At 29.7% G+C, this 142,085-nt stretch overlaps 1 protein-coding gene and 1 long non-coding RNA gene across 9 annotated transcripts; one reads left to right on the plus strand and one right to left on the minus strand.

The window, feature by feature from the left end:
• The first annotated feature begins 62,635 nt into the window (after positions 1 to 62,635).
• LOC148228513 (uncharacterized) lies at positions 62,636 to 114,509 on the plus strand. Of its 7 annotated transcripts, none has more exons than XM_088199913.1 (6): positions 62,636 to 62,924; positions 69,251 to 69,510; positions 77,852 to 78,046; positions 97,540 to 97,623; positions 97,831 to 97,988; positions 113,022 to 114,509. In XM_088199913.1, exons 1-6 carry the CDS (start codon positions 62,920 to 62,922, stop codon positions 113,460 to 113,462), a joined length of 1,143 nt encoding a protein of 380 aa, XP_088056039.1. In that variant the 5' UTR covers positions 62,636 to 62,919; the 3' UTR covers positions 113,463 to 114,509. The 7 variants fall into 7 exon arrangements, with proteins under 7 accessions (XP_088056039.1, XP_088056040.1, XP_088056041.1 ...); XM_088199914.1 differs by having other exon boundaries at positions 97,831 to 97,976; XM_088199915.1 differs by lacking the exon at positions 97,540 to 97,623.
• LOC148228514 (uncharacterized) lies at positions 104,491 to 112,792 on the minus strand. Of its 2 annotated transcripts, none has more exons than XR_015811636.1 (3): positions 110,974 to 112,792; positions 104,623 to 104,788; positions 104,491 to 104,532 (listed from the first exon to the last, which is right to left on the minus strand). It is a non-coding gene; the product is annotated as an uncharacterized LOC148228514 (long non-coding RNA). The 2 variants fall into 2 exon arrangements; XR_015811635.1 differs by having other exon boundaries at positions 110,866 to 112,792.
• Positions 114,510 to 142,085: the final 27,576 nt, after the last annotated feature.

Raw genomic sequence — 142,085 nt, forward strand, 5'->3', positions numbered from 1 at the left:
AAAAATCGAGAGTGATATGACAGTCGCCAAAAAGATTTACACGTAGCGTTTAACGGCTGAAAGGGGACCGCTAACCGAAACTCGTATTTAACTATCTATTTATGGCAATATAGCACATAGAAATATTAATAAAAAGCACATTTATTACTACATTGATAGTGTTATATTAAATTTATCTTCAAAGTAGACTAAACATAGAGCTTAGGTGTATAAAAAGCATACCATTTATATCGAATCTTTCAACACCATACAATAAACGATATGCAGCAAAATATTCTGTTATGATTTCATATCACAAGTATGACATTTGCAATATTTTAGTGAGACAGACAAACACAATGACATATTCAAAAATAACAGTATAGAAGGAAAAAATATAATACTGAAATAATATCATATATTTATTTCAGTAGTCACATAACGTCCTCACACTATATTAAAAATACTTGTTAAAATTAAAAAAAAAATAAAGGTCAACTAAAAATATATATACAATTTCAATACAAAACGAATACCTGCTTTATTATTCTAAATATCTAGGCAAACTCTATCACTGATATAATTTTGCTATATTATATTTAAAAAAACTTGAACAAATCATAAATCATCATTGAGGAATTTCACTAAGGCATCCGGAACCTTCACTTGCTAGCGGGGTGCTCGATTTTACGCTCTCTGGAATCTTAACAAAATTAAATGTTCTATAATTTATTGGTAATAAATTATGGTTTGATTTGTAAAACTGTGAAGCCTTGTGTTTGTGTAGTTAAACAAGTAAAAAATATTTAACAGGTATTTTGCATGTCTTGATAATTTTTTAGCATTGGAACACTTTAATAAAATAATTTATTATTAATTTATATTATATATAATATAGTATATTTAATCTAAATACTACTTTGGACTTTATTTTCTCGTAAAGTACTTTATTTTAATTCAATGCTAAGAAAATCATATCTGAGAAAATCGGTCAAAATAAATATCACAATAATTAAAATTCTGAAACTACGGGTACGATAAGAAATTAAATAGAATAACTATCAGCTTTTTGTATACTAATAGCATAGCTTGCTTTACTTTTAAGTGAAAATCTGTCTGATATACATATGTATATGTGCAATATGCTTCGAAAATTTAATACACTATAAAAAAAATATGAATAACTAAAAAATATAAATTAATCCGTCATGAACTATCATTTTTTTTATTTGTTCTTTCTATATATATAATAGTTTTAGAGCCAAACAGACAATTAATATTAAGAAAAATAATTAAAATGTCCTAAAACAATACAATCTATCCAGGTTGTTTAACTATTATTGATCAAAGCGTGAGATCCGTTTTTAACTTATAATAATTTGTTTACGTTGATCGATCTTTGATGCTCTTCAAAATACAACCCCTTCCGAATTTATAATAAAAATCAAAAGTGTTTACGCAACAATGGTAGGGAGATACGATCTGTGTTTTGGGCTGAAAAGCCATAACATCAATTAGTTATCGGCGTCGATTTCCCAGCCCTGATTGCAGTTACACTCCGACGCTGCAGCGACCAGGGGTACTCCTGTGCCCCCTTCGTGTAAAATATTTTTTCGCCGTTTTGTCAAAGGGTAGGCGGCCGGGATAAGGGGTATAAATAATAAATTGAAAAGTTCTTGCGTCGAGCGAAATACCTAAACAATAGGGTCCACCCCGAATAATGTGGCGGTTGTCACCCCAAATCAAAATCCCTCGGCTGAGAGGGTTCAAGAGGCGAAGCCATTTAAGGAAATCGGTAATCTCTTTGTGGCGACGAGTGTGCGCGGTTTTGATTAGAACCAGGAAAAATGCTCAAGTACACCTTTACTGTGTGGTAGCCGTGTGAATATGGTCGTTTGTTGGCCCATGATTGTTTATTTTAATTTTCAAAATGTGCCTAAAAAAATCTGTAATCTTAGAATATTAAAAATAAAAATATATTTATAAATAAATTTAATGTAGAATTTCTTTGGGTTTGCTTTAATAATATAATATACACATATTTAATTTTTTTTAAGAAGCATACGTATAAACTATATTCAAAGATTGAAAATAAGCAGACTTATATCTCAAAGTTGACAAAATTAACTTTATTAGTATACAATTCCATAATAATTCAGCTTATAATAAGTTTCAAAAATAAAATCTATTTGCAATGTAATATACATATATCTATTTTTTGCATATTTTGTCAATGTAGTGCTTAAAAACATAGAAAATTCAATGTTTTAAATATACACTAATACGATTTTTTATTTTAAATATTTTTCTGGTTACAAAATTAAATAATTATATAAGATTGACCCTTAAAAAGATCCCATGTTAGCTTAGGTAGAATTTATATGATTAAATTGTATAAAATAAATGAAAATATATTTCCCTTGTATAATGCCTACTCCAAAATACACATAGTACAACTACCCCATAGTTGCTGGTTAAAACGTTCACTTTTGTCGTTTTTTGAATCGCTTCTTTGTATCGAATAAACCGCGTCGATTGTGAAGGCGGCGATTTGGGCTTAGCAAACATTCAACGACACAAAAACGACAATGGCTAAAAAACAGGGATGATTGTTCCTAATCTGAGCACAGTGGTCATAAAGAGAGCTGCGAGCCGAGCAATGAATAATTCAATTCACGAGCGACCCTCACTGCCAAATCATTAATGTCATTGTTGCCAAATTATTCTCGACGGGGTTAAGTCGTACACCCCTGGCAAACAAGAGGTCGACACTGGGGGCTAGATTTTTATTATTTTTTTAATCCCTTGCACACACAAAAAAACAGATCTGAAATCATTGGCAGCTGCTTTTTTGGTCTAACAATATGCTACACTTCTATTTTTTACAATGAGCGTTAAGTAAAACAAAAATTTCAATTGTGAACGTGTCTAGTGCTACTATTATTCATTATGAAAATGATTAATAGATTTAAATGCATTGTAATTAATTTTATATGAATAATAAACTTATAACGATTTTAATGTACATTGTATGTTGTAGTTAAAACTCAAAAGAAGAGTTCTACGAAACAGCAGCAGGTCGCCACACTGTCTGGCCAACTGGACCCAAGCATCTCAGGAATGTGGATTCATCTCAATGAGAATAACACCACATCCTTCATAAATTTCACAGGGTGGTATCAGGCAAAATATTAAATTTATTACATTAGAATTAAAATTGCAGCAAGTGTCAACTGTTAATTTAAACTAATTTATAAACCAATTATCAAATAAAAAATCGAGCAAAAAAACAATTACCAAATTAAATCGCATTGCGATAACTTCTGTAAAACAATAGTTTTAACACCGATAATAACCGCTACAGAATAAATCACTAATTATATTTTATTTGCCACAAGATAAACCTGATTCATAGTATTATTAATACATTTAATATTACAGGTTAATTTAAATTTGTTTTTTGCTGAAAAAAATTTAGTAGAATTGATCTACTACCAAAATATTTGCTCAAACAAAACAATTAAAATAATTTGAAAGCTGAGTTCTTAATAATAAATTATGTTAAGAGACGGTGTCGACAATCAGTCAATGCTTGGAGACTTTTGTCTGCAAACTTTAGAGTGCCATGGAGAGTCACGATCACGTCCCTTATTCTTAACCGTCGTGGCCAGGACAACTTTGCACGAGCAATCAAACTTCTCAACGTGTTTACCAAAACTGGGATATTTTTGGCGATAGCTATGAGAAACTGGAAAAAAATATTTAGGATGGTGCTCGTCTATTTTTGGTGCGCACCTTATTTGCTATAATTTTTGTTTATATATTATACAAACAATAATTATAGCATTAAACATTTAAAATAAGCCATTATGGGGCATTTCTCTAACCAGATTTGTAATAGAAAAATATAAATAAACTAATATTTAAATTAAAAAGTAAGATATTCTGTATAAAAGTCGCATCGAAAATGCTCTATGTTTTGAAAGTGTTTATGATTTTATTGTATGTAATAATGATCTTTTATGATAGCATATGCACATTTTTTGATAAAACTGTTTTAGAGACTAGAGATTATATGTAGCTTAATGCATATTTTTTCCGATATTAAACTTAATAAAGTTTATAATATTGTGTACTAATATAAAATTTTATTTATTGCATAAATCCAAAACTTTTCAATTAATTGAATATGTATACATCAAACTCTTATACAATTTAAAATGATGCTCGATAATTTATAAAAAAATGTTTGATTAACAATGAATTCATCATCGGCATACAAAATAAAATGTTAATAATTAACAATAAAAACAATGAGACCAAGTAATCGACCACCATGGGTTATGATTGCTCAAATAACTCCATGCCAAACTTTGTCGAATGCTTTTGAAGAATCAGTATATATGACTTATTCTTGTATTACCACATCAAAAGATTTTGTCGCTGTTTTGATGAAAGACAGAAGGTTAATGACTGGCGCAAGCGGGACAAAACAATGCTGTTGCTCCCATATAAATTAAGAAAACTGATTGAAAACATAACCATGGATAATTATCAGGAATGCTTTAGTAAGAGCTGACAACACTGCGACTGTTCTATAGTAATTAATACACAATTAGTAATCCTTTTCATATATAAGGGTGACTTTTGTGCATTTTTAAAGCTTAGGAAATGATGATGCATTGTGAATCAAATTTTGCAAACTTTCGAAATTAAATCAGAAAGCAAAAAAAATAATAACAATGTTACATATATTCTAACGTGATAATAGCATCTAAAATTATTACTGCATTCAAAGATATTTTTTAGCAAATTTTGATTATAATTTGAGTAGCACAATTAAAGCATTTTTAGTTATATACTGAAAAACCTAATATAATAAAGAATAGGTTATAAAAAAAATATTTCTATTCTACTTGGTATTTTATGATATAAATTCTTACATCCAATTATTTTAATTCATAATTTTACATTTTAGTGACTTGCATAATACAATACTAACAATAGTAGTTACACATTAAATTTAAAATCAATCCATTATTTTCTATTTCGGCCCTGAATCGGACAGGTTCGTTTGTTAACGCGGTCATAAAACCAACAAAAATTATTATAGTGGAAAAAGAACCCGACACCTTGAAATAATAAAACATTAACAAAGGTGTACCTGCGCGCCTAGGGCCCTCTGAATTTACAACATTTAGCGCGTTGTAAATACCGCGTCTCGTAATTAATACCAACTAGATATAAGAAATATAAACTTTATAATGGACCCGAAGAATAATTAATAAGCCATAAACCAAAAATCACATCAGACGATCGACCGATGGAATCTTGTATTTGTACAAATGGTGTGGTGAAAAAATAAAAGAAACTTTTGACGCTTGACGGGTGAATAGAAATAAATGTATGATAATAAAAAAAAGGATCCGGGAAAAGCAGCCGAAGAATAATAGGGGACTAAAGCACCAAATTACAACACAATGGAGATGGTCCGCCCACTTGACACCGCACAAATTCCAAATGGATGAGGGCGGATGAAGAAAGGTCATCGGGTGACAGCTCACCTTGATCTCGCGTCCTTCCACGTAACGTGTTTAACTATTCAAACTTTGTTTTGAAGTCACTTAGAAGCGAATAATTGATACTTTTTATTCATGTAGATATTCGAAAACAAGAATATAAATATATGTATTTGTGACCTTCTTAAAAAATAGTACTCATATTGTTATTAATATTGAAGAGCTTCTAATATACGATAGTATATTGCGATTTTTATTTATTTACTTCGTGAGTATTTACAACAACTAAAAAAATGTGACATCGGAAATCGAGGAATATAAGAAAAAATACCATAAAATATACTACTTTGCAAAAAGTTTAGAATATTTTTTTTATTTAAAAACAATTCATTGCACGTCAAGACAGTGATGCTTGATCTTGAAAGTTTTTTAGAATGCAACTCCGTTTGGTGTTACAAGACATAAAAAAAGATCCCATGAATGAATTTAATTGGAAAACGCTGGCTACACGCACGTAAAATTAAGTTTTGGTTAAAAGTTAAGTATTTGCTGGTTAATATTAAAGCTTATTTCACTAATTAAATTGCAACTGATAATACTATATATGGTTTTGAATAGAATTGTGATATCGGTAACTATCCTCTGATTTTCACAATTTGGTTTGTGTATTATTTGGTCAAATTCTCACTTCTTAGAAGTCTCAAAATCGTGCCGTCAAACTATCATAGTGCATTAAATCTAATTATAAACTACTTGAATTAATATATTTGTGCATACGTATCAATTCAAGTTCCAACGTTTTGCGCATCTACTTCGATATAAGATTTTTTAAATAATTAAAGCATGGGATTTTCAATTCAAATTCCGATGAGTCACACGTATCTAAGTGCCTCCGAGAACCCGCTCCCTTCGCCAAGCGCCAGGGCTATCAATTTTTGGGAAAAATCGTCTTTTCTCATTGCGACGCAATGCAATGAAACGTCGCCTTTTTAGGGCACATGATTTTTTTTATGAAATGTGTAAAGAATAATTATTTATTTTATCTAAGAAATAATATTATATGTTATACTCCTTGAAAAGAAGTAGATTTCAGGGTCAAAACTGATTGGCTAGGTAAACATAAAGAAATCTAAACATCCGCGGTTGATAGTGCATCAATGAACACAGTTTTTAACCTAAGATTCTGTATGTTATAGCAAAATTAAAAGGTTAAATCGTTATATGTAGATAAATTAAATAACACAGTAATCAACGAACCTTAAAAAATTATCATACAATAACTAACGAACATTTTTATCGGGGTTTGCCATTTTTAAATTTCCTTACAAATTGGAAAACCGCAATGATTCACAGATTAAGAAACCATGGGGAAAAATACTATTCGGATCAATTATCGCTGTATTAGTTTATTGTAAAATGCTAATATTATTCCAGTTAAAATAATATTTAAGGAATAAAATCATGAATGAATAAATATGTATTTTTCATTCCTAATATTTTGAGTAAATTGAAAATGGTTGCAATGGTTACCAACCAATTATTTATAATTTAATAATATGTATGTTTACATGCTTCTATAAAATTGGGAATAAACGATTTATAAAAAATATCCGTTTATAATGTAATATAATTGCACTCACCAATTTTTTCGGCGTCCTTTCTCTGCTTACAACTGTCACTGACACATTACACTTATAAACCACTCTATATCACTATTTATTTTTATTATTTACACTTTTTTAACTATTTCAATATTTTTTGACACATATAAAAACATTCTTCAATATGAAGAGCAATTTCACAACACATTTTCTTCTCACATATTTCTCGCACTTTTTATTTTTATTGACCGATGATTTTTCAGCTTATCCGAAAGCATTTCTGGTGGATCGACAGCACGGGCACGACACAAAACCGGTAAAATGTCTTCAGAATCGATAGAATCCAGTGAATTCTGTATCCATCCTTACTCAAAAGAAAATCTTTAAATTTATTTTCGCTGTTACGATTCAAATTTTGATAGACACTGAACGAATAAAACAACGCGCATTGAAATAAAAAAAACAATGGAATAAATTAATTTTTGTTTATTCCATTGTTTTTCGAAATATTAACTATGTATTGCTTATTAGTATTACCGGCGCGCTCAACACCTCATTTATTTATTACAATTCATTATACATTGAAGCTTATATATTGTAAGGCCGGTCGTTCTGATTTTTTCCCGTGTCTATCATCTGGCTGTTATGAAAAGTAGATATTCTGAAATCTTTTTCTATTTGTTTTCTAAATTTGGATAAGCGTATTACCTTTTCTGCCATGATTCATCTGTCATAATTTTATGTTATTGAGATTCTGGCAGTCCCCTATTTTTCCGGATTGTTCCACAAAGATCTGTTTTCAAAGTTCAGATATGGGTTTAGTAATTTCATCGCCGTGTTTACTAATCTTCCTGCATTTCCAGTGTATAATTTTAAATTACATATATAACCGGGTGTATCTGATTCGCAAACCATTATATTCAAAATTCCATATTTGGTTGAGGACTGAATACCCGAAAAATAAGTCTGCCTTACCATGGAAACGTTCCCTCGTCCAGGGAAAGGTTTTGCTTTGATTTGTAAATATTATTGAATTTGCCTAAAAAGTAATAAACAATTGGTTATACTTTCGCCAGTCTCTCTGTACTATTTGAAATTTTTGCATTTTTAACAAAATGCAATAAAAGTTCAAATTTGTCTAAATCTATTTCTTGACATAGCTTTTCGAAATAACGGCGTCTCGATTATAAGGCTTATGAAACTTATGAACTTTACTCATTATAATAAGTAAACTAAACCCTTTTTTCAGTTCACTTTCTGTCACATTGTGCGGTTTTTTCCATATTTTTGTATTTGTGAGATGCTTGCAGATGATATAAATTTATTTCCGAAACTAATATTTCGAACAAATCATCACCAATAAATAAATTGGCCACTTTCGTACATATCACTATATTCATAATCACTGGGGCGTTAGACAATGCGTCTTAATTTTTTCCAAAAAGGTTTCATTTCTTTCGTCCATTTTGGGGAGATTAAAATATTATTTTTAAATTAAAATTACAATCACAAAAATCACTGTAAGAAGAGCTGTTTTCGCGAAACGTTTCGGTCGATAGTTCAGAAGAGACTAAATTTACTGCATTCCTTCGATTATAAAATGCATTTTTTATTTGTGTGGAGTTCCTGAATTCGAGGTGCGGAAGATGAATCTTCAAAAGGTATGTCTCAATATATTTATGCGAAAAATCATAAGGAAGCTACACATTAAATTTCACTAAAATATCTTAATTGGTTTACAGTTATAGGAAATTTACTAAAAAAGATAATTGTTTGCCATTATTCTGCGAAATCGCGAAAGTTATGCAAAAAAAGCCCCGGGAATTCCAACATTGAAATACAAATGTAAGTGTACAAGTTTCCTTTCTCTGCTGCTGCCATGCAACCCCAGAACTCTTCCGCCATAATATTTGACTTTGGGTACTACGCAATCAGTAAGATCTTTTTCTCTGACTCTTCAACGCACGTGTACTACACCAGGGGTCCCAAAAACTTGAAAAAAAAATTATTATTTAAAATAATTATTGCTCTAAAAATTTTTGAATTCAATTTTAATCAATTTTAGTTTAAAATTATTTTAAACTTGGTTTTATCGGACCATATTACTTTCGTCTAATTTTCAGATTTCAATTTTCGATGTTTTCGGGCCACTCTAACTTTATTAAGTTTTATTTATTTCTAAAAGCCATGGTTTGTGTCAGGCTTTACAATCTCTAAGTTCCACATTGTTCAGCTTTCTTCTCACCGTCCGCGAAAACATGGATGGCCCTCCGCTAGCAGAGACTTCCGCAGCCAGCTTTAAAGACATTTTCGATAATTTGTAAGAAAGTTATCTTTCGTTTTATTTCAGTTCTTGGCTTTGATTTGTAAGCATAACATTCGTTGAATCGTAACAAAGCATTTTGGACAGCATGTCGTGAACAATTAATGTGTTTACTAATTTCCAATACATTCAGTCAATAATATGCAATAAAATTATATTCGCTCTTTTAGCTTCACTTAATTCGCGTTTCTTTTGAATTTTTTAAATGTTTATAAAATATTTAAAATAAATTAATAAATAAAAAAATTAAAGCGACAAATAAAGTCCGAAATCTGACAATTTAAGCTGCAATCATTTTTTAAAACTAAACTTCACTTATTAAACTCAGTATTTATTAGTCTAGAAAAACACTTATCTTGTATAAATGTATTTTAATCAATTGTTTGGAGACTGCGAGCCGGTTCTGGCCCGTGGGCCGTAGGTTGCCTTCTTATGATTTATATGATGGAGAGCCGCGTAATATATATCGCTTGAATTTATAATCCGTAATTATTATAAAAGTATAATTGAATACAAATAGAAACCAGAATTCACTATGAGTCATCAACCTCAACATTGAAGCGCTTCAACAGGAAAAAGAATCATAGATAGTGATATTCATCCGCTCTTCAAACACAATAATAATGCGATTGTGCAATAAGAGAACAAAAAATGTATATTATACACACAAAAGCGGTGGGCATAACTTCATCAACGTCTACAAAGAGCCGAGTCGGTGAAGAGATGCAGATGAGGAGGAGCGGTCCTGGCTTCTTTCGCCCCCGCGGACAATGGCGAGCGAACAATACGTTATTACGCTCGATACGAGATAAAATCAAACTCCAATTTGTACACGTTCGTGTTGAACGCGACGCCAACGCAAATCGCACAGCCGCGCTACCGAAGCGTCGGGCCGGAGACAAAAAAGACAACGTGCACGAAACTGTGCGTCACGAATTTGCAATGATTTAAATGACAGATGCGTATCTAAGAAACGCAACTATTCGTTGCGGTAATGCACTTAATATTACTTAAGCTTCTTTGACTTCCTAAAAAAATCCCTTGATACAGATATAGATACAGAAAATATTATTTTTGTATATCCATGTATAGAAATGTCATATAAGTAATATAAACTTCACAAAATACATTTGATACTGAAGCATCCTCCCATGGCCACTCTAATGAAATTTATTAAGTACAATGGCATATTAATTTATAATTATATATTAAATGAACAAGAGTTATGGACACATTATTCACCGATCGCAATTGCTTTCTTCGCAATTTTATCAATTTTCGAAAGAGCTTAATACTTTTACTCCTTACATCATGATCATCACTTCTTCTTACTCTAATTCTACGACACCGTTTTCCCCTTATTTTTCTTGTCCATAGTCATTACCATAAACAGAAACAAGTTGGTGATGATTTACTGAACTAATTACGCACAATGTGAATTGGCACGACCATTTATTAATATTATTCGGAATATTTTATATTTATTTGCGAAATACGATAAAATGCTGTCTTTCATTTCAGTTCAAATTTTAGGGAAAAAAAATAATAAATGGTCTTAGATGTCCTTATCGTCTTGTTTATTATTGTTACTTTGCCACTACAGTGAATACTCGGTTTACGAGTCTAATTCGTTCAGGGAACATGCTCGTATTTTAAAACACTCGTTAATCAACGCAAATTTTTCTATAAAAATAATAGGAACTTAAGTTGATTTTTCCGAAATCTAAAAATATTCATACAAAAACAATTATTACAATTATAAAATACATTATAAAATAATTAAATTTAATAATCATTCATATCGTCAATCATTGCTCAGTGGATTTTTTTCTCTTTTCGTGAAAATTTCACTAGAAACCTATCAATGACACTTTTTTACCCTTTTTTAGGATTTCGCAAACATGTGACATTGCATTGTCATTGAATAGATTCATGACTTGACTGCTACAGCCTACTCGGGTGATGCTTTTCCACAAAAATGTTCAGTGTCTGACATTTTACAGATATTCCTAATCTCATTTGAAATAAGAGGTTCCTCAGCCTCTTTCTGAGAAACTAAAATGAGGTTGATGATATTTGTGGAGGGTCATGGTTTAGTATCACAAAAAGCTGTATATTACTACATTATTTTACAGTACGAATTCATCATAAATTTTTCAGAGAGTGGATTTTAAATTGCAAAATATTTTTTTCAATAATAAAATTTCTCGTTTCATTGCAAAATGTATTGCGTAGCTTTTTTTTAAATTTAAAATTATAGAGCCAGTAAAGTTAAAATGTGCTTCATTACATATGAAATAGTAATTATATTTATATATACATCATAATATTTTATTATATAAACTTATTTGATAGTTTATACCAGAAGCTTTTTCGTTATACTATTGTACATAAGTATCAATACCTCTCTACAATACGAATGTAAAAAGCAATAATAGTCTACTTTAATGTTACGCACATTCAATTAATTATAAATGCCTTTTAATTAAATGTTTTCAACTTCGAGCGTCGGACAGGTTAATGACAAACGCGAATAGAACTACAATAACGTTGTGAAATACTCGACGCCAAACATTGTATGCAACATAATTGAATTTTCCACGGACGTGTTTAGCATTCGCACAAAACCATTCAGATTAATATATAAAATGATAAAATAGGATTTATCATCGATACGAGATTGCGCGCAATTGGTCACCCCTGCAACGAGACAGAAAGAGAGAGAGAAACCGTTTCGAATTCCGACAAAACCGATTTAGCTGCTGAGCAAATAAGCGCGATACAATATATAATATGTCCATTGTGTTATCGATGTTGGGAATGTGTTCAAAAATGTTTGCAGCACGCATTTCACTTATCGGCCGTCATTTCTACTCTCGTTTCATATTCAAATTTCGATTGTTGGACATAATCAAAACATGACGTCGCGATCGAGACCAGACTCCTCCTTGTGCCACTTATGGAACATCTTTTGTAGACGTTCCCTTTTGTAGAAGGACGTGGACGGAAACAATTAAAACTAGTTACGACAATAAGCTCCTTTCGAAAAGAATATGAGCGGACAACAATGGACAAGCAATAACAATAAAGAAAAACTTTGTGCGCAGTATCAAAAAATAATAATAATAAAATGCTTTCCTATATAGCCATTATTTATACACACACACACGTATTGCTTTCACGCTTCGAACGGGTTTAACAAATTCGGTGACAAAAACAACCGCCGTTCATTTAGGAATCATAAATAAAAAACTTTTTTTCACTTCGAAATATAAAAAAGTATCTAAGCTCGGCATTAATCTAAAAGATTTTTTCTTCTAAAAAAAGATAGAGGTTCGGCGGCGGAGGAGACATCTTGTCTAACCTGAATCATAAAAATAAGTCACGCCGCTCTGCATAAAATTAATATGGGGTCCTGTGGCATAGAATTTTATTATATTACCATAATCAGTACCATTATTTTTCATTCAGGCTTTTAGCTAATGCCGAAGCCATTTCCGACTATAAATAATCTGATGGTATAAAAGAAGAATACGCCGAGAGCAGAGAGGCCAAAAGCCGTGTTCAACAAGATAAAAGGTGTGATGTTTGTTAGTGATAAACGGGAGTTGGAGGAATCCGCGGGTGTAGGGGTTGACTACTTACGTATCCCACGTGAATGAATTTGTAATTTATATTATCTATTTCATTTACATTTTTGAAATACAATTAATTTTATTATCCAGTTACCATAAATTCAAGTAACTTGACAGTTTTCGACTTAAAATAAAAACTTATACTGCTTCAATTTACAATTTGTCGTATAACTATTATACATATATTATAAGTATAATATACTTACATACATATATAATAAAAAGGCTATGCAGGGTATTTAATAATATTTTTTTTTAAATAAATAAAGAATGTTTGTCTGTACTTCTTCTGAGAGATGAGTTGGCGTAGTTTGTATATTTGACTTGAATTTATAAAATATCTAAAACTTTTATTTTTAGAACATTCATTAGGTTAGGTTTGGATTTGAACAGCAAGTGGACATTTCGCAACTGTCAGATTGAGTATCATAGACATCTTAGAGCAACTTATAAATCAGTTAAAATATATTTTCACTAGTAGAAATATATATCTAATGATGAAAATATATTTGGACTTACTGGTATTGTACAAAATAATCTTAAATCAATAACAATATTAAGAGTTGATTTGTTTTATTTAGCAACTGTATGGGTAACATGTTTTTATTACAATATTTTCATCACATATTAATTTTAAATGTTATATTTATTAAGATAACAGCTCACCAAGATCATCGTTATATTTGTTTCGTAGTTTTTTTGCCTTTTGAAGAATATCATCATCATTAAAGTCGCGAAATAACCACATTATTTATTTATTTTGCTGCATCAAATCTAGTTGTCAAATTACCGATAATGCAATTAAATTTAAATAATTCAGCTGGTATTGTTGTTGATTCTTTGTTATTTCTTGGCTTCTTCCTTTTTCATCGATTTTAAAGTTCAGATCAAATACCTAAATTTACTGCTACTCATTCACAATAGTTCATTTATAAAATCAACAATAATCTGAAAACAAATTTTAACACAAACGGAGCTGCATCAAAAAAATACATTCTGCTACTTTGATTAGTGATGCTTATTATGAAAGTACTTCTTAGAAAGTGGGTGCTTTTGAAGGCAATGTTTCACTTCTTTTATTTATTTTAATATGTATAAAAAAAGCAAATGAAACTTATACCTAAAATACATATATCGCAAACAACTAGTTTAGTTCAGATTTGTGATTTGATGTCAGCTTCTAGTTTTTTTTTATGAATATATTCGTCTTGTGAGTCGGGCCCCTCAAAGAATTTGTCCCGTCTCCCCACCCCCTCTCGGCAGGCTTAATGGCACATTAGTGAATCAAACTACTCATTGACATATCGATATTGAAGCAGGAACTTACTACTTAGGCAAATGTTTATTAAAATCAATTTAGAAAATTACATTCAAACTGCATCTCGAACACAACGTCTCTTCACGAATTATCGTCACCATACCCTGTCAACGTTCAAGATATATATTTCTAGACATTATTTTTATTTTATTTTAATATATAAATTTTAACATGTATATACACGCGTATAAATAATAATAAATGTGAGTAACGTGAGTTTGGGGTCCGGCGGTAGCCCGGCCAGAGGCGGCACCCCGCGGCGCCCTCTTACGCTCGCCGACCGCTCTTTATTCATAAACACCCGGTTTTATGCCATTAGGTCCCATATTTATATGGTCACCGGGACCCATGCTTGTGTCGGACGTCATCCACTACCCACCTGTCTGACCCGCACGCCACCGCGGAATGCGATATGGAAGTGCTCGATACCGCCGACGACTATCGTCGATTCCGATCGAGCTTTGATTGTGTCCATTACTATTTGATTGTGGTACGCCAAAGTGACCGGCCAAGTTTGACACACTTATCCGATTCGAATTACACATCAGGAGTGGTGAGTCTCCATTTCTCGATTGGTGTGTAATTAATTTATACATGTATACATCTATACAGCATATGTTAAATGTCAAATCTGTATAAATATAGACCTCAATGAATCTTTCTCATAAAATACCTGCAAATTGTTTTAATGCAAATTTCTAAACAAATATATTTTTGTAAATAATATTATTTAAGTGGATACATTACAGTTTTCCAAATTAAGATAATATTTATAGTTTTATCTTTGATATTTTTCGGAATACAATTTTAATTAAAATCAAAGTACATACTCGTGAAACGACTAGCGTTAAAAATAAACAATTTTTAAAAGATTTTATTTGATAAAGATAATATACCTTTCAATTATGAGGTTCGAGTTATCAAATTCTTTAAAATCATGTGGGTTACTCTAGCAAATAAAATTAAATAAAACGCAATTGGGGCAAAACATAGAACATACCTATATTTATGTTATTTTGACTGATTAATTTGAATAATAATATGTGCATATTCCCAGAATTGCATAGATTCATAGCAGCTTAAATTCATTCACGTTAATTAAATTTTATATTGCAATGACACAAATGCTGTTATTAAATACATAAATTCTTCCCAGATTACCCAGAATACCCTTTTTAACTTATTTAAAAACGTTATTTTGTAAATACGTAAACAATTTTCAATAATTTTGTAGTTAAAAAGATCTTTGATGTTTTCAAGATCCTAAAAATAGCGTTCATATCTACCCATTTAATCCGACATTAAATTGATCATAGGGGAATCATCGAAAGTCCTATAGCCAGAAATCATAATATTAAGGGCTGAATTGCTTCCATTGAAAATGCAATAAAAATAGACTTCGTGCAGCATAATTTAGTGTTATCAAGAAAAAATCTGCCGTTTTTGAGTATCATATCATTTTTATAAATAAATTTCTAAGAAATATTCCCTCATGATATATCGCGATATAAATCTTGGCCCTGGAAAAATGTGTTAAAATTATTCATGATATGCCATAAATTAAGATTTTCTTCACTTCAAACAAAAATAATTTTATTGGCGAAAATATGATATACTTCTAATAAGATCTTAATTGTACCTCAATATAAATCGAAATACAAATGCTCATGACTCTTATTTTGTGACTAAGATCTATTTCAATTAATCATCACGATATTCATCCATTAGATTAAAATCTTAGAAAAACTTTTCTGTGATGATCAAATTATATAACAAATAGTAATTCCCACGATCACACGACAAAATTTTTTAAAATACTGAGTTTCACATGTGATTCAAACTCAGGTCTTTCGGTTATTAGTCATTGACTTATACCACTGATCTATTGTGCTGGTAAATGTAGGTTTTGATTGACGTGAATAAAATATATTTGATTTAAAATTTTTTAAATTATATATCGATATAAAAAATATATCTCTAAGACTACGAACGGAACTGTTACTATATATTGTATATATATCGAACATTTAATATTTTAAGAATTATTATTAGTTATTTAATAAATCAAATTTATTATAATAGATAAAGGGAGTGGTATTCAATAATTTTATTTAGATAATAGCAAATTTTATAATATAACATATACTATATCAAAATACATACATTAATATAAAAATGGAAAAGTGTTATATATAATAATAAATTATACGTCTTAATGTATGAAGATGTTTCTTTAATATAAATTTAATTTATAGAAATCTATTTTTTATTTAATAAATATTTTCTTCAGTGTACTCATATTACCAATGAGTCGATAATAACTTTACTTCTTACACAAAAACAATAACATATTATTATTAATATGAGCTTGTTCAATATCTGGTTTAATAATGGAAATAGCAATACAAATATTATAACTTAAAAATACTGAAAAGTGGTTTAGTTCTACCTAATAAAAAAGTATATACTATAGATTGCTATTTATATATTGTTTTTCAATTGCCTTGTTTTCTCAAGAACTTTGAATCATAAAAGCACATCCTGTTCTGAAGCAAACTTAGGATGTTACCACTCCATGCGAGTATTGAAATATACCGCAAGGTTTACCTTGTCGGCATTTGTAATTTTAACAATAAAATAATATGATTTGTAATAAATATAATATAATGATGCATCTCAAATTGAAAATGCTTTGTTTGCTCACCTGAAGCGTGATGCCACGCCGGCCATTATTATTTTGCAGAGACCCTTTTCGCGTATTGCTTTCCGGCCCTTTGTGCCCAGTCATCCTTGTGTAAAATCTGCAATTATTATATTGGACGTGTTTCAAACCCATATTCTCAGCAACAACGCAATTTTAGCGATAATTTACAGCCCAAAAGGTTAAACGAAATATCGCGCCCAGCTACACTGTTGCACGGCGAAAATGTTAAATACAGCGCCTTTTTGCATGCGAGTCGGAGTTGGCGACATCAAAAATTCTGGCCAAATATGAAAGTATTGAGTGATGCTACACGTATGTGTGTGTGTTCGCACGTTAAGCACATCAGTCTAACAACCAAATAGTGTATCGATAACGATCTGGATTGATGTATTGTAACAAATTGACATAACAAAAAAAATCTTCCATAGGATCACTCACGTCGGGCCACTTTGTGGATGGGTCGTTTACACGTCGAAAGGAAAAGGACCCTAGGAATGCAGGTGTTTGAGGTCTAAGCGTATACGTGTATGTAAAAAAGCATGCGCGGGGGTCCGAAGAACGGTCGCGCCAGACAAGCTGTCGCCTTGAGAAAGAATCCGAAGAAAAAGTCACACCCTTATTTTTTATATTAAAATATTTTTGATCTTATGATCAGAATTTGATTGTATTTTAGTCCCTAATTAATATGTAAGGTATTGATGTATCAATCACTAATATCATAGTAATGCAAGCTGGTAATATATATTGATAATAGAAGAAATAAAAAACTCCTAAATTTTTGATAGTATCATACATGAACCAATTGTTTTTTTAATAATTTCTTTTAAATATTCTAATTTATCCTACATTTATCTAAAAAAATAATAGGGTAGAAGGATTTTTTAAGAACGTAATATATTCATAAAGGATGTATATATTATCGTCTTAAAATTCTTCGCGCTTATACCCGCCGCGACGGGACACGACAAAACCCTAAAAACGTCCAAATTTGTGAGCTCCTTTATCTTTTGACCGCAAAATTAATTTGAGCCACGACAATAACACATTCTGCAAGAGGCAATAAAATATAGATATTGATTTATGCGAGGTCGTAAATTTTCTTACACACACAAAATGAAAACGTTGCCGAAGAGAACGTGAATTGGATGGTCTCAACTACAACCATGAGAGTTCTAGTTGTCCTTAATTATTTATTTATGAATTATACCGTATCAAACGTGAACGTTTTATTAATTCGATGTATCACAAATGAGAAATTAAAGCAAAACGATTGGCGATTCACGAGCGACCTTTCCAATTAAACACTTCGGCTATAAATTATACGATTTGTCCCTAGAAATGCCTTTTAAATTAACTTATTAATAAAATTAGAATAACTTATTAAATAAGAAAAAACGCAATGACTATTAAATATAACTTGTGATTGTGTATATATAATCTTTTAGCTTAGAAAAAATACATCCAGAACGACCCAGTTTGATGGGAACGGACAGTAATGGGCCCTCATTTGTATTCCCTTTTCTTGGCAACAATACCGGGACACAGTGGAACAATCGACGCGTAACAAACAAACATACGTTATATATTCGTATTTGCCATATATATGACTGTTCAATGCAACAATATGATCTCCAAGCAAAAATCATTCCATTGCCTTCTTTCATAGGATTCATTTTCGTTTGCTTTAAAGGGGTCACACGCGTATTTTTTTGCGCTTCAATTTGGGTAATAAAGGGAGAGCGGAAGAGTAACATTACTTCTGAAACATTACGCTCATCTCCCATTGGTTACAATAGCGAAATGCCCCGATACTTTGTATGAATCATTTAACAGATCGAATGAAATTAACGTCGGCTCTATTGTCGACGGGCAAAGCCGTGAAAATGTGTCGACGTTTGACGTGTTTTAGCAGCAAAACCGTGTTTGATTTAGATTTGACAAGCCATTTGATGCTAGTCGATAAAAAACGCTGTGAATAGATAGATGGGAATTATGGAAAAAACATAATAGTATGGAAGCGCTCGCGCATTGACAATGAACGAAGCGTTTTAATAGTGCGATTCGAAAGCTTTTGTCGCGATTGTGTGTCAAATTTATGATTATGTGTCCATTGAAGTTTGACAGTGTATATTGGATTTGTTGCAACACAACACACGTATTGACGGCGCGACATAAACGACAATTAGGACAGTAGGCAATATATGTATGTACGTATTGGCTTACACTAATATTAACATATTCCTGATAAATTACACTAAAATATGATAAAAAAATACGAATTTATTTAATGATAATAATATATATTAAACTTTCAAGTCACTATAATATTTATTAAAAATATTTAAAATGAATAAGTAATTTGGAGAAAAAAATTGGCTATGTAGAAAAAACAGTAATTAAAGTTTGTTATTATTTTAAAAAGCTCTTCATTGCATATATTTTTCTCTATAAAAATTGATGTCAAAATTTGTCACCATTCGTTTGAATTTTTAACACTAAATATGTTTAATGAAGACAGCGATTTCGATTTCGACTTCGAAGCAACAAATCATGGCAACTATAATATATCGTTTTTATGCGTAAAATCTCAAATACATCGCATAATTAATTCGATATTCTTATATTATTTAAATATTTTTTTATCTTTCGAGATTTTACTACATTGGGATCAATATTCACTACCATATTTTTTAATTTTCCAGATAAATTTTTAGCAGTATATAAATTTGATATTTGCTTTTACGAGACTACAAACCATGGTAGCGAAATCGTTTTCATATATTTTCTATTCGTCAAATAATTATTATTGTTAAAGTTAATAAAATCTTATCAATAAATTATTTTAGTCGTTTATTATTGAATTTATTTATATTGCATCATGTTTTTTTTATCTATCGTAAATTTTTAAAAGCTCTTTTACTAGTAAGATCAAATTTTATCTCCATATTTTCAAATTTACTAACTAATTTAATAAATTCGCTTACATTTTTAGCAGATTAGATTTGCTTATAATTTCTGGATTACAAAATATGGTAACTAGATCTTTTGCAATAATTATGTAATGCCAAAACTATCAAATCCTCGAAACGATATTTTAATGAATTAAATTTGTTTATTATTATAAGAAACATATAATTTAAATTCTGTTTGTTATCGCTCGTTTAATTTTAAGAGCATTTTTATCGTTAAAGAAAATGTTTTTGACAATGTTTTTCAAAATATTAACTAATTTAATAACTTCACTCACATTCTCAGTAGTCACTAGATCTGGTTCTTCGGAATCACTGATACATTTGCTTTCAATTTCATGAATATAAACCATGGTTACTAGATCGTTTATATTTATTTTTATTTAAAGACTACAAACCATGGTAACTAAATTGTTTATATTTATATAAAACAAATCGTAAAAACGTAACAAATTAAATATACCTATTTTTTCAACGTTATATATTATCTTTCACTAAGTTCAAGAATAGCAAAATTCGAACCAGAGAATACTTAATAGGTAAATATTTATTAAATTAAATATTTACTAAAGTCTTCAAACATTTTAAAAACATACACAAGCAACTTCATCGATTGAAAACGCATATTAATGTGAGAAAATCTAACAAAAACGCGTCACATAGACCTAGTGGACATGTTCTATTGTGATAATCATCACAATAATTATTTTTCAGTGTACTTGTGCAAGAAACGGGTCGAGCGCCGATCAAAGAGCACCATCATTTCCATATCGGGATGAAGATGCTGATTCACGGTGACGTCACTGGGGTCCATTTCTCGGGCGGATAAAAAAAATGGAAAAGAAAAAGCCACACGCACGCTGAGATACTACGAGAGGGTTTGTCAACCTTTTTCTCATTCTGTATTTGTTGTGCGACCGATAGCTTGTGCGTATATGTTTTCTTTTTTGTGTCTACTCTTTCGCCCTTTGTGAACCACTCTCGAGTGGACTCGGACGAATGTCGAGGACACTCGAAAAGCCACCGATGCAAAGTTAATTTGTTTGAATATTTATGCCGTTTTTTTAACTCTAATATAGTACCTACTGTGTACTTGTAGCCCTTCTTTCTTTCCCTTTCTTTCGCGATAGATACAGCTGATCTTGTGTCCCTCTTTTATTACATATTTATAATTCATCTCGTTACGTTATTAAAAACTCGCACACGTGAATGGTTCAATTCGAATATAATTCAATCGGTTAAGCTTTTGTTGTTGCAAAGGGTGTAAGGATAATTTGTATTGTGAATTTTGTTTAGAAATATTTGTGCGAGTTGATTTTTAGAGGGTTTCGCTTAATTTAATTTTAATATCTTATAAATAATAATTTATTCTATTTGAAATGTAATAGATATAAATTATTTAGTTTTAATTTTAAAGTAAAATATTTTCTTAATTAAAAGAAAAATAAATTTAGATAAGGTCAAATATTTTAATCTTATTCACAACATATTCTAAAAAATAAATACTAATACTAATTTATAATATAATCTTAATAACAATCGATTACCTTAAATTTGATTTCAATAGTTTTTCATTTCTTTTCAATGGATATCAAATTAGCTTTTTATATTCCTGCATAATAGTCAAAAGTGTCAATAGAACAATTTTATCATATATATATAATACATATAAGTTATTTGTTAAAACTAATTGGTCTTTACATTTTTACAACATACATATATTTATTATATAGATAATAAAAATATTTTCCGAATTTTCCTAATACAACTAAATAATGATTAAAGTTATTTTTTATTAAATTTGTCATACAAAAATGAACATAAAAAGGACAATATTTTTTAATAAATCATTGTAAATTTTCAGTTTTTCATAAATTTACCATGATATTTAAAGTAATTTATTTTTTAATAGATTTTTACTAAAGTAATATATTTTTAATTTGGGTTTTATAATGATCCCGGGATTTCGGTATTGCATTTAGTCGATCTCGGGATCCCGGGACCAGTCCCGGGATAATTTTCATGTTATTTTATCGATAAAAATAATTTAAAATGAATAATACAATATATGTTTACATCTGTTTTTTATAACTTACAATGTATAAAGTACGTATAATTTTAGTCTTGGACTTAAAATAAAAAATAATATAATAAAAATAAAAAAGGGAAGGTTATATATTTATTTGAGAAGAAAAAAATGAACTTTTGACAATGAATGTACATAGGTATGTACATTCATAGACACAATTTATTGAAAACATTATTTTGAATAGAACTCACGAAGTTACATCAAAGCATCAAGTGTTTTATCATTTAGCCTTGATCTGATTTTGGTTCCTAAGCAGCCTGCTGCTGAAAAAGCACGTTCAGACTCACAGCCTCAAAGATTCGCAGATGACACGTGCAACTCGCGCAAGTTTGTACACGAAATATAACGATGTTGTCAATAATAATTCGATTGTGCTTGATAAATCAACCAATCCGAAAAATTCGGGATTATGTTTTATAATCCCGGGACTCATCGGGTATTGAAAATCGTTCGGGATCCCGGGATCCGGGATCCGGATCCCGGGATTGGAATCCCTAATTGTGACAATATTAAAAATTATTAATAAATATTTATTCACATTTTAAAATCACTCTATACAAGAACATTTATATACTAATTTTGAATTAAAAATATAATTCAGTGTACTTTCGATTATCCAGATACGGATTATCTGTTCTTAAAATAAAAAAATATATTAACAATCATTTCTTTTAATAATTTCATATCTTGTAATTATTTAAAGAGCATAGTATTACAATCAGTGTTGCGGAAATGCATCTGAAAAAAATAAAATAAAACCTTTGCTGATTGGAAAAGCAAGCAAACATAACTGATATAAAAAAATTCTGTTGATTATTTTAATCAAAAAGGATCATGGATGGTTAGTGAAATCTTTGAAGGTTGTTTAAAAACCAAACGGGTTAATGAAGTGAAATATTTTTTAAAAAGTAATATTTTATTACAGAAAGCAGTATTATTATTAGATAATGCTCCTTATCCGAATAAAAACATATTGAAAGTGCGGTCTTATGGTTTCGAAAATTTTATCGTTACAAGATTAATTAAACACATAGACCAAGGTGTTATGTCATCAGTGATACGGCTTTACCGTACTATTCTTCTTAAAAAAAATTGCTGAGGAAGATGATGACTTGAATAATTTCTAGAAAAAAATTATAACATTGGATGCTAAACATGGAATAGCACAATATTGGTTAAAAGTTAAGCCAGTAACACTTGTTTGATCGTAGAAAAAGATTTTTCCTCCCAATTTTAGCCTAGATAATCGAGAGTACATTGTAGTTGCATAGTATATTAATACGAGAAGGCAAATATAATTTACAAATAATCATTTTAGTATATTTATTTAACATATTTCTTAGCATAAATAAAATTTATGTGTTTTGTCTACAAATACATATCATATATTTATTTATTTTTTAATAAAATTTATAGATTTTATTATTATAATATTAACTTTAATTTATTTTTTATTGTTATCGATATATCGCGATAGCATTCTTAGCTTCTTGTTATTGTTATAACCGGTGTTTATACAATAAACTATCGGTTCATTTAAGAAATATGGTAATGTTAACTATACACAAAACTATAATAAATCATATTTTTACGAATATCTGCATTTATAAATACCACATTCGTTTAAAATCATAACATTTTCTTCACATACTGGATTCATGAGCTGCCCGAGCATTATTCTTCTTTGAACGCTATTATTATATTTAAAATTTAAATTTTACGTAATTTTTTATTCTTGTCAACAACCGCAAAGCGCCACTTATCGTAATTTATTCCCTGGTCGTTCACGTTGATAATTCGTTACGTTTCACGTTAGGTACGTTTCACATTAGAGATGCGCGCAACGTACGTTCCTTCGAAATATTTCATCTTCACGAGATGTTAAGTGAAGAAATCGTACGTCGAACAAACACCGGCATTGTTGTCGCTCATTTCGAATGCAAAATCAATAGGCGACCATTCGAAAACCACTTCATCAATCAATAGTTTCGAACAAGCGTCAGCGCATTGTGGCCGCGTCTTTTTTTAACCACATTATTCCGTTTATTAATGTTCTCTCTGTGTTGATTTTTTTCTTTCATGGTGAAAGAAAGAGAGAGAGAGAAGTCAACATCACTACAACCCCACCGGCCGGTGGGACAAATCAAAAAGTCGCCGTGGAAATAATACATTGTTTCTGTCCGACTAAAATGCCATTGGGGAAAAACAATGACGCTCAAAGTGTGCCCATTGTGGCAAGAATTCGAAACGAAAAAAGAAAAGCACTCGAACGAGTCACTCTGTATAGCTGCTGAATGCGCTCAATGGCGATTGTGACGATGAAAATCGAACTTTGCACGTGTGCGAATTAAATTTTAACTGCGTTGTTTAATTGGACCGTTATTGAAACGGTAATTTTATTATGGCGTCACAATAAATGATAAATGAAAAGTAGTAGTTTGTTTAAATTTTACTATTTTTTCTCCTATATTTAATACATTAAAAATATATTTATGAAAATCAGTTAAGACTGGGTTTTTTAATTGCTGAAAAAAACTATCAGGTATTAAAAAATTTTCAGACATTCCCTATGTATAAATTATTTTATTTTCTTAGTTATCCATTTTTAATGGATACATTTAAAACAAAGATCATTAAGGTTGTCAAAATTTTGTGTAATTTACTTTACTTGTTCATTATAAAATAAGCTGTATTCGTAGTTAGTAACAAACATTACATCTTCTACATGATACAAAAAGAGCGTTAACATATAAATTAACATTTTTGCCACTATAAATATTATTGTATTTTATAAATTCATTCTCTACATATATTTTAATTGCATATTTATAATTAAACCATTATTGCTTATTTGATTGGTTGTTAATAGTGTTTATTTATTGAGAATTTCTTGAGGAAATTGCTGATTTCCTATAAATTTTTGTGGTATAAATTAAATTTGTAGGAATGTTTTAAATGTTTTTCAAATGATATATTTTTTATACAGCTGCATAAGAAAGTTTGGGTCCATTCCAGATGTTATATACATGCTTTCTTGAAAGCTTTTATTAGAATGCCAAAAAATTGCTTATGATTTTATATATTGGTTATAGTAATCTAATAACTATATGATCATATAAGAAGAAACCGCTCCAGTTGGCCATAGACAGATTGAAAAAATGTATGCGCGCTTTCCACAGAATATATTTTTAAACCAAAAATTTTCAATTAACGATTCTACTTTATATGTTATGTGCTTTTAAAAATTTATTTAAAAATACTTTATCGTAGAACGCGTATTCGCTGGATTTTATTTTTATTTATTATTACGACACACGCCTTAAGTGGCATATGTATCCACGTAATATTTAATATAACATATACGCATATACCACTTAACAAGAAAATAAAATATATATAAATGCAGTTAAATACATTTTCAAGCTTTGTAATGCCAAAAATCCTCAAAAATTATATATTTAGAAGGTCCATTTCAATGCTAGATCAAATTGAATTGACATCTCTATGGTAACTAAAATCTGAAAATATATCAAAAAAATACGCGTTACTTGGAAAACGACATGTAATAAAAAATATAAAAGTACTAAAATCAGAATACACGCTTTTAGTATGTGCATATACATGTAAATCCAAATTCCCCTCTAAAAATCCATAAAATATGTAAAACAAATCGCATATATCACCGGATCCCCGGTTGAAAGTTACTTAAAAAGGCATATAGTAGTGTCCTGCTGAAGTAGCTTTACATACACACACCGCGCTTGGTGTGTAACAAGTAACATATTTTTCATTGTTGGACATGTGCTATCCCGGTCATTGTTGCTTTCATAACCGCTGACAATAAATAACGGGATAAAAAGAACCCAACGAATTAGTTAGAGAAGCGCCTCTTTTCATTGCCGCGCTCTCCTGTGTTTATTTAAAATATTAAAATTTATATCACACACGAAAAAGAAGCGATATGAAACCTGTTATGTTGTGCGACTAGTCAAAAAACTAGTATGATAACACAATCCCAAGGATTGTTTAGAAAAGTAAATTAAAGGAAGGAAATTTTGAGTTTGAAATAAGTACACATGAAAGTTGACTAACGTGAGAAATATGAACGATGCCAAAGATGAAAACATTCTATGATAAAATGATTGTGAAAAATTAAAGTAGGATTAGATACTAAAATATTTATTTTATAATGTTTTTACTAAAATTTTAAAGTTTTATGAATAAAAACATGTTGAGCAATTTATAAATCGATTTAAATATAATTAATTATACGTTAAAAAAACTTTTAATAATTTGAATTAAAGACCACCATGGCATGCAGTGGCAAACGCTTTTTCAATATTTAATAAAACAGCGTGTCTTTTTTAATGTTGATTTTTTTGCGAGACCTGTTCTACAACTCAATTGATAATTTGTGGAGTGTTTGCCAAATTTAAATTATGGATTTTTACATATGCGGTTACAGCTTAACGATAACTTAGGCAGATAATAATCTTCTTCTGGTTTCTGTATTGGGATTATATTGAATGCTGTCCATATATTTGTAAAAACCCTTTTTTTCATAAGAAAAACAAGTTCTTTTAGGGGAAGGTGTTTCATAGCTACATATATTTTTAATCGAATCTAGCCCTGCATTTTTTTTTATATCATATTTAATTTTCGTATCATTTTAAAAAAAACTTTAATATAAAAATCAATTGATTTAATTATAAACCAACCGAGATCTGCTTAAAAAATGTTATTTATATATGAAAATTTAGAAACTTTACGTCTTAATATTTAATTTAAGGTTTAAAAAGTATTTGCATTTGTAACACAAATAAGAATTGCATACCTATATATTTTATTATACATAGGTATAAAAATTTTCTTAAATTATTTTTAAGAAATACAGTACATTTTAATACGATTAAATGTTTAAAACACCCATGCATGTTATTCTAAATTTAAACATTATATATACTTAATATAAAAAAATCCAAATGCTTGCGGTGTACAGGTCACTTTTGGCAAGGGTCCCCCTCTGGGCCCATAAATCTCTCGCGGAGTGGCCATCGCGGCCATAATGCCCGCCGGTGAATGCATTTAACCAAAAAATTAAATTTCCCAAATCTAATTTTTATACATTGTATTGTTATTAAGAGCCCATTGAAGGGACGGGCCCAATGAAAGTGTTGGAGCGTTTCAAATCCTGGTCAAACATTTTTGTCCATAATGCATATTGAAATACGAATTTACAAGCCGGTTGGTCAACGACAAGGTGAGCACGAATTCACAAGTGCAATTTTTATATCTGCAATAAAATTAAAATGACAATACATAACTAATAAAATGGCGTTAATACTGTTAATAGCTAAGATTTATTAATATAATATGTGTCACAGCAAAATTATTTTTTTGTGATGAAATTATTAATGGTAATTTTAAGAGCTCGGTTTTATTTTATTACCATATAGAAAACTTTAGTTTATTGCTTTAACTAATATTATATACAAATAAAACCTTCACAACCAAATTTTATAGCGAAAGTTTCATGGTCTTTAATATACCTAATTATTATATTATATTAGTATTTTCTTTGCAAACACCGTGTTGCCGTCGTAAATAATAAACAAATATGGCATTGAAGAAGGTATCGATGCACAAAGTATGCATCGCACAACAGGCTATACTAGTAAATCAGGCTTAATCCCTGAGGCCCGAGGCGCGACCCGCTAACGAGGGGACCAGACCTCCCCGTCCGTCTCGGCCTTGGCTAATTTACTGACCGGATTAAGCTATATTTTGGGAGAATTCATGTGGTCAATTCGCACGCCCTCCGTGAACTCACCGAAACACCCCTGATGCAAGCTCTCACCCCAAATATACGCCCTCGACGCTCAGCGAGCTTTTCACCCCTTGAATGTCTAGCGAAGCTTCTAAGAAAATAATTCTCTAAATATATACACAGGATAAGTGGGCCAACCTTATCGTATTATAAGACATAATGGGAAGTCTAAATTTTCTTAAATCAAGTTTAAATGCAGATATAGGTATTATAAAGATAATAAATAACGTTTTACTACACTTATTAATATGAAACTATAGTATACTATACATAATAAAAATACAAACTAAATACTCAATGATTTAATAATTCTATATTTAGTGTTTGTATATATTTATCTATAACTATGTTAAACATATTATAATATGTAAAACTAAAAATGATAATCATTCTTTTTATATTTATATATAATACATAATTACTCAACCTTAATTTGTATTGGATTATTAAAAGTATATATTAGACTAACATATTTACAGAAATGACAAACAATTATGCAATGCAATCTACAATAGATTTATCTAAATCTCTTGTTATTTTCACAAGCAAAACATTTCTTGGTTTATCAACAAACTTTTTCTTTTCTGATTGACTTTTAAACAAACTATTAAAGAGTAAGGTTTACCTTTGATGCATTATTTAATATTTTGAAGATGTGCTACTTTTTAGCGTACCTTTATTAAAACTAAAAATTTGTGAATTATTTTTTTTTAAATAGTTACATTTGTTGTCCTTTGCTAGTATTTTAAGCTTAAATATACATTTAAATAGCTTTAAATGCATGTATTGAAAAAAAATTGTCAATATTATTTGGTATTTTTTCACATGTTTTGCGTCCAAAACTATCAAAAATGCTACAAATTTAATAAATACGAAATTATTTTAAAAACTTTGCTGTCTTTTACGGGTTTTTTAAGACATAAATATAAAAAAATGCCTAATATATGTTTATTAAAAACATTTTAGAGCTCTTTTAGATGTTTTAAAAGCCTGAAAAATAATTGATTAAAATAATAATAATTAATTAAAACTCTCATAAAAGCTTCATTTTCGAAACTAAAAGAATATTTTGCTGTCTTTTGCAGTTTTTATTAGTGTTTTGTGCCCAAAATATCTAATAAAGGCTACAAATTGATCATTGAAAAATAATTGTTAGTACTTTCTTTGCCCTTTACAAGTCATTATTAGCAAAACAATAGTTAAAATTCTATAAATTTAATAATAAAAAAAAATATATAAAAACTTCGGTGCTTTTTTGCATGTGATCTGCGCCCAAAAAACTATTATAAATGCTAAAAATCTATGTACTAATAAATTATTTTAAATACTTTACTGCATTTTACTGCTGAAATAGGGCAAAAAAAGTAATAAAAATTATTTAAGTATGTACATTAAAAAATAGTTTAAATATTTCTAAGGTCTTTTGCACTTAAATGAATGCTAAAAACTCTCATAAAACCAACCATTTCGGAAACTAAAGGAATATTTTGAAGCTTTTTATTATTTTTTACTGGTGTTTTAAACCTAAATATACATATAAAAAGCTTTAAATGTATGTACTCGAAAAAAATTGTCAAGATTTCTGGTGTTTTTTGTACGTATTTTGAGCCAATAAATACAACAAATTTATAAACTATGAAATTATTTCGAAGACTTTCCTGTCTTTTACGGTATTTTTAAGACAAAAGTATCATAAATATGCTTTATATGTATTTATTGAACACATTTTATATCCCTTTTGGACGTTTTTAAATCCCAAAAACTCTCATAGAAGCTTCATTGTTCGAAACTATAAATAAAATTTGTCTTTTTGTGTTTTTTGCACGTGTGTTGCGCCCAAGCAAACATTTTAATGGTCTTAAAGGAAAGCCAAAACTCTTCTAAAAGCTACATTTGTTTAAACTAAAAGAATATTTTATAAATTTAATATTTTAACTCTAAATATAAATTTAAGCTTTAGATACATGCACTGGAATTTTTTTAAGATGTTTATTATTTTTTGCACGTGTTTTGCGCCCAAAAACTCTTAAAAATGCTACAAATTTTTAAACAATAAAAATATTTCAAAGACTATGCAGTCTTTCACGTTTTTTATGAAAAAATGTAATAAATACTTTTTTTTTAATTTTTTAAAAACATTTTAGAACTCTTTTGCACGTTTTTGAAGCCCGTCATTTTTCAAAACTAAAAGAATATTTTGTTGAATTTTGCGGGTGTTTTTTGGCTAAAAACTTAAATAACAGCTACAAATTGACTAGCTGAAAAAAAGTTTTTAGAACTTTTGATGGCCTTTTTAAGTCATTTTAAGCAAAAGAGAAATTAAAATTTAATAAATTTATCATTTAAAATAAATATGTATGTATAGATTTCTCATACAATCTTATTAACTTTGAAATTATTTTAAAGACTTTGCTCTTTTAAAGGCTTTTTAATGTCAAAAAATGCCTTAAATACGTTTTTTTTTAATATAAAACATTTCATTGCTCTTTTGCACGTTGTTGAAGTTTTAAAACTTTCACAAAAGTTACATTACTCGAAACTAAAAGAATATTTTTCAGAATTTTGTGCTTCTTTTCTGGTGTTTTGTGTCTCTAACAAAAGCTACAAATTTAATAACCGAAAAAATACTCTTAAAACTTTTTTTGGCCTTATTTTGGCAAATTATTTTGAATAAAAAATATAAATAATTTATAATAAACCTATAAATTATTTTGAAAACTTTTCTGCTTTTTACGGGTGATTTTGCGCCAAAAGGTTAATAAAAATTATTCAAATAGTCTATTACATAGCATTGTAAGCATTTCTAAGGTCTTTTGCACGTTTTTGAATCCCGAAAACTCTAATAAAAGCTACATTTTTCGAAACTAAAATAATAATTTTGCAGTTCTTTTAATCTAAAGAAAAGGAAAAGATATAAAATATATAAAAATCTAACAGCCATTCTAGTAAAATTACAATATAACTTACATTATACATAAAAGATTCACGTTATTCTAATGCTACTATAAATTATACAAAATTATTGAAGCTACACTAAAAATAAAACAGTCCTTTTTGTGAGTCATAATCACAAATATTGCCCGTATTTATTGCCACATGAATCCATTTAATAACGTATTGTTTAAATTCTATTGACTATTCAGATAGTAAGATTTAAATTACTAATTCATTAGTATGCTAATTATATATTTTTGTAATTTTCATATAAATATAAAATATATTTCAATCAGCTTTAATAGAACTATTGTTATAAAATCACAATAAATAGTATTAATACATAAAAGATTTGCACTATACGGCAAAATTCAAATGTAACCATTTTATTGATTATAAAATAGCAACAATGTATTTACAGTTCCATTTTGAACAACGCATATAATACATTTGTACGATATACTTTTCGCAAAGACCTGCTGAGAGGGAGGAGGTTGGGAGGAGCACTCCTCGGGGTTCTCCCGGTTCCCATGAGCGTCTTGATCGAGACCCTTCTTCCGAAAAAAAAACAATATGAACACACACAACAAGTAATAATAATAAAAATCATTCGATTCTAAATTAAATTCACCGCTGGTGCCATTGAAAAAATTCACACGAGAACACGTTTAAATCCGTTCTGGAGAAATCCCGTCACAATAACTCTGATACATATTGATAATGCGATCGTGTCGATACAATGCACTCTATTCCACGGCTACCGGTACTGTTTTCAAACATAAATCATCCCCTATTGTCGGGACACTTTCCCCGCGTATCGGAATTGTTCCCGTGATAAATGGACCGAAATGCCGCGGCAGGTTCACTCATAAATAATTGTTAAAAAGCAAGAAGCGCACTTTTATGGAAATTTCATTTAATGGACGAACGCACCAGAAATTTGTACTATCGGTTTTAAATGGGATGCAAATGCGCTGCTTAATGGAATAAACGGGTATTTCATATATGAGAAAATATTTAATCTAGCTAGTTATCCTGTTAACTTTTCAGAGCGTCCAACCCTTCGATTCGTATAGTGGTTTTGGTTATTTATTGGCTATGCATTGTCACGGTCATTTTTGTATTACATTATATAAATGGAATCATATGAACATAAAAGCTTTCGAAATTGTTCACACAGCGAAGTTACTACCATATCATAATACTATAAATTAAATAAATAATATTATTTGTATCCACTATAAAATTTCTCTCGCCTGCAATTTTCATGACCTTAATATTCAAATTGTATCCTTAACAATATTTTTAATCAAAATAATATTTTATATATTATACATTAAAGCTCAAACACATAAATGTATAGGTTTTTTAAAGTCAAAAATATATTCCAATTTTTAATTATTGTAAATAAGTTCAATTTCATTTAATTTAAAAGATCATCGTATTTCACAGGCAAAGTTGTTTATTTTTTCTTATTGCTATAAAAAAGAGTTACGTATTTTGATGGTTTGAACTGATTTTCATATATAAGGAAATATTGATTTCATCCCTTGAAAATTTTCATTAAAATCACAATACATACCCACCGACAACTTTGGTCATCGCTAGCAAAGTTGTCAAAGATACATAACGAGGAGAGGCTTAAATAACGGATAAAGATTCCCCATTGCCGAAGGTGCCCAAGGGTTTTGAATGTTGAAACGGATCAAAACGAATAATAATTCAATTGTATGCCATGAATGGCGGGCGCATTTCGATTTTATTTCGTTCCATTCTATCCATTCATCCGTTGTTTTGGTATCATTTTTTTCTCCCAATGCTCTCCTCATATATACAATATAATATAATCACAATGGCATTGTGCAAAAGCTTCCCTATGTCGCCTTGCGAAAAACCTCCGGGCGTCAAATCACTTTTGAAACACGATCATTAACGGGGACAAAGTTAAGACATCATACACACAGACATTATAATGAATTATTTCAAACAATACAAAAAATATAGTACAAGATTTTGCATCAATGTAAGATACGCGATTTATTCATAATATTACTGGCTATATTTTAAAACCTTTTTACAATGATTAACTTAATTTTTATGATTGTTTATAATACATAACTAGTAAGTACAATTTAAACTTTTTGAGCTCTAATTACAATCATTGAAAATTAAATGTTGCTAATTTAAAATAACTTTTATAGAGAACGATGTTTTTTTTAAGTAGCTTAAGTATAGCTTAAATTTATTCTGTGCAATTTGCCTTTACGTAATTTTAACTATTAATATTAAAGTTTAGGTTTAAAGAGATTTTTTACTTGAACGAAAACTTAATTATGATTCTGTAATTTTTACCAAGTAAAATTAATTTAGTAATACATATTTATTATATTGTGATGTCTGGTTTCAATATATAAATTTATTGATTATTCAAGAGCAAATTTGTCTAGAATAAACCCAAATCAATAAAAAAACAACGTTTTGATCACTTGATTGTTTTTACCATCTAAAATTTATTATCTCCTTACTTTTTATTTTGCTTTTATCTTATAAAGTTAAATTCTCAGACATGTTCGAATCTGAAATTAAGATATTAGTAATTGATCATTTAATGTTATGCATATGATGTTGATTCTATCAAAAATAATAATGTACAATGTTATTTTTGATATTTCACTATAAAATATCGTCACTAAAGTATGACTTTAGATGACACATTCTTAACTATATATTTAACATAGTATCAATGTAATTTTTTATCATCTGTCATATTTTAATAACTTCATCAAACATATACAATAGAAATCTCTTCATTATACAAAACTTGACGTTCCACAAGGATCAATCTATAATAATTATTGTGTGACATTTATTAATCCATTTATTTATTCTTTGACAACAACCAAGATTTTTATTATTTATTAATATAAAAAATGTCTTTTGAAGACATCGCATGAATTATGTAAGCGTCCTCTGTCACACTTCATTTCACATATTTATGAATGGACACACACACGTGGAATTTTTGAAGAATTTCTTATAACGGGCAAGAAAATAAGCACACAATGGCGTATAGTGAACAGTTCATTCATCTGCATTATGAGGAATGCGTGTTCCGATTATTATTATACTATATTTTTTTACACATAAGCTACCATTTATTATCCAAGGGTCGGTCAGTTTCTCTCTCTCACCTCTCCAGGAACGATGTCACAATGGATTCACACAAAAACGAATAACGCCGACAATGTAAATTAGAGTCGAATAATAGTAACTGGGCTATCGGTGCGTGAAATATTTAGTTTTGTCAAAGGGACGGTCGCCTAATGTGAAAGACCCTTTCTTGTGATACGCCGAATGTGACACGTTTGGTACTAACTCCTTCTCTTTGAAATGATCTGCATTGTGATATTGTAATTTAGATTCGGAACCTTTTGTTCGAGACCCATGCACGCCACAAAAGGTGCCCGAATCGTATCGAGGGCTCTCATTGTGATAGGTACGAAAGTTTCAATTTTGATGAACCTGTGGAAACTGGCGAAATTGTTTCGCGCATTGTTTTCAACGAAATGCGGACGAACAACTATATGTTATTGCTTTCTGATGGTATTGTTTGGTTGTAGTTTTTTGTGAAAAATAACAGTTTTATCAAAATATTATAAAATATATATTCGTAAATCATAAATAAAATGAACAACTTTACACCAATACCGCAAAATATAGATGAGTAAAATAATTTATATATATTGTAATATATATGCCTGGATATAGAATACCTGTAGAAAATTTAAAATATAATACATTTATTTCCTAGTTTCAAATAAATAAATAAATATTAATATTAAAGCATCTTTACAATAAAAAAATTGTAATGAAACATCAGATACCATACAAATATAGCATTGAGATAATTTTAAACTATTGTCACAATGCTGGATAAATATCTTTCTTACTATTAGATATCAGAGATAACTATATATAATTAGACATTAAAAACTATTTTTACGATATCTTTGAAATATTTTAATGGTTAGTAACTTTTAAATGAAACGGTTTGCATTATTTTTAATTGTCAGTAAATAATAAGAAATTTTATGGTAAAGCTCTGATTTTTTATTGTAAAAATACTTATATTTATAACCCTATTTTAAAAGTTATGCGTGATTTTTGTATAAAAATATTTTTATACTACATAATGTCAGGTAACGCCTATTATGGTGCTCTGTTAAAATACTAGCATTAGATCCAAATATAACTTACTATTTATTTTAACGACTAAGTATTATTTTATAATTACTGACTTTTTAGCAAATGACAGCTAATAACAAACGGTCAATAAAGCTTCAATTGCGGATTTTAATTTGTCAAGCGACAACACCAAAACTAATACATGTATGTTCAAATACATGTGCGGTTGCCAAGCATAATTCGTTTTAAAATGGTGCTCGTATTTCAAAACACTCAAAGCAAATTTAGTCATAAAAAAATAATAAAAACCTTAGTTGATTTGATCCAAAACTAAAAAATGATAAATACAAAATACACGTACATTTTTTATTATTTTAATTTATATTAAAAAATAATTTTATTTATTTATTATTCATATCGAAATCACTACTGTCTATCACTGATAGCGCAATGCAATCTTTTTCTTTTTGTGAAACTTTAACTAGGAACATATCCAACGATACTTGCTTTTTCCTTATTTGAGAATTTGGCCAATATGTGAGATTTCTATTGAAAATTGCTATTTTTAAATATAATAATATTCTAATATTCGTAAAATATTCGTTTATACTATCTCGAATGAAATTTAAAAAAAAACTTAAAATTAAACAATTTGTATACTTGAGCAAGGCATTATCTTTTCTTTTTCCTTTTTCATTTTCATTTTCTTTTTCTCTCAATATACCTGATAGAATATACCTGATTGACTTCAAAATACATTTATGCGCCTCTATTTTGTTTTAAAATGTGTGACAATGCGAGACGCTTTTTCTCACCATTATTTTATTTTACGCCTTTGAAAAACATTTTTGAATAGAATGTTTATCGGCCATATCTACTATGACCGAAATTCGCAGAATTCGTTCGTTGAACGAAACAAAATGTTGGGAAGATCCATCATTTATTATCATTTAACGATTATCTCAAAAATAGGTGTGCGTCACAATTTTTTGTGAAGTTCGTATTACATTTTTATATTTATTGTCTCAAGCTGAAAATATTTATATTTAATACTAAGTTCACGATTAATTTATTTATTTCATTTATATTTGAATCCACACAAAATAAACGCTGATACGAATCTGATTTTTTTAATTAATTCAATGATTAAAAATTATGTTATAATTAATTAACCATTTTCTTTTTGACCCCCTTACTGATCGGTAATTCGCACAGCATTGTGTTTAGAATATTTTACAAAATTCAAAAAGTTTAATGATTATGAAAGTAATAAATGTATAATTAAAATAATTATTATTAACCAATAATTATTTTTTAATTAAATATTATTTCCGAGGCACTTATTTGGTTTTTTGCACCAATTGGTTAAATAAATTAATATCGGTAAAAACCGAATAAATATATCGAATATATTTGAATACTCGAATACTCACCGTTTTTTATTCTATTTATAAAAAAAATATATTTATTTTAATAATATATTAAAAAAATGACTTCAACTTTATGAATCACTGAATAGATCATCTGTTCTTTAATAAAAATCTTTATTTTCAAACCAGTACCCAAAAATGATATTAATTTATTTAATTATAATCAATATTATGTTAGCAAAAAATATTTTCTAAATAAACATTTTATCAAAACACTAGAATTAATTAACTACTGTAAAATAGAAAGCTAGTTAAATTTTAAATCAGTGTATAAGTTTACATAATTAACCTATTTGTGTAAATAAAAATAACGAAAATTGTTCTGCAGTATACTTTTTATTAAAAAAATATTCGATAGACACGAGGGCTTAGATTAATAAAATAAACAATATGACGTGCTTTCACCACAGGATAAAATTATAACTATATTATTTATTCTATGGTTCACACAAAAGCATCGTATATAGCTAGCTTACTTGGGTGCCATCTTACATTTAGAATTTTTTTATATTCTTGTAATATTTGCAGCCCTAGTAAAAAATATATATTATTGATATATTTGTTTATTAAAAAGTAAAAACAATTATTTACACTAGTGACTTTTTTCTGGTGAATTGTATCAACTAAATGGTTTGCACTTCGTCCACTTTAAGCCCAAGCAAGCGCTTCAGTTTCTTTTATTGGTTTTATATATTATTTTTTTTAATATTTTAATAAGTAAACGTTGCGTATTACCCAAAATATCTTAGCGTATCATAGGTTTGCCATCACTGGTATTTACTACCGAATATTCGAGATTGTAACAAAATCCTCCCAAAAGTACCGACACATATGTATGAAAAAAATGTTAATTTAGTCACTGTAAGCCTAAAATTATCACAGTAGTCGATTAAGCACCATTTTAAAAATATAAAACATAATATTATTTACTTAGCGTGACACCATGTTGCTATATTTCGTCGGTTTCCGTGAGAAAGAGAGTGGCCCTGTCAACTCTCCCAAGTTATTACACGTACCCGGAGTGGCCCTCCGGGTTACGCAGGGCCACACCTATGCGCCTCGGCGGGTTACTGTGGGCGGGACGGTTCTCGCGATCCTCATAAAAACCTAAATTGACTTATCAGACTGTGGGGCAAGCAACAAGGACGAAGGACTACGCCTTCTCCGCTTGACTCCTCGGTCGACAGACCCGGAGCGATAATTACAGGGTTGGCATGAACGCCCATGCGAAACCGAGTATGAATTTTGATTAAGTCTGGATATTGTCTAATGAGAAACGTGTTAAAGGCAAATGTATTAGAAATGAGCCCACGGGGTGTTGGTTTATTGTTAAGTAATACTATGTATCGTGTGAAATTTAATTTGTATAATAAATATTGTAAAACAAGACTGGAGCAATTTCATAAGTAATGTTAACTATTAAAACACTGAATATTGAATAGAAAAATAATAACATTAAACAAATAAGCCATTCTATCAGTGTATTAATTAAATGTCAAAGTAGCATTGCAATCGGCACGGCAGCATTGTAAAAAATACATTAAAAAGGATATGCATCAGTTATGTATTATCCGTAATACATTTATCCACAGAAAGTGACAATCAATAGTTAAAAAGTACAACTTCGCTTGACTCTTTTTGAATCAAAGTTCCCATTATATTGTATAACATTAAAACATCAAATATCATTTGCTTATAATTAAACACATTACAGCTTCAATAATATTACATCACCAATATACATATTAAAATATCTAGTGCTATGAATTTTAAATGTTCCGATATTTATATTGTATAAAATCATCATTTCACCATTACTTTTTTTAGAGGAAAGTTATTATCTAAACGATCCACTGGCCAAAAACAAAAATTATAGTGTGAGATACAGTATCCTGCCGCTTTGACGATCTTGAATGTTTACAAAGGGATCCGAAGGGATTCCCGGTCGTGAATGTTAGTTTTTTTCGGACCCACAGATACGAACCTTTGATACATAGTTATCTGTCATAAACGTTTCGTTCCTCGAAATACTAAGACCGCACCATTATAAAGTGGTACGAGTTTGCCACCTCCGATCGGCGCGTAACCCTTTGACGCTGATTCTCAAACTTTTGTTATGAATAAATTTAATAATAAGTGAAACAAAATTTTATCACACATATTATTTTCATACAAATTAACTGTAATAATATTTGTGTGTTAATTAATAACTTGAAAATGCTCTTCTACAAATATAATTTTGACTTTGAAAACATAATGATAATATATAATACAATTATTTTTTTAGTAAAATTTGTAAGATTGCAACTTTAACACCAGTGAATATACATTTAAAGTGTATTTTTTTCTATAGCTTACATATTTATATTAAAATTTTAAAGATCAAATTTTACAAAGCTTTGAAGAATCCTGGTCTATGATATATTTTGTCAACCTTTGGTATCTGAATGAACGGTGCCGACCAGTCTAGAATTTGGGAGACAACCAGTCGCCAGTATTTTAAATTTCTATACCTGCGGCCGTCATAATGCATTTTATTAAGTTCTCGTTATGTGGAAGGCGCATTCCTTTTATAACTCATACACGCTTATGTATTGTTAAACCATGACACAATGCGCACAGTAACGATTGTATGTATTAATGTAATGTTGCATTCAAACACTCGAATCTAATATTATGACTTATTTATTTGTTGCACATTAAAATTATAATGGACGAAGAATAAACGTATAGTTTGTGTATGAATTTTTTTACATATTTTTACGATTGTTTGTATGAATGAATTTAATAGCACCTTATTAGTACAATTAGCATAAAGGCAATTCTTCACACGTAATCCCCATATCCGCCGCAATCCTTTGCGAACAAACCCAAACGAAGGGATGCTGAATAGGTTTTTGGAAAAAAATCATTGTTTACGTTTCCAAATTCTGAAATGTCAGTTTTATACCCTTTGTTGGATTATGTTATGTAAAAAATATTTTATAGTAATTTTATTATATTATATAATAAAAAATAGCGGTTACTAAGTTAAACATTAATCAATATAATATTAGATTAGGTCCACCCTTATTAATTGAAAGCATAATAATAAATATTGCATTTTATTTATTATTGTAATTTGTTTATAAATAAAATTTAAATGCTACATCAGCTATAATAAGCTATTCTTAATCGCAGTAAAATTATTTATGATAGTATTAAATAATACCATTAAATTTACACATTTCCTATTGAGTTTCTAAATAATATAAAAGCTTGTCATTAAATAAGTAATAATACTAAAATTTATGTTTTTCCATAAAATATTATATTAATAATTATTATAATAAAAAAAATGTTTGTACACTATTTTTCATTCAAATTTTATAAGTTTTATCTATCGTACTGCTAGTATTTTATATCATTATTATTTTTTTCAATATTAACAAGATATTTAATGTATCTTATATTGCCTGGAAAAAAGTAAGTAAATAAATAGTATAAACATTCTCTAAATTCGATCGATAAACAAATTCTGTTTAACCAGGCAGTGAGGTAAAAAACATTGAAATGTGACTAAACTTTTTCTTCCACACAATGTACTTTTTTCGGACGTGAGTGGATAGAATTTGGCCTCTTTTAAAAACGTATAATAATAGGTAAATGCTCCGTGTTATATTTTTGACGAAGATCTATCGACTCTTCCCTATTGTCATGGCGGTGGTTGTTATGAAAATACTTGCGCATATTTTATTCGCCCCTACCTGCTGTCGACGTCCCTCTTTTCTTCTTGTACCCCCGTTCGCGTGGACAAAATTCATAGTCAGTGATACAAAAACTTTTCGAAGCAAAACAATCTTCCACACAAAATACAATAAATCAAAGATTACGCAAAATGGTACTAGATCAATGAAGCAAACTGAACGTACTCATTTTATTGTAAATTGTATACACACTTAAAAGTCTTACAAACTATTTGGTACTTTATACTGTTCATATCAAAATTATGAATGAGTGATACTATGACAATCTAGTTTTTCAATAGATCGTTGCAAATTGGGTGATATAAAGAATTTCTGGATATGTTTTACTAACGTTAACTTTTTAAATAAGTTGATGTTCATATGATGGTAAATAATTTTGACTGATAAAAAATTATATTTTGTATGTAATTTTTTTTGCTCGTACTAAATTTATACATATGTATGTATGTATATTTATTTTCTACGTAATTTAAATATAATTTGCTTTCTGTACAAATGTGAACTTTTAGTTATTACAGAAAAGTATATGCATATGGTTCATGCTTTTAAAATTTAGATAATTAATTATAACATTTGAGTACTAAGTTATTTTTCTATTGCTCATCTTTATAAAAAAAAACATATTCTTCTTCTATTTCTAGTTGCGTGTATGCACATGTATTTATTGCGTTATTTTATAGATATTACGTTAATCTCTTGTATAATTAATATATAATTACAAAGATATCTTTGTCTACAAATTTAAAATATTTTTTTCATAGCTAAGTTTTTAAGCTCAACTGAATAAAATAGTGCAGATAATAATTAAAACATATATTTGTATTTGCAACGAATGAAATTAAAAAAAAATAGTTTTAATAGAGCTCTACTAGAAAATTTGTATCGAACGCAATGAAACTGGTTTGTTTTCATTTGACTCACTCCTCGTAAAGTATCATATGTAGTAATAATATACAATTATTAACGACACCTGAAAATTGAACGATTGTTGGCCGCTATTAAATCGATTATTCTCTTGCACAATATAACCGGGCGCCGTCCATTAAGCCAACCACCATATTGTTAATTGATAAAGTTGTGGACGGCTCATTGTGACCGACAATAGCCGACGGTCGGATGAAAAACCTTCGGCGAGGGCTTCGGCATTATTGTCCTCTTTGAGGTACTATTCTGCAGAAAATTACCATGGCGACCGTTGTTGAGGACAACAATGACCACTCTGGCGAAGGACAAGAGGTTGCGGGCGGACACAGGAAGCGGACACGCTGCGGGCACGCAGCAACAAACTTCGACCGACATTCTCTACTTTGTAACATGGAAGCTTTCTGAGAAGTGCCAAAGCTTCGTGCGAAACAATTTGGCGCTTCAGAGGAGGGTGGTTGGGGGTTGAAAAAATGCGGCTTTGGAATTTAGATACCCTCCGATAATACAACGATGTAACCGTTAACTGTTTATATTTAAAGCAATTTTACATGAAAAATCTATACAGATATAAGGTGATCCATACAAATGATTTTTATCAAATAAATATCTGTATTAAAATACTTAAGATTTTTCTAATGTTCCTTTCTCAGCAATGAGCAACTTTCGTAAAACCAGATCCAAAATCGACAAAAAATGATTCCTAAATATTTTTTAAAGTGTGAATGCAGAAAATATTGATAAAATTTTTTTAGTAATAAACTTGATTTTATCGATAATTCTAGATCAATAGTTATATACAAATATATATACAACAATATATATACAAAAAACAACCTCATTATAATATGAAAGAAAACACATAGTCATGTCACTCATATTCTACAGCTACAAATTTTACGGTTCCAAGCCGACATTTTCGAACCATTATTTAACCTAGTTTCTTCATTAGTTATAATACTCTCTCTATTTGGATTTAATAAATCTCCCAATAAGATATCTACTATAATACCACCGATAAATGGCCGTTATTGAGGTTTTTAGGCTGATAATGACAGAAGAAGCCCGTTATCGAATATATATAAAACTTCATATACATTATTAATACCATAAATTAAATAACTCTACTTTGGTACTATAGAAATACTATGAAAATATTGCGCAAAATCATAATAAACCATTAATCTTAAGATTAGATAATGACAAAACCATTTTAAATTAAAATAAAAATTTAAAATGCCTAATTACATTATAGTTTCAGATAGGTAAATAGTTAATTATCTTTCTATATATTTTAAACCTAATATAATATCTATATATTTTAACTTAAAAAATATGATACATTACTCGTTGAATATAATATTTTTAATTATCATAAAAGGTTTTTATATTTCTTATTATTTTATATTTAATATTAAAAACTGACGTACACATTTTTCTGTTTACGTGGTTTTGATCATTAACTGTTTTTATCTTCAGATTGGCACAATTGCAGTTAAATTTTCAACGTCAACACTGTCTAAAACATTTGATCTTGAAGAAGCTCATTTAAATTATGACTAAAAAAATATTAAAAAAATTAAGTTTTTTTTTTGGTTCATGACTTTAATTGTGATAAAATAGCCGTATATTTTTTGCTGTTCATGTGCCTTTGTTCATTCAGTGTTTCAAATGAATTATGTTGTTGTTTTAATTCTTAGGTAGTTACGATTTCGGTTTAATTTAAAAAACCGATACTGTTCGTAACATTAAATTTATTAACTGATTTTCATCTTGGATATATGCTCAGTTCATTTACATGATCCATTATATGCACTAGAAATGTTAAATCTGCCATTTTAAAATTAATTTTAAATATATAATAATTACTTTTCTATATTAAAGTACACAATATCTCTATATAAGACGAATTATAAACTTGAAATTAATGATCCCTTTTGATTTTTATTAAATTTGCCTATTTTTAATGTCGCTTTATTGATGTATAATATAATGTATTGATACTTCATGAAATGGAAATTATCGATCTTTTTTGCATTGTTATTAACTAGTTTCGCTTATCTTTATCCAATCATCAGGGACAAAATCAAACAGGTAATTTTTAAGCCAGATCGTGTTATTGCTGCTTTTACTGGTTTATACAAATCTGTGAAAAACTTGCATTTTAGTGAAACTATGGAAGTCAGTTCTTCGATAATAATAAATTTGTTGTAAATTCCTCGAATGCAGTTGAACCACATCTGCTTTCATCTAACACTATGGAATAAGACTTAGAAGTATATGTATGTTTTAGAACAGATTGTTTCTACTACGCTTTCAAAACATAATTAAGTTTAAAAAAATAAAGATTTTTTCAATCTTTATTTTTTGTATGCGACACATTCGTTGCACTTTAAAAAATTCTGAAATAAATTTTATATAATGCCTTTAAAATTTAAGTTTTATTGCATTGCAAAAAAGGTGCTTTATTTTTCCAAAAAAACATTTTTAATGAAACGCCCTTTTTTCTTTTTTCTGGTTTTCATTTCACAAGTTTTATTAACCGATAATGTAAAACCCATATTTTATTTTGTCTAATATGTTTATATTAATACTATTATTTTATAATAAATATTAACATATAAATAATAACAGTAAAATATCTAAATAATATTGATTTATAATAATAACATTAAAATGAATAAATAAATTAGTATTTATTTAATAATATTTATATATAATGTTGATTAGTAAATATTCATTTAATTTATAAGATTTTTTAAAATGAAGCTTTGAAGTAAAATAAAAGTTTTCTTACAATTTTAGCAGCTATGTTAAAAATGTAAATTACGTTATAAATCTCATAAATTAACAACTCTACGATAAATATTTATTTAATTTGAATACAAATATTTAGAGCATATTAATAATTTCATTTGATATAATAAATTATTACAATTTTAGGATAATATATGTACTTGATTTTAAAGCAAATATAAAAATAAAATAAATAGACATTTTTTTATAAATAAAGCGAAAAAATATTCGATACAATCGCAGCGGTTATGTTGAAAAGAGCGATTACGATATTAATCTCATTCTGAGGGTATCGACCGAGCAATTAATCTATTCACAATGGCATTGTCGCAAGCAACCAAATCCTCGCGTTCGTTTCACAGTATAAAAGACATTTTTATTGTGACCAAAGAACGAGAGAGAGAAAAAAAACACTCATCAAACAAACTGAGCAAAAAGCGATTTGATTAAGCCCCCGAAGAGACCGAACCGCACACAACAAGGGCCGCCGATAATAAGGACCGCAAGAACGAGAAACGAAAGAGCTTCCTAGTTACACGACAAAAGAAAAGGAATCCACAAAAGACATTGTCTATCGATGAATACTTATTCCGCCTTTGTGGGCGGAATAATGACGAAATCTTTGAAGCGGATTGCGGAAATTAAAATAAATGTGGATGTAATAATTTTGGATGCAAAGCTGTGACGCTTTTCAAATATCGGAATTATCTATTAAAATATATCAACTTTTTAGATTGAATGTGAGTTTTACAATTGGTTTTCCATTGCTTTCTATATCAATGAAAAATATATCACAAAATGCTTTTATTAAGATTAGAACCAAAGTGTGAACAGCATACGATAATCTTGATGAAAGACTGTTAGTCAAACCTCTGGGACTAATATTGCTACTAACATTGCTCTACAAAAACATAGCAAAGTGAATTTTTATGGAATAATATAATGCGTTGATTGAGTGAAACAGTGGTTATTAAGCGTTAAATAAATATTCGTGCAATTTCTAAGACTTTCAAAACAATGCAAATTTCTAATACATACATATCTACTTATTTGAAATATAAAAATATTATTAAAAGTGTTACTTTTATTTTTCTATAATTTCGTAAAAGCTTGAGAATCGCAGGCTCAGGTGATCACGATGTCGTGCTAAGCTACTGAGGAGCATATGCCTTTCGGAGGTGCACAAAACATTTTTTTCATTGAAATGTGTTCGCGTATACAATCGTCACGGCACAATGGGAATAATGGCGGACGACAATGGATGAAAGACACACGGAACAAATAAATATTACTATTCAATACTGGCAAAGTTGCAAAATTGCAGTGAACAATCATGAAAAGGATGCGGGTACAATAGCAGAATCACGCTTGGACAATGCAACCATTTTGGCGTTTCAATCGCACACCTGAACACTTCAGGGTGGCGTAGATCAAGCCAAAATGTGACGATTATTTCCAAAAGTGTGCGAAAATATTTTTATATATTTAACAATACTTATATGAAAATGAAAGTTAATATTAAAAATAAAGACTAAATGTAGCAATCACTCACAATAAAGCTAAAAAGAGAAAGAAACACGTTTAAGGTCCTTTAACCATCGCTAGTTATCTACGGGAAAAGTTTTTATTCTTACTTTAAACTAGTGTTTCTTGAGAATTATTTCTCAAGATTTTTTGGAAAAAATGACATCAAAGAATTCACATATCTCAATAAATTTTCTGTTTCTTCGAGAATTTTCATAAAGCATCTTTTTCTTAAAAATTTATTCTGTACGAATATTTTTAAATGTTTTACAACAGCTGCATTTTTTTATACGGCATGAAAAGTCAGCTCAAACTGAAACCAGTAATGCTTACATTTCTTTTTCTGTTTACAAAATAAGTTTAACTATGTCAAACAGATCTGGATGAAACGAAAAATTTAGAAGCGGTCTTTTGCTTTACATTACAATGATAACTTTTTACAGTATTTTTATGGGGTCAAAAATTTAAAAAAGATGATGAGAAAATATGCTTCTTTGAAACCAAAGAATGCTAATGAAAAGATTAAATAAGTGTACTGGTAATAAATACACTTATTTAAGCAAACTTTATTTTGAAAACTTATTTACTGCCTCCAGTATATAGTAACACAGTACGATAATAACTATAGGTATTCTACTAAAATTTCTTTAATATATGATTAAACACAAACTTAAATAAAAGAGGGAAGTGAAAGCGGACGTAAAAGGTGTTAAAAAGTTACCATTCATATGAATACATAAAATAGTAAAAGCTTATTACAAGAAGAATGTGAGACTTTCAGTAGTAAAGCTAAATTTATATCTGACTCATACACAAATAACCTAGATTTTGAAAATTACTGTAAAAGATATGGATATCATTATCATTGATAAAGTACAAGTTACACTTTATCTTTTTAATATACATATAACCAATAAGTACCATAAAATCTGTATAATTTTCTTCGCAAAATTGTAGAATTAATAAATAATATGTGAGGAAATCATTATTATATTTTAATTTGCACAGTTATTCTTTTTTAATTTGCTACTATACAAAAAAAATATATTTTCAATATTAATATAAAATCGTATATATGTACATATGTATTTCATGTCACGAACTATAACCCTATTTCAACACGCACCATTCAAAATATCTTGAATAGTGATAATTATCAATAAAGGGATACCAAAATCCATCAAATCACTGAAAGGATTTCTACATTTGAAAAAAATGTATTGAATATTATCAATATATCTCATATCTAACAACTATGTATATTAAAAACTTAGTTTATATAGGTACTACTACAATGTTTAATTTTAATTCAATATTAGAATTGTTTCATTCGCAAAATTCAATTGAGCGGATATCGTTCGACAAACACTGAATTTGTCCCAAAAAAATGTATCGTTACCCTGACACGCTCGATAGGTGTGTCGATCGTAGGTAAAGATCCCATGTCTGATTGTCCTCTCCATTGTTGACTGCCAGCTTCCGGAGTAAAACAAGAGACGCAATGACACCACATAGCACAAAGGACTCGATACGAGACACCGAGATGTGTCTCACAATGGCGCGAAGAATCACACACCTTTGTGTAGGACCGTTTTCTTCTCGGCCACCATAATTATTACCATCCAAAGGAGGTGCCATTGTGCTCGGCTTTTTGAAACACGTAATGAATTTCCAAACATTGCCTCGGGAGACATTTTTCGTACGAGGGCGGCCTTTGTGCGCCCTTCGCCTCAATGGTGTCCGATGACTGAATGAAAAAAGGACAAAGGACACCATTCAGGTGTTATACATAATAACACTACGCATTGTGAGCTGCCGCGGTGAAATTATAAGAGAACTCGCCAATATATGGATACACGTTTTTATAAAACGCCTACGTATAAAAGGCGTTGTTCGAACGATTGGATTCTGTGAAAGGAAGCGCAGGATCGGATCGCGAATAGTTCTCGCCGGATGTATTGCAGAATAGAAAACATCAACTATGCAACAAATAAAGCTAGCACTAAAAACTGCAAATAGTTGTAGAAAGTAGTCTTGTTCATAATAGTGAAAAACTAATTATTAAAAAATATTATCTCTTAATAAGCTTATAAATGTTTTTAGTAATTATGTTGTAATACGAGTTGATTATGATGCTGTTTCATTTATATAGTAATATTTAATTTCTTGGCAATTGAAATTAAATTTTTTATTGAATTAATACCAAATTTTATAGAAAAGTATGTAAGGCAGGGTTTTCCACTGTTTCGCGGAAAAGTAACAGGTGTTCCGCGAACAAAATTCAAGCATGTTTGCCTTTATTCGGCGGCCCAACGTGACAGCTGATTGTCATTAGTCTGTTGACAGTTGCCATGATCGGTAATTCACACTGATAAATTTGTTCACAAATATACTTTAATTAAAAAAAAAAAGCAGTTTTCAGATACATGTAAGATATTCAGCATATCGCTATCTAAATTCTGGAAAAAGCAAGTCCGTGGAAATATTACCAATCTCACAAGTAAGTGTGTGTGAGTCAAAACTATTTGTAAATTATTCACATGACATTAGGCCTATATACTTTAGGAAATATATTTATATATTATTCTGGGATTTATAATACTCTTGTATTATAAATCCCAGATTTTACGATCGGCGATCCAGTGATTAAACCAGAATTGTCCAATTAAGACCTTCCCTTGTAAATTTTTGTTGTTATTTTATAAATTTACAATCTGCATTTACGACAAATATAAAAGGAAACAATTAGCGTATAACTATGTTGCTACCGATGCATTAAGCGCGAGTCATAAATTAGGGCTGGATTCAAAACACCTTAATTATATGTTTGTGACTAGTCATAAAACTTGTATCTTAATGTGAAAGGTCGATTTTATTTTTAGTTTTTTTAAAGAAAAACGGTGAGCGTTCGGTCTCTACATAGGCCAATTTGTGGAAGGTGTTCGTTTTATAGTGTGATGGAACGCCATTGTCATTCTTAATGGAATGCTCAACGATTTTTATGGTAGCAAAAAACATTTATATGAATTTTTGTTTAATATATTACAAAAGAAACATTCTTTAAAAATACGTACGAATATATTTTGTAATTATTAAAAATAAACTCACTAGCGTATCAAATTGACAATTATCATGTAGAATGTAATAGAAACATCTACTAATTCGATAACCGAATCACAACATATGATATATAGAAACGCTTATTAAGATCATTATTTTATATCTAAAGTTTGTAATATCGTAAACTATATGCTATATTCACTACTACATATATACTAAAAGGTAAAAAAATATACTAAACATCATAAGACTATAATCTTCATTTAATACAGATTATAATAATGTCTTCCGTGAAAGATTTAACATAATATTACATAGTAATAAGAATCGATATAACCGGTATGCAACAAAAAAATAAAAAAAACAGATCAAGAAGATCAGGCTGCTGCTTGATTGAATCAGAACAAAGAGGAGCTAGAGTAGTAGCGTTCTTTTTATGGCCCAACCAAAAGATTACGACCGGCAGCATAAAAATTAAACACATAAAATTTCAAATGGCTAACGTGAAGAATAAGAATGTTTGAAAAGTGCCGATTTAATCTTGAATATGTGCCTAACGGTCAACTTTATGTGACTATTTCCCCCACACCCATGTGCGAGTCGAAATGTGTATCACAATGTCCTATTTCATTGTGTCCTATAATGATTTATTTACCCTGGTTTCTTGTATTTGAATGAAGTGCGACTGCGATCCTATGCTATTGTGACGCAACAATGCTAAGAATAGGGCATGCGATGACCGAACGCTATAAATCAGCGATGACAAACCGGTAGGTAGTAGCGAAACCGAATTCGTAATTAAACCGCGAATAATTTTGACAAATGAAAAATATATGAGATCCTTTTTTATAGAAAGCTTAATGAAAAAAATATATAGCGAAATTATATATAATATAAATTGTGTAATAGTAAATTAATGGTTTACCATCCATGACTCTATACACATCATCTTTTTTATTGCTGCACATACAAAAAAGTCCAATAAAATAATGTAACAGAGCTTGAATACGTTTGATAGATCTCATAAGCCGGAAGATCTAATCAGATTTGAGCGGTTCACTGATTCACTATCAATTAAAAAGGCAGATGTTATACATAGCATATTACTATATAAATAATAAGGTTTATTTGTGTATATTTTATTAATATGTGTATGTATTATTAAAAAAAGTGATAAAGAGATTGATATTCCTATGTGAATCTTGTTGGATTGCTTAATTAATATTTTTAAAAATAATATATTATATACTAAAATACTAGAAAATAAGCATAAATATATACAAAAAATATGATGTGGTATACAACCGATTTTGACACAAAAACTATAGTTTTGATATATTACAATATATGATATATTATTAAATCTTTGTGGTAAGAAACTATAATCAAATTTAAGCCAGCTAAAATACTAGTTCAATGAGCTACGCGGCACATGCAGTTGTAAAAAATATTAAAAGCAATAAAAGCTAAGATTATACAATCAAACAAAAAATAATTATAAAAATATACCAAAGATTTTTTATTCAAAACTATTTAAAATAAAAAAAAATAGAATTAGACTACAGTAACAAAGTTTTTAATAAATTATATTTGTATTTTTTATTAATACCAAAAAAAAAATTGTACCTAGTAAAATAAGGCGCATAGATTAAGCTGTAAATGTATACGACTACAACAAAAATAGCAATGCCTGGTAGTAATTTATTTATTTGATTATTGTAAATCTTTCCTCTGAAACATGCCACGTACTAGCGCAATACGTTACAACTGTGCAAAAACTCTAAATTAAGTAGTGAGAGAACAGCTGATATGTGTTTATTTTTGTAAATCATAAACTATTCTAACAGCTTAGCAATGATAAATTCAATTAACAACATCTAAGTAGTGAGACACTACAGACTAAATTCAAAATCTGTAGATAAGTGACATTTATTTCAATAATTATAAACTCTTATTACAGCTATATTTAATAGATTCATGATCTAGCTCGATCTTTTTGTAATTATTCATCACGGTATTTATCTGCGAGATTGGAAAAATATAATAATTGTGGGATTCGAATCTAGTACTTTCAGGTATTATTAACAATTGGTAATAAATAAAATTAGAAAATGCATTTAATACATTTAATATAAATTAAAATCAATTACTATACTGAAAAAAAAATATTAAAATGATTAAAGCTAAACAAGGAATTTAGTGATTTTAATTAATCATCACTATATTCATCCATGAGATTAAGAAAATCTAGGTAAATCTAATCTGTAATGATCGATCGTAACCATAAGTATATAATAATCACTAATTCCGATCTCCCAGACAGCATATAAATTAAAAAACAAAGGTGCGTATGTGATTCGAACTTAGGTCTAATAAAAAAATAGCAATATTAAAAATAAATTTCTAAAAATTACCTGAATAATATATTTTTATATTTCATGTGTAGCACAAAACAAAGCTACAGTACATATTCCAACTGGATTCTACTAAGAACACTTGTATGTTTTTGTTCTGAACTGGTAAAAAAAATATGACGAGGAAATAATTCAATGTATTTTTGATAATAACTAAATATATAACAATATAACAAAATTAAATGATTAGCCTTTATAGTATAACAAATTTATTTATGTATTACCAACAATGAAATATTTATTTTTAAGCATCTATGATATAATCCCATAATCAGCACGAACGAAAACAAATGTGAACAATGAATAATGTAAAAAGTGCTTATGCCCCGATTTTAATTTGTATTGTCATCGTAAAGCGGGCGTAAACGTGGGCAATTGCACAGGGCGCCATTGTTTGTATTTCATTGTAAAGGCGCGTCTACAATGGAGCTCGCGTAAAACAGGTGGGCGGTGGACAAATGGAGACGGAATTTAATGCCTTCTGATTCGAATCGCATTCGCTTATTAGAATGCGATTCCACTACGACTCTGTGAAGGGGTAGTAGTTATTCAATGGAGACAACAGATGGCACCATTGCACACACAATCGCTATGGTAACAGCAACATTGCTATTCATAGACCAAAATACAAGGATACATCCCCTATTTTGATATGCAGCCAAACTATTATTCGAATATATCATTACCATAACATGACGACCATTGTTTAATGTAACTATTTTAACAATATATTATTAGTAAGTAATACAAAATCTATTTACTTTCCTTAATTTTTCTGAATTTACTTATTTTAAAAACTGACTTCGCATTTTTACATATTTGTATGTAGTAGAAAATGCAACATTAGCATGATTTCTCTTGACCGTTTCATATTTGATATAGTAACTTATGGTTGAATAATGACTAAATAGCGAAAGTCATTTAATTAATAATAATGAACAAAGATTGATAATTTTCATTTCCTAAATATGACTTTGATGATTTTGATTTATTTTGTGGTAATTAACGTTTAGTTTATCGAATCTTAAAAATACTCTCAGTATGGCTACTTCCAATATCTTATATATAATTGTTCTTAGCCGTTTCCGGATGTGCATATTTTAAAATGAAATATTCACTGTTTAATTTTCTACTCTGTAAATCGTATGTCTTTGTATGAACGGTGTATAATAATACAAGTAAACAAAGGAAATATATTTAATTATAATTAATAAAAATAAAAATAGAGTTGGCACGATGATTTTTGAACCTCCACTAATGAATTCTTTTGTTGTCGACGTCAAATATAAAGCAAGATGGCCGACAGTAACGTGACAACAGTTGTAAATAATTTTGCTACGCGACAATAATTTTCATTATTTTTGCATGTGCGTTGTTCGATTTGACTGAATATAAATATTCGGATTGCAAATTAACTAGGTATGTTGTAAATATGAAAATAAAATATATTCATAAAGTGTGTAATAATTATAAGAATACATTGATTAAACTAGATAAACAATCATAAAACAATCTACGTAATGAGATCTTCAAATTTTGAACTCCTGTCGACGGGGTCCGAGGCCGAAAAGTGAGTTTTTATTTTTACAATATATAAAAATTATCACTGCTTCTGATTTAATGCACATATTCATTAGATTTGACGAATAGCAAATAAACCGTTCCCTATATATATCAGCCAACGGACAGCTTATAAATGTGTATAGCTTCTTGGATGTTATCTAATAGATGACATTTTACAATGATTATAGATATATGATTGCATACCTGGATTAATCGATAGCCAAAATACCTAAAAGTGTCAAGTTCTAAAAAAATATTTTTATACCTTAATAAAAATATATTTAGTTTAAAAGGAATTTTAAATATAATATAAATAATGTGGATTTGTATTAACTTCTCCATATAGAAAAAAAGTGAAATTAAATTTAGGCGAACGTTGACAATTTAAATTTATATATATATTATGACCAATGCATTACATTTTTGTAAAGTATTGCTCATTAAATATTTGCTTTTTGATAGCTTTTCCTTCACTAAAATACATAATTAAAATACAACCTCAGGAAATACTAAAAAAGTCGTTTTAAAGATATGGTTAAATTTTGTATTTTTTAGTAAAATACATGTAAAAATTATTTTTGAAAGAAATTATTCTAAAAAGGTAGTTTGTAACGAGTTAGTGATTTAGGGCTTATGGCTTATTAATTAAATGAAATATTTTTTTAGCTTTTGGAGGTTTTACCCAAAACAACAGTGATTCAGTTATTTAAGTATTTTCGATAAAAGATGCTTTAAATATTTTTTATTCCTTGATGTTTAATTAAGTTATTTACAACGATTGTAAAAACGTATAAATTGCGCATTAAAAAAATAAATTATCAGATATTTTTAATAAATAAATCTGGTTCCTTTATCTATATTATTTTGAGAAAAAATAGTAGAAAATTGTTTTATAGTATTATTTTTCAATCAGATCTATTAATATTAGCCAACTGATTATACTTTTTTACTGCTAAAATTTTATTATTAGGCTTATAACAAAAGTGCTACTTATATTGAAAAAAATGTGAATAAATAACGATTTATATAGACCTAAAACTCAAATATTATCAAACATATTAAATATGGTAAATCAATATGTTTTGTATACGTTTAAATAAGTATTAATTGTGTTAAGAATCTGATCTATTTTCCTTTACTTCACTAATTCTGAAAAATGCCGCAATAGAAATCTTTTGTTAATTTTATCCAGAAAACAGAGCATATTCATAAATGATTTTTTAATAGAATTTACTAAAAAAATATTTTTCTTGCACTAAAACTGCTTAAAAAATATTAAATATCAAAATATATTTACATTGGAATATAATTAATAGCATCTTAAAATGTAATTAGAGTAGAGTTAAAATGTTCGTTTATGAAATAGAAATACATTCATTGGTAATTAATTCCTTTTAGGATTACCTAAATTTATTATTTTATTTATATAGATATATATTATCATATTCTGGCAAACTTTTAGGTACGAAATAATTGTTAGAATCTAATAGACCAATTTTTTTCGCCAAAAAACTTTTCCCTTCCGATTGAGATTATACCCCCATTGCGATCCATTTTCTACCCTTTTATGAAGAAATCGAAGACAAAAGTCTGCTCCTGGGAGACAGGGACGTCGAAGGGTAAAATAATAGAATGGACTGCACCAGGGATCGATCGGGAAGACATTTATCAAGCGGAACCGAACGGTTTCCAATGAATAAATAATGTGCCATTGTCGCCGGAATCGCTAAACCTACATAAATTATTTTATTAAACTCTATTCACAATTGTTGTGTTTTCATTCACCGACGGGGGCAAAGTGGATATTACATTTTTTACCGATGGCAGATGTAGAGCAAAATATATTAGGTATACACGGTGTTTCGTAAACAACTAATACATAAAACCGATACTGTAAAATAATTTTATTTTGCTACTTATTTTCAAAATGAAATATTTTTATTTATATGAATTTATTATAAATAAAATATATTTTTGTATGCACCCAGTGATCGCTTGATACCGATACTGTGCAAAAATATCAATGGGGTAAATCGTGGAGCATAAAAGTTATTTATTTGTATTTACCGGGGACCTTCCATCGCAAATATATGACAATAGCAATATAATCACATAATTTAGCGTGGCCCAATGTGAAATGATCGCCCTGGGCCATTCATCACCACAAAAGGGGTGAACTTAGCCCTATTTTTACAACACCTAGCATGCGGTGGATTTCAATCAGTCCAATAGCAAAAAGGATGACCTTTTAAAATCATTGATCAAGAAAGGCAATATAATTGAATTGATTGTTTTTTTTTAAATAAAATTTAATATTTAAACGCAGTTTTTAATAATTTACTGCTATTTCTATGATATATATTTTTTAGTCATTTAAACCAGAGCGTTTGAAATGTTTCACCCTTTTCCCCATCGCAATTCAATAAATGAAATTATATCCATTGTCGATCGAATAAGTCGTAAACGTGCCCTTTTTTATATCCGCAACAATAATACGAACTGATCTCGAATAGAAATCGAATTTGTTTTTTACGATCTATGACCATTGTTGGGTTTCTTCTTAGGGTTTAATCTGCCTCCGATGCAATGCCATATTTTTTTCGCAATACAAAAATCGTACTGTGTGAATGTAGGACACAATGAAAAATGACATAACAAGCGTATGAATTTATATTTTTGTCATTCAAGATACGTAGGATTATATTTTATATAATAGAAAACATATTTAGAAAAAAATCTGAGAGATATCTATTAAAAAAAATATTGATAGCATTTAGTTAGACAAAAAATTATGTTTAATAATTTAATATTAGATTATTTTCATAAAAAGTAAAAATTATATTTTAATAATAATAAAAAGAAATTTCAATAATTTTAAGGGAACTTCAACTTTTATTTAAAACTAATTTAAAATAAAAACACCTATATTATTTAAATAATATAATATTTTTTCAATAAAAAGAATTAAAAATCAAAATATTATTATTAACTGACATTTCATAATTTCATAATTCAATTTTTTCTACTACTTCACGCCGACTTGTTTTGCACAATTCGCTTGGAACCCATACATCTTGTTTCCAAGCTTTCCCAATATTCTTTATGTGTATGCACATTTATAAGAAGCTCAATTTTTTTTAGTGGATGAATTTTTCAGTATTGTACTAAGTAAATTAATAAAAAAAACTAATTAAAAAAGTGGAATACTGTATATATTCGACTCAAAAGTCCTATGTGTATTTTTTCTTATCATCATCAGAAAAAGAAACATATCGTTCAATATGAAATAACATATGGCACAATTTGAACAGCGTCTATTAATGACAAGATCTCTCACCATATTAGTACAGTCACAATGAAATCCTATATGGCGAATCCCACAGAGCGGTAAAATTCAACGGTTCTCTCCACAATTGGAGGGTTATTTCTTTTCCGACGATTGTGTGCGAATGTATATCTGATGACAATCGCAGATTGTGATTGAAAAAAACTACACACACAGCTCTGCTTTCATCTTCATAGCTGATTAGGCATCGCGTTATGAACTCAACCGTCGTTCAAAGCCACAAATAAGTTTCAAGTATTGTACTTCATCTACATTCACACAAAAATTTGGTGACAAACAGTCTGGTATATTCGCAGATTAACTAATCCGGGATTTTCTGCTTAGAAACCCTTTATGAGAGTTTCCAAGTAAAGTTGTTTAACTCTTTAACAACTTCCCATATTACGCACCGGACCGAATGTATTATATGTGTAGGTATTTTTTTTAAATACGCTAAATGATTTTAAGCGTGTGTGCGAAACAAGAATACGCTTTTTAATTTCTCCGTAACCAGATGGTTTATTTTTCAGTCCTTTGTATGCTTTTCTCATTTGGCAAAGTCCCGGACACAATGTATGCAAGATTGTTATCGACGGGCATTACCAGAGTACCAAAGGCCAGTATTTAACCGGAGGGATTACATTGTGTATCCAAAAGGACATCGAATCGACGTGGTTCTTTGAATTTTTCTTAATCCGGACTTATTTAATGAATTTCGACGGGTGACAAACATAATAACGTTTGTCGGCGAACGTATTTTGGATGTTATCTGTAGGAAGTTCCCATCGAACGTGTTTTGCACGTAGAAAAAATAACGACGGAAATCGATTCTGTTTTTTTTTCTTTCTATAAATAATATAGTAGCCATAAAAATATGATAGAGATGCTTACTTATATTGATTTTATTGATATTTATTATAATTTTAATATTAATAGATTAACGATTAGTAAATATTTTTAATAATTAGAAAATCAGTCTTTATATTTATATGCTAATTAACATTGATTAAGTAAAAATCTAAATTAAATACTGATTTTGTAAAGTAGGAAAAACTCGGGTACCTTCGTAATAGTACTACTAATAAATAAAGAAATAATACGAACGTATTTTCAAAGAAAACTGAAAGGAACTTGTATATACTAAAGCTTAATTCTGTAATACATGGTATATAACCTTTTGAATGTTATTGGCTGCATCGCCTGACAAAAAATTGTCAAGGGCCGCATTTAAAAGTTAATATTTATTTTTTACTACAGTGTATCCTCTATTACCAATGGATTGATTACAACTTTTCTTTTTACACAAAAAATGATAAAATATCAGTATTATGTGAGCACTGAGCTTGTATTTTAGAAGATTGACCCAAACCTAATAGATTTATTGCTACTTTTTTAATATATATTGTACGTATGGTATTTATCCAACGGACAGAAAAATAATCAAACTTAGAAAGTGTCACAAGCTATTGAAAGCAATTTTATATAATAAAAAAATGTTAAGGCTTGATGAAAAATTATTGCATATTCTTATATTAACACAACAGAAAATGTTTTGTTTAAGGTATTGCTTACGGTTTTAAGTTTTGCAATATTTATTGATTGTAAGTAGTGTATTATTAATATTATTTATCTATATTTGTGTTTATTGTGCGAGAGTGCAAAATTGCTATGCTCTCCGATTTACAATGGCACAACACGTACATTCGCGAGGATTACAGCCATAATGTATATTCGCACATAAATATATAATATTTTCTCGTTTTCGTTTCAAGTGTCGAAACGTGCACAACAAAACAGAATATCCTGCACTGCGATTCATAAACGACAATGAGTTTTGCACAAAATCATCCAGTACACGCGATAATCCGTTCACAGAGGCAACGATTGTTGAGCGAAACATAATTGCTTTTGAACAGGACCGCACTGGTGCACAATTAAAAGATGACCAAGGAAGTGCAAGCTTAAGTGCTTAAATGCTCTTTGCTCCTTGAAGGAGCCGACGTTTTTTCGCTTCCTCACCTGCTTATTAACAGTGTTTGCAGATTGGGGATGAATGACGATCGGACAATGACGACGTTCACCGAGATACGCGAATTGTGCTGCAAACTTTGTATGGAATGTTCTCTTGGAATTCGTGAATGGACCGATGCTCGAGAACTTTGTCGGAATAGGACCATTTATTAGTTGATAATTAAATAATGTGTACAATGTATTCAAGTGAATAATCGCTCAAAAGCTTTAGATCTACGTATTTTTTTATTGCTATTGAGTATAATAGTCGATATGAATATTTTGTCTAAAATATTTATGCTTCTCATATTCACATTCATAATAAAACGCTATTATTTTATGTTAGTATCAAATATATTTTAACCCACTTTGACCCACCTTTGTTTCTCATTCGCTGAAAAATATATAGTTATGCTATTTTTTTTTAATATTTTTATAAATTTACTGATCCAATTAATCTATTATATCCGTTAAATAAAACAATTATAAATAATTCTAAAGTATTAAACATTTACTACCCATGTATAATTTAGTTTATTTTTATGTTTATTTGCAATTTAAATGTATTTACTTATACAGAATATATTTATTTTAACATATATAATATATTTGTCTTGTATAATAAAAATGTCTTGAACACTGTAAAAGCGTATGTTTACAATCAAAATAATATTATTAAAGATCTCAAAAGTATTATACTTTAAATACATATTATATTAATTTATAAGCAAATTCCCAATTTATCCATAAATTTATGAAGTATAAACACAAATAATAAGCAAAATATCACAGAATAAAAAAATGCCACGTGGTAAGAAATTTATATGAATTCTAACCGTTACGCAGTTTCACATTCCTATCTATATCAGTTATAAAGTTTAATATTTATGCAGGACGCATTTTAATAAAAATATGAACATACATTAAAATATTTTCAATATCACAATCAGTTCGCGATTGTTCGACAAAAACGATTCTCGTAAATCGGCCCTACCTGTCGCAAGTCAATGTCGATTCAATGAAATTTCCGTTGTTGCAACGAATCCGTTATTATAAATAATAACAAATCGGCAAAGGTATGTGCCCGATTTTTATTATTTAGCATATCAACTAGCATTGAGCCGTCACTCAATAATGCACGCCGATACAAATCGCTTTAGACGAGCACAACGCGAAATTTGCATGGGACTAAACGATTTTTGATTGCCTGGCGTCGAAAAAAAATATGTTAACAAGTTAATGCTAAAAAACTAGATCCCCCTTTGTGGAATTATACAAATTTATGCAGCACACGGTGCGTATCTTCCGCGTTTGACAAAACGACCTGCTTGTACCGGCGTTTTGTGAATCAAAACTGTGAAGAATGGAAAAAATAACGAACGGGTTAACAGAAATTTTAATGCGAAATGTTTATAAATGTGTTTCCATTGTGTGCAGAAATGGCTAAAAAATTTATATTAAAACGTCGTGTTAAATTGATTCAGTCGTTATAACCGTAACGCGTGTGCGATTGTAAAAAATACACGCATACACATGTTACACTACCATTTGCATATTATGGTATAATTTAAACGAGTTTTTCACGGTGCAAATGGGTATAATTTTATTTTTTCGATTTGTAAAAAAGATCAAATATTACCTAAAATGTTTGCTCATACATCATTTTACTCAATTTGCGATTTACGACTGATATTTAAAATATTTATTTTTTGTTGAAATGTATACTATTTTTTTTAAATATTAGTAAATTTTTGCCCTTCTCATTCTCTACCCTCTTTATACTTTTTTCAATTCTAGCAAAGCCTCATTGAAGTTTTTCTTTAGGTTGTAGTTTTTAATGTTGGGTTTTTAAATAACTGGTTCATTTTAAATAAAAATGCAAAAGAAAGTCTTCAAAACATAAAACAGACTCTTTCCTAAATATAGGTTGTACACAATTAATTTATTTATCTATTGTAATTCTTCCGTTTTGAAATGACAGATGTTAGCTCAATGTGTCGAACTAAACACAATCAACACATAGAAGTAAGTTGTGAGACACCGGAGCAAAATCATTACATAAATTAATAACTAAGTATAATTTATAAGTAACAAGTAATATATATCACTATGCTCGATCAAGCTTAATTTTATTATAATTATTGATCATGATATTCATTCGCCAAATTAAAAAAATCTAGAAAAACCTAATCTGTAATGACCGATCGCAATTATAATTATATAATAATCACTAATTCCGATCTCCCAGAATCAATCGAAATTGAAAAAAATTATGGTTAATACGGTATTGAATTTAAACAAAGTAACAGAATGAGCACTATGGTTAATATGATATTTTCGTGTATTAGTCACTGGTCTATCATGCTATTGTATAGTCTAGTTTAGTGTTCATTCTGTTAGTTTGATTAAATTCAATTAATTTTTATTAAACAGAAGTATTTTTACATAAAAAATCTGCAATCTCTAAAGACCATTTTTGCTATGTTTCTATATATATTTATTTATCCTAATATATAATAGAACGAAATTTTAATTAAATAATAATTTCCCAGACACCATAAAAATTGAAAAACACTAGGGTTAATATAAATAGTATTCGAGTCCATGTAGTTTATTATTAGACAATTTTTAATACCTAATATGTATATAGTACAATCTAGCACAATTTTAATTTAACAATATAATATACATCCGTGAGAATAAGAAAGTCTAGATAACCCTAATCTGTGATGATTGATAGGATATATAATTATATAATACTCACTAATTCCGATCACCCTGAAACGATAGCAATTGAAAAACAATAAGGTTCATATGGAATTCGTACCCAAATCTTTGAGGTCAATAGTCAACAACTCATGCCATTCATGCGGGTAATTAATTGATGTTCTTTCTCTGATAAAAAAAAATTTGTAGAAGTTTTTTTTTTATCTAAAACACGTGTGTTTAGTTTTACTATTAATATATGTATATGCGCTATCGGCCAATTTAAATTGGCCGATAGCGCACGACATTTTGTTGCTTTTTTTTGGAAGTTCAGATTTAACAACACGATTTTATTTTACAACAAAACGCAGTGGGAACGCCCTAGCGGTCCCACTTCGATGACTAAGACACGATTTTATTGCTTTTGACGTGAATTTTTGACTTCTGAGAACGGATAATTGTTTAAAATGGGCAAAATTTGGTTTGAATATACTCTCATATCAAAAGTCTGTAAAAATATCAGTAAGGATAGCTATCATATTTTTAAAACATAATAATAAAGTGCTGACAAACCATGAAATAATATGCGAGATGCGACGTCTATCTAGACTTCATATGCTATGACTTCTTATTCTATTTCAATAAGATACATAGTATTTAATTAGGTTTTTTCTGGCCAATTTTAAGGGAGGACAAATGCCCCCAAATTACAATATTGGTTTAAGATTAAGTTTGTTTTATTTTACTTAGCAACTGTTTGGGTAATATGTTTTTAATTTCAATATTTCCATCATATATTTTTCACATAATTTTAAATAAAATATTTCTTCAGGTAACAGCTCATTAAGAGCATAGTTATATTTGTTCGAAAAAATTTTATATTTATTCGCAAATTAACTATTATTTATTTATTTTGCTGTATTAAATCTAGTTGTAAAATAATCGATAGTATAATATATAAAAATATCAAATTTATATTATTCAGCTTTTTCATTTTTCGTCGATCTTAAAATTTAGATCGAATACTTAAATTAACTGCTACTAATTTACATTCGTTGCATATTTCCTCCCATGTCTAATATTTTTAAAGGTTCAAAAAGCAATGGAGTCAAAATATAATTTGCTAATAAATTTTAACACAAATTTTAATCAAAAAATACAATCTGCCCCTTTGAATAATGATTATTGTGAAAGTACTATCTCGAAAGTAAATGCTTTTGAAGGGAATGTCCCGCTCCTTTTATTTATTGTATGTATAAAAAAGGACTAAAGCTTACACCTGAAATATATCAGTACATACACCTCAAACAACTAGTTTAGTTCAGATTCGTTATTTGATGTCAGTTTTTTTTCTTTTTTTTATAAATACATTCTCAATATGATTTTTTTAGTCAGGCCTCTCAAGGAGAACGGGACCCATACATTTGTCCCCTCCACTACCTCTTTAAATTTTGTTCATGGAACATCCATTAACTTTTCGTGGAACACTAATGTTCCGCGGAACATAGCTTGGGTAACCCTGATATATGGAACAAAGGAAGATAAGTACCTAAATTATTACACTTATATCTAAATATATAATATTGTAGATATTTTATAAATATTAATTAGCTTTTTATAAATATTAATTAACTTTTTCTCTTTATTATGTTTTTTAATTGAAAAGAAAGTCCTTGAGATTTGATCTTCAAATAAAAAACTCAAATGCAATTTACTTTTATTTATAAATGAAAATTCTTGAAACTTTTCACATGAAAACAACCATTGTTTTACAAACACGTGTTTTCAATTCGCATCCAAGCACGTGATGGTCCGAGCCAATCTCGTGAATCTCAGTAGCCCATTTTCGCCGCTCGCTCGAAACCGCTGCGTTTTGTTTCGATCGGCCGGCTCTTTTCGCGATTTTCCCATTACGCCCCGCGTAGAGCTTCGCCCGAGCGGAAAAGCCGCTGCGCATCGACCAATCGCAGCGCTCGGGGGCGTTGCTTCGGCGTCCGATTGGCCACTGGCAGCCGTCTCCCCCTCCCTATCGCCGCTTGCTCTCCGCTCGTTTCTCTGTGTGTCGCGATCAGTCGACGATGCGGACGGTCGCGCACGGATTTCGTTCGACGTGACGTCTCTCTCTCTCGATCCGATATTTATTTATTTTGGTGTGCCATGTTGACACTCGACGACAAAATGAAGAGTATAACTTGAACTTTTGATTGAAAAAAAATATAAAGTGAACTATTTAAGTGATTTTGCGACTCGATCGATTGCGATAGTACGAAGCGGTTCAACCGGAGGGTCAGCCGGCCTAAGCGTGGATCTAGATCTTCATCAGAGGGCCAGCGGTCACTTTATGAGGTAAGCTAAGTTCTTAATTTCGCCTATTTTTTACATATCTAGTCAAAATATTTTATTTTTATATTTTTATTACTATTCAAACTTTTCATGTCAATAATTTCCTAATCTCATATAAAAAACTTTACCCCCCTTCTCTTTCCTCCTCTCATCTCCCCATAACCGATAATTAATGTTTAAATGTATAACTTTTTATTTATAAATACTGTTTTATTCCATCAAAATTTTATATTATTATTTTTAAAATAACCTTTGTACCATTTAGAGCAAAAATCTTTCTCAGCTATTATATATTTATATTAAAAAGTAGATAATTAAAACCTTTGTTATGTAATAGAATATTTCAATTATTAAACCTATGATATGTAAATATTGATAATATGCAGAACAGAGTAGAGCACCCAGAACAAATAGGGGAAACACCGTGACACAAATACTGATATTGCTAATTTACATATTTATAGTCAATTATTGTATATAAAATAGAGTCAATCAAATATTTATTTATAAAAATAAAATTTAAATGGTTTTTGTATAATTTTAACCTACATTTAGTATCACATAATTTATTTACACGGATACAACAGCAAATGTTTAAGCACTACATATAAAAAAAATCTATGTAAATTTGTGTTGTACATAGATTTTATATGTACAATATCAAAAAGCGCTTTAAAAAGGCTGAAACTATTATTAATTTTTATTTTATTTATACTGCTTTGATAAAAATGTTTTTAATACATTTTTATCAGCTAATTATAAGTTTTATTAAGCAAAATTAAAGCCCTTCCAGCAGCAGCTTGGCATTTACAAATCTGTAAGAATTGTCAAAATGCAAAAAAAGTATTGATAATCTGTGTTCCGGGCCTTAAATTGGTAATTTTATATGTTGAAAACATTTGATCGTGTATGAAATTCGATCAAAACTGTTTTTACCATTTTAAAAATCTTAAAAAAATATCAAACAAAGAGAATTGTGTTTTATTGTAAAAAATACGTTAATGAGTTTTATCTAACATAGAAAAAGAAAAATTGCTTCCAAATGAAATTAATGACCAATTAAAACACTGGAAAAAAAATGCTGGAGCACTAACTTGATATAATATTTGTTTCTCTCTGAAAGAGGGGTAGTGTTTTTTTGACCTGATGAAAATTTCACTTAGAATTTTCTTGGATAAGTTCTAAATATATTCCGATATTAACGAAGCATGTTCCAAAAGTTCAAACTGCACAAAAAGACAACAAGAGAATGCAGGTTCACTATTTTTCAACAAGATTCGTTCCTTCATTCGTGATCATTGAAAAAGTTTTACAGACTAAATATTTTGCTATCATTGCTCCAGATTAATTCCAAAGGGAATAAACGACGTTAATTATTTGTTATGTCAAGTTCAGAGAATTGGAATTTTTAATTAAAGAGTGTTTTATATGCTTTGATATTTTTTCTTATAAAACGGGTCAAGAAATTTCCAGCCAACTTGTAAATTTGTTACAGGAATTAAAATTGAATTATAAAAACTGTGTGGGACAAGGCTACAATAGTGAAGACAATATGTAATGAAAGCATAATGGTGTGCAAGCAATTGTACATTTTCCGGTTATGGAAACCATACATTGAAACTTATCGTATTGGATTTTGCAAAATCTTGCAAAGAAGCAAATACTTTCTTTGGTATTGTTCAGCAAATTTATAATTTCTTTAGTGGAAGTCCAAAATTTTAGAATAACATTTAGAAATCTATTTCTTACATAGTATTTCAAAAATAAGATAGCAAGAAATTTGAAGCAATCTTATTTGAATGAAAACGATTTAAGAAGCCTTTTCGTTGATACACAAACACAAACTTCTGCTTCTGAAAAATATTTGTTCAAATTTGAATATGTTATTATGTCTACAGACTGGCTGAAAATATGAAATCAAACGAATCTCTGGATTGAATCCCGTGTGTATAAAAATATAATACTGAGAACTTAATTAAAGATATAGAGCAACTTAAAAAAACATTCAAGTCTGTTCTTAATGAGGGTAAAAATCACAACTGAAAATGAAATAAAAAAATCGATTAAGAGACCAAAAATCTGCTAAAGAATATTTTCATGTAATCGTTTTTGACAAATTAATCAGTTTAATAACTTATGGACTTCCGCTTCGATTTCAATATAATTTGCAATTTTTTTGAAGCTTTATGAAAATTTAATTAAATCAATCAAGATTTTTAGTTTGTACTGCAAAATTACTGCAAAAGAAATATGAAAATTAAATAAGTGATGAAATCGTATAATACCACATCGCAATTTAAAACAGAATATATATTTTAACTATATATAAACTCCACAATTTAATTTGATAAGATTTATTTCGACCGTTTTGTTTGTTCGTTTCATACAGAAGCATCCTTTTACAAATTCAGCTATAAATAGACCGTCTTATTCGCAACGTTTGCAGCTTTAAACGAAAAAATAAATAAAATAGATCGGTTAGAAATAATGACTATTTTAATTATAGCACGCGATATTTTTAATCCAAATTGCTGTTCCTGAGAGTTTCTGCTTATAAATTAATAATTATCCCTTTGTAACGCATTGGGCTTGCGTCTGTGATGTTGTAGAAAAATAATTAATAAAAAAAATATTGGTTGTAATAAAATAATTCATTTAAATACAATTACTTTAGGAATTATATTAACACTCACTATTATATTTTTTAGAATTGAAATAAATAGCTATAATATTTTTCTGTTTGATGGAAAAATAGAAAATAACTTTAATAGAAAATTAGTGACATTATCACAAACCGCAATCTAATACATTGAGCTTTGTTAAATTACGTAATATAATATCTATTTTTATTGCTATTTTATAGAGATGATTTTAAAAGCTTTACACAGTTACTGTCATAAAATGTATTGTAAGTCATAATAGACATTTGCAAACATTCTCAAAATAAAATAGTATAATATACAATGTATTGATCGAAACATCAAGCCATTAATGCCGCATTTATAATGCATACATACATTCACCCAATCATTAACTATCTACAAAACATAAACTCAGTGGAGAATTTTTACACTGGCCCTTTTCACACGGTTTATTACATTGTTAACTTTCCACGATGAACAATATACATAAACTTCGTATTGCCTTGTTAATTGGACACTTCAAAAGCTTGTAATGTCTAATGAAAATCACACTCGTTTGCATTATTTCGCGTCGGAAGGTGTTAAAACGGTTTATTACTCGAATCAACGCATATATGAATATGTAGGTATCAGCGTCCGACGGCAAGTTGTTCGGCGACTGTGTAATTCGAATTATCACGGGGAGCTTAAAGGGTTAAATCGAGAGATTGGGCAATTAAAATTTGGCTTCGTCTCGCGCTCAAAGGGGTGCGAAGACAATATTCGACGGGGTGTGCATTTGCATCATAATAATTTATTGCGTCATCAGTAACCCTAAACCCGCGGCTCGCTCAGAAATGTAACCCCTCGTAACCCCGCATTCTTTGCGCATTCCTTACGCGCGTGGCACCGTCTGCGAAACGTCACTCTTTGATAAGTAGCCCAAGGGATTCGAATCCCAGTCATTTCTGACGCGAATAAATTTAATGGGATTTGTATATTAATTTGTAAACGAATAGTATATAATTAGTTTATAAATTTTTAAGACTAACCTTATTGTATTTATCTCATAAAGAAAAATTTGTGCAATATATTTACCATCTAAAAAAAATATTTTATTATATTACATAATACAAAATTAAAAATTATTAATACAAAAGCGCGATAGAGTTATTAAATTAAAATTATGTACATACATAATATCGCAATATATTATCAAAATCCTGAATCGACATGCTTATTTACCGATTTAGACGAAATTGTCAGATAATAATTGAAATTAATTACACCCAAACACCAGCCGTTAGCCACGATAAATACAATTCCACTAATTAACCGTGCAATTTAACAGTCGTCCGGTTAACCATATGGAAGCGAAATATAGCTACTTTTTAATACATTCACCGGTTTTACTCAGTGAGAATAGCCAGACCGGTTTCACCTGCTCGAAAATAAAAATTATTCACATCGACGATGCGGTCCTCTAAAACCGGTTGCCATAATCGATTATAGCTCACTGATATAACGCACGGATTGTTCTACAGATATGAATTTTGTAATTGTGTTGGTCGAAAAAAAAACTAACTAACTCGGCATCGACATCGTCAATCTGCTACCGATGGAAGACTACCATTTGAGTGTCCAGATGTGACTGCTGATATGACACATCGAGGCGTGTTGTATTTTATGTGAATCATCTGAAGTATTTAAATAGCTACCAGAATAACTCAAGGAGGTGAAATAACGCAAATAAATTTAATAAATTGCTACTGGAAATCAGCTCATGATTTTCAGTTAAATAGTTCGTTATTAAATTTATATTTTTAATAAAATGCGCTATTCAATAAATACTATAATTAATATAAATTGGAATTTGAGTGTCAAGATGTGACTGCTGATATGATATATTGAGATGTGTTGTATTTTATGTGAATCATCTTAGTATTTAAATAGCCACCGGGATATCATAGGGAGTTGAAATGATTTAAATTAATTAATTATTACTGGAAATCAGGCCATGCTTTTTAGTAAATAATATTATTACTGATTTTTTCATATCTTTAGTGATTGATTTTTGGTGATGGTTCAAATCATGCTATAAAACCAAAACTGAAATAAATCTGGGATCCCACTAATCAGAAACGTATGACAACCATAATTATAAAACAACAAACAAATAGGTGAAGAGGAGGACGATAGGGACCGCATTTTTTTTATTGTTCATTTTATTTAATTCATATTTTATGTAATCTTGTAATATTATAAAAGGTAACGCATATATTTGCATGATTTTAGTTGATTCTGGTTGACAAATAATGATTTAAAATAGTTATTTGTATTGAAATGTGTTTTTAGACACATTTGTGTCTATTTTGAGAAACAAATAAAAACAGGTGTAGCACCTAATGATGCATTTAAATATTGTTAATGTAACTTGTACATAATCAAAAAATAAATTATAATAAAAATATTTTACTGTACAACGATTTTTTGATAATGAAAATAACCTAACTAATTTTATGTAAAAATTCAAGCTGATTTTTATTAAATAAATAGCGCCATTTTATTTAAATAAACTTTTTCATTTTATTCTGAAGATTGATTTAGATAAATACATATACATAATATTAAACTCATTTAAAGCTATATTTTGCATTCTGGTTTTAATTTTTATTTTAAGGAAAAAAATATATATTATTATAAATAATCCACAAATTTAATTTGTTTTTCTTGGAAACTGGCCAGAACTTCTACACTTTGCCTCGTGTCATCCAGATTCTTGATGAACTTGATTTGCGCACAAAGATGTCTCTGATAAAAGCAACGTAAAACTGTTTCGATTTATGGTGTACCACACACCATATTTTTTAATTTTTAAAAAGTTCCAATCTTGTATTTCACATGTATATTTAACCATGCAACAAGAAATTTTACAATATTTTGCTTAATAAAATATTATGGTATATTAAATTATAAAATTAATACTTTAATAAAATGTGTAAGTGCAACTTATTTTGCTGAAAATAAATAAATTGTATTTATAAAAATAATATGGTATCCGTAAGAGCATATAATCAGTAAGAGCATTACATACTATATCTATGAAAGATCAAAACGCATTTCTATTACTGTATGCCATTTATTTTAACCGTAATATCTGAAACATATAAATAAATCTCTTTGTATTGTTTTTTTATTTTATCTTTTTATTTTAGATATGTATCAAAAAACGTGTAAAGCTTAAAAATATTTTGCACGTAGTATACCTAATTTTACATAGCCATAATGTAATATACAAATTCACTTTGTATTCTACAAATATACACAATAAATAATATTTGAATATACAAAAGGTATTCTCATTTGCGTATTTGTCATACTTAACTCGTTTTTTATTGAAATTTATATATCCAAAATATGTACAAAGTACATAATATATATTCTAAATTTGGCATCTGATAATTTAATAAGCGTTGTTTTCATTTCAACTGCAAACACAATTATGTATTCAATGGTACAACGTCACAACTTTTTTACTTACATATCCACAAATCATCAGCTTTGTTTATATTATTAATAACTTGAATAAAACAAAGAGCGTATGTTTCTAAGCACTTTACAGTGACATAAATGTCTCTGAATTAATATTATAATTGGTATATAAATTTATATATTAAGTATTGATTGTATTATTTTGTTTTGTTTCAGTGCCGCTGGTGCCATGTGCGATAGGGGTGGTTTTGGTGGGGTGAGTTCCCACCTGACCATGGGCAGCATGGCCGCCATGGGCTCTATGGGTTCCATGGGGTCCATGGGGGCCATGGGTGGACCCATGCAGTCCAAAAAGCTGCAAGAGGACCACATCAAGCGGCCCATGAACGCTTTCATGGTCTGGTCGAGGCTGCAGCGCAGGAAAATCGCACAAGACAATCCAAAAATGCACAATTCGGAAATTTCGAAGCGACTAGGTAAATTGATTTTTATATACATACATTCATATTATTTTTACAAATTCGGCTCCGCTGTCGAAATTGGAAAAAATAGCCAATAGTTTTAATCAAGAGTGCAAATGTTTGGAATGAAAATTGAGAGTGGAATTGAAACAATAGCTGTAGGTTTTTGTCGTCTTCTCTAATTGTGAAGAGTTTCCGCATTTTCGAAAATATCCTGGTTGTATGTAATCTGAATTCGGATTGCTGCTATTTTTAAGAGTATTTTTTGTATTGAACGAAGCTTATTTAAATACACTCAAATAGAAGTAAAAAATGTTGTTTCAAAATTAAAGTACTAGAATAATGCTTTAAATATTATTATATATTTTTTTGCATAGTATATATTTTAACACGATTTATTTTATTTCAACCTCAAAAATCAAAAACAAACCCGCCATATCGATACCTGTCCATAATACAATTTGATACTCGCGTTATTATCGCTAAACAGCGGGTATTGTTGTGTTACCATTTTATACGAGAGCGAACCAACCGATTTTAAATGAGCATGCCTTTTATCTGAAATGAGAATCAAGTACGGACAATGTATTTTTGCACTCCATTATAGGTTTTGCGATTTTGATGAATGTGACGTCCATTGTCCGTCCGTTCATTTATTCTGAAAGGCAATCAGGAGCTGTGTTGTTTCGAAAACATTGCATACAATGAAGCGACGCCCGGTGAAAGGGTGGTCTTTGGGGGTGTCTCGCTTACCCCCACGACCACCCTCTTTGATCGATAACTGGAAAATAGAAAAATCAACATACACACTGTGGCGTGCTAAAAACAATAATGAGCGCACAAACGCCACGTTTACCGTATATTAAAATACAATGATGCATTCATGATAATAGCCAACCTACACAATACGTTAAGGTTGCTTAAATAAAAAATATAAAATATTCAGCATTGAAAATACTAAAATACCCAAATTTATAATAATAATAAACATATATGTCGACTTAAAATCTGCTTTTATGTTTTTAATAGGAAATGTACAAAACTTGAATTACAAAAGCCAATAGCTACAGTTTTTATTAAAAATATATTTTTAATATTTTATCTCAATATTCTAGTGCTTGTTTTTTTATCATGTATGCTTATAACTTGCATGTTACACTAAAAATATATTTGATTGTAAATCTTTTTTTGCATCATGACATACATTTGTTCATTGCGTTTTATCAAAGGGTAAACACAATCAACAACTACTTTGTAAGTAATGAAACATTAGAGTGAAATCAATCTATAAATCGGTGACATATATTTTATTAATTATAAACTAATATTACAACTTACGTCGATAATATATGTATAATAACTATGCACGACATAGCTTGATTTTATTTGAATAATTCATACACAAGATTAGGAAAATCTAGGAAAACCCAACATGAGAAAGTCGATCGGTATTATAAATATACAAAAATCACTAATTTTGATTTTCTTTACATTACTATTTATTATATAGGCAAAACTCGAGTCATTCGTAATTATTTAGTAATACATGAAAATGTTTAAAAGATGACTACATTTTTTTTCTATCCAACCGTAATTTCAGATCTATGTGTTTCGCTAATTTTATTTTACTACTAATTAAATTAACTATTAGTTTAGTTTAGCCTCGTGATACTATAGCAAACTCTTTGATTATATTTTAGTTGTATATAATATTATAAAAAAAAAAAAATGATATAACTAATACAAAACATTTTCATTATTTCGATAAATTGCCATACTAGTAGGCTACAAATGTAATTAATGAAAAACTCGAGGTAAATCACAATTTATTTATTTTTTTAATAATCTTACATATAGAAAATCTTAAGATATTATTACCCAACTTACTATATAAATGTCAATGCAAAGATTTTGAATACAGTTTTTATCGAAAAAAGTGCAGATGTATATTGTACTCTGTAATGCAATTTTTATTTATTTTATCCATTAGTAAAACTTCGTTGTTTTATTGGCCACACAGTGAAAATATATTTTTAGACTTTTCTTATAAATGAAAAAGTAGTACAATGAGCATGTAACATCCCTTATGAACTTGCTTAATTATTATTTTGTTTAATCGAAGCTTAATTTATTTTTTATTTATAAAGTATATAGCTGGTTGTTGACATGTATTAGTTTTCAGCAGTGTTAAAACGTAAATCATTAACAAACAAATGTTTTACGCTTATCTTAAAATGTTGTTTTAATTCCACTTAAAATCCACTTCATTTTATTTACATTTTCCAAAACATTTATACTTATATATATTTCCAAGTGTAAAATGCATTAGTCTGGTCATAGATGTATTAGATTGCTACATTTTTTAGTAAAATAATAATTAAAATGATTCATATCTTGAATTTTAAATTCATCTTCGTTTGACATATTCGTGTGCTTTTTCAGTATCATATCCGGTCTTTCAAGCTTACGTTTTAGCCACCCCTAATATATAGTTATAAATTAGCAGCGGGTTATCATTTTAATATCCAGTTATTAAACGTCGAGTCAGCGTATAATTGAAACAGATTCCTTTTGAGGCAATTTTCTCACAAAGGACGAAAGCGGCCAATGACCATTGTCGTCTGTACTATGTCCAATACTGAATTGTCATCTGTGGTCTATTTCGTCCGTGACACCGCACACTATGGCTGGAACTAAATTAGTTTTCAGAGCTCAGCCATTAGGCCTCAGCCATGAAAGTGACCGGCCATTGTGGTGGATTTTTACTCTATTTTTCCACCCGCCCGACAAGGACTCGGATCGTTCCGGATGAATAACTTCCCACTCTCACTTTCGCGTCACGTCTTTTCATTAAAAAAGGACAATGGCAGCAGCAAAGGTGTGGTGTCACTATCCGAAGAAGCGCCGCGAGATTCGTTCCGGCCCATCATTGGCCGGAGAGCGGTCGCGTTTCGATTCCGATGGCCAATGGTGGGCCAGACAAAGGCGGACCAATAAATAAAAACAAAGACAAGGGGGCCAGGCTACGCGTCCTTTCTTCGTGAAAGATTGATGAATGTTTTACAATCAGTCGGCATTTGACAAATCCGCTGGTGTTTTATTATGGATACGTTTATAAGGTACAGTGATGGTAATTAATATGCAGATTAGGGGCGGAAATTCAATCCATATAATAAGTAGACGCAAACCAATTTTCAGGATACTTTTATTTTAAATAAATGTTAAATATACATAAATATAAAAATATAAACATTGCTACACACATATATAAAAAATAAACTATCATTTTCTACACTAACTTAAAAATTACTAATATACTTAAAGAAAATTCCGTGAAATATTGGAATGTTTTTATTAATACAATAATTGTATTTAAATTGTGTCAAGAATTAAATAATCACAAATATATTAATTCTGTCATAAATGCTATTTTTTAACGAACAAAAAGTACTACGCAAACTTTGTGACTCAAATCTGGATTTAATACAGTAGTTGATAAACGTTTAAAATTGCAAATGAAAAAAGCATCTAGCTGTTTGTTGACCTTTACAACGTTGCTGTCTTGCTTGATGACTAATATGAAATCAATCAACTTAGAGCAACAAAATTACCAATTACAATTTTTTGCTTGTAGGTTATCAAGTGCATTGCTAATCATTGTAACATATTAATTAAGCTTTCACCTGTTTCAACTACAAATATATAAAAATGTTATTCAGAGTATTTAAAACATCTTAACTTAATAAACTTAAGCTGAAAATACTAAATATATTTTTATCTATTCTAAAGATTTTACTATTAATTAAAACCAGCGCTAATAATTTAAAAGTTTATTAGCCGTAGATCAGTTTTAGCCAGTGTATATTGGTACTTAACTTACTTTTGTTATTACCACATAATAAATAAGACTTTTAATATAAAATTTTAATATACAAACTTATGGTTTCATTAAATGTATATAAATAAATTGTATTAAATAAATACGTATTTTGCGACATTAAATAATTAAAATGTTGATGTACATTTTCCATATTTTATTTGTGCAAATATAAACATATTTAAAACCTGTAAAAATAACACACACAAATCTTCGTTAAAATCAACAAAGCGTATAATTTAATACTTTCTAAACAATGACCCTATCGTGTTTCCAGTTGCGGCGCAAACATTGCCAGTTGGGGTTCCCTCGGGGTCTTCGCTGACCTGTTTGTCCAAAATTCGCTTTACTTTGTCTCCACGTGTTTCATTTATTTATTTAAATGCGTATTATTAAACATACTACTAGATTTTTCCAATTTCCACATCTTGCAATAATTTCCTGTGCGTTGATGACGATAAATTCGAGGGTGGTTTCAAAGTCGACCCGGGGGATGGTGTGTTGTGCTTTTGTGGGTAACGCCGACGACGTTGCACACTGTCGGGGTGAGATAAGATATTAATTATTACAAGCCGCAAGGGTGTCTGTTAGATGCAAAGGACTTTCACGTTACTTTATACATATCACTTTTACTATCAGGCCATTCCATACGCTTATGAGTATTTTTTATTATGTTTTCATTGAGCTTTATTTGAACAAAATAACCAAATCATTTTTATAAATTAGTTATATCTAGACAATGAGCTATTTAACTTGATCGACGCCATCTAGTTTTTTAACTAGCTCAAAAAACACAACTATGTTTTCAGCGATGAAATCTGATGTAAATCTTTCCTACGTGTGTGCCATCAATTTCCTTCAATTTTAAGTTAACTAATGCATTCCGTGTATTTTCTAAAGCTTATTTTAACAAATAAAATGCGAGTAATTCAGTATAAACTACATATTCAAGATCAAGGATCAGAAAATTTATTTTGTGAAGTGCCAGATCGTAAATTTTTAGGGCTCAGTAAGCCAAGAAGCAAAATTAAAGTTCTTTCAAATTTTTAAACGCAATGTTTCAATACATGAGCAATCTTTTTCTAGAAAGTTATAATACTACAGCCATTCAGTATTCGATAATAATAGCTGAGAGCAGATTTTTCGTTAAGATAATTCAATCGCTTGTCTTAGTTCAAAAAATCGCATTACTTCACTATGACTGAGCTTACAAACTGCTATACGGTAGATTAAGTTAGATATTTAACTTTAATTTCTGATAAGTGCCACAAATGAATAAAGTTTACTGCTGACAGAGCTGGTTCAATAACAGATGATAGATTGAGATGTTTCCCACAAATAACCTGCTAATGAATAATCAGAAGCCTTAAACATCAAGCGTTTTCATAAACCTCATATTTTTTTATCTAAGCCTTAACCTGTTCTGCGTATATTTTAATCATAATCGGATGCGACACATTTTAGTCGATTTTCCTTCAGAATGTACTTTGTTAACGTTTTCTAAACCTAACTAAAAAAACGTTGTCTGTAATTGTCCATGCAGACTATTTATGGAAATTCTTGAGCCACTTCAAACATAACATTGACTTCTCGAATAAATAATGTGGTTCAATCTAGTAACTGATTCAATAACTAACTGTTTACAGAAGCCTTTAATGGGCACTTACTGTTATTATATTATTTATATAAAATATTCGCTATTTCGCCAAATGCACTTGTTATAATTTGACATAGGACGCCTTGGAAAAATATAGATTCTGCAAAAGTGCCGAGAGTCGAAATAGTTCTCGTCGAAAATCCGATAGATTGAAGTAAATATATTTTTCCTGGCACGTTTATTTGGCTGCAACAGTCAAACATGACTTAATTAACGTACCACAGGTGAATGACTTACCTTTAATAATTATTAAATTAGCTACACGGTAACCGTCTCTAATTATAGCTTAATTGTTCTTTTTTCTTTTCGCGAAAAAAATCTTTGTATTAAAAAATTGCGTTTTAAGCTTTTCAACTTTTCTGCGAGCTATGAAAATCGTGTCGAGAGCTTAGTCTGGTAATGATGACGTATATTATATTAGTTTGTTACAGAGATATGATCATTGCACAATAAACATAATGCTTTGTCATCTGATCTGACAGCAAAATAATTTACACTCCACCTGCTTTAAAATCACAACATTCAAAGTCCACTACTCACTAGTCACAAATATCCATGGGCTATAAAATGAGAATGAAATATCACAAAAATGTTACACGGGGCAATGAAAACGCTGTTGAATTATAACTGAGTAACGTCACAGTGGTAGCGAAGCAATAGGAGTACCACATACGGTCATATCTTCTTAGTCCGACGGTTGGCCTACTTTGAAATTTTAAAGTTGAAAATGTTAATTTCAATCTTAGCTTATGTGCTATAGTTTGTCGAACCCCGTTCAAGAAAATAAATATTATTTTAATTATAATTATACTTCTTACTTTTACTGAACTCTTAATATATATTTTACATATTTTCTTAAAAAATTAAACGCTTCTTAACGAGTGTGGGTATACAAATGCTAATTCTTTGAATGCATATACGATTTTATTTTATAACAATATTTACATAAAGTAACGTCAAATTATAAAGTGATAAAAATCGTTACTTTCTACAAAAACCAATTATAAAATGGTTTGGTTTTTAAAGTTAAACCATGTTTCTGATATATTTAATAATAATTATTAAATGTACTAATTCATATTGCAAAGATGATCGTCAGATAACTGTCAATAGCGAGCGTTTATCGTCTGGCATAGTAATTATCATTCATGTCTCCATAGTTTCCTCGGCTGAAAGCGATCAGCGAGCGTTGAATTTTCATATTGCTCGCGTAACAAACGTGCAACAATCATTTTCTTATTCAGAGGGGGAACCCTTTTCAGTTATGCGAAATACACGAGTATCGCAGCAGCAGCTCATTATTGCCTTCGTATTCTTCTGTCGGGCAATACTGTGACTTTATGGAAATGCCTTTTGTTTCAATTGAAAGCACTCTCAATAGATGGATAGATAGAGACACAGGTAGAACAAACGTACAAGTATGCCCGGAACAATACTTTCATTCAATGAAAGAGGGACAAGACAATTTGAATTCATCTTTCCAGGAGACAATACCGCGTACATTGTGGAGCACAGTAAAGGCACAATCGCGCCACGAGACGAGGACGCTTCTCACTCGCACTCAGCTATGGCTCGCCGACGGGGACGAGAGAGAGGCAAGATCAGCTTTGTAATTGAAACAGTAGGGAGATGTCCTGTAAGAATGCCTGAATGCGCATTGTGTAACGTACAGGTTGATCAGCAATAATTATACGGAAAAAGTCGTAATAATTACGTGCGCTGAAATCGGCATTGATGAAAATTTTTAATCAGTAAATATATATTTAACGGGGTGTTCAAAAAACAAATGATTATTTTAATTATTGTATATGGAATGAACTGAAAAATGAATTTGAAAAATATTATATTCCTTTGTTTTCTATTAATATTATAATTTTATTTAGTGTCAAAGGTTCAATCTTTATTGGTCAATATTTTAGTAATACTTTCAGTACAATAAAATAGAATTCGGCAATAAGCATGCAATTAAATTTATAATTGATCTTCTCAAGAATATACATAGTAAGTATATAGTGTTAAAAACGTAAAAATCATTAGCATATTGCAGATCTTTTTATGTAGTGTAATTAAATTTCAAAAATATTTCCGATGTTTCTTTGATTACCAAAAAAAATGACTAATTCTATGACGTATATATATTTTTTTTTTCATATACCTTTCTTACTCAATTAAAAATCGTTATTTAAATCAAAATTTTACATTCACATATGTATATATAATATTCATATATAGTTAATTACTTATCAAGAAGATATATTGCCTTTTGTACTCAACTTGAATTTTAAATCGCTTTATTTAAACGCGTGTCACAATTCACATTATTGCGTCAATTAGCAAATTTACCGGGGTCCAATTACATCTGTGATTCAATGCCATGCAGCATATACGTAGGTACACATACACACTCGTAAGCGTCGTCGCGGCGTACGGTAGCCATCCATACATTGTATTGAAATCGGGCAAAAATACTCTTCATTACTGTGAAAGCCTTTGGTGCTTCCACAATGCGAACGAGGACAGAGGGAATTGCGCACACAGAGGAGGACGTACCAGAATAATAATAATACCTATGTAACGTTTATGTTCTACGTAGATAATGGAAAGAGAACGCCGGTGTATGAGTGGTACAATGGAGCCAGATAGAGTCGCCATTGTTGGCGCATTGTACGGCTACAATCGGGAGACCGAAATGACGACTCAGCCGAACAATTGAATATCGACTGAGGGGGTGGGTCCTCCCGCGTCGAACCACCCCACGATCGTTATTTTTTTCTGCTCCAGGCGTGTTGATAATCATTGTCGATTTAATTTTTGTTTTGTAGGCGCTGAATGGAAGTTGCTGAGCGAAGATGAAAAACGACCGTTCATCGACGAAGCCAAGCGACTTCGGGCCATGCACATGAAAGAGCATCCAGACTACAAATACAGGCCGAGAAGAAAGCCCAAGACGCTGAGGAAAGAGGGCTATCCGTATTCGATACCATATCCGTCAGTTCCTATGGATGCACTTAGAGCAGGTAAGATTTTAACAATTATTTTAAAAAAAAAACTCTGATTATTTTAAGAATGTATTACTAACCGCGCATAGTAACGCTTCTTATAACCCCTTCCCCTCTCCATCACAACGACTCGTGATTTAAATGATCAACTAATTGTGATGACAATCGGGAATAATTGATTTAATCAACAGCTACATATTAAAATACTGACTGGAACAGAATAAATGTATATAAAATTGAAAATACATCAAAAATCCAAATCAAATGTTGCACCATCCTTTGATTACCTAGGATTACATAAATGTGTTATTTTGAATGATATCTATTTAAAAATTTGCTTATTTTCAATCTAGGACTCTTAAATATAGTAAACCTCTCCCTGATTCAAATTTACCATAAATAGAGAAATAAATATAAAGTTTTGTTATTTTTACGTTAAGAATATTAGTGTCGTTGTGTAAGGTGCTAAAAAATCCGTACGCTCCGGTGATGTATACTCAGTCTACATATAGAAATATATTTTTTAAAATAGTGCTGCAAAATTTTGAAATAAAAATTATTATTATTTCAATAATGGTCAAAGTGGAGATATAAAAATGATTGTGATATAAATGCTAAAAATGAGTCTATGCATTGGATATCCTTATTATTCTGTATTAATGCAGAAATATTTATTTACAAAAATAGTGCAAAACTTTGTACAGTCGATCTAAGATGTGGACGCTCATCAACACAGTTTGGTGAGAAATATAATAGGGTGACCATGTTAAAATACACGTTCAATTCATTTTTCCATTTTAAAACCCCAAATATTCTCAAATATTTTCAATTATACCCCAAATATTCCTAAACTTGATTTACGAATTTAACCTAATTTAAAATACACAAACAAATATTGTAGGGACAGGATATGGTCATAATACTTACGTAAACACCATTCCTGTGACTGGTAAAATTTGCACGTTCAACTATCTTTTTATCTCGCCACTTTTCTAAATATTATTTTTTTTAAATATTTATACATATAATAAGATGATATGTACACTTTGTGTACATCACAGTAAAGTAGAGATTCAGCTTTTATAAAGAATATTAACATAACGTGTGAAGTAATACTACACTCTCTAAAGAAATAACTATGTAATTAAATATAAAAAAACAGGAACCTCATTCCGTGGGGACATGTATAGGCACCCCACCCCCTCCTTGAATTTGTCTAGAAAAATTCATATCATTTTATGAAATACTATGAATTTTAATTAAATCGAAATATTGAAAAACGACCACTGAATTTGTCTAGAAAAATTCATATCATTTTATGAAATACTATGAATTTTAATTAAATCGAAATATTGAAAAACGACCACTGATTAGATAACTTTTATCCCCCCCTCCCCGAAAATCTAAAATGATGTCCCTAATTCTAAATCAGAAATTCTCGAGTTATCTCTCTAAGAAAATTTAAAGACAGTCTCCAATCTATCCCAAAATATTTTTTTAAATATGTCACTTCAGTCAAATCACATCGGAATACATTTTCACTGGTAGATATAAATATATTTATCTGACAGGTGCTGGTAAAATTGTATGATTTTAACTTTTCCATACGTGTATTAATACATAACTTTTCCATACGTGTACTAATAATTATATGCTGCTCTATTAAACTCAATTTCACAGTTGCGAAATTTCTATTTGCTGTTCAAACCCAAACCTAGCCTACACGAATTAGCCAAACCCAACTTGACCTAGTGAAAGTTCTACTAATTAGAATACAAAATATAAACTAAGCCAACTAAACTCTGAGGTGAAAATAAGCAGAATAAAAAGTACAGGCAGACGTCACATCTTGCATGTTGCTTCATAGTTTGTCTGCATTTCGATATTTCACAATGCTTTAAAAATATGATAGCTATCCTTACCGTTATTACTATGAACGTTTAATATAAGAGGGCTTATCAAAGTATTTTTAAACCAAATTTTGGTCAATAGGAGAGCGCAAAAACAATTATCATTTCTCAGAAGGCAAAATTTTACGTCAAAAGCAATAAAATCGTGTAGACACCGTCGCAGTGGGAACGCTCGGTAACGAGTGCTCCCGCTGCGACGGCGACGACAGTTTTTAGTACTTCCTGTAAAGCTGACAATCATGGAGCTAAGCAATTTATATTAACGAAAGTCGTAAATGTGATGTCAACAACTTTGGCCTCGTAGTACATAGAAACGTTTTAGTATGGAGAAAAAATCATAAGCGTTAATCATTTGGCTATCTTATAAAATTAATCACATATACATAGGTATGTCCGTATGTGCATTATCAAGTATAAGTGTGAGACGAGGCGGTGCTGAAGCGTCAATTGATTCAGTAACGAGGCAGTTGTGCCGAATCACCGCATCGCATCTCAGATTATGATAAATTGCTCTTAATGAACAGCACACGTTCCGCCGCCGTCGTTTTAATTAACGAACAACCGACCGAAAACAAACAGCAGAAGCCTCCCAACGGCCACTTCTGGTGCACGCTCGATTTCACGGTGTCACTTCTACCGATATATCATTTCACAGTCGTAAATTACGTCCGCACAATAGAGCCAAAGGAAAGCTACGGCCACATAGAGCCATAGCCGGTTGCTCAACGGCCGCAGATCGTGATCAAAGCAGAAATTTATCGGCGACCGCCTATATAGAAAAATTATTCTACGTGTCGTTAGCAAATTCCAGCCGGTTGGGTAAAAAATCTTGAAAGGCGGTCGATTAGGTGTGATTGCGTAAAATAGTAATGATTCATTTCAGATTATTTTTTGGATTAAAAGTATTTTTTTATTGAGCATCAGAGAAATATCATAAATACATCCTGCACCTCTAACAATACGTAGAATAAAAATTAGGGATTCTTAATGGAGATTTGATATTATAAGCTGTAAATTTCAAGTCTATTTTCATTTTTCGTTTTAATTGAAGATAATATGGCGCTTTCAAAATATATAAAATCTTTACAATGATATCAATATAAGATATACAGTAATTAATGTAACTAATAAGATCAATTTTAAATTAGTAGTACTGATAATGATTACTAGTAATCTATAGAGGAATCTAACATTGAAAATTAATTAGAAAAATAGTTGAAATTTTCCCAGAATTTTGAAATTATTATTAAAGAATATTTTGACATAAACTAGAAAAATAATTTTAAAAAACTATATAGTATCTCTTCCTTTTATATATTTAATTTAAAACTTTACTAATAAATAGATCATTTTGTAGATTTAGTTTAATTTTATATATATGTATGTAATCTTTAGTTATATTTTTTATATATTTTATATATAAACATTTTTTAAAAAATTAAAATACATTCTGGATAATACTTACATTGAATTGTAAATCAAATTAATTTCCATGCATAAATATCTGTATATTTTTAACAATTATTTTTGAGTTCTATGAATATTAATGACTTTTTGGCTAATTCTCAAAATATACATTGTATAGAAATCATAAAATTAAAGAGCTTTTTACATAAACTGGAATCTAAATAAAACAAAGTACTGCTTGTTTTTGGAGAGAATTCAAAGAAAATTTCTGAGATATACTACAAGAGGAAGTACGGGTCGTATCCGTATTTGTATCCTATTGTCTTTTTGTTAGGATAGTTGGGATACGAATAATTGCTTTTCCGGCATAGCTTCTACTCAATGGAGCAGTTTTTAAAGTTTCTATGGGGCGGTGGCAACAGCTTCGTCAATTCTCGGCGACTTTAGTAGAGTCGCGATCGCGTCCCTAATTCATAGCTCGAGAACGCTCATCTTGCACAAGGCATCTACCTTCTCAACAAGCTTGCCAAACACGTAGATGTTTTTTTGACGATAGCTATGAGGAACTGGAAAAATTTGTATGGAATGGTGCTCATATATTTTTGATGTGCATCATAACTTTTTTATCATGTATATTTGTATAAAGCCCATCATGACGCATTGATGATACCTCTCAAGTCATGGTTGTTGATTTGTAGTAAAAAATAAAAAATATAAAATAAAGCTTTAATTTATCTTAAAATAAATAAATTACATCTGACATTGTTATTCTAAAATGAAAATCTCACTAGCGTAAATTGTGTAAATTGCAATGGAAGCACAAAATCTAATATACGAGGCTTTGATGTCTGCTTTAGTAACTAATAAATTTGTAATAAAAAGATAAAATTTAATTTTTAATTTCCAGTAAAAAAACTAAAGAATCTTATATACAAATTGAAGAACATAAAAACGCAAGTCTTATAACTTTAATTTTAAAAAATCGGCATTGTAATTTTTTTCTTAGTTGCTTCAAAAAACAATCAGTAGCCACTCTTTTCGTACGACTTATGCATCAAATCAAAAAATTCTCTTATAGCATATAATTGATGGAAAATTTGCTAAAGCAGATATCACAAATATAACTACACAGAAAATAATACATACAAATAAACATTTTGGCTAAAGAAATAAATCTGATGATTTATTTATATTCATAAGTATAAATAAAAAATAAGCACAAAATACCAAGATTCTAAAATGCATTGAATCTAGTATAGTCATCTATATATAGGCAAATCTTTGATCCATACACTTGAATATATTTTTATATAACATAAATAAATTTCCTTCCAGTAGATTGATTGACCCTAAATAAGACACGGTTGATTATCTTTTACTCATTTTTTTTTCTTCTGAGAGTAAATTTGTAGGTAATTCATTATTGAGCTTGTAAACTATTCCATGTTTATTAAAATAAATTGAAAAAAACTCTCTGTTTATTCTCAAAATGTTTCTAAAAATAAATATGTAAGTACATATATCTAAAATAAAAACTATACCCAGCGTCTGTCCGTCTGGCAGAGTTGTTCTTCGGACACCTGAGCTCGAGTGCCTCGGCACAAGAATCCCGGAGGTAGAACATGACTAGCACAAATAATAACAAACGTCCATCAAATCTCATTTAAATGTCTCACTGATTGCCCTCCAATGGCAACCGTTAAAATGCGTTTGTCTCGCTCTCGCTCATGCCAAACCTCAATGAAAAATGCCATTTTCCGTCCTTATCAACCGGTCATGATTTATAGATGAAGCGTCACTATGAAGACAGCTTCCAGTGTAAATTGCATTCCAACAGTAAAAGTAAACGTGATTGATGCTCATCGTGTCGGATAATTATTATTATTTAAACTCAATTACGCGAAAAAAATACTTTTAAAATATTTTCTAATGAAATTAAATAATTATAGACTTTCTATGTATTTAAAAATACTCGGAGAGATATTTAACTAAAATTTAAATTAGGGCAAATATTTGGAATTTATATGCATTATTAAAATTATAAATATGCTTTTATTACGTTATTATATTAAGCTTGAACTTTGTGATATATAGTGAATATGTACTTTTAAATTACAATTAAGATAAACTGTTTTTATAGAAGATACGATCTTATAAAAAAGTATCTATAAATGTGGTAAAATAAATGACGCTTTGTCTGAATAAATTTGCTAACAATGGTATAATTTACCCCTAAATCAACTACAAATTCAATGTAAATTTAGCTCAATTGACAAGTAAATAATAGCTACAAAAATCTATTTATATTGGTTACGTCATATTTACTTATCAATATTTAAAACTCAATTTTTGTATTATTTACTTATATAACCTATTTTTATACAGTGGCAACCAAGTTCTAAAGACAGACAAACACGTGCAAAAATTATTGCATAACAAAGCCTTAATATTTTACTTTAAAAATTTTATTTTACAGGCTTCCTTTTTTATTGAAATCACGTGATCGCGTGAGCATTGAAAAGCTTTTATTATTCAGCTTTTATGTAACAATTTCTTTAACTTAACGTAACCTTGTAAAGTTTATTAGATATTTGCGAAAACATTCATATTTTTTCATTCATTTGTAATTTATTTTTGACTGGAGCATACTTTCGAGCGCGGAAAATGTACACAATACACCTCTTGTCCTAACGCGACGTGATTCATATGGCGAGGGTCTCGGCTGACCTCCGACATCACAGCCATCTGCTTGACCCTCTCGCCTCGAAGACCTCACAGAACTCAAATAGACCGCGCTCACAAATGAATACGATCAATGGATCAATAAATACATCGCAAACACAACAGATAAAAAAATACTTGATTTATTCTGCGTACGTTGCCGTCTGACATTATTTTTTGCAGGAAAAAATCACACGCTCGATACCAAAATAACTCCTCTATTGATTCTTCGACTTATGGTCTTGTTGACTTTTCGACGGTTCATTGTCGCCGCAGTTTCATCTGAAATTATACCAATTTCCTGCGCTTTACCAATATGTTTTTTTCTTGTTTTCCATGCATATAAAAATATTTTTTTTATTGAATTCTAAAAATATCTAGCATCCAACAAAGACTACCGTTATGCTTGTGGACACAGTTGGAAGCACAAAACAAACTACAGATGTTTACTATGGAAATATTTAATGTATAAAATTCAGATTCCCACGTACAGTAGCAAACACAGTTTTAAATCTATCATGAATGATAATAATCAAAATATTGTCGAAAATGGTACGTAAATAAATTAAAGTTTTTTCTTTATTTTTTAATAATATGTAACTTAATCAGATAAATATTTTATTAGTCGTTATCAAAATTTAAAATTCTCAATCTCTCTTTAATTACAATTTAAAAGCTATACAATTACTTTGCTACAGTATTTATTTGGTCATTGATTTATTAATATTCAATATAATAACCGTAATAATATAAATATAAAAGTCCATTAAATCATGATTAACTAACATCGATATACCTTTTATTATCAACGATTATTATTTTAAGAGCTATTTTTACAGCAATGCACTATTCAAAAAGTACTATTGCAAGATTTTAACATGTTTTTAAGTAAAACTAAATAAAAATGATTATTGCTATAAAAGTTAAAAATTAAGAAAGCTACTTTAATTGTCTAATAATTATCTTTATTGGCCAGACAACCTAAAATGGGTATTCGCCTCTTACAAAAATGTTCTCCATCTCTTCCAGTCCTGCTCCAAATTTCTTCAGTTGTTGGCTCTAGCTGCACTGAAATCCTTTGTCACATCGTCTAACCACCGAAGCTTTAGTCTACCGGTCAATCGTTGACCATCAAGCTTGTTATCCAGCAATTGCCTTGGCGGTTTGGTAGAGTCCGCGATTTGATCTGAATTATAAGACCGAAATAAAATTTATTTGCTGACACTATCCGTTTTTTATCTCCTCGCTGGTGTCGTTTTTGCCTGGCCTGTTACCAGACTTTCTGGGTATATATATACAAAACTGTTGATACGATGCTGTCTCCGTTAAGCCGTTATCGGCATGTATTTTATTTCTTTGGCTGATGACTCAAGAGTTATTATATTATTTACTCTATTAGTGTCTGTTTTTACCTTGCTGCAATATCTATGTCATCTGCATAGACAAAGATTTGTACAGATTTATTATATATTATAATTTTATACTAGTAATATTAACTAAATAGCGTTACATAGTAATTTTAACATGAAAAAATAAACCAGTAAAACTATTCTCTTTTTCTTTATTATCTCATCGCGACACGAAACAATACAAAAGCTCATAATTTAAACTTTGATAATCGTGGGAAGGTATTCATAATTTTTATTTGCATGTTTATAACGCGATTGTTAGCAAAAAATTAGGTCAATTTTATGCCTGAGAATTATGTATATTGTAGTATCACTGTTATGAACAATTAAAATAATACAAAAATTGACAATGAATTTTTTACCGTCAAAATAAATTAGTTACTATCAAAAATTAATATTTTACTCAATCTAATAACTCATAAAACCGTATAAAATAATTTGCTTAGGCATAAATAGGCGTATACGTATTATTAATCATGTCATTTACCTTAAATTATTATTATAAATATTAAAAAACTTGAATACGTCTTGCTATTTAATAACCCTAAGAGTACAAGATTGCTGTTGTAAATAGGCGACCCCTATGAAATTCAACCCCTGTCTTATTATAACACTCCCTAATCGAGGGTATAACCCTCCGAAATCCGCCCCCAAAGAACAATACAAGCACTCAAATATTTGCAAACGCGAAAATTGATTGATAGTCATTATTTAACTATCGTTTATTTGCGTAGTTTTAGCAAATTCGCTATAATCTAAGAGTGCATGAACACCTGTCAAATTTCGTTGCCCTTTCGTGTATCTGCACAACAATGGTGTTAATAATATGTATATGTACGCAAATAGGTTAATATAATCGTGAGTAATTATTTAATTAAGATGGATTAATGCTCGACTTAAAAAGATTTATTGACTCCAGACAATTGTGAGCATTTGCCTAATTATATACATTATTGAAATAATACTGCTATGTTGTGCATGAAAATAAATAATCCAATAACATGTTTCTAATCGATTTTACATTTACGCTACGTTTGAGTGGACTTTTGATTTAATGACATATTATATACATTTAATATATATTTAAATCATAATACACACATGAAAAACAATTATATATATCACTTTGTTATTAACTTGGAGGGCGCTAAAATTAATTAAATTATAATAAATAAAAAGCTGTTTTAATTTTGAGTGAATATTTTCATTACATAACATAATTTCTACTATGATTCCGGTTATGACTTCTAGAATTTTTAGTTTTAAATGGCAGATCAATGTAGACATTTATTTTAGAATAAATTTAGAAATGACGTAAAATCAGGTGATCTTGCTGCCTAAGGAATATCCCCATTCTTTAACATGATATGCTTGGTAAACAATAGTATTACAATAATTGCTGTACATATTTTTAAAAGTCATTGAATTATTTTGTTTGATGCAAAATAACCTTTGAGTGGACAAATGAATCATTATTTTCGTAATATTATATAAAGATAGTTGAGTTACCACTACCCCAACGTTGCTTTTTTTATAATACCCTGTTTCTTTGCCACGGCTCCTACTTGTAAAACCTGATAAGATTTCTAAACCACTTTTGCATTTAGACCCATCGATGTCTTAATATTTTCCTTACTTTAGTTTAGTCTCTTAAGTTTATGAAAACACTATTATTGTATATTTTAATTATGCTCTTAAGCCTAAACTTTAATAATAAAATATCTGTTTTTTTCCTTCTTTTATATCTTACAAACCATAAAATGACAAATGCATACACTTGGACTTTTTTACAAATATTACGCATCTCATTTTCATGTCAATACTTTTCATAGAGCGTTGTTTTTCAAAATGATTTCTAATGTCGATCTAAAAGTTCAGACCTTTAGATCTTTGCTTTGATTTTCATTAACAAGAAAATAATAAAAAATATTGGCAGATAATTAAGTCCACTCGCTTCCAAAAATATATACATTATTTGATCCAATTACTTTCTTGGTATGATTATTTAACAGTTATAAAACCCTTTTTTTTAATACAATTGAATACAAGAGGTTTCTATAAATGAAACTTCTTAATCCTTCACATTACTGTATTCTAAGTCCGTTATGCACTGGACTGGTAATCCAAAACAGTGAGTTAAAAATCACATATGTACATGGTGACAACTTGTAATTGAAAGCTACAAAATAGTGCACAACTAAAAAAATATATCAGCAATTTATAGACTTCATTTTAATCTGCTGTGTTACAATACTTATTTGTAGGCGTTGATTGTTACTAGGGATTACCGAGAGATAAACATTAAATACCGGTATTACCGGTATTGACTGTTTAATAATAATAATGTCCATTCATTTGAACTGAATGCTTTATTGATATGTTTACGCTTTGATCTATTGTTAAGTGTTGATAAATGCCCGCGAATTTTGTGAAAAAATCCAAGAATAGAGTAAGAATATTTTCTTTGAAGATATTGAATAAAGATGTAGTAACAATTGTTGTTCAAATATTTTTTTAAAATATAATAAACAAATAGGGAAAAATTACCGACATTTATGACCAATCATCCATACATTCAGGTACTTCTAAAAATACTTTATACGCTGACCGTTTATTGTGTTGTCTTCGTAGACATAATAAAAATCTATAAGACGACTATGTATAAAAACATTTTTGTAGAATTTATTTCACGTTCATTCATTTACATTTTTGTTTATATTGTCAAAAAAAATATTTTTGCGCTAAATATTTTTTTTTGCAATAATCATAATTTTGGATACCTAATATTTTTTCATGTCATGGTACAAAAGCCCACTCGCCTATTTATTAAAATGATATATATTTCTATATTACACTATATTTCTGGTCAGTTACGATTTTCCAAAAAAAGTGCTTAAAAAATTGTAAATCCCGGCTTCTGCTTTCAAGCATTATGAGAATCATCGTTTTTGTAGTTCTAAGCCATGGAGATATCGTTTTTAGCAAATTAAATGTACAGATTTGAGATTTTTTGTGGTATTACCTACCGGTATTTCATTTTGTATTACCGAAGGTCGATTTTTGCCCCAATACCGGTATTACCATCGCTATATTGCAATACCTAATTATTACCCTGTTGTCTAGGATTGGTCTAGAGCCAATCATTAAATTACTACACATATAAACATATATGAAGATTCCAATAAAATGCATACATATTGGCATTACAATCAAAATACTAAAAATATAAAATTTATTAAAATTAAATATTTTGCTGCAACGTGACGGGCGTTAGTCTAATGCGTTGCGACCTGAAAACAATGCAATTAATTATATATTGAATATTACAATTATGCATGACCTAGTTTGATTTTATTTTAATTATTTATCACGATATTCATCAATGAGATTAGGAAAATCTAAGAAAATTCACTTTGTGATGATCGATCGAAATTATAATTATACATTAAGCACTAATTACAATCCCCTAGACATGATAGAAATTGAAAAACAATAGGATGAGATACGAACGCATGTCATTTTATAAGTGTTAATCACTGACGTATTCCACTGGTTTATTATACAGGTTAAAATGTGATTTTAACGTTCTATTATGCCATTAAAGAGATAAAAAAAATAGTGTATACAGTAAGATACATTTCTAATTCAACCTATTAGCTCCGAGACACCATTTAGTCAATCACCAATATCGTCCGAGTCAATGCAAATACATATTTTGTGTGCGCTGTCATGTCTTGGGATGAATATTCGCAATGCTCCACGGCGGGGGTTCGGATACAAAAAGCGTCCCGCCGTTGATTGCGTGTCAAATCCATTCGCGGCAGTTTGCGCATTCGCGAGCGCGTTAAGTGCGTTTAAAGAGTTTTATCCTCGACCCCCACCCTCGCTTCGAGCGCAGTGCGCATGCGTTTGACATCTATTGTGAACAACAATGCACACGTGGAACTGTCTGTTCACAACAATATTGCTCCTGGTTTGTCTGTGCACCAAAGCGCAATCCGATTTGCTTCCGAGGGGTGGGTAGTAAATGAGTAATGCGGGTAGATTTGGATTTAATGAGATTTGCGGTGGGTGGCACTCATGACCCAATGAGGCGAAAGTCAATCGATTGGGAATGGATTTAAAATCACAATTTTAAAGTAAAATCTATTATCCATTAAGTTACAGAGCTTAATCTTTGTCATTGAAAATCAACAGATACAAAGCTTAGATATTTTCTTTGATGTTATTAGATTCACAGCCTAACAGCAAACTTGTAAGTAAAAGTCGTCCTTAAATAATTTGTATTCCAACACTTGCTCAAATTTTCATCGCAAAGTCACAATTTCAGTCTCGTATATGTGATATAATATAACCATAAGAGAAGCGTTTATTTCTTAAGTTAATTCCTGCCACATTGAGCATAATTATGACCTATAATATTAATCAAAATTATGCTCAATAAGTATTATATATTAGCGAAGTGGCATTATAACAATTTCTATCAAAAGTGTTGACGCAAAAAAAATGGAAGCTGTTTTGAGTGAATGCAATCTGAAAAGTACAAAATAGTTACTTTTACTGAGATAAGATTGCATACAAAGGGTGTTTTTTTTAGATGTTTTTTTTTCGAATTGCCAACACTTTTTCTGGCAGTTAATTTGTACTCAGTTTGGTTTGCCATGTCACCATGAATAGATGTAGGTCAGAACAACGCTTGAAAATTTTGCAAATTAATTTCGAAAATCGTGGTTCAATTCACGTGGTTTAGTTCATAAACGCCCATCCGAGCAAGTAATTCTAATAACCATGGATCGTTTTTGCACCATGCATACTCATCCGCATAGACTCAACGAAGAAGTTGTTTCTGCTGTGGAGTAGTATTGAGGAGGATTCACCATCTTGTACAGCAAATGCATAGCTCACAAAATAATACATACAACAGGCCTTTGGTAAAGACTGACATTGTGTTTCTTCTCGAGATATTCTAGAGAAAATGGTAAATAAAAATTTTTCATTTCTCGAAAAAAATCATTTTACTAATGATGGTTTTTGGAAAGATATACATAGTTCAAATATAAATGAAATAAAAAGTATTGCTACGGCATAAGCAAGACTTGCTAGTTACATTCACTTGCAAAAATCACCTCTGCAATGTGTAATAAATAAGACCTTTAACATTCCCACGTATTAGTCTGCCGTCAGAACTATTGAATATAGTCATTGCGGCCAATGAACCATAGGAATATTCCAACTACGAATGTCCTACAAGACTGGCTTTTTTCATAATCGATGTTTAGCCGTGAAAAATTAAATCATCGACGTCCTCCTTTGCCGCTTTCGTTATAGAATAATTATTGATAAATACCTGATATTTTTTTTAAAGAGCAGAAGTGATAATTAAAACCCTAGTAAATGTTGTTACATCAACACCCAAATATACATTCAATGAATCTTCTACATATTTTCATTGGATCTTAATTTTTCAGAAAAATAGTGTATTGGTAATATATTTTAATTAGGGAAATTTAATAATTAAACTAAATAGTAAATAACTATTACTTTTTATAATCTTGTCATTCAAGTGTGCTTAACGTGCTTCAACTGTCATATTATCCTTAGACACCAAATTGATTTTATCGAGTTTTGTATTCTATATAGATTTTTACATAACGACAAAATCCTTTTAAATGTATTTGACTTCTTTGGTTCCCTATTTTCCACACACAATACCTACATTTTCCCTATGCCCAATCCAATAAATCACAACAATAGAGTAAGACAACCTCCGGTATAACCAAACTCGAAGTTCAGCACCCCTGACCCAAACGCCAGAAGCGGCCATAAGATGGGGGTCCCTTTTCGTGTTCGGGGCGGCTTTTACAGGATATTTTATGTGCAATTAATGCAAATCCCTTGGCGTGCTGCGCTGCAAGCGTTCGCCACCAATTTTTTATGTCCATTGTGAGCCTACATACTAATAAAACAACTATTATTTCCCCTTAATCCAACACTCCCACAAGCAAAATGTATTTCTTTATTTTCTGAACAGAATTATAGGATGAGCTAAAAGTTATTTTTTAATATTAGATTAACATGATATTTAAATTAAAAATGCTCTTTAACTACATTTTCTAGGGTTATATTTGCATGTATTTACATACAAATAAATAAAATAAGAGTTTTTATTTATTTTAGTATTTTTTTAAATTGCTACTATTAAGCCATATGTATATTATATAGAATTATCACTTCAAAACAGCAATTATTAATAAATAAATCTAGATTTGATTATTTTTAATAATATTTTTGACAAAACTGGTAAGATACTTATCTTTCTGTAGGAAGCCATATTGTTTAGTTCTTTTCCTGGTTTTAGTAAAATTATAATTTGAGCAACCTTCCATTTGGTTTGAAATAATTTAATTTAATTAATGAGTTGAATCATTAATCTGACGACTTTTATTTATAGCCATCTATTACTTAGTTTTAATAAAATAAAGTAATTCATCCACTTTTATGGTTGCCGATGTTTTATATATTACTCTAAAGAAAAACAGTCAATATTCATATATTATAAAATCGTATTAGCATATTCGTTAAAAAAAATAATTTTTCATAAGTAATTTAAATTAAACAATAGGCTTTTAAATTATTAAAAAAATATATTTTAAACTTGTTTTTAATTCAGTAAATGTATATATAATTTTATACATACATATATATTATAAAGTTAATAATCAAATTATATTGAAAGCGCTGATATGTGTATAAATTAGAAGTAAATTACTAAAAAACGTTTAAATAAATATTATAATGTTTTTCGGTTTGACGCTTATATTACGAAAAATATTTGAGTTTATACATTGATGCATCAGCTACTCTCTTAAATGCTTTTGTTGATGGTTCAATTACATCATAAGAGTGAATAAAAACCACATTTTATATCAGTGGCTATTTAATAAGAATATTTTATTTTATTGCGATTGAGTTTCAGGTCTTTTAATATTCGAGTTTCTTTGAGGTAAAAATATAATTTGATTTGAAATACAAGACGTTTCTATAATGGAATTCCTTTCTATAAATTGTCCACGATTGTTATCGTTTTTTTATTTATAAAAAAGTAACAACACTTGTGCTTTTATGATTTAATCTCTTTGAATTATTGCATAATTTATGTCCAATTTCAGTCTTTCTCCATTATGCCGACACGTTAAAATGATTTAACGTTCGCCATTATGCGCCGATGATAAAACGCGTTTCCGAAGATCGCGGGTCCCATTTATGGACCTCAGCTTATATATTGTACAAACACATACACGCCAGCACAAATCTGACCCGTGAAAAACGACAGTCGTAATTATTATGAATTTTCTGTCAACATATTTATCGTGGCAAGTGGCCATATATTACGCTTACACAAAGGGAGAGACGGTACCACACCGCGATTTCCTATACTTGTGCGTGAGTCAATTTACTATGTAATTTATCCGCTTGCTTGTCAAATATGGAAATATCAGTATGTGCAATGCGGTTCTGAAACCACACAAAATCGTTCATAAAATACTTTGAGCGCCGCTGGTTAGATAAATTCACTTCGTGGCGTCTCGTCAATGAACAAAAAAAAATGAGAAAACACTGACCTCTGAGGCACTCGAAAATGTAACTTTTTCATCATTCATTTTCGAAACGTCAATTAGGAACGTCTTCAAGAAATTGTTAAAGACCCGCCATTACGATCGAAACGCGGACAAGATTAAACGGTCAGCTGTTGAGAGTGACGAGACCACAATGGGACCGAAACGAGATAGGCAGCTTCTGGGCTAGAACAAAAACTTACAAAAAAGTATATAATAATATAAAAAAAACGCAGTCATAATATATAACCAGTTTATATTATAAAATATTTGATTAAGGTTAACGAAATATTTTTTCAAGATATTTACTATCATCCTATAATCAAATACTAGCATTATCTTAAATTATTTTTCAATTCAGTAATATATATTCCTTGCGCCGAAAAGCAAATTAGAAATAATTTTCTAGTACATTTACTGTTAAGCACATATTCAAAATAACTAATCATAGTAAAAGGTAGCGATAGGGATTTGCTAAAATACTATACAATAAATTAAATTATAATATAAGCAAAAACCTTTGAATGATGTCACTAAGATAGTATTGATAGTTTCATTGAAAAAATATTTGCTTATTTTTACAAACATAATAATAATATTTATTTTCAAAGTCACGACCAAATCGTATTAATATAAAGTGAACATCACAATTTGATTTAAAGCTCTCGTCAATCTCAAGTATATTGCCTGTTAGGTTAGGGCAGATGTAAGCTAGATTACTTGTTTATTTGCACATGATCTATTAGGTTTTTATTGAATTTTAAATGGTTAGATTACTAGTATAATCCCCTCATTAAGTTTATGAAGCAATCTAGACAACTTGTGCCAAAGGCATTCGCTAGCTGCTGAAAATGTGTGTATGTAATATATTTCTTTTAATATTATTAAAGCCTCAAATTAAAAACATTTTTACTAATATTAACGTAGCTTTAAGACATTTGCAAATTGGCTTGTATTTTTTTTAATTTATAACAATTAAAATGAGTATATATGTATTATAAATATATATTATAATTTATGTGATTTTTGACATGAAAACTTGCAGCTCAGTCCAAAACTACATTTAGACATTCGATCATTTTTGATTAAAGAAAATGCTATATATATAAACCTTTACAATAAATCACATTTTTCGGTAGAATTAGATTTAATTTAAAAAAACATATCTACAGGTTCATGACATAGAATAACATTTCTCCGCTAGAATAATTAGACTTGCCTAAGCATTGTTCATTATATGTTCAAGGATCACTTAACACATAATTACAAATTGTGTTAGATTTCCAAATTATTTTAACTGATATTTAATAAAAAAAATGTCGGCAATCGTTCATTGATTCTTTAATCTTCCGCCGTCGGCGATGTTGTTGATTTTAATCTCAAGCTGACATTAGCATAAGAATGTAACTTTCTAAAAAAAATATGCTCATTGTATGAATAATAGTCATTGATCTTTGACAATCGCCATCTTCAGAGGGCTCCGTCTTTACCGAGAGGACAATGAAACCACAAGAGTTGTTTCAATGTCCAGTTTGATTCTCAAAGCCGCCATTGTGTCATATTAACACACAATAAACTGTTTATATGACTTAATATTGTGATTTTTCATTACGACCATAATTGCCATATCGTCCGACAGTATGTACGATTTATTGCGGTGAATAAAATGCTCATTATAACGACCGTTTAACCAACAAAGACTCTTGAAACAACGTTACAGCACCGTCACGTGACCGAATGAACAATAGGTGCCAATCCGTGTCGTAAAATGTTACATAGCAACCACTTGTTCGTCCTGCTAAGAATGTTGTATACCGATTAAGGAAGATCGTAGGTGTGAGACCAAACCAAGGGACAATAATCCGACAGTGTATATATTTTATACATATTAAACGAGATTTATGCATAACCGCAGTCGCCGTCAATGGTTCCCAAACAATAATTTTGTGTTGAGTGAAAAATGTCGGTTGTTCAATATTCCTAATTGATTAATACGCATTTCATTAATTATCATGTAAACATTTTTGTTTACGGCGACTATATACATATATAAGGATGCAATTGAAACGGCGTGTATGGGTCGCTTTATAACAGCGGGAGGCTGTAAATGTAAATTGACGCAATAATTTATTTGATTTTCTCCAATAAAAATAAATACAGTGTGAACTGAAATTTATTTATTAGCATCCGTATGAAACGTTACATTCCGCCAATTAGGCGACGTTTCTCAAAATGTGCTATTTAAATGTAATAACATATTAAAATAGTAAATATAGACATTTTAGAGTGGCATATAAATTCACTAGCACCTATCAAATATATAGAAATATATATCTACTGGTGAAAATGTATTTGAATATGATTTCACTGAAATGCCAGTAAAAATATAACTTCACTTGTAAATACACATTCATTGTAACATATACTAATTTTAGATGCTCATTGTTTTTAAATCTAATTTTTAAATCGTATCTATAAATTGCTTACCTTAAGTACAAATAGTTTTATTTAACATATTATATACCGCAACATAAGTTTTACATATTTTTTTGTGCCAAAAATAAGTGGTCACCCAAATTTATTAGTGTGTTGTCATTAATTGTCTCTTACTTGGTACTCTTCTTTCGATGATTTGGAGAGAACTACAAAATTTCAACCATTAATATAAAATGTCCATTTCCATTTATTCCTGAGTAGACTACTCAGTACAAAATCACTCTTGAGTACAAAGAGTTAAAGGAAGAAACAAATTATTACAATAAAAATAAATGAATATAAATACACATAAAAAACCAGAAATACTACAACCTTCGCTTATATAAAATAAAGCGACACAAATAATATGTAAAACACTAACCATAAAATAGTAAATAATATCAGTATATTTTTAATACAATGAATAAAGAATATTTACAATTTTCATACTGAAAAATATTAGGAAATGGTTGAGAAGATTAAGGGCGAACTTAAAAAACATATTTTGAGATAATTAAATATAATGTGTTTTAGAATATTACAGATCAATTAATCTTTTAGCTTTAATATTTATCTTTTAAGGTTGCGATATTATTTATTTATAAAATTGTAAATCACATATTTCGTGACAAGTTAATGACTGTATTTTTATTTTCAAGCTTTAAAATTGCTGTTATAATATATTATTTAAATAATATGTTTCGAGATTTAAGAAATATTATAATACAACCATCAAAAGTTCGCCTAACACTAATATCATTAATCAGTAACAGCAAAATTAAACTTAAATTGAATAAAAACTATTGTTTAATGTATTTTTGTATTGCTACCTCATTTTATCTAATTATTACTTCGTAAATTATTACAATATCCGATTTACTAGTAGCAGTATTTTTTCCTGGTAAACTATAAAATTTCTATTAGCTCGCAACTTAGTACTTTATATTTTTAATATTGTATTAAACATTATTCAATGATCTTCATGGCAAATCATTAAAAAAAAAAGTTGTTTTAATGTAGTTGGTTTTACACTTATTAAACAGCCTGTTCGAATTCTAACAAACATGGTTATGGACACATCTAATTATTCACTTCAATATATTTTGTACATATTTAATTATCTTATTTCGTCTATTCAATATTCCCCCATGACAATCTCATTGTTAAGCATTGTAATACGTTGCATAGACTCACTTTTTATTTTGCTTTCCACCGCATTGACTTTGGCATCCAGATCGACTTATATCACCTGCACCCATTATCTTGCCCAGCCAATCCCCATTTGGGTTAGTGAAAATATTTTCTTTTAATTTCGATCCGATTCGACAAAAGGGGTGTTATTCGTCTTGAGGGCGCTATCTCACCTTCCACCGCAGCGGCGTCTGCGCGCCATAAACAAAATAACGTACCCTCCGGTTATTATGAGTGCAATGGGATCCCATTCAAGATAAATAAATGTCATTTACATTCACAAATAACGTGTCTTTTGTGTCGGCGGAACGGAACTGTCGGTTCGATTTAATACCGTCAGCTCTAGCACCATTGTGCTAAGCGGGACAATGCGCCTCGAGAGGTGCACGACGTTCGGGGACCGCTTCTGGGTTTCCACGGGGATTTTTTTCATATTTTTTAGAAAAGAAATGATTTTAAAAAACGTGTAGAACTATCTAGTTTTAGCTTGCAATCTACAATAGCTTTTAGCTTATTAATTTAAGGCGTTTTATTATTGGTAACCCTGAAACGTTTTTCCAATTTGAACAATCATATATATGATTAGGTAGATGATAAATAATATATATAAAAGCTAGTGTCGTTTATTATATAAAATCAGTATAAGTGCCGCCCCGTCTCTATTTTGCTCTTTCAATCAATCTGTCTAATTTATTTGTACGTTAATTTTATTTTTTATTTATATTTATTATGTTAATAACTGGGCACTCTAAAACTTGTATTTCAATAAAAATAAATTGCAGAAAATGGTAGTTTGCAGTCCATGCACCAACTATGGGAAGGAATATATCGCTACACGACTCCAAAACTGTTCTGTATACCTGATGGTTAGTGTATAGACTAGCCATATTTATTGATTGTAGACATTTATTGTTCATTATAAGGTCGATTGTTGTATTTTTTTAAAGTATTTTTTTAAGCTTTGATGATAATCACAATAGCCTTATTACAGGAATCGACTTATACTGGAAATTTTACATGAATCAATGTCTTATTTTTGTAATTACTCATATGGATTTTTAACATTGTTTCAGGAATGGCAGCGTCACAAATGAGCCAAAGTATGTCGTCTTATTACGGGCCAGCTGCATATGGTTCTTTGAGTGCTGCTTCAATGGCCGCTGCTGCTGCGGCTGCTCAGCAGAATGCAATGTCGGCAGCTTTAACTGCACCTGCGCAGGTAAATTATAATGTAATGTAACAATTTATTAAAAACACTATAATACACATACATTACGCATACATTAAACAAAAATGGTTAAAGTGGTCAGCAACATATTTAGTCCATAGAGAATACGTCCTGAAGCACTGTCAGATTTTTTACATCTATACGTATATTTTATAGGCTTTAAATATATATTTTAAAGATTTAAAGCCTATAAAATTTAGGTCTAAACTTATTAAGTTTAGTCCTAAAATATTATTGGCTTCCAAACTAGTAACATTACTTCGCCCCATAAGTAAAAAAATAATCTTGGCGTCTCCCTGATTTAAAAGACTATCAGCATAAATAATGCTGTTATCGATAAAGGTTCTACTCTGGATATTTTTTTAAAACAAGACGGGGTTTAAATTTTGATTTAATAGCAGATAATGCAAGAAAAAATTGTTTTGCATAAATAATATGTTACGAATGGAAATAGCATTGTTTCACGATAAAGTCTCTAAAACACGATTTATTTTGCTTTAATCAAAATTAAGCTAGATTTTAAGTCTCTAATTTTGATTCAATAAAATATAACTTAATCAGTTGCTCGTTTTTTAAAGTTTTCAATCCAAATGCATCATGTTGTTCAACTACAAATAGATTCTGTGCACAATGCGAACTTTGTAAAATCAAGATCAATAAAGTAATGTGAAAATTGCATTATCAAACCTTGCAAATGTTTTTTAAAAGTAATTTTGTTCAATTCAATATCATTTCTAGGATTCAAATCATTTTAAAGAGGAAACATGACGAATAATTTTTTTTGTAATTTGGGTTTTACATAGCTCTAATTTTTTAATGAATGCTTTTACTTTGCTTTTTGAATCAGTATATGTACTTAAGAGCTTCACATTGATTTATTTCAATCACCTTATTTTTTTTAAATAAAACTAAATAGGAGAATTTAAAAATAAATTTATTATTTAAGGAGAATCGCAATTTCCTTCTTGAGTTCGAAAGCTCTCTGAATCACTAACGCACTTCACAATAGCATAGAAATGAGGTGTAATTAGGTATCATATCTCTACACAACTTTCCATACAACGCAGCTTTTAAAACTGTTGTTTTATTTCTTGCTCATATTTTTTAACACATGAAGCATTCAGTGCGTCCAGATCACTTTGGGTTCTTTATTTTTAACTAATGCTTATATATTGACATCTACTATGTATTCAATTATATAAAAAATTTCATCTGACATAATACATCTTCTATCTCCTTAAATATTTTTATAAGAAACATATCAACCACATGCATTTAAATAAGCATCTTTATTTAAATATATTGCCTCGTATAATTTTATAGAAAAACTAACTGATCGCAAAGATCTTAAGATACACCATCAATTCTTCTTCCAACCGTATTATCAGCAGTTTTGCATATAATTCGTGGAACATTACTTCAACTAAATTAAAAGCTCTTTTCTTTTATTGTATGTATTTTTTACACTTTGCGATTCTGTAGTAAATTGAGTACGAGGTTAGCAAAGCATTTGATATGAAATAAACCATAGTTTCTTAACCTTTCTACATCCACGGACCACCAAAAAAATTAAAAAATGTTTTGCGGACCATCAACATTAAAATAAAATAATAAATATGTATATAATTTTTTTTTTTTTCAAAACAACTAATTTTGCAACACAGTATGCTGATATAACCATATTTAAGTATATTAATTTAGTCAGTAACAAGAAATATAATTTAAAAATCCATAAAATAAAGCATAAAATTCGATCATAAAAATCTTCGCGGACCACCGGTTAAGAAACTATGAAATAAACTATATTTGTATATGCTTATTAGAATCTTATTTTTTTTTTAAATGCATAGATGCAATTTCGCGTTTTAATTCACATTTCATACTGCATCCAGCCAAAATTTGTTCAATCCAGAAATATCGGTTTTTCCAAGCCATTTATCATAATTCATATGAATCCTAATGATGCATAGGATGAATCGTATTTTCTTACTTTTGGGTTTCTATTTCTCTTGCTCTATTCCCAATATTTTGAATTAAGATTAGTATCTTTATTTTTAGTAAATTATCTCTATTACTCAATTAAAATATTACCTATTCCTTATTAAATAATAAGAATAAATTGAAAGTTAATTTTTTTGCGCCCCTTTTTAAATTAGCTTGTGTTCCCAGTTTGGAAACCCTTGGATTAGTCTGTTGGTAAAAATAAAAAAATCGTACAAAAACGTATTTTGAATTCAAGAAAAAATGCGCTATTTTGAATTGACATTTTTATTATTTTTCTGAAGAGTCTGTCAGAAATAAATTTTCCTTATTCAAAAACAATGAAATCTTACTGTTGCATATTATTAAAAAAAAATTGAGAAGCTACTGCTACGTAGAATAAATTCAATACTACAACAATAAATAATCTTATATCTGTTGGTGTTTTGCAAATTCAAAGTGCAATTTAAAGTCTTTTTCTATTGATTTACAATATTCATGACTTATAGAAATAATATCACCACTCTCTTTGCTGACTATGATATATTTTAATAAAAATCCTTACCAAAAAGTGGGTAATTTTTAATTAAAAAATAGTTCAATAAATAAATAGTCAATGCAAATCCCGCTGAGAGTTAATATATTTTTTTTCCTGAAAATATAAAATAGATTCAATTAATTAAAAATATTAGAGTTAAACTTCACACTATATTGTCAATGTATAAACTATATGGAGAGCAGGTTTTGTTTTTTATGATAAAGTTCCGCCACTGATCTGAATACACGCATCACTTTTTAAGTAACTCAAATTGTTTGACTCTCTTTCTAATAAATGATATATTGAGTACGTCTAACGTATAAAGTCATAACAATTAAGCTCTATACAATATTTGTACACACAATACCAATATACATCGCAGTATAAAGTAACGTTATGCGTGTTACATCCAGAAAACATCTAGCGGCACAAGAGCGATCATACAATCGACGTGCGAGGGTCGCGCGTCATTTGTGCATTAAAAAAATCTAATTTAATGTTTACTGTAACTAACGAAGTGTGAGAAATGGTGAGGTGTTGAAAAAGAGGTACCAACAATGTATGGCTAATGGTGTGTGGATGTGAAAATGCACACAATAGCCCCTGGTCGGTATGAAAGGTACGTATTTTGTGCGGAAAGCGCCCAGTCATCGCCGGACTATCTGTACACTTCACGGCGAAGGACAGGCGGACACCCCGGGACCGACTCCATTTTTATCTGTCTCTCTTTCTCTCTCCCGTAATCTGAAACTTATCCGAAATCACAAAAGATCCGGCGTGGATCGATTGTGCGATTGAAACCGCTGCCGTGACTACGAAATCGCTAGCCGAGCTACGCTGATACGATAGATAGGTACTGTCGTAATAGTACTGCCACTTAAAACGACAATTCTACGAATTGAAAGTTAAAAATAAATTTTATTGAATTATAGCGTTGATTATGATTTAAATCAATAATATACAATAGACAAAAGTATGTAGATAGTACTAGATTTATGAGATTGATACATAGTATCTTTATTTAGAATAAAAATATATTTTTATGATTTAGTCCTTGTCTCGTCCGATCAACTATCAATCGATGTTAAGGGAAAAAATATCAAACACGCCTATCTCGATTGTCACGGTACCTTCGATCGAGAATAATGCGCAAGCCGAGCGTAACCCTAAATTACCATTCGGCAGCCCTACTATTCACACATATTAGAAACCTGCGACGGCTCAATCAGTAATAGCAGCATTTTATAAAAGATAATATTTTAATTCAATACACATATAAAAAAAATCAATAGTCTTACATATTATAGTGATTTTTAAAAACTTTTTAAATAATAAGTTTGCAAAAACATTTTTTATTAAAAATGCAATCAGTTTCATATACATATTTATGTTCGTACATATAATTAAATTAAGTTAAGAATATTTTTATTTTATAATAATTGATCCCGCGCAGTACTCCGCCGCTTTACGCACACCTCTCCAAATCTTCCCTTCCTAAGCTCACCTCTCAAATTTTCCATCTAAATTGCATTATGAAGGGTTGTTAAACTACGTAATTCTTAGTTTAATCTTGATATAAAAAATCTTGGCGTCTCTTGCACATCTTCGTCACAATTCGTTGCGCTCAACGTCGAGATTTTTCGTCCCTTTATTTACTACCCTTGAAATTCGTTAGTGCTACCTTTTAAAATTTGATAAACATTAGACTCTTTTATGTAATAAAAAATATAAATCTATATCGCAAGCTATTTTTTAAAATATGATTGATTAATATCTATAATAGCAGATATATTTATAATTTAATTATTATTAAGTAATTCAATATCAACCCGCAAACTTAATACCAGGGGCTGTATTAATTATAATACAACACAAATGTGTCTATATGTTGATGATATAGTCATATTAAATTAATCGCTTTTAGCATAGAATTATCAAACATGATGCGAATCTGAAAAAAAGAAGCGCAAGTTTTTGATCTAAAAATTAACGAAATTAGCACCAGGGCCGCCAAAAGCGAACCCGGGCCTTGTGAAAACAATGGTTTCGTACCTCATGATAAAAATATAATTTTATATATTTTTAAATATCATAATATAATTTCTTGAATATGTACGAGTTAACCCTTTATATGCTACAAATAAATATAAAAATTAGCCACCGTTGCGACATATTTTCTGAAATCATATTTTATGCGAAATATTTTAATTAGGCATTAAAAATATCTGCTCATAATATTTACCTGATAATTTGTCGTGTTCTCTTTGCTGCTCAATGTTGTCATATAGTAAATTTCCAGTCCAGATCAAAAGCAAAAAATCGTGCCATCGCGGTGAAAAGTTCGATTATTAAACATTTATATTAAAACTTTTTATACCAATTTTACGAGTCAGAATCGAATGAAGCACATCAAAACCAAATTTTGATCGAAACAATTATACCTTCTCAGAAGTCAAAAATCCGCGTCAAAAGCAATAAAATCGTGCCGTCGCTTGTATGGAACTTATATTATAAAAAATATGGAACTTATATTATAAAAAATAACTTCTATAAATTATGGCAATCAGGTCATCCAAAAAAGATTTATTTCTTTTTTATTTATTTATGAATGATGAATATCGTGATGATCAACAAAAAGTAAGCTAAGTTGGACATATTAGCTACTTTAACTCATAGGGAGTGTCTTGTATGTATTCGATAAAAAAAAATATTTGATGAATCTTATATTTCAGTTTGTCTTACTGCTTATTTAAATTACAGTTTAATATTTTAAATTAGTACGTTGTTTTTGTAATTAGTTATTGATTATTAAGTAACAAATTATTTCAAAATTTAATTGTAAATTAAACCTCAGATATCTCGCTTTATTACAATAATGTTTATGAATTATATAGTTGCTAATTACTATTTATTAATATTTTTAGTAATCTAACATCATTAATGTAATGATATATTGCTATATTTATATGTTATATATAGCAGTATCTATATGTATATTGTGATGCATATACAAACACGAGTTGATGAAGACTTCCAAGACGCCATCAATCCACATTATGGTCATCGCATCAAAACGAAAACACGGTCTTGTCCCCCTTAATAAGAGGATTACGTTTAATAACAAGAGCATCCCTCGATTATCGCCGAGCGTAGCATGACTGGTGGCTTTGTATATCGAGACCACAGAATTATGTCATCAGTGTTTTGGCTCCTTTTTGTCCCTCCACGGCTACCCATTATCTCGTCCCGGATAGCTACCAGAAGAGGACGATGATGCTGCACAAGTTTCCACCCCAGAACATCTGCTAATTTGTCGGCGCTTCAGGAATCCGGGTACCGGCCCTGACGAATCATTTAATAACGAAATCGTCGTTTGTGCGCCTAACAATGATATTAATTGGTAACATTCTGAATACGTGCTATATATATATTTTTTATCTTTATCAAAATAGACTGGAAGCTATGGGGAACTATGGCTTTTGTTCCTCGCCCGGTTCGGCTGCCTCATCATCGGAACGTGAACTTGCGGTTTTTCGTACAATGCTTTCGTTTTTTGACGTTTTTGTTGCCACCAAGCAAGACCTGCATAAGGTTTAATTAAAAAATAATATGGGGAGAAAATACATATAATCGCGCCAATATTGGGTGTTCACACATAAATTGGCTGGTAGAGCGCGACTGATTCAATTACCGAACCATGCTACGCTTATAAAAATGCCTAGAAATTATAAGCATGTGCTACATTTTTTATTCTGTTGCGATGAAAGCTTTCTATTAATTTGTGGGTGTGATGAAAGCTTATTAAATTTATGATGAGATTCTAAATATATTTTTTAATGTATTTTATAAAAAAATATTATGTATCCATGACAAAATCATTGATGCAATTAAGAAAATCTTTAGTTAAAAATTATTTATTAAGATAGTGTAAATATATTTGCAAGCGTGTTTCTCTCACCATTCTGATATAATACGCAAATCACACGTCTGTAATATATAGAAATAATAGAGAAGTCACCAAAAAGTGATCTAAAATATCTCAAAAATACCCATATATTATTTGTTAAATATATAAATTTATATATTCTCACTTTTACAAATTAATCAAAAAAAGCTTACGTATTTTGTCCTTCGTATAGTTGATAATTATGGAGTTCACGAAGTGTTCTCAAATAGTTTTATTAAGAAGAGCTGCTCCATGGAACTTTCTCTAAAACTTTTCTCGCCATTCATTGTTCTTCATGCCTTTAAGCGTATGTTCACACATACAGCGTATAAAAACGAACTAAAAATGAGATAAATTAAATATATAACAATTACAAACATGTAACAAAAATAATAATACCAATATGTTCAGTATATAAATAATACATATATAATTTATTTTAGAAACAACCTGTATTTGACAGTTTCAATTGTGTTCAACACCAAAAATCTCGTTAGTTGGAGGCTAAAGTGTATTTTCATTCATATTTTGATTTGCGCGATAGATAATTTTTGTGAATTATAGACATAAAACATATTTTTATGTCTATAATTTATGATTTTAGAAACTAAAATTTCGCGTATATCAAGACTTAGAAATTGGGATATAGATTCCAAAAAAATCCCGTAAGGCGAGCACATAAAATTACTTACGTTTTCGTATGTCAATATAAAAATGGCAGTTTAGTAATAATGTCTTATTATTACTACTTTACAACATTACTTTATAGTTTTTTACATTATGTAAATAACTTTTACATAATTAAAATCGGTAGAGTATTTTCAAACTTCCTCTTTATCGCTGCTGTATCTAATCTAACCAGTTTTAACTTTAGAATTAGTTTGAAATCAATATTATTAGAGCCATATATAGAAGCAGGTATTCTGGACTTGCTCTTATTAAAGAATATGTAACTAGTTTTTGCGTTTTATTAATATATAATACTTCATTAATGAAACTGTCCGCAAACGATTTTTAAATCTCAATGAAATTTAACTGCACTTACTTAATTTATTTTGGCATATGCATTTAAAAATATTGAACGATACATTAAAATGTTGCCATTGCCACAAATAATTAATTATTGTATTTACTTTACTATATAGATTGGTAAAGGCATGACTAACTTTATAGATTGGTAATGACATGAATAAAATATGAAAGTATAAAATAAATTTATTTTAAAACAGAGACTTTGTAATAAGGGATATTAGTTGTAAAATATTAAAATTTATAATTTATTAATTATTTATTTATTTATTAGGCTTAATTTTTTTTATTCATTTTCCTGTCTAATATAAGATCGCTGGTGCTCAGCTTGTAAAATATATTGTAAAAATGTTATTGCTATAATAATAAATATATATTTTTTTATGCTTTTCCAAAATAATTTACTTCATATTATATAAGGCGTTGTACAATTTTAATATGAGAAAATGATTATAATATAAGCAGATTTAAATTATTAAGGACTAGATTCATACTTATTAAATCAAATAATGAGACATTTATAAATCACATTTTCCATTGATAATAAAAATACGAATTTTAGATACAAGTTATAGAAATCACTGTACTTTTATGTCATTCAATATATAGGTATTTGTTTGTTGTTTATATTATATAAATTAATTGTACAAAATAATAATTTAATTCATCATTAATTTAGGTTTTTTTATATATTACATGACTAAATATATTTTATTTAACCTTTTTAAGTTAAAGTAAATACAAATATTCGAGTTATTTATATTTATTTATAATTTTAAAAGCTTATGAATTTAAATTTAATAAAAAAAATAGCATTATATATTATATTCAATGCAATAGAAAAAACATTTTTTTAATTTTACATATTATTATATAATTGCTATTGATATATATTTTAACCTCATTAACATAAGTATAAACTATTATATTACAGTACAGTTATATATATTTATATGTTAAAGTGTGCTATCTGTTTTTAGATGAAGTACCTAATAGTTGAAAAACCTTTGTTGTTTATTTCACTGCTGTAAATTATAGAACATATATTATTTAATATTATCTGCAATATAATTTTATATTTTGTCAAAATATGACATTTTTATGCTTCTAAAATAATTATAAATGTATATATTGTCAACTTTTGCTATTCAAATAATTGTTATTTACGTTTGCAGGATAATTATACAAGCTTAAATTACAATATTATGTTTAACTAATGAATGGACTGACCACAAAGTTTCGTTATCACGCGAAAACGCGTGAACGGACCGTAACGCGTTATTGTTTGTTTTATGGAATTTATAACAGTTTATGACTTAGTATAAGCATTACTAACACATGCGTGATAAAACATATATTTAAGCTAACTTGTAGAGTATTTTTAAATTTATATTGTTTGATTCCTACTTATGCAATAATTTATTTGCAATAAAGCTTCAAATTTTTATAATATCAACTCATTAGTATTACCTGTGTAATATAGCCGCATGTTTTTTTATACATATATTGCACGCATCACTAACATTTTAATACTATTATATGGCTCATTTCAACACGTAAATTAAAAATGTATATTTTTCAAGTACACAATCACACAGGTTATATACAAACGCCATTAATCATCACAAATCTGACGACACACGCTCAATATGCGCATTATTTAAATGAAACTCAAATACACAAACGAAAAAACACGTGTGTAATCCAAGATTCGCGTGCCCTGGGAGGCCGCCGCGTATAATGCGGCCCTGTGCCTCGTGAACGTCGCCGCGATAAATCACGACGATGTGAACAAAATGGCGTTTAATACGTGTGTACAATTTATGACAATATATCCGTGTGTACTAATAAATAATGGAATTAAACTCGAACACGACAACGTTGGCTGTGAGCGTTTTCAACAAACTATGGCTTTATGTTAATGAAAAATTGAAATACGTATCCGCGTGGAAATTGGGCTGTTTTCACTTTTTTAAGCTAATTTCAATTTTAAATTTTTCGTTTGATCTTATGCTAATGAGTTGAAGAAAAGTAAGACATATTTGGTCAAAAGTCAGAAGGTCATATATTTTTTAATGAAAAGCTTTTTTCATCATTTTTATCCAAAAAAAAATTTTCTAATGAGAAAATAAATAACATTCTTATGCAAAGTATTATTTTTCATACGTTTATAAGATAAAAGCAGTGATTGCTTAACATTTGATCGTGTCGTGAGTAATAACTAAATCACGTTCTTTACAAAAAATTTGCGTTGCACAGCCAAATACAAATCAATGTATAAAATTAAATTAAATTTTAAATTTTACTGATCCTTATAATAATTAAAATTTAAGATTAGATTTTAAATAACTTACTATTTTTTTTAATTTGCAATCCTCAATAAATATGACAATCATTGAAATAGAGAATCATATAAATTTTATAACTTACTATCGGTCGGAGTCTCACTGTCGCGAGCCTCCACAGCAAATTGAAGATACAGATTCGGGATAACAAATATGCTGTACGTCGTGTGTTTAGTATGTCTAGTCATAGTGAATCAAGTACGATATTTAAAAAATAATATCAACAATCATTTATTTTAGTAACCAAATTCTGACTTTACTTTGATAACACAAATAACATAAGGCGTTGAGAATGTTAGGAATTAAGCGATGTACATATTTTTTAATAAGATTTATCCTTGAAGAATACTGAAAAAATGAAATTAAAAATCATTACATAAAATATGAATTTCAATTACTCGATGATAGATAGTTCTCATAGAATAACCAAAATTCAAAAGACATATAAATGAATGATAAGCTCAACACATTACGCATTAACTTCCATATTCCGCCCACTAAATAACCAGTTCTTAATCAATGAATTAAGTTGCCCTTTAATATTATATATAATAACATAAATATATATATATATAAACTCAAAGAATATATTCACTACCAAAGAGGCACACTCTAAATTGAGTAGAGCTACTACATTTTACTAGATTAATATAATGTATGCTTAGTCAATTAAAAATTGCTTTTAAAAAATAATAAACATAATTTATTATATTGTATACTGTACCTGGTGTAACTTATTGATTTTTTTTAATGAACACCTCGCTGCATCAATTGCCGATAAATTTCACGCTACAACTCCGCATTGATTGCGCGCATTTTTATACCATTATATTGACAAACGGGTACAAAGACACCATTCCCGACCAAACGAAGCCGGGATCATAACGCGATTACACTCATCTTTTTTATTATGATCGCGAGCATCGAGGCGAACACAGCCCCGGGCGGCGAGCGTCCCATTGTTGCGCCAGGATTTAATCTTGATTTAATAACGACACGTCCAGCGAATATGGAAATAGGATGCAACAAATTAATGGCACATCCCTCGAAAGATTAAGCCGGTGCATTAATTTCGCGTGATAGCGCGCGTTGGCAAGGTGCGTGACTTCAAAACCAGGGACTGTGTTTTGCCCAGGTCGTAAATTTATTATGGATGTTTGTGCATATATTGAACTTTTGCCTGGAAGCGTGTGCATGATGTTTAAACAGAGGCTTACAAAAGTTGTGATAAATTATGGAAAACTACCGGTTTCAGACACTGTGTATCGAAGTATGTAAAGATGTTGAGGAGCTTAATTTTCAGTTGTATAAAATACTTCTGAAGCTTTTTATATTGCTTGCACTTTAGAAAACCCATTTGTTTATTTTCAACATAGCTTTGATTTTAACCGCCTACTCTCTATTTATCACCCAACGTGTGCAAAGTTTCCATAAATCTAATATGAATTGTTTACAGCACTAAAAAATAGTTAAATGCATAAAAAATATTTTCTAATCAATTACAAACGAATGTAATCCTTTCTTTAAAATATGCCACTATTTTCTAATATAAAACTATAACTATATAAGTAACTTATTAAAAATAAAAAACATACCTCATAAAAAAATTACCATGAAGGAAAACTACATCTCTCAATTAAAACTTAAACATAAAATTTTAATTTTAGATAAAAATAAATATTTAATTTATCTTATGCGTATTATGCTTAGACTTATGTAATTTTATTTTATAATAATGATAAAAGAAATACAAAATACGCCATATGATTAATTAAAAATAAAATTCAACTTAGACATTGCTCATTTTTATCAAAACATTGGTGACGTAAATTTTTTTTTATTAGGTAGTTTATTAGGTAAAAAATAAACCTTTACAATTTTTTATTTACAGAAATCTATCTAATTTATGCGGCTTATGCAATTATATTTTATTTTTGGATATGAACAGTTTTTATCTTACCATTGTTCTTTAAAGACAAAAGCAATTTTTAAACATCTGACGAAGTCACCAGGAGGAAAGTGTTAAAGACAATAAATTAAAACAGTAAAAGCAAATAGAGTGAACATTGCTGATAGCACTACAATGGTATTGTCGGTGACTAATACCAAAAAAAAACGTGTTCAAATTCGAATACCATATGAACCTTTGCGTTTTTTTATTTCTATCGTGTCTGGGAGATCGTAATTTGTGTATATTAATATAATTAATATTTCGATCGATGATTGCAAATAAGGTTTTCTTAGATTTTCCCAGTCTCACAGATGAATATCGTGCTGATTAATTCAAATTAAGCTAGGTCATACCTGTTAAGTATGAAAAATCTCATAAAGAATAAAAATGAAATCACATTTAGAAACTATATTTTATTATTTGTCAGATTAATATTTTTACCCTTAATTTTTGATACCGTTGTAATTTATAAGGAATCAGCTAATTCTATAGTTTAACTAAATTAATAAAAATAATAGATTCATATATGCAAATATGCAAAATTAATGTGTTACAAATGGCATCATCAAATTTTACAGTGAAACGCTCCAAAAAATATTTATGACAAAATAATGTTTGTTAGATGGCTCGTTACTGAATTTATAAAAAATGATTCAGAATTGCTGCGAATCAATAAGTCAGTAAAACTTTTTTAATAATACATTATATGTAAGTTTGTACTATAATTATAAGTTATATGACATATAGTAGTTACTGACATATTATTAATTCTTTTTTAAGTTACGTTTAACTAGAAATTTGCAGTAAAGCGTCCCATATTTTTTTATATTACCAGATTTTATTTGCGATTTTTTATTGAAACGAATCAAAAATCTGAAACTATTTTTTACACTCTTTTTAAAATCTATTATATAAGATATAAGAAACACTTATTTTTAATAATTAATATGTTTTATAAAAAAGAGATAGAAGATATAGAAAAGAAACGTGCTAAGTATACTTTTCATCGTACAAGTGTTTTTTTTATTTGAGTGAATAAAATCTGGTGTAATGCGTGACTCAGTTTTACTCTACAGATTATTTGTACGCACGGATCATTCTGCCTTTTTTCTCTAAACAATCGTGCGAAACAAGCCTTGGCTCATGGAACTCTTCACGGATAAAGCCGCGATTTGAATGCGAGAATTATTGCGACGAACCGTGCTGGACCTCGTCGCTAACCGAAAGAGTCGAGAGAGAGAATACGACGAAAAAACAGAATTTATTGTTTCCGCGCTGTGACGAATTCGCGATGTCGACCGATGCCAATCGCACAATGACTGACGACTGAAACATATTTTTTTACTTAAGCGCTATTTAGAATAAAGTCGAGTGCGTTCTGAAGAAACGTTGTAGTGTGTTTTGACAGAAGTGTTCATAAATGTTAAGCTCCTAACGGCAATTACGCAACTATTAACCATGCAACGTTTCTAACACTCTAATATATTATATAATTACACAATTGTAGGTATATATCGATATTATTACAATTATTGCGTTTTCTAGAAACTTATTTGCGATGTATGTGATGTTGCTATTTTATTGATTATTAATTTATTCACTGCTCATGTGTCGTTTATATCTAGAACTTACTAGAGCTTTCGATATCAGTATTTTGCTATTTAACAATATTTTTTAAAACATATATCATATACTTTAAAATCATTTAAAATAAAAACGTTTCTTCTGCAAGAAGTCACAAAAATGTTTTGAAGTTGCCTAATCTGTTAATTCATATTAATGACTTATTTAACAGTGTTACTTTTGCGTCCTATTTATTCGTTGTTCAAGAGTAGTGTTTACTAAACATACTTTGACTTTTAATATTAATGCATAAACTAAAAACGGTTAAAACTAGAATTGAAACAGTGTCGATATAAATATATTTAAGTTTAGATCCCCTTACACACAATGAAAAAATATCTACGACTTAGTACTCAACCTATTCATCATATTTTTTGTTTTGATTATACGTTATAAAATGGCGTACCGTATTTTCGTGAATAACGTGAATGGCACGGTGGGCTCTTCTTTGCCATGCACATAAATAACGTTATGATTCATGGCGGCGAAAGGGAGAGAGTCGCGTAATAATGAATTAGAAGGGGGTCCCAGCCATTATTCGTTTATATCAAGAACGAGATTACGTCGACCTGGATACAATATATTATGGACATTATTGGGAATTTCTTTCAGACGACAATGGCTGTCAACCGCTCCGACGACAACCAAATCAGATTACGTTGGCTCGTTTTATTTTCATGTATACGCTCTACGTTCCACGAAGAAAAACATTTCCGATTATTATTATTTATTATTAACGTTGCGTCAAGACTTTAGAATATCCACAATTTTGTATTGTGGATAATGCGATTGTAATATATTTTGCTAGCGGCAGTGTGTCGCAATGTTATTTCTTTTGTGATTTGACGTAATCAAAGCGTAGCTATATTAAAAAAAAAACAATAAAATAGTTTCATTTTCAATTTACATTTTCTAAATCTTCATTTATATAATAAAGAAAGAATAAAACATTTTTTTTATAATCCTCAATCATAAACCATTATTTTAAAAAATGACTATAGTGATGACCGAAATTGGCCAACACAATTTTTTAATGAGCATTGAGTTAATTTATTAAAACATTTTTAATACACAATATATGCTACAAAAATCTAAGATCGGAGGAATCCAAAAGCTAAGCTGAATCTTCTTAATAATAGTCGTTAGTCTTCTTTCATGGAACGCTCTTTTTCGTATTATTTTTATTTTTCAATTCACTAGTTTTATTGAAAGATAATATAGAAGTCATGCTATTAAATAATAATAAAATTGAAATTTAATATTAATTTAACTTTTAATAAAAACGCCACAAAAACGCGTACTGTAAATTTTTATCATGTTAAGAGAAAGATAGATAAAAATAGAACCAAATAATTGCTTTACTAAAAATAACTAAAATAAATCAAACATTTTTATAAAATTGTCAATTATGGAGTAAAAGCTTTTCAAAAAATTGTATTTTTTTTACAAGTCAGTTTTCTTGTGAGCCCTATACTTTATAAATTAGATTTCCCATCAGTCGAGTGACAACAGTAGTTCTTTTGTGATTGACGTAACCAAAACGTAGCTGTAAAAAATACACATACAAAAAATACATTAAATTAATTTCATTCATGTATTTAAATTTATTTATTTTTTGTCACAGGTGGTATCAACTATGGATGCTATGTCAAAATATTCTTTGGAAGCTGAGAAGTACCGCGGAGCTTATGGAATGTACCCAGAACCTTCTCGAGGTTACTTGGACTCGACTCTCTCCAAAGCCTACATGTATATGGAGCAGCAGAGTCCCAGGACCTATCCAATGGACATAAGTAAGATGTACCAAGAGGCCGCCGGAGGGGCGGCGTGTGCTTCTCCAAGATCTGGAGCTGAATCTCCAGAAGGGGGGATAAGAGGAACGGGAGGATCGGGGGACGCTGGTAGTTCGGCTTCATCTGGCTCAGGGGCGTCTCCGGGGGCTCTGCCTCCAGCGCCCCCTTACTATCCCTCAGCAGCAGGGTTACTACCCCATTATGGACAAGGATACCCTCCTCAACCTCAGCCTACAGGAGAATTCAGGAGGCCGCTGACTGTCATCTTCTGACCAGACTCCCTCTAACTAAACAATTATATGCAAAATACGCCATATTTGTTTTGAATACAATTTATTTATTATTTAATTTAATCGATCAACTCATATTGATCAAAAGTCTTATACAATTAAAGCTGAAACAATCCTGCCAAGCGTACGATGGTTCTCAAGCAATTGAGTCCAAGCAACTCACAATATGGATAATGAAAATAAATTTTATATGACGCAAGCAACGAATAATAATAAATAATTGTTTATGGTGCCATTGAATAAATGCACAAATTAAAAACACTTTCACATAATATGTATTAATATTTTGTCGAAACTTGAGAGTTCCTCATTAGTACTTATTTATTTTTGACTTATATAGGATTATTGAAAATCTTACATATCATGTCGCTACTGCATGAAATTGTATTATATAAAAATGTATAATAAATACACAGTTTAAGTGTATATTTTCGAGAGTGAAATCGTCGATGAAACATTCCAGGTTCAATAATTTTTAATGTGAATATTTTATATAATTTCTGTGATGTAAATTGTATAATAGCGATAGTGACTCGTAGACATAATAGTTGTTTTTAATTGATATATACGTAGAGCACGTCAGAATTATTAAAATTAAGTACAAATACATAATTAAAAATTAAATAATTCTGAAATAGTAAAATTAACGATCCCACGCAGTTGTTATGTAATTTTTCGACCAAAAATCGATTACAAAACAGATCAGTATACGTTATTATTGTAAATATAGTAATCGTTATAAAAACAGATTTAAGCATGTTAATTAACTACGCGAGAAAAATAAATCGTTTATAAATATAATTATTATTCTAGGTATTATAAATAATTAAAATTGTTATAACAATTGTAGTTATCTTTGATAATGTATAAGAAATATTGTGTAAATAAATATAAATAAATCAAAATGAAATGTATGTTTGTAAGAGGTTCTACGAAATACAACAATTTTGCCATTATTTAATTATGATCATATTATTTTAACTGTATGGCTTTTAGTGGTTGAATAAATGTTATTTGCTGCCATTTAAACATCTGATTTTTATTACTAATTTACTTACATAAAAATAATTAAGAATATATTTTAAATAAACAACAAACTTATCCCCTATTATATCTAAATAACCTATGGTATATAATAATTATCATATTTTCATAGGACAGGGGCGAGAAATTATCGACCCTTTATTTGATACATCTGGCACGTTTTACAAAAAAATAACAATAACAAATAATTTTTTAAGCACCCTCCGACTTCTGCACAATCAGCGTCTAAAGTAAATACCGTTTTTTATCACTCAATCAAAACAGTGATTTGTTATTTTTAAGTGCATAATGAATATTAAATCTTATAATAAAAAATATAGCTTGATACATTTTTGTTGATTTTTATCTTTGCTTAATAAAACAGAAGGGTAGCTTAATATGGCAACACTTGGTTGTTAAAAAAACAAAGGGTTGTGCAAATTAACACTCAATGGAAAAATACAGATTGTCGAAATAAAGCTTTTACTACTTTATATGTAGTATATTTTATTCATACTATAAAAAATTCAACCCTTTCATTTCAATGTATATTATTTTAACAATTCAGATTAGATTTTCTATTTTTATTTTGACTCACCAAAAACTGAATGATACTTAAGAAAACGTAAGTAGTTACTATTTTTTCATAAAAATAAACATGATAGAAATATTCTACTGACCCTCAATCGAAAAAATTACGAGATATCGACCATCCCTTCTGAAGCTATCGGATCAAGTCTCAGAAGTGGTCCTGACACCAAGGCGCCCCTCGCCGTGGGCATAATTGACAATTACCGGACACAATGGAGGACAAAGTCGGACCATTGTGCGACACCTAGTGTTGTATGAGGGCGTCGTGAATGACATGTCAGGAGTCGCCCGCCAAATGATCGGCTCGTGTAAGTATTCCCTGGCCAAATCTACGTTGTTCAATGATTAGGGGAAATTGCGATTTAAATCTAACATCTCCATTGCCTACCCCCTTACAATATAATAACATTAAACCTTAGCTGCTTAGAAAAAAGCAGTGTTTTATATTTCGTAATTGATCTAAAGGACGAATTCTACTCATTTGCGATATTTCTTAAATTTTGATTTTTAATACAGCATAAACATTCTTAAAGTTTATAACTCCAACTTTTTTCTCTCCTAGGCCTTATTTATATCACCGGTATATTATGATGATTTATTTGTAAAAACAATATTGCGCTTTTCGTAGACAATTTTTTTTCGAGAAATATGTCTCTTTATTAAAGTAGTGCCTATTTAGTTATTAACACACTTACTTTTTTCGGAGAGATTCAGTGGAATGACATTTGGAAATCAATAGAAAAAACTAAATATATTAAAGTGTTAATGACAATCGACGTATTTTGATTAATCGTTATTAATTTTAAGGATTTAGTTTTTAGAAATTACATTTAAGTCCATAATTTAAATATCATATATATTAGCATACTCTAATTCTAATATACATATATAACAAATAATAGATATGATTAAAATAAATAACAATAAAATCTTGCAAATGGAACACTAGTACAGGGATCTGAAAATTGTTGTAGTGAGTAAAAATAAAATTTTTGAGGATGTTGGAAGCGCAATAAATTATATGATAGGCATAGATATTTATATGAATTCCCTATAGCAACAACACACTGAAATTTTTAAAATAAGAATACATTTTTACGAAAGTATTTCGTAACACAATAATAACTGACACCTAAGTTATGCTCTTCGAGTTATTAAAAATTATTGACTTATAAATTGGATTTATTTTGTGTAATAATATGTAGGCATTTTTATTAGAATGAAGAATGACTGGATTCCTTATATAAATGAATTTTATGACTATCTTTTTATCACTAGTGATGACTTATATCATATCAATGTCAGCAACCAAAAAAATAATGTAGCAAAAATTAAATTATAATTCCTTTAGCATTTAAATAAAGCTTAATAATAATTGTCATAATCTATAATTTTCCTACCATAAAAATCCATAATAATCTAATGCATTGATCAATTAAACCTAAAAGTTTTTTTATATTTATAGGATATGCAAAATATAAAGACATTTGTGCTATGTGGTTATTTACAGCAATTTATTTTAAAAAAATAGTTGCATACGTGTAAAATAAATTTTAATAAATAGAAAATATCCAAAAGATTAGTCTTTGTTTAAATCTAGATTTTAATAAAAAGTCAAAATATTCACAAGACCTTAATTTGGTATTTCCCTAAAACTACTAAAATATATAGAACCAACAATAGTTTTAACTGTACATTTCTATAAAAGCCTAATTTATTAATTACAACAAGAAAAAGTATATAGTTAGCATTTTCTAACTTAAACTGTATTTTACTACAGAAACTTTAAGTAAAAAGTTTTTTTCTTTTCTTATTTTATCAAAAGACACAAAAAAACTTTTTCCAGCGTGTAATTAATATTAATAAAAATAACAACAAATTATTTATTTAATTGGACAATTTTATATTTTATTCGTTTTATACATATTTACTAATATTATAAATATTATAAATATATATGCTAATTAATTTACATTGTATACATAATTCCTAATTTTTTTTATTTTAAATAATTTTTTTAAAGAAGTTTTCTATGTTATCTAATTTATTTTTATATATATGTACTTAATTTAGTGTTTAAAAATATTGCGTATCTCTAAAATAAACTTACTTTTATTATATACTGTTTTAAACCCTTTTTATTTTTAAATTCTAAATTTTTTTTTAAAAATAAAGACTTAATTTTTGCCAGTTTTTCGCATGCGCACTTTTAATGGTGCGGTTTATGTTTTATGCAAACTAAAGTACGAAATCTAGTAATAAGTAAACGTATTTTTATGAGGGATTTGCTGTTTTGATAGGTTTAAAAAAAGTTAAAAAGTTAACACATATTAATATATATGTATAGGTATATGTATTTACATATATACATATATATGAAATATATAATATGTATTAGTATATATCTCTATCGACGTTCTTCAATAATTAAAGCTATAAAATTAAAGTGGGTAGAGCATGAAATTTCATAAGGTATATTTTATCTTTCATAGCAAGATTCAAATTTCTTGCTGGAACACAATAATATATATGAGATGAAAGGGCAATTATTTTGCAATCATAACCTAATTCATTTTTTAGGAAAAAAATAGTTTAGTGAACCATCCTACTTTGCGTTACAAAACAGAATAGATACAAAACCCATTAATCAAAGTTTCTTGAACTATGTTTCGCGGAATATTAATGAATTTTCCGCGAACGCAATTCAAACATGCATGACCTAATATTATCAGGCGAGTGATACATAATATATTTTTGCACCCTGTGCGCATTAAATAAATGGCGTAAATTGTTTTTATTCGCCTGCCTGATTCCGACCGACCCGACAGCCGACTGCCATTAGTCTGTCCACAGTCACCAATATTGCCAAGATGGTTAGCCGCGCTGATAAATTTGTCAACAAATTTGATTTAGCATACCACTATCTTAATTCTGGAAAAACAAGTCTATGAGAATATTATCTATTTAAAAAATAAGTGTGAGATGTTTTAATGATTGAAATAAAATTTAAATTAAACTTACTATTTGTAAATTAACAACATTACATGATTTCTGGGCTCGAGATTTATTTTATGTGAAAGCTACGACAGTAGACTTTAGTGTAAGTATTTTTGAAAACTAGCTTGATTTAACAAGTAACTGATAAAAACAAAAATTCAAAGATTAGCTATTAAATTATTTCTGAGCGAATTTGTCAGAGTTTTATCTCTATTATCGGAAAATTTCGTTTAGCTTTATTTCGTCCCTGTGTAATGTATTTCAAGTAGATATGACATATGTCATATAAAACACAGTTATTTAAAATCAATCGTCAACAACGAATAAACATACAAAGTTTCTTGAAATCAACCACAAAAAAGATTACATTCAACAAATTATATTCTAATTAATAATTTATAAAAATTGTTTCGTTTAACTTTTAATTTAAATTTAATTTAAACTCAAAAGATAAATACATCTACATATGATTAGCATTAAACTCTAGACCTAATACTAAGTAGGTATATAAGAGAAGTTACGTTAATAGATTTTTTGTAAATGCTACTGGGAGTACCACTATTATACCTGCATTTTGTACAGCATAAAAAGTTGAATTGCTACGCGCATAATGGCGTACACTTTTTAATTCAATTATACGTACGGGAAAAAAGACTAAAGAAAAAACACGATAATGGAAAAAATGGCACTCGAGACTTTGGTTTAGTGTCATACTCGTTTCATGCGCTACGGTTACATGCAGAGCGCATTTTCTGCACTCTTCCTCGCACAAGTGAAGAAGGATCCTCTACGAGATAAACGGTGAATTAAAATCGCGAAAATTGCCGACGAGAGAGAGTTGGCGAAACGAGATTATTGCGGATGTGTCGAGTGCACTTCATCTGGATGCACTCGTGCTTCATTCTCTTCTACGTCTCGTTTTATTATTTAACCATACACATAGAACAGTCTGCTTGCGTTGCAGTGTCGGCAATTATGAGATAAATTTTCGTTTTATTATCATTGTGCGCCGTCTAAGCAGCACCAGCGCACTGGCGCTAATTCCGTCCAATTTTACAAGTATCAAATATAATAACGTAGCAAGCTCGAGACCAATCAGAATTTAAGTACAAGTAAGTAAAATATATGAACATGATGTTTTTATTTTTATATATCATATATAACATACTGTAAAATTTTTTTATCTCTTATGGCGGATCGCAATTGAAACAAAACTGATTTGACCAATTTTATAAAAAAATGGATTTTACCTACCAACGTGAAATGTAAGCTAACCAATCGCACAATAAGGACAAAGTTCAGAACCATGTCTCAATTAGAAGATATCGTCCTCACCTCGACATTGAATCAAAACAATCCCATCGCCATCCCAAAGCAATAATAATTAAAGCCAGAGACTTGCTTGTTGAATTGAAGATATATTGAGAAATCAGACAAGAGACGTAGATTGTTGTTTTGATTAACAAGCACGGTACAATACAATTTTGGCCATCAAAAGACATATCTGACAATAGACTGCTCACGTCGACAACTACAACAACCAACAACGACAATATTATTGTATATTTTTTTATTTTATAATATCAACAGATCAACACTAAAATATTTGTAAAAATAATCTTTAGGCTGCGATAATCTGTTATATATTTCAATGTTATGTTTACTTTTATTAATCGATTAGCTAGATTCTGGATATAAAAAACTATATATGATTACTGTCTAATTTCACGGTCCATTTGTAAAGAGACTGTCGAATAAAACCTAAGGTGGAGCTGTATCGATTTTTTTCGTAGTCACACGACAAAATGTGAAATTTGGCTTGGAATAGGGCACAAAGCGGCCGTTGTTAGGGGCTTAGCCGCCCACTTCCTCCCGACGGCCAACTTGCCTCCCCCCCGCAAACATTTCACATTCAAATATCGACTACAAACACTCTGTTGTGACACACTCGCATTCAATACCTACACCGATATTGTATTCCTACGCGAGTCGCTGGCAGACTCACCCTACACGCGAGCAAGGACCACTCGTGACATGTTAAAACGTATTAAAAATATCAAGGTTAGTAAGAAAGGTAACATTTTATAAGTAAGAACGTTAGAATTTGGAGCAACGTGCTATGGAATCTTTTTTCATAGAAATAATATTTTATGAAAAAATCTAAATAGCACTCCTTAAAATAAAAACAAAAAAAAGTGTTTTAACATGTATTAAAACATACGAGTATTTTTTGAGGGTTATGAGGCTGATAAAAATTGCTCTTACAGCCATCACATCAGTGCTATCAATGTACCTCCTAGCTTGAAAGAAAATAAATCTGGACCGCACAGTACTCCTCCTCTAGCAACTTCAATTTTCATTGATTAGGTGATATGTGGATACCGCCTAGCTTGGGTCAAACCACCCCCACCCACAAATTAAAATCCTTATATGAGATATTAACATAATTTATTTTATTTTTTATGAACGATAACTTTCCACCATATGATATTTTTCTTCGTATTTCGCAAAAATCTACAATATATTATTGTAGAATTTACATACATATAAACATAGATTGACTCTCGTTGCATTAAGCCAGCAAACGAACTTTGCCAAAGTCTACAAAACTCGATTCTTGAATTTTGAATTTGAAGTCTCAACAAAACATTTAAAATCAGTCATAAAACATGAATGTATACAACGTAATATCAAAACCAGATAAGGCACAATAAAGTCCACTACGTCCTTATGCTCTGATCACTACTTCGCTCCAAGTTGATATTTGATCACGGACAATTTCAACACAATCAAAAGTCAAAGTGTATCAAGTTACGCTTCAAGATTTTATTTCAAAATTTAAAGGCTGTTTCCAAAGCTGGAAATTAATATTATATAAAATATTAGGCCATATAAAATGATGTTTTTCTTAATTGTAAAGATAAATTTTAACCATCAAAAAATATATAATACTTCAGTTTTTTAATTATTTGTTGGTTTTGCACATTTTTTTACTATTTATTCAATTTTGATTTAGCCAGAAAATTGTAGAAAAGCATTTAAATGTGTTTTTATTCTTTTAATATAGTGCTTGAGATGTTTCTCTATAAACTTGCAAACGGCAATATTTGACAGTCTCAAAAATGATTTTCAAAATTGACTGATAACTCAAGAAACGGACTTTTAAATACTAATTAAGATGATTAAAGTTGAAGCACGTTATAGAGGAAAGTAATTTAATCACCTTAGCTAAGACATTATAATCACATGATGTGTGAAAGATGTTTTTGAATATATGACTTAGTTTCTAATTAATTCTTACCTATAAATTTAATGTTTTTTTGAGAACAAGACAAAAATACGAGTACTTGGCATGAATGGGTACAGACACTTAAAAATTGGTAGTACATTAAAACTCTATAAAAAATTAACAGACCACTGAAGACAATAACTAAAATCGGGACAATTTATTAAAATTATATATGAAATTAAGTTACTATACCTTATTTTAAATACGTTAATCAGATTAATCACAGTTTAAAGACAATATAATATTTTATTATATCCAGAAAATAAATCTATCACGCGCCGGCTCTGCGTTTTATGTAAACTTATGCAAAGAGGCACAAGACGCGAGATATAAAGATTTTAAAAATTTCGATTCAATATTATTGTAATGGCAGATCTTCAGCAAGCAGAGCTAGGGTAAACTATACAACTCAAAATATGTATTTAACTAGATAGAGATATGTATCGTGTTCGATCCCTTATTTAATAATTTATTCGAAACAAACCCTCTTAGAATTACCACTAAGTGACAAGATGTTAATGATTATTTGGAACTACATACAAGAAACAGACTATTTAGAGAACTTTAACACATTATACTATTTACAGCAATAAAGCAATTTAAATGAATTAAATATCTAAATTTTGGTTCAACTCTAGTTGTATAGGTTTTGCTTCTATGATTTTCAGAATGCAGTTTCACGGAAAAGTTTTTGTTTGTGTTCCGTATGTTGTTAGCGCCATTGATGCTTTTCAATTATTATTGCGGTGTGTGTCGAATTGAAATATAATTATGTCGAAACTGTTAAAATCCAAGTGCGGGTGTAAAATGAATGACGAAGTTTCTGGGGGGGTGTGGGGTCACATGCACCCCTGTGTCTGCCTGCCTGTCTGTCAACCGCCGCCAACAATTGACTAACAACACAAACCGCACCGCAGCAAAACACCGTTTATTATTTTTTTCCCCGTCAGATTATTTAAAACATGACATTGATATGAATGGTGGGCGCAGTTCCCGGTAATGACGTCACGGGAAAGATCAGATAATAGGACATACACACACACATACAGCAAAATACCGTATTCTACTTATTTATGTTGAAACCGTCAATATAAAAAAAATCATAAAATAACAATAATGACAGCAGTGCTGATTTTTAACTAAAATTTATTTTCGAGTTGTAAATAACCACCTTTTTAATTTTCTACCTAAACCAAAACCTATTGTGACCTAGTTTTACATAGAAACAGGTAGGATATGCATAAAATACGCTTTGCTTAGACAATATTTAGAATAACTAAAATAAAAAGTTCTTGTTTATAATAAAAATTAGACATTGTCCGCAAAAATATTTTCCACATTTTTCCCGATCAAGTTTGATAGCTTAGATTTTCTTAATAAGTATTTTACCTATACTGAGCATATTAGAGGAATCTGGAATATATTAGCAGCACATTACAATCTAAGTTTTCTTGAATAATAAAGAAACTTATATTCGCATTAAGATATACTTATTCAAGTAACTCGAGCGGCAATTGATGTTGTTGCTGGTTTTGTCATAAATAAGTGCCTTTAGAACGTAGAAAATATTCCGTTCATATATTTTTCAATCTTAACAGAATTAATAAAGAGTTGATGGAATGAGAGAGACTTTTTATGTCAGCAATTTATAAACAAAACATCCCAAATTTTATTGCTATTTTCTTTCAATAAAATATTAATGGTCTTAAATTTAAATTGCTTATTTTGACTTTTGGGTAAAAATTAATTCATAATTAAACTTTGCTACAATCATCATGTTATTCATACTATAACAAATCACATCTACAAAATATCCAGAAATCTGAAGAAAAGTATTCAAGAAAACATTATTGTCACTGAAAGCAATACTGCAAAATATTCACTATTATATTCGGTGCTAAATTAAAAAAGTTTAGGTGGATGGACTGATGGAAAATAATCATAACGTAGAAAAAATCTAGATAAATTACAAGTAATCAAACAGTCGTTTCTTTACCTTTAAAATATATTATTAGTAAGCAATATTTGACCTAATATATTAATATTATAAATTTCCTACCGAACAGTGAAATCAAACAATAACTAGTTACATTGTTTATAAATTATTTTGTGTGTACCTTAACTTTTTTTTAACGTTATTTGCCAGTACATAAGTTAATGTATGCATTATCGAAATACACACTTTGTCTGTAAGGTATATATATATACATAGTTAAAGATTTAAAACGTTTTTAATAATATCTGATTTAAATTTGATTACTATATAATTATTTTAAAATGAATGAATATTAAAATGTCATATGATGTTAAAAGATTAGTATCGTTTATGTTAAAAAATTAACACATAATTAAATTTTAAAATTATTAATTTAACCATAAAAAAATATTAACTGTAGTAGTTCTATGATAATAATTAAATAAAAATAAGGCACGCGTGTCATGATAACTGCATTGATTTACCAGCAACAGAAAATGCTATTCTGACACATCGAATTTAACCCTTAAGCACATGCACTCATGTCTACCATTTAATTAAATATTTTCCTCTTTTTCTTTCGAGCGAGGGTTTTCTTCGTGCACACAGAGACACGCGCGTGTGTGAGGGCTGTACAATAGAAGCCTTTCAGATGTTGACAAAGACTTTTATCTCCCCAAAACACGACCGCTAGGTGACAATATGGTGAGGGGGTGATTTCTGAAATGTATGAATATGGTATTAGTATCCGTCCGCCCGGTTTAACGTCCTTACAAATGTGACTCTACACTTATATGTATATAGGCAACACACATATTACGAATGTGTAATGCACATTCAGAAGTCCTAAACATTTCAGATAATTATTTTATATTCTCCTAGTAAAGCATATAATCAGCGAAGCTTCAAAGATGTTGGGATTTGTTTTCGCAAATAAATGTATTTTTAAACAAATACAATATAATAAAATTCTTACTGGAAATTCAATATTTAATGAATTATATAAAAGTACATGACTTTAATTAAAAAATGCTGTTGTTCCGTTCTTATTTTTTATTCAAAATCATAAATAAATTTAAAATATAATGCTAGTTTGATAGTTTTCCATTAGTTTGAGTAATACACATTGACCGTAAGGTTCTATGCTCTAAACATACATTTATAAAGTATATAATATATATTATGTCTTATTCACAAAACTGAAAAATAAGCCTTATTGTGCCTTAAACAATGCATCCACGAAGGTGCATCGGTCCGTCGCCGAGTCTGCATTGGTCGTATGCACTCATTAAGGGCATAATGTCTCCTTGTGGGGATAAGTATTCTTTATGATGCAAATGCTAGGCGTCGGTAGCGCCATAGAAAGGGCTTCCACCCCCCTACATTCTCCATACCTAGGGACGTAGGGACAATGCTGGCAGCGCCCCGGAAGCCGGCGCGGCGGAAAACCGAACCCACTTGGGCGGAAAACAATGCTAATGATTCCGCATTACCGGCTCACAGAGCCGAGAATTACACACATACAATAATGGAATTGAACCAATAGCGTCTGCAACCTACTACCTTCCCAATGTTATGAGTATTTGTTCTGGCTGCAATGGAGAACAAAGCCTCTCTCATTTGTTGGCTGTGCTAGGCATAACGAGATTCACACTATTTCGATGAATTATATAATTATGTATCTAATTATATAAATTACTATAAGCACTTATATATATATGCTGACAGTATTTACTGTCTGTATATCTGCAATAGTATTGTGAACGAATTTTAATGGACTTTCTTGAATGAATTGTAAATTACTCCCATCTTTATAGCTCTAATTTATCTTTGTAAAATATCAAAATACAGAGTAATTAAGTAAAATTAAAAATATTTTGCCATCGATATAGATGTCTATTATTCATAGACAAGCGTTTGGGTTATAGATTTAAAAATATATAAATGGAACGAAATTATGCGTGTATGTGTCAGTGATAAAACATCCTAGTAAATTTAAAAATTCGTTTACGAAACAAATAAATGTACGTAAAAATTTACATATTGATTTTAATCATTTTTTATTCTTTATATTTTTTAGATATAATATATATAATTTTTTAACACTTCTACTTTGGAAAAGTATCAACAAAAATCCGTATTATTTACAAATTACTCAATTAAAATTCATAGTAAAATAATTATGAATTATTTTTTACATAAAAATTTGTTGTTGTTTTCAAATTTAAAAAAAACGCATTTTCTAGAGCAATATTAAAAAAAACTGTTTAATCACATTAATATGATTGTGAATATTTTTTCTACTTTATAATATAATTATAGACTTTTAAAGTATTTAAAGTTTATTTTATTTTGACAAGTAGTATATATATTTAAAGCGAGATTACACTACAGTTTTTTTCCACGAAGATTCAATTATTTGATATATGTATGATATATAAAGATTTATATGCTGATTTCAAAACTTTTTAATACATGTATATTTTTGTTAACAACGATTTTAAAAATATCAATATTTACATCATTCTAAACCTGTCGTAAAATTACTTTCAATAATAAAAGTTACAAATCATTTTCACGGCAAATTATGACGCATAGTTATTATTTAATTATCGCAAATCTGACAAACATGACTTGACAGGTTTCTCCAATGCGTCATGATGGCCATTATACAAATAATAATTGTATAATTGAACATTAAAAAAAAACAGTTATGGTGCACACCTAAAATAAATAAGCACCATTCAACAAACGTATTTTTTGTGCATTTAAATTAAAACTAAAATTAAAACAATTTTGTCCAACAGTAATGCACAAACAGTTCGTTTTATGGAACAATTATTCTATATATTGCTCATTTAAATTGTCTTCAAATTTTTTCCATACCCATCATCCTTGTGTTTCGCAAGCTAGTTAAGAATCTGGATGGCTCGTGCAAGAGGAGAGCTCCCAAGCGCTGAAATCCTGGCCGCAACAGGCAAGAATAAGGAAAGCAATCACGACTCTCTAGTGCACCTTAAAATTCGCAGCCGAAATTCACCGAGCATTAAGAATACAGCAACTTTGAAAACTGCCCCTTTGAGTAAGGCTACACCAAGAATGTAACTAATTGTATCCCAACACTCTTAGCTAAAGAACACTAGGATACAAATATTGATATGATCCGTTTACTCTTGTAGAGATATATTAGAAATATATTATGAATATTAATTTGAATTTTCTATACTAACAAGATGTATTTCGTTTTACTTGGATTCCAGTCAATGTAGCCATATTCTCGGACGCTACGAGCTAACGTATCGTACAGAATACAAATCGACAATAAATTATTGATACGCGCTCCGCTTAATTTATTAAATCTTCTATTGTAACCTGAGAGGCGTAATCCCAATGCGTTACAACGGCGTTAATATGTATCAACTGAGTAAGGCAATCAGATATAATGAATACCTACAAGTAAGTATTAACCACCAGACTGAAAGTCTGGGAATCAGAGACATCTATATTAATAATTATAAATGATTATGTATAATATAATTTATAACCAATATATGTCACTGCAGTTGGGGCTGGTTTTTTTATAGTAGCGCATTTTTTACAAATAAAAATTCGAGTGCTACTGCCGGGGCTCGAACCCGCAACCTCAGGGTTACTAGTCTGAGACATTACGGGCAACGCTATTCCGTCCTTATTATATGTATTATTTCCCTGGTACTTCACTTCCTTGCTTGCACATTTTTTCTACAAATAAATTATGTAGAAATAGGCGCTAATTTAAAATATATTATCCAATTGATTTCAAGTCTTGTATATTGATTTTAAGAAAAAAATCAAAATATTAAGGAGATAATTATAACAGATATAAAACTAGCACACATTATATTACTTAATAGTAAAATAAAAACAACTTTAATCCCATTGAAATAATGTTTATGCATACGCGTAGCTACGAATCACATAAATTATAATAATGCTTTATATTCTACCATATACATAGCCATCCAACAAAAAAGTAGATGACTTATATGTACCTAAAAACCCTGAGTTCAAATCCCTTATGGGCCCTGGAGCTTTTTTCATTTTCATTATCATAATTGATTTTAATTCTTATAATTTTAATTCCAGATCGTCACAGATTAGATTTTCATAGATTTTCTAATCTCACGGATAAATATCGCGATAAATAATTAAAATAAAATTGTTCTAGATAATAAAACATAAAAATAAAGATGTTTATATATTATGATTTCAACATATGATAGCATAAAACTAACGTAAACGTAAACTTTATAATTTCCTTTTATATTAAAAAATGCTTATTACGTAAAAATTCTGGCGTTTTTAATTTTGAATATTAACCGTTTTAAATGAAAAAATCATACTTATAATAAGAGAACTTAGCTTTAATTTAGATAAAAATTACTACTTATTTTATTATTATACTACTAATGTCAATAAAATTTACATTAAACGGTACATCTGAAATAATCTTCTATATAAATCAAAAACGGCAAAAAAACATTGGTAGAAAGTGTTTTCATTATATTTGTTTTTATTATTACTAAAAATTATAAAGTTTAAAACATAAGTTAATTTTATATGCAGCTTTTCAGTAGTTCAATATGTGCTTTTGATGCGTATCAAGTTGTCACAAATTTGTATTCTACGCTGCTCACTTATTGGTGACATTTTTAAGCTTTTACACTTTAGAGGGCATAAATTTCTCGATATTTAAATCGAACCCATCCGAGTGGTGAATAATTCCCGTCCGCCGTCGATGAATGAGGAAGCAGCGGGTGGCACAAAGCCGTCACAATTCTAATTGCAAAATGCCTTGGAGACGCGCCATTATGGCGGTGAATGGGTGGGCGTCTGGGAGACGCCGCTCACGTGCGCTAATGCACGACACCCCAAAACTCTGCACCAAGACGAGAGCTACATATTTTGGATAAAAACATTGTTGGAAGTGTATGCTCGTGTGGATTATGTGACTGTGTGGATTAGAAACCGCAGACTAGACGCCGAAACAAAGCGTACCTTTGCACATTTCATAAATGCGATATATGTAACTATAATATCTATATTTCAACTATTATAGAGATATGTATAACATTTATTTTAATTAATATAGTATTCTTTTATTTTGAAAAAATAATAAATATAGATATAAAAGACATAATAAAAAGCATTGCTTAAATATAAGCGTATTGTATATACTTTAAAAGCAAAGCTAATCTAAACAAGGTATTTGTCACTTTACAACCGATTGTAATAAAAAGATTATTTTGCTTACACAAAGATAAATTCTAAGTCGTTAAAAATGTGAACGGTAATAATTAAGAGCAAAATTTTGACATAGGCGAAATTGTGATCAATAGAAGACACATTTTCTAAAAATAAGCTGTATAAAATTAGTATTCGAAGTCGACGACGTCGGTGGCGCATTACAATGCGTCGACATGGCGTCTTATATGTCACCTAAAACAAGCGTTTTGTCAATGAGCGTGGTCGTGTCGGTATCGGTGGCCGGTCATTGTTGTCATCGTCCAAAAGCACCGCTGCCACAATGAACCAAGAGCGAAAATCTATTCCGAAAGCCCCCTAGAACGCCGAATTAGCCCGTTTCGAAACCGAAGAATGGAATGTTACACGCTCCGGCCGGCGGCCATTGTCGGCCGATTTTCCCTACGAAAAATCACACAGGTGAGCTGAATAACAAGCGGACAGGTAAAAACTTAATGAATAATCTGCTGCCGTTGGTTCATGCTTTTTTTGCTTATACCGACGCTCGTAACTTACGCCAGCGACAATAGCACCGATGCACCTGCTTGTCCAAAAGCGAACCCCTGCACCTTTTCATTCACCGATCACACTTCATTGATAAAATTATATTGCGTAGATATTAGACGATACAGGGGTCGTGCACAATTTATCCAAAATATTTAAACAGTCTCATACTTAACTTATATAAATACTATATCAGTGATGGCGAATCTATGACATGCTTTTCAAAGGTATCACGCCAAGACATTTTGGATGACACGCATCGTTTATGGACGGTCTACATCAGGGAACGAAATATAAAAACATTCCGTGACCTAAGCGTTGATATGTATAAGTTTTGTAACAATAAACAACAGATTAAAATTGTAAATGGAAGCCATTAGGCATCCACTTGCTCCTTTATATTGCATTATTCATCAGGAGGTGTGCCAAGGCAGGATTCACAGAATTAAATGATTTAATGTCATTCGTAGAAAATAGCTGCTCGAGTCCTTCACAAGCAATGATTTTCCGCGCTTTTATAGGAAGTTGATTTAACTTACAGTGAACTGCCGATGTTCAATAATATAAGGTGGCTGAGCCAAGGAAAAGTATTTTAGCGATTTGTGGAATGCTTTGTAGAAATTAAGCTATTTCTTGAGGATGAGAATCTGGCAAACTTTTCTCAGCTCAATGATCATAAGTGGGTCAACACGTTAATAATTTTTACAGATCACTTTCATCATATGTATGATCTGAACATAAAATTAAACGGTTTTGGCAAAATTTTGGATATATAAAAGCATTTAAAGTAAGTTTACATTTTTTAAGCGAGATGTAGAGAGAAATTTTTCTTCAGTAAAATTTATTTTGAGAATTCTATACAAAAGGAAATAGAACCCATGCATATAAAGTACTGTCAAATTATTTACTCGTTACTTGTCAATTCGGAAAAAGATTTTATCAATTTAGAAACCTAAAACTTTGAAATTAAATGGTTTCCAATGGATGCAAATTGAGGCTCAAGAGTTTGCGACTTGAGAACCATACCATTTGAAGATTGAAGAACAGTGCCACTACAAACAAGAAATTTGGAGTGCTTGTGACGGATTACCGGGCACTTTTAGCACTCTAAATTTTTTCCTCTACATACTCTTGCGAGTCCTTATCCTTGGCGCTAAATAATATTAAAATCAATAAAAAAAACTGACAATGAAGTTAATAGCGCTTGCTTGGGCTTGAAATGCACGAAATACCAACCTTCAATTGAAGATTTGAAAAACTCAATTCAGCCAAAAAAAAATGTCTCTGACATAAAATATAGTTGCTTTTGCTCTTTTTTACTAAATTCACAAATATCACAAATTATTGATATTTCTATATGCTACACGGCGCCCATTTATGCTAGGTTTTATCATAATTTTAATACACCGTTCTTAAAAGGTTTGCCATCACTGTACTATATATACCAGAAATACAACACTAATGCTTACCGTCAATAGCCTTAAATATGAAAATTAATATTTCTGCAAAAATCATGTCTGGAAAATTCAGTGTCTGCAAAAATCAATAGCTGGCCACACACGGGCGGATCTACCCGCCGGATTTGTCCGAAATGGATGTCCGACGGACAAATCCGCCAGTGTGTGGTGTTAAAACTCTCGGACAGATCCGTCTGTTGTCTGTCCGTTGTCCGTGCTCAAAACGAACGGATCGGACACGGACAAGCAGATCTGAGCAGAGATCGCGCTCGCGTAAATGACCGTTTACTGTGTTTTTTGTTAAAATTTGTCCCTTAAATAATTTTATGACCCGGGTCTTTATAAATTTGCGACAAAGTTGCCGCCAACGTCTAAATTTTTTTAAAGTTTTATTACTTTATGACCCATTTCTATTATATCACTATACAATAGAAAAAATATTATAAATTTAAGATGCACTTAGAAACTCTAGATACGTAAATATTACATACATTAATACATAATAAAAAATATAATTTTAATTATATTCAAATTTAATTTATTATCATTATTGAAAATGTATGAAGAGATCAAGGTATATATATGTATGTATATATTATTAATATTAATAAATGTCATTTATATTTAGAATTTACTTTTAACACTTTATAAATTTAACTTTTCTTTTACAATATCTACCGAGCTCAGTCAGACAGATCCGAGCTCGTACATTTTGCGTCTGTGGCCAAGCCCGGACAAATCCGTCAGATGTCCGACGGGCAGATCCGTACGTATGTGCTTAGCTAATGTCTGAAAAAATTTTGTCCGTAAAAATCTGTTCGGAAACATCTTGTCCGAAAAAGTCAATAAGTATTGTTTTTCAAAAATCGTGCTTTAAACATATTTATTGCTTTTAACCAAAGCACAATATGATATTTTTTTCGAATTTTATTCAAAGAAAGTTTTAGTCAATTGCCTAAGAATGTATTGTCTAAGATCATAGAAAATAATTCAGCTAAAATTATATTCCCTATTAACCTGATTTATTATAATAGTTTCATTGACAAAAATTTGACATTAGAATTTCTCTTTTCATTTATGATAATAATTTGTATAGGCATCTCTCCCACTTAGACACCTGTCTTTATTCGTATTTTATTCTTTGACATCAACTACAATTACAACATAGCGTGATGAATAAATGAATGTAGCACATCCTTTATACATGGGTGAGGGTTAATAATTTAACAAGAGTACAGTGCCACCACACAATCTACAATGTTAGTTACAAACCTGGTCGTTAAATAATAGTATCAGAAAGGACGAAGCGGGTATTTAAAAAAATAGTAACATCATCGTGTATCTATTTTGAGTCCTTTGTGGCGTTTGGTGAAAATATCATTTGTTGCCCTTGCGGGCAACCCTTGATGCTTATTTGTGGCGTTAATATGTGTAAAGTTTAATTCATAAATTGAAAGCCTTTCGGGACATTGTGTATCGAGCGGGGCCTTAGCAGTCACGCCGCGAAGCGACAAAACCGGGAAACTGGGGACAATAAAAGCATCCACACACACACACACACTTATGTATGTATAATCACGACAAAATCCCAGGGGTCCCTGGCCATAATGGCTTCGCATTGTTAGACGAAATTGTAACTAATTGTAATGAAGTGTCGATCGTGGCCATCGACACTTGGCTTCGTCGATCGGAATGTTGGCAGCACTATGACGACAATGGCGACACGGACGCGGCCTAACGTGGCCCGTAATTACAACGTAACTATGAAAGGATACGTTTTGGATAGTCCTGTTTAAAATGGGTTGGGATAAACATGAGAAAATTTGGATCATTGTCAGGATAAATAAAAAAGTCGGCCTTTTAATGATAAAAGATTTTCTTTACACGCTTGAGTGAAATTTAAATAAAAATTTCTTTTTAGATGGGAAATTCTGAGAAATGTATTTAAGAGAGTTAATGCATTACAAAGAGGACCAAAACCACTATAGATAATGTACAATATACATAATGTAGATATAGCTATATAATATATTTTATATTATATAACAAAATGATTAATATGATTTAAATCTTTACAAAAAATATTTTTTGATCCTAGTTTATATTTATATTTATCACACTGTAAAATTTCAATATAGTTGAAAAGTATGTTACCTTGAAACGATAATTAATTAATAAGCCAATACAAAATAGTTTGTTTTAAAAAATCCTTATATAATTAAATATTTAAAGATTATAATAAAGGGAGCTATCTACCTGCTCTGCTGATAACAATATTTTAGTTTGTATCATATATAATAATAGTACATATTTAACGTAAAAAATGCTTACTTTTTGCTCTATAATATAATCATCATTTTTTATAATGAAATAAATAGAAATCATCAAAAATTTAGAGATAAAATTTGACTTCTACCTATATATTATATAAAAAACATTAAAAATACAGTTTAAAATAAAAAGAAAAAATATATATATATATTTAAATTTTAAATGTGATAAAATATAATTTATAGCAGTTGCTCTTTCAAGCATACCTGCCGAGAGAGGGAAGAGAAAGGGGACAAATTCCCGGGGCCCTTTCTCTTTCAGGAGCTTAACTCTGGAAAATATCGTAGCAGGAACATATTCATAAAAAAAATAAAAACTGACCTCAAAGACTGAATCTGAACTGAACTAGTTGTTTGAGATGTATCTATTATATATAGTATATACTGATGTATTTTAGACTTTTTTATAGCCCTTTTTATACATATTATACAAGAAATAAAAAGAGCGGCACATTGCCTTCAAAAGTATCCACTTTCTAGGTAATATTTTCACGATTAACATTATTGCTCAATCAGATTTTTGACGCGGCTCCGTTTGTATTAAAATTTGTTTGCAAAATATTGTTGACTGTATTGCTTTTTGTACGTTTTAAAAATATTAGACATGAGAGGAAATATTCAACGAATGTAAATTAGTAGCAGTAAATTTAGTTATTCGATCTGAATTTTCAGATTGAATAGCTGTATTAAAAAATATATAAAATGCCACTTTTGGCATAAGGCTGGGAATCATTGTTTTCCCAGGGTCCAGGTTCGCTCTTGGCGGCACTGCTTTCAAGTGTTCTGTTTCAATTATATTTTTCCTTATTTATTTATATGAATTCATACAATACAAATAACTATTAAATTAAGATATTTCAGGCTTAGTATAAATAAATATGTTTAATGTTTATTGAATTCAGTTCCTCTAACAACTTTGGAACACAAAGTAAATAATTTCAAGAGATATTGTTACAGTCAATGGTAAAGCCTCTAGGTTGTCTAACCATATATTTAGTATCAAATTGTACATATACTATTTATCTATATATGTACATATTATAAAAAAAGAACACAAAAGCGTTACATTCAAATACACGCAACACACCAACAATCATGAACTATCGCCTTTTCACATCTTCATCTATCGCCTTATTTGGGTCATACCCGTCCTGGGATGTACGCATGGCGTGCTTTTCAATACAACAATAATAGGTATACTGGGGCGCAAAATAATTCATTGTCGGCTGCAGATTAAATTTGCATGATTAAACCTGGTACATCTGGATTTTTCATATCTTCCCATTGAGTTATGATTCGATTTTACGCCTGTTGGCTTTTAAAAATCATCCCGCCACTTGTGCAACACAGGGGCGGATGTACCTATCGTGTTTTATACAAAAAATGTATACGTTATGTATATAATAGACAGGACAATCGGTTATAATATTATAACAATTTACGCATGGTTTGAGGCTTATGTATTTTTTTTAACTAAAGGGCTCTCTAGAGTCTATTTTGTAATTTATGCTGACATAATTACACGGATATATAGATAACGGTTTAAGGATTTCAAATTGTAGGCTATAAATATAATTAGGATATTTTATCTGTGGGTTTATACAGCAACAGCCAATTTCAAAAGCATTGATGGTTAAAATGGACTTTAAAAAGGGGCAATACTTTTCTTTTGCAAACAATGGTCAAAGTTTTTATGTGTAGTTATCGGTCAGCTTAGGGCTTAAACAAACCGTAACCAGGAGAAAATATGGTTTAAGAATTCAAAATGATCTAAAAAATCTTACGTCTCGACAATAACTATTTCGAAAAATAACTTCTTATTCACAAATGCAAGTTATTTAGGTACAAATTTAATTTCTAAACAATGCAAATCCGTTTATTAACCATGAATTTATTAAGACCTATATTTAAAGCTTAGTTAAAATAATTTGTCCTAAATACATACAAATACTTTTAAGTATTATTATATATCTATAGATAAAAGCACTGATATTACAGATATGACACCAATTTTTTCGAGGAATCGACAACGAATATAACATTAACGAAAAACTGACTTTCCTAGTTTCACTAAAGAGCAAGTCTTCGCAGATTTGTACAAAGCAGGGAAAAAAACTTTAGCAAGAAAACAATATTATAAACTTCGTAATTAACAAATTAAATATAATTAAAATCAGAAAAATTAAATCACCATTAATTTTAACTTTTTGAATCCTCTGTAAACTAGCTACGGAAACAGAATGTACTTTACCGCAGTAAAATAGTTAAGTCATTAACTCAAAAGGAAAACCTGAACTTTAATTTGAAAAAGGCTGATTTAACATTTCTACTGCATAACTGAACATACATCTTTAAGATGAAAATGAGTTAATGAATTGAATATTTTTAATAACGTCGGCATTTTAAATTAAATTGAAATTGTATTATCGGAAAATCTTAGAATAAGAAAAGTTACTCAATTTACTAGCACTGTCTAAAAATAGCTACGTAAACAACAAAAAATATGCAGTTTTAATCGCTATTTTATTACATGACTTTGAGAGTAGATTTTAAAATTTAAGAAAACAGCAACTGCATTTCAGTACATTGGCTACTCTATTTTCAGTTGACATCTATATTGCCTGCAAACTTACAGATATTAAGAATTATTTATTCAAATATCTTTATTAGATTTACATAACTTTATAACTACATAATAAAAAATGCTCTCCACTCAAATTTTTTAGACAAGCAACTGTAAAATAATATTCGTAACGCTATATCCATTATTAAACCAGATATTGATGCACTGATATCAAAAAAACAAGCTCACTGTTTACATTTAGAATAACATGTTATCTTTTGTATTAAAAGTATAGTTGTAATCGACCAAAAATATAGGGGTACACTGTAAAAAATAAATAATAAATTCTATTTGTGGCCCTTGCCAATTTTTTGTCGGACATTGCAGCTCATAATATTTAAAAGGTTAAACTAAAGCAATAAGTGCCTTTACTTTTGTGTTTATATTTAATTCTAAGGTTGTTTCGATCGCAATCTTCGATACATAAGATTAGTTATTAATGTGGTTACATCAAATGTTTATTAGTATTTTATGATATGAAAATGATTATGTTCTCTGCTTGTAAATATTTATAGGTTAATATGAACTTCCTTCAAAAAATTATAGTTAGCGCACTCTTTATCTACTCTATAAATATCGGTCTAGGGGCCGCAACGGCAGCAAGCTCATTGCAGATAATTTCCAATATATGTTAAATTTAAGCTTGGAGTCCAGGCTAAGCCAATGTATTTAATGCTCAATTTATATTTTATGTTACTGCCCTATTCATTTCAAAGAAGCGGTGAAAAAAATGATTGATAAAAGGTGATCACTAATTCCGATTTATGGGATTATATGGGATTCAAACCCAGGTCTTTCGGGTATTAATCATCGACTATACCACCAGTATATGGTGCTGGAGTTTTCTCAAGATTTTTACGCGATCTTTAGTTTTCATCACAGCGTGTTTAGTATATCAAGAAGTTACTTTGTACTTAAACTATTAGATTTCATTATCCCCATTACAATTTTTATTTGCAAAATTGCAGGATAATACTATTTTTAATGATGCTTAAGATAAAGTTAGTTCAACTTCGACTTATATCCCCATCACTGTCGATGGCTTTGCCCTGTGAGGCGATCGGTACTAACACGAAAAAGCTTCTTCCAATTTACCCTTCTGTTGGTTAAACAATCGCCCTCCGCCACGCCGCCAAACCCCTTGGCCCGGGGGCAGCAGGAAATAATCCTTACTCAATTACCGGCCCGGCCATTGTGTCAGCCCTCTATTAAATCCCATTGTGATAACAGACGCTGCTGCCGCTGATCGAGTGTTAATTATGATTCTTAGAATCGAGCCCATTAGAAACCAAGAATTAAAACCGCATTCGAAAGAGCCCGGGTCGACCGAAGCCTTTTGAAGCGGCCCTGCCTTCACAACTCCATGTACGAGTTTCATTGTTTGCAGGGAGAGCGGACAACAACGACAGCCATTAGCGAAAAACCAGAAGCGATTGTGCCCATTGCGAGCTTCTCAATTACAAACTTTTCATTTGGAATCAAGAAACCATTACGAATTACTACCACACAGACAAATAAACAATCAACGAGATCAGCCAGAACTAAGTTAACCTTTTGCACTCAGAATAAGTTGACCTTTACAACTTTGAATAATTGGTAAATATTAAAATTTAAAATAAATTAATTTTATTTTCTTATAAGAAATAGTGAAATGCACGAATAATAATAACACATTAAAATAAAATAGCTCGATACATATTTTTAATTAATAATAATGATATTTAATATGTATATTTTGGACTTTAAATTTCAAACATAATAATAATGTATACTAAATGACGCTGCTAGTTAATGCAGTACATGCTTTCTGGTGACGTATCATGTAGGGGTTACGATCACTGAGGGAACTGCATCGCTCTACATAAAAGCGTTGGCTTTTGAGTAGTTTTCAATGTGTAGAGGAGGAAGATTTGACAAAAAAAAAGGCAAAGCCCTAACGGCAATACCTCCAAAAAATCTGAGGTGACATCTGAGAGCAATCTGGAAGCCAGATTTTTGGGTGAATTAAATCACTTGTCAGAATTTTCCCATTAACGATTCATCTCTTATCTTATTGACTCGCTGCGCCTTTTAAATTCTGTTATTTTATTGTCTGTGTCACATATTGACAGCCAAATATCATGAGTTTTTCCTTGTCATATTTTAGATATCGTTATAACAATAACAAAAATTTTATTTTGGTGTAAAAATACGAATTTTTCTACATTTGAAAATCATAATGTATACATGACTCTAATATCAGCTTTACTGAAATTACGAAAATTGCAATCAATCATGAAAATAAAATTCAATACATATAATTTTTGAATATTTGTTTAAAAAAAGTAAGCAATGTTTTTTCAAAAACACAATCGACTATATCTAAAAATCGAAACCTTACAGTAGAAAACAAATAATACAGCTAAGTTCGTATTGTATTTAAATATGTAAATATAACATATCTTTATGGCAAAAATCTGATTATACATTGCAATCATTAAGCACATCGATATTTTCATCTGATACATCCTAAGTCGGAAAAGTATGGATAAACTTGAAACTTATCTCCCAATGAAGACCATACGATACCTATAAGAAAAAAAGAAGACCTCTCTTTAAATATTCATACAATTGATAACAATCACGAGCCAGCCGATCTTTACACTCGGAGGTCTCTTCATTGTATCAATCAAACCCAAACGAGACACACACGCGAGATAAATCCAAATTATGTAATCCCGATCGCTTCCAAAAAGCATATAATATCGCCTGATCGCCGAAATAACTTCACTGAACAAAGTGGTCTTCTTATTTAATACACTCTCGCTACCAAATTAGGATCTTTTGGGAACGGTACCATCACGAATGGAATCGAACTAATCCAAATATACGGTCGGCATCACACACACGAACCGAATGGAAGAGTGATATCCATAAACTCGTAAAATAACACGCTCCTTCATGTCGGCTCGGATTATGGTAAATTTCTGGAGGGGTGGCCATAACTCAAGCTGACCCTTTGAGTCTTACTTCTTATAATGTAACGTATACAGGATGGACAAAATAAAATTATGTATACGTCTAAGAAATCTTCATATGTGGGATAATATTTTTTTTAATATAGTATATTATCATTATTAATATTCTACTTTCTTCCAGTTCCGTGTTCGTGTACGGACATTGACTATTTGTTAAATTTCTGCTATAAGTAAACCTAAACAGAGAAATATATATATGGTTTATTCCTAACAAGATCGTTAAGGCATTGAAGGTACCATACAAAATGAGGCATCTCAGTGTTTATTTTCAGAAAGCGCGTGCGAAGAATGTGCGTTAAAGCGGCGGCCAAGCGCACTTACACACACTCAGCAAGTTAAAAATTTCTATAACACTGTAAAAATACGGTTCCTGTAATTCTACTATCAAGTGAAGCTTCTCTGTGCTTTACAACATATACACTTGTGATAGATAATTAATTAAAAAATAAAGATTAATTTATGACCTGATTACATTCCACGCAAACATTGTTTGGTTTATATGAAATAAGTATTGCATTAATACTTATGTCAAGTAAAAAATATTCAGCAACTATAAGGACATCACAACTATTAAGCATATTATTAATATAAAAAAGAATAACCTTACATAACAGTGCAACATAATGAAAGGCGCTTTTGTCGTCCTTAATAAAGTACATTATCTGTTACGTTTAACATCTGATATTGATATTTAATTTGTGTACAATCTAAGCCACATCACTTATTGAATTAAATCTGTATATAATAAAGAAATATGTATCTCTATATAATTTCAATTAACCCACTAACAGAGATCTTACTAAAGATTAGTATTCAATGTCACCCCCTTAGTACAATCAAACTTGCATATTTATAAGGAAAATCCTTCATATAAAAACGTAATATACTCAACAAATGAGTGTCATTCAAATATGGATGCCATACAAATCTATGAATGGTTTAAAATTGCAAGAGCCCCAAAGGAATATTGGCATTTGATCTTCGCAGACGTCCAACAATGGGGGAAATGTGGAAAATATTATAGAATCAAAAAGGCAAGAGATCACCTCTGTACATATAATATAATACACATGGACTTATGACGACCCTGTGATGTCCCTAAGCCGCTTTCGAGGGCTAGAGGTCAATCGCACAATGACTTTGTATAAGGACAAAACGTTAACGCGTGTCATCTTTTGAGCATAGGTATATAAAAATAGATCTATTAATTATTATTTATATTGTAATTTAACACATTAAACAAATAATATTCTATTGAATACAAAAGATTTTCTTCTGCGAAAGCCGTAAGAAAATAGCAATTTTCCTTGCACTGGAGATGGTAAAAGGGAACTCAAAAGCAACAAGAGGGCAGTCTCATACAAGGATTTAAGGAGATTACAACTGGCTCTCACAATAGGAGTCCTATATCCTCTTCCCTTTTCTACTAAATCAGACTAAAGACTCACTTCTATGCGTTACACAAAAGACGCCGCTCACTTTCTTTATAGCTGCTTTACATTGAATGAATATTAAATTTATATAATGTATAATAAAAAATGTATTTATTTATTACATAATATAAATCAATTATACGAACAATGGACGAAAGAAAAAATAATTAAGACGACCTCACCCTTTTTCATTGTGGCGGAAGCAAAAAAATAGGTTGGAAACAAACGGAACCAGTGTAAATTCTAATTAAAATACACCATTGTCTTTTGTAACACAATTGAAACCCTTTGAATTCTTAGAAAATGTTCCTTCACAATTTCATATTTATTTATTTTAAACTACTGCGGTATTTTTTATATTAACAAAAATAAAAATTTAAATGTAATCTCATAATTACTCTGTATACATTTATGTATAATATACTATGACTCTCAAAGCTTGTATGTACCAGCAAAAAATGTAACAATATTAATTAAACCAGGTACGTTTTAAAACGTACGTTTATAACGTACCTGGTTTATTTGCAATTTGAGTAATTATATTCAGTCAAATCTAACGAATATGTACATTAAATCAGAAGCAATGATAATTTTTATGTATTGAAAAAGGAAAAACTCACTTTTCAGCCTCGGAGCCCGTCGACAGGAAATCAAAATTTGAAGAATTCATTTCTAGGTTGTTTTATGATTGTTTATCTAGTTTAATCAATGTATTCTTACAATCCTTACACACATTATACATATATTTCATTTTTATAATTATAACATACCTAGTTAACTTGCAATCTGAATATTTATATTCAGTCAAATCGAACAACGCAGATGATAAATTAATGAAAATTATTGTCGCGTAGCAAAATTTTGTTATAAATAATAATTATTTAAAACTGTTGTCATGATGATGTCGGCCATCTTGTTTTATATTTGAATGCTTATTTTTCATTGGTCTAAGCAACAGAACGCATTACCGGTGGCTCAGAAATCGACACAGAAAAATAAATTTTTATTTTTATTATTATAATTAAATATATTTCCTTTGTTTACTTCTATTATTATATACACCGTTCAAACAAAGCGATACGATTTACAGAGTAGAAGATTGAGCATATAATGTTTCATTTTAAAACGTGCGCGTCCGGAAGCGGAAGCGAAAGCGACGGCTTAGAACAATTATATATAAGATATTTCATCGTAACGTAGCGTAAATATACAAGTAAATAGTAAGACACAATATTGAAATCTATCTGTAAATTAATGACATATATTTTCATTAGTGTCCCATTGATTTTAACAAATACAATTTATACAACTTACCGCTTAAATACAGACATTAGTTACATTAACACATGCTAAGTTTCAAACCGTCAGAAAAGATTAACGATCTGCACCCAGGTGAGTACTGCTGTGATACCTGTATGTCGATTTTGAATCCGCACAGGAGTCGCTCGCAAATACTATTATTACATAATGTGTCTATTTTATTAATTATAAACTATAATATTTGTACAGCTTACAATCAATAACTATGCACGACCTACCTCGATTTTATTTTAATTACTCACCCGTGAGATTAGGAAAATCTAATAAAACCTAATATGCGACGAATTGATTATGATCTCCCAGACACAATATAAATTTAAAACCCAGTTATTTCGTATATTAGTCTACTAGTTAAGCGTGCTAGTCAAATAAATTGATTCCATCTAAAACGTATGAATTTAGAATCGATATATACTTACGCCAATTCTAGAAGTCAATGAAATTATTTTTTTGAATAAATAAACTATACTAGTTGCAGTATGTTTATGTGAATCGATTGACAAGATACTACAGAAGACTTAACGTTTTCTGTAGTAATTTGGCAATCGTAATTTATTTTTTTAATCCAAGTAAATTATAGCAGCACAAAAAAAATCTAAAACCGACTACTGTTAAAGAAATTATCCACAGTAAAAGGCAAAGTGCAGTTCATTCAGTTTGAATATAAAGGATGTGTTGGTCAATTCGGAGCAGCTCCGTTGATGCCAGATAGGCTAAGCGCTCGTATATTCTAATTCGTAATGTACTTTAACAAACCATACTT

The sequence above is a fragment of the Plectrocnemia conspersa genome, unplaced genomic scaffold, assembly GCF_051122295.1.
Source record: "Plectrocnemia conspersa isolate PC_06_02 unplaced genomic scaffold, ASM5112229v1 ptg000012l, whole genome shotgun sequence".
Classification (NCBI taxonomy): domain Eukaryota; kingdom Metazoa; phylum Arthropoda; class Insecta; order Trichoptera; family Polycentropodidae; genus Plectrocnemia; species Plectrocnemia conspersa.

What these genes read in the sequence shown, in the direction of transcription:
- LOC148228513 (XM_088199913.1), top strand. An exon ending in GGAAATTTCGAAGCGACTAG is followed by an intron (nt 69,511 to 77,851) that starts GTAAATTGATTT and finishes TTTGTTTTGTAG; the next exon opens with GCGCTGAATGGAAGTTGCTG. An exon ending in TATGGATGCACTTAGAGCAG is followed by an intron (nt 78,047 to 97,539) that starts GTAAGATTTTAA and finishes AATAAATTGCAG; the next exon opens with AAAATGGTAGTTTGCAGTCC.